Here is a 121,910-nt window from a genome sequence, read left to right as displayed (position 1 = left end):
TTATGACAGTGCTCCTTTATGAACCTCCAGCTTTAGAACCTTTTAAATCACAACAGTTTTCAGGGCTGCCTTGCTTGTGGTTTATTACAGTAATTTACTGCCTGCTCCTAGATTGTCTTTTAAAAAAAAACAAAACAAGTTTCTCAAGTGTAACCTTTCCTGTCCTGCTTTTGATGACAGCAATGATTCAGAGTAATGGAAAGACAATGGTCTGGAACACTCAATCTTTTCAAGCAGTTGTGCTATTGCCATGGTATGGATTCCTCCAGCTGAGCCTGATGTGATTCCTGTTCATCTCAGGAGGTTGTCTCTTGCTCACATTTTACATAAAATATGCAGCATCTTCTGATTTGTAACACTGCTCTTTGTGATTTCCAGATCCACACTGACACAGCTCTGAGGTTCATGCTGGAGAGGTTTCTGCAGCTAATTACATTTTCACCCTCACAGGTATGTGAAATTTTATGGAATACTTCCTTGTCCACTGGAAAAGGAACTGGAGTTTGCTTTTTCTCGATTTTCAGGGGTTAATTACACAAGGTTCCAGATCAAATACTCAAAACTGATCATCTGAAACTGAGCACCCAAAACTGGGGCAGATTGGTCACTTCTTAAACGACCTTCTGCTCTTTGGGGGGCTGAAACCAGAAACTTCAGGACAGAGAAACTTTAGACCAGAAACTGCAGCAGAACCAAGACAGGACAGCATCTCTTCCACCAGTTCAGCAGCAGGTTCAGTGTGCAGGGCTTTTCCTTGTGTTTTCAAACACTGTGGGAAGAGCCAGGGATGGGACAGCCGAGGTCAGAAATCTGGCTGTTTTGGGGATACAGTTTGGGAGCATTTTGTACTTCAGCTGCTCTGGATTATGAGTCCTTTGGGCACTGAATCTCTCCTGTCCTTTTTAGGAAGGGATTGGAGGGAATTTAAACACGAGGAGAAAGGTTCAGGTATGGATTTGACAGCTAGAAATGGTTTAGTGCAATGCAACAGTGCAGTGCTTTGTCCCAGGACTGAGCATGGTGTCACACCGAAGCTCAAGGCCAAAACAGTTTGCTGTGTTGGGTATTTAACAATCAGGATACTTCAGGGAGGAGAAAGCCAGGACAGCTTTGTCAGCCCAGCTACAATAGTTGGTCGGAAGAGCAAACATTTCCAAGGTAATGACTCCCGCGGCGCCGGTCCCGGGGCCGCGGGCGGAGCGGGGCGGGCACCGAGCGAGCGGCGCGGGCGGGACGGCGGCGGCTGCCCGGAGCCGGCGGAGGCGCGGCCGCCCCGGAGGGCGGCCGCAGGTAAGGGAAGTTCGCGGGACCCGCTCCGAGACCGCTCGGAGCCGACTGCGGCAACTTGGTGTCCCGGCGGGATGAGCCCCGCCGTGCCCTGCCCCGGCGGCTCCTCCTCTGCCGCCGCCAAGGCCCGGGGCCCCGGCAGCGGGGCCGGAGCCGGCCCGGGCCCGGGGACGGGAGCGCCGCGTGTGCCCGGGGCGGGAGGCAGCGGGGGGGCTGCGCCGCCACATCCCGCCAGCCTCTGTCCCCGCTCCGTATCCCTGTCGCCGTGCCCCGCCACATCCCGCCGGCCTCTGTCCCCGCTCCGTGTCCCTGTCGCCGTGCCCCGCCACATCCCGCCGGCCTCTGTCCCCGCTCCGTGTCCCTGTCGCCGTGCCCCGCCACATCCCGCCGGCCTCTGTCCCCGCTCCGTGTCCCTGTCGCCGTACCCCGCCACATCCCGCCGGCCTCTGTCCCCGCTCCGTGTCCCTGTCGCCGTGCCGTGTCCCAGCCCCCTGCTCCCGCTGCGTGTCCGTGGTCTCCCCTGCATGTCCCTGTCCCCCTGCCGCCTCCCTTTCAGCGCTCCCGACCTTCTGTGCCTTGTTGCTGTGCTGGACCTGACGGAAGTTTTCGGGAAGTTTTGGGGGGAGGTTGGCGTTCTCCGATTTAATCTTTTCGGGCTCTAGTAGGACGCTTCAGGCACTGGCGCTGTGAAAGTGCAGTTATGAGTTTTATCTAGAGCTAACAAATGTGGTTTGATTTAAGGCCTGGGGTTCTTACATCCTGTAATTATTTTTTCGAGGTCTGTTTCTGTTCGAGCCGTGACTTCTCGCAGCTGAAATAGCTGTGCTTGCTCGCACCGTGGCTGCGTGCAGCCGGAGCTGTAAAAAGCTGCTTTACACCTCCGTGCCTGTTGCTGCGAAGGAAGGGAAGCTTTGCTGTTCGACGCTTGGCTGTGCTGTAACACGTGTGTGCTCCCTGGTGTGAGTGAGGAGCGCAGGGAAGAGTTTCAGGCTGGCCTTGGCTGTGCCGAGCCTTCAGGGGCTCTGCGGGTTCTCCTCATTGCGGCCCGGGCACAGCCGCCGCCAGCAGCAGCACCGTGGGTCGGCTCTGTGCGATTGCACCGGCAGCGCGTTGAGCAATACAAGTGTCGCTGCATTCCAAAAAGTAAACAGCAGAAATGGGTCACGGAGTGGGAATATTCTCCGTGCTTCCACTGTGGAGCTTTGGGGAGAAAGATGTCCCAGAGTGTCAGCTCGGCATTTATTGCCTCTGTTAAAGGGAGCAGCTGTATCTTGAGGATTTACATTTGTGAAGGATGTAAGTAGAGGTTTCAGTAGAACTGGTGCTCTCAGTGAGGCAGCACGGCAGGTTGGTTTGGGAGGCGTTCTGGAAAGTTGGAAAGCAGAAATCTGCTTCAACTCTCTGTTTCAAGTGCAGCAAAGATTTTGGCCTCTGAACTTCTTCAGATCACTAAGAAATGAAGAGCCAGAGCATTCCCTACTTTAGCTTAGTACCCATCCCAGTGGAGTTTTGAATTTAGCACAGCTTCTTGAAAAGCAGTATCAGAGATCAGCTGCTGGCAGTGACAGTGACTGCCAGTGGTGTGCTGTGGTGCTCACACATGAGGATTGATGTTCCCGTGCCAGGAGGGTGAAGTTGGTGTTTCTCTCCTCCCTGAAGGCAGCGGGAGCCCCACCTGTTTGCCTGGCTGTGAGGGGGGCCCTGAGGAGCAGGTTCCCTCTTTGGCAGCCCATGTCCTGCCCTGAGCCCTGGAATTTCATCCATTTGCTGCATCTGGGTGTAAGAGTTGTGCTGAGGGATGTTGAAGTTGGTTTGTCCTGTGCACTTGTGTGTGGAGCGAATCCAGGCTCTGCTTGTCCCTGACACTCAGGGTGGAGCGCCTTGAAGCCAGGGCTGTCCCACGGGGCAGGACCCGTGGTGAATTTCATCTTTTTTCCTACTGAGATGTGAGTCCTGTTTCCTTTCTGGGTTGTGTTGCTGGGGCAGTGTGACACAGACTGCAGGAAGGAGAGGGGTGCTGCTGGAAATGTCTGTGCAGGTGCACGGGGAGGCTTTGCCTGTGAGCCGTGACAACAGGAGGGTAATTGTTAACATTCCTGAAGTGACAGCCATTCCCAGGAGCCTGAGGTGCCCAGGTGGTGCTGCCGGCCTGGCTGCTCCCGTTGGTCCCTGGTGATGAGCAGGACAAAGTCTGGTCACTGCTCACTGGCCAGCTCAGGGTGGCCTGAGGACAGGCAGAGCTGTGAGTGAGGAGATGCTCGGTGCAGCGTCCTTTAGGAGGTTTAGTCTCCTTAATCCATCCAAGTGGGGCTTGTCTGATGTTTCTTTCCCCACCTAAAGGAACACTTTCAGTGAAGTGGAAATCCTTCCCCCGAAGAGCTTTGAAACCAGCGAAGGTTTAGTCACTTTCTTACTGCTGCGATTGCATCAAACCGGGTCTTTGGCTTGCTGAGCACAAGGGAGTTGCTGTGAACCCCTTGGAAGAACTGATTGTTTTTCTTTGTTGTGCTTTGTGTGTTTTTCTGGGAAGGTGGAGGGAGCACAGAGAGGGGCTCAGATCCCAAATCTGGGACAGATGTTCCAAAAACACATCCCTGACTCCTGAGGTGGTTGAAAAGGAGTGCAAAACCCCCCAAATGCCTGAGTGGGGAGTCTGCTGTTTTGCAGTAGTTTTCAACAGAGAAAGTAGGAGCCAAACATTAGGCAGGATTTGGGTGGGTGATGAAGTATCCTGTGGTTTTAGGGGTGGTCAGTAAAGCTCCTGTCCCGCTGCTGAATTTGCCCTTCCTCAAGGAGATGCTGGTAGCTTTGGCCTCAGCTGCTAAATGGTGATGTGCAAGTGAGGTTGGTGTATCTGAGACAGCTGCTTCTTGTGCTTACCTTGGTGATTGTCAGGGCTTCAAAGCAAAACTGAAGTTATGTGGCTGCTTTAAAGTGTGCAATTATGATCTGACCCATTTCTGCCTGGCCAAACCACATCTCTAAAGTTACAGAAGCTAGGAACAGGTTTATTGCAAGGTTCAGGCAAGTTTTGTTGTGTTCACTCTTCTTGAGTGGAACGTGTGCATTCAGCTGTGCAATAAGGATACATAAAAACACTTAATATCTTCATAAGTAAAACTACTTAATACCTTCCTGTACTTGTCTCTGTGCATGTACTTCTTCTACGTGTACTCTGTCTGTGCTGACAGAGCTGATACTTCTGGAGAGAGCTCCTCACCAGAGCTGCTGGCAGGGGGAATTGTTTGTGGTAAAGTGAGGATGCTCCTGTTCCCTTCTGTGCCTCTGCCTCATTAAGCAGTGCAAGTTGTGTCAAGGAACAGCATCAGTGGCCACTTCAGCAGCCTCTGGCTTGTGATGTTTGAGAGGAGATAAAAATAACCAACCCAGTGACTTTAAGCAGCCCTTATATTTTGATGGTAATCCCTATTCCGGCAGGCACAGTGTTGTAACTCTTGCATGAATAAAATCCCCTTGCCAAATGGTACCTGTGCACAAAAGGCTCTGAGGTGGGGTGTGCTGATGCTGGAGCCAGCTGCAGCAGCATCTGAACTCCAAAGTGGAGAACTCTGTGCTGCCAGCCAGCTGTCAAATTGTGTCACAGATGGGAAAAATCTGATAACCACTAGTGTGAATCTCACTCTTTTAAATCCCAGTTCTCATGGCTCCAAATGTGATGGATTTGGGAGAAGAACTTTGCTTTCCTGCCTTGTTGCAGACACATCAAAGTAAGAGGAAAGTATAATGGTCTGGTCTTCCCTGCCTCGCCAAAGACTGATCAGTTCTGAAGCAGAAGCATAGGGAAAAACAGGGTGTATTATATATGTCAGTGTAGAATTAACCGCAGATAGTTCATGGGCACTGCAGTGGTTGTGAAGGAGCTGCAACACACACAGTTGATGGTTGGTAACAGAAAAATAACTGTAAAAATAACTGTAAAATAACTGTAAAAGTATACAAACTGCCAAACAACCAATCCCCCAACCTCCTCGTTCTTAAATCTTTCCCTTGTTGTGCTCTGTTATGGAGGACAGAAACAAGAACACACATGCATGTACCCAATCAGCACCAGGATCTGTTTTGGGGATGAGGGAGTGCTGTTCCTTTCCTTGGTCCTTTGGGAGGCAGAGGATGGGGGAACGGGAGTTTTGCCACCTGCCTTGGGGGACTCTCTGAAGTCCCAAAGCCCCACAGAACAAACATTTGTGGTTTAATATCCCAAGGATGTTAAAAGGAGATGCCAAGCCAGGAATGGGAATGGACCACGGAGCAGGGTTGGGATGCTGCCCAGCAGAGGGGCGACCATCCAGAGGGTCCCACCAGTCTGTCCCTGCTGCCCAGGTTTGGGATGAGCAGGCTGGTGACTGTCCCCTGTGTTTGCTCCACAGGATGAGGAAGCCAACCCTCCTGAGGAGGAAGATGAAGAGATGTGGAAGGATGGAGACAGTGGCCACCAAAGGCTGGGGAAGGCACAGAGCCAGGTAAAAGATGGTGCCTTCCTACGAGGGGGACTTGTCTGTCCCATTGGAATTCAGGGCATGAGGTTAATGGAACAAAGGGATTGAGTTCATTTTCTTACTCAGGTTCTCATGTGCCTTAAAGACATTTGTGAAAAGGTCATTATCCCTAATGGAATCTCTGAAGAACAGGGGTTGAAGCTTTCTGAAGTGGCCCAAACCTGCCTGGATGTATCCAAATGCAGCCCCTATTTTTGCGTACAGCTGGGATGAGAGCTCAGCTGCTGTTACTTACCAGCTCCCAAGTGTAGCTCAGAGGCTGCAGCCCTGAAGAGGCAGGCTGTGGTTAAACAGCCTGAGGTACCAGAGAGCCGGAGTAATTCCCTAGCAGGTAACCCGGAAGCTGCATTCCAAACTTTTGTCCACATTTATCTCCCACATGGAGTTGCCCAAAGAAGCAGAGGTGGGGTGTTCCTAACAAAGGGACATGCAAATTCATCCATGGTAGAGGGCTTAAAATTCAAGTGTGTGTGTAAGTTCCTTTAGGACAGTTCCTCTTCCGTAGCATGAGTGGAATTTAAATGAAGTATCCAAATCCTGACAAGCTTGTATGACGTATGAACTCCCAAGCCTCTGCAACTGTTTTACAGCCAGGAAGGGAGACAGGAGTTTGGAGTCTCTCCCTTAAAACTGGCTGCTGGTTTGTTTGACCAGGCATAGGAAGAATTGTGTATTCCCTGGGGCTGTTCTTATGGAGAAAGGTTTATTTATGTGCCCTGGGTTTATTCAGTGTATCTCCAAAATGATGGAAACTGATTTCATTGAAATGCCAGGGCTGCCAAATCCTTTCCCCAGCCAGAGCTCAGAGCCAGCCTTGTGGGAAGGGGTTTAATCCCCATTTTCCCAATCCCTTGAGGCAGCAGCACTGGAGCACTTGCACCCAAACATGTCCAAGGTGCTGAGTGCTGGCAGAAGGCAAATCCAAGGATTGGACAGTAGGAGTTTGCACTGCTCCTGTGATCCCAGACCTGGAGTTGTGCTTTAGAACTCCCAGGAGATGCTGCCTCACTCAAACCCCATTTAAAGTTCAGCGTCCCTCCTGGGTGGCTCAGGTGCTTGGAACAGGGTGCTGACAAGGCCAAGATTCTGAATTCAATCCCCACATGGATCAGTCACTCATCACTGTTTGACTTGATGATCCTCGTGGCTGTTTCAAACCCAGAAATAAAGAGTAAACAGTTTTCATGGCTTTTTAAACCCACGGTTTTTTCCATCGGGGAGTGCGAGCCACAGAGAAAGTGGGGGAGAGGACGGAGAGCATCAAGTCTCACCGGGCAGGTGTCGGATGAGCGGCTGGAGCAGGACCGAGCCCAGGCGGGGCCCCGGTCCCTCACCGAGCGCAGTCCGGACTCAGCCCCAGCGCCCGGCCCGGAGCGGCTCCTCCCGCCCGCGGGACCCGATCCAGCGCCGCTCGTTCCGCGGGGCCGCGGCGGGCGGGAGCCCCCGGGGTTCGGGCACGGGGGAGGGGGCGGAGGGTGCTGCTCTGCTCGGGGGTTGCGGTGCTCTCGGAGCTCCGGGCCGGGGGCGGCTCCGCATCCCCGGGGCGCCGCGGGGCCGCACCCGCACCGGAGCGCGCTGCTGCCGCTCCGCGCCCGCCAGGCGGCGCCCCACGGGCCAGGGCCGCGCTGAGGGGGCGGCGGCGGCGGCGGGAGGGCCCCGGGGTGGCACGGGCGGTGTCCGCGCCCCGCCCTCTTCCAGCCGCGATCCAGCGCCCGCTCCCGGGAACCGCCGCCCTCCTCCTGGGATCGGCACCGGCGCGGCCCCGGCTCCCCGCGGCCGCACCGGGACCCCAGCTCCGCGCCGGCCAAAGAAGCAGGAGCATTCGTTCGTTTGTCTGGGGATTTTTTTTATGTGTGCTCACGCTGCAGAATGTCGCGACCCCCTCTGCTTTCCCCTACCCCACCCGTCCCACTTCCTCCCTCTCTCTCCCCGGGCCCCCGTCCGGAGGAGAAAGGAGGAGGGGGAAAGGCCGGGAGGGAAAGACGCCGCCCCCTCTGCACCGGCCCATCCCCCGGACTCCCCCTCTGCCCCAGGACCCCCTCCTGAGGAGGCCCCCTCCCGCCCCATGCCCCCCTCCTCTCTTCCCGCCCCCACCCCTAACCTGCCCACACCCCTCCCGCCAGGAGCCCCCCTCACACCCCCGCAGTTGCTGTGTGGAAGCCGGAGTGCCGGCGCTGTGTGTGAACAGCACTGCGGACCCGCCGAACGGGTCCGGCCCTGTGTGGGGACTCCAGCGAGGGCGGGGGACGCCGGGCTCCGGCCCTCTGGGCTTTATTCTCCGGCACCCCGAGCCCCGCGGCTGCCGGAAAGAGGGAGAGGGAAAGACGGGGAGAGGAGCGCAGCACGCACAAAACTCCCGCCCGCCCCGTGATCTGGGTGAGCCAATGGCGGCCGAGGCGATTTCCGCCTGGGGACCCGCGCACCTGAGCAGGGCCCGGCCCCGCCCCTGAAGCCGCGGCCCCGCCCCGGTCCCGCCTCACGGAGCCCCGGCCCCGCCCTGGCCCCGCCTCACGGAGCCCCGGTCCCGCCCCGGCCCCGCCTCACGGAGCCCCGGTCCCGCCCCGGCCCCGCCCCAGCCCCGCCTCACGGAGCCCCGGCCCCGCCCCGGCCCCGCCTCACGGAGCCCCGGTCCCGCCTCACGGAGCCCCGCCGTGCCCAGGATGGGGCTGGTCCCATCGCTCGCGGCCGCGCCTCTCACACCCGGGACGAGCCGGGGCTGGGACCGGCTCTGGGACCGGGGTTTCGGGTCCGGGTCCTGCCCGTGTCCGCTGGGGGTCCCGGGACCAGAGGACCGGGGCGGGATTGGCGCTGGGATGGGCACCGGGCTCGCCGCGGGCGGGAGGAGCCGCTCCGGGACGGACACCGGGGCCAAGCCTGGCGCTGCCGCTTCTGCCTCGGCTGCGGCCCCGCCGGAGCTCCGGGACGCCCCAGACCCCGCCGGGCCCCGCCGGGGCGGGGGAATTTGTTTTGAACTTTTTATCCAGCCTAGGCAGATAACTCTCATGGAGAAACCCCAAAAATAAGAGATATTTGGGGACGGGGGGTCGGGGCACGGGCATGAAAAAATTAAAAGCCCATTGGGAAAAATAAATCTGTGGAACAGCTCATTTCCAATCCTGGACCAACTTCTGTGTGATCGGCTGGGATTGATTCCAGCTGCTCCTATGGGATTTTTGGCCCGCGGGACTCTTATGAAGTGCCAGGTACGGAGCATGACAGGAGATAATGGGAAAACTCTCTGGATCAGGCAGTGTCCCAAAGAGCTGGCAGTGTCCAGCATTCCTGGCTGGAATTTGGGGATCTCAGCACAGCCCTTCCATGGTGTCCCTGTGGACCTGGCAGTGCCCAGCATTCCTGGCTGGATTTGGAGGTGACAGCCCCCCTTCCGCAGTGTTCCTGTGTCTCTGCTCACCATCCCTGCCCAGGGTTTGGGGGTTCCAGCACAGCCCCCCCAGCACATCCCGCTGCTTCCTCAAGTTCCCTTTACCCAGGATTATTTTTGGGGTGGGGGCACCCAAACCCAGCAGAATTGGCTTTAACCAGTTTTGGGGGCTCTCCCCTCTCCCCTCCTCACTGAATTCCTGCTGCCAGATCCCAGCCTGAGGCTCAGCTCCCCATCCCCTCAATCCCTCCGAGGAACCGGAGTTGGATTTCCCAATCCAGCAGGGCAGCAGTGCTGTTCCTCCTCACTGCGTGTCTTGATTGTAGTAACTGCTTAAGAAATAATTCAAAGAAATTTGGAGAATGAAGAGACAATAAGAGCTGCCAGCTCCAACCAAGGGCTGCTCAAACCCCTTCTCATTATTTGCTTTAATTAACCAATGCAAATGAACCAGTCCAAACCACATAAATATGGTTTTACTCTTTTTAATTGAGTTCTAGAGAAATATTGAAAAATACAAAAAACCCCCATTTTTAACCCCAAAACTTTTCTAGGAGATACACAGGGCAGGACTGCACTGCACTCCCAAATTGGGAGAACTGGGAGAAAGGAAAATCCAGAGTGAGATTCCTGGGAGATTGGTGCAGCTTCTGCAGCCAGAACAATCCTTGGTCTGAGCTCACACCTGTGGGATGTCCTCAATATCCTCCCGGGCCTTTTCATTAAAAGCAGATTTCCACAGAGAATTAATGAAATACAGAAAATTAAATGGGAAGGGAAAGGAGCAGCTCCCTCAAGACAGCAGGCTGCAGCATCCAAAAGAAAATGAACACAAAGATTATGGATTGGGACCATCCCAAATTCCCCATGTGGAATACCGCTCCGCTTTGCTCTATAAATCACCACTTCTCTTGGTGGACAAACCCTTCAGCTTTTTTTCCAATTCATGGAGTTCCCAACTGTGGCCGCCGAGATTCTCTGCACCGTGTCCAGAGCAGGATCCAGGGAGACACGCAGGGAATTCCCATGGGAACTGCCCAGGAAGCTCCTGGGGCTGTCCTGTGCCTGCAGCCCAGAGGGAGATCCCTTCCCACAGCTCCTGCTGCACTGACAGCCACAGCTCCCCCCGCCCCTGCCCCGGCAGTGTCCCTGCGGTGCCAGCGGGAAAGGAGCCTCTCAAGGACACGGTCTGGGCATTCAGGGGAGAAAAGGAGTTCTCAGTCCCCAGCCTGATCCAGCAGCTGCGCCTGGCCGTTGCTGGTAAAGCCCCGGCACAGGCCACCTTGTCCAGGGAGGCCATTCCTGCAAAATCAGGGGAAAAAAGGGATGAACCCTGAGCTCCTGCAGTTAGCCAGGAGCTTTGCCAAAAGACTGGAATAAAAACTCACATCCCCGGCAGAGATAAAAACAGAGGGAAAAAATGCAACCTGATGAAAAGAGAAGGGAATGATTTGAACTATTTGAAATGGATAAGAGGAAATGGCCTGACGTGATCCCAGAGGAGGTTTAGGCTGGATATTGGGAAGTCTCACAGTGGAAAGGCTGTCCAGCCCTGGCACTGCTGCTCAGGGCAGTGGTGGAGACCCCATCCCTGGAGGGATTTAAAGCCATGTGGATGTTGCACTTGGGGACATGGGACAGTGGTGGCCTCAGCAGCACCGGGGAACGGTTGGACATCGTGGTCTCAGAGGGCTCCTTCAGCCTGAAGGATTCCACGATTCCAAGGACACCTTGGACATGGCCAGCACAGACACACCTGTGCCTGCTGCAAGCATCATTTCCCCTCCTCTCCTTCGCTCAGCTGCCAAACATTCCCTGGTGACAGGGAACACAGGAGCAGTCCTTGCTGTGGGAGAAGCCAGCAGGATTAGATCTAATTCCCTTCAGAAGGAGTTGACAGGATCCAGCCAGTCCTGTCCCCAGCTGCTTGGGAAACTCCCAGTCCTTTCCAGCATCAAGAGAGGGAAATCACCTTGTGCCGAGGGACAATGACATGAGAGCTGTGGGGAGAGAGCGGCAGAGATGGGAGAGGAACAACACCAGAGCTTTGCAAAGGGAACACCTGCCGGATCAATCCCCAGGACCTGTGGAAAACATTTTCCAGCTGACCTGTGAGTCCATCTACTCCTGTCTTCCACTCACTGGCCTTTCAGCCACGGCCAGGAGCTGCTCTGGATGGAAGGTCCCCTCTGTGTCCATGGATGTGGCTTTTCCCTCACTGCCCCCATGGTCTATGGGAACTAAAGGAGAAGGAAAGGATTGAACAGGGAATAAAACATCCATAAATACAGCAGATATGGCCTTATGCCCTCTCATTGAGGTCATAAAACAAATAATATCCCAAGCTATTGTGATTAAATTCACATTTAGCTGGGAAAAGCTAGAGGAAACATTCCTGATCCCCATCTCTGACACCTTCCCTTTGCAGTACCTGTCACCCTGGAGTGCCAGGACAGTGGGGAATGGCTTCCCACTGACACAGGGCAGGGACAGAGGGCATCTTGGGAATAAATTCTTCCCTGTGAGGATGCTGAGGTCCTGGCACAGGGTGCCCAGAGAAGCTGTGGCTGCCCCTGGATCCCTGGCAGTGTCAAAGCTCAGGGTGGATAGGGCTTGGAGCAAGCTGGGATAGTGGAAGGTGTCCCTGCCTGTGGCAGGGGGTGGAGCAGGATGAGCTTTTAAGGTCCCTTCCACCCCAAACCATTCTGGCATCCCATGGCTCCAGCTCTGGCATGGCCCTGCCGGAGCCAGCAGCACATCCTGGTCCTCCCACCCGAGGGCTGGAGTTCCGTGTGTTCCCTGCCTGGGGACCCCTCCTGGTGCCCAATTCCAGCCCTTTGTTCCGTGCACCTCATGGCCCCGGACTTGTCACGGTCCTTCGCCAAAGCTGCTTCCCCAGCTCTCCCCCATGGCAGATCCCTGGGGCCCCTGCCCTGGGCTGACACCCCGTTGTTTTGCACCAGGGGCCACCCCAGCGATTGCTCCCGCTGGAATTTCCCCCCCACGCTGGGTGTGTGGCTGCTGGAAGCCAGGAGGTGCCCCTGAGTTGGGTTTTTGGAAGGATGATTGGGGATTTAGCACCTACTGAAAGCGCTTGATGGACTGCACATGTTGGTACAAAAATGCTGATTTGTGCCCAGGGCTGCCTAAACACCCATCTTCTTCCTTGTTTCTCCACTACCAATTGGTTAAACTGGAACCTCTGGGAGATGGAAGGCTCCCACAGAGAGCTGGAGGTTTGCAGGGAGAGCAGAGTTCATCTAATTCCACTTGACTTCTTGTTCTTCAGCTCCTCCACATAGATCCATCAAAGGGCCAGGAGCTGGGGACCGGGAGCAGCGGGAGCCAGGGCTGGCAGGACTGCTGGCTGCTCCCTCTGGGTGGTTCAGCCCTGTCTGCAGCTGAGAGCAGGCAGGGGATGGACACAGGGCTGGCAGGTGGGTGCTGTGCCCCCACAGGATTTAATCAGCAACTCCAGTCACCTTCTGCTCCTTGGGGTGTCCGGAGGTGCCCTCACAACCCAGAACAGACATGTGGGCTGGGAGCTACCCTCCCATGGATCCTTGCCTTTGGGGGAGCCCATTTCCCACCCCTGAGAGCAAATGTATTTTTCTGTCCCTCGTTTGCAGACCCTGAGGCTCTGGCTCTGGCGAGCACGAGGAGTCTGGAGCCACGTTAGCACAGGAGATGGCAAAGGAAACGGTGGGAATGAGGACACTGCACAGTCCACAGGCAGGAGCAGAGGGAGAAGAGAGGCAGGGAGCAAGGGGCTCCTCCCTGAGCAGGCCTTTAATGCATCCTCTGGTCATTTTTCCAAGTGATACCCACTGTGTGAGAGATAAAGTGGCCAAATCTCCATTACTGGGTCAGTGCCAATGTCCTCTGACGTGAGGCAGCTCTGACGATTCCAGCTCTGCTCCTGCGCATCCCACCTGGGTTATTTCCAGCCATCCGTGAGCTGGGGTCACCTGTGCCCTTGGTAAGAACAGCCCACAGCCAGGCCCAGCAGCTCTGTGCTTGCAGAGGGATGCATTCAGCTCTGTTTCATGCCTGGATTGCCCACTCCTGTGCATCCTTCTGGGAAATGCAGCAGGCCCTGGGATTTGGGCTCCTAGCCATGCGCAGCCTGGGGTCGCTTTCACCTTGGTCCCTTGGGTGTCTGTCCTCAGCAAATCCTGGGCTGCACCCCAGATGACATCACAGTGCTCCTCACCCGGCTCCAGAAGGTGGCAGAGGCATTCCCACAGCACGGCCAAAGGAGGAAAGGAAGGCAGAGCCAGAAGAAAGGGCCAGCAGGGGCAGTGCAGCAGCCAGAACAAACAGTGAGCATAGGGGGGCACCAATGAAAGCGGGGTGGACACCTCAGCTCGCAGTCCAGCAGGGCCGGATTGATGCCGTGGCACAGCCACAGATCCAGGCCCAGCAGCTCGGGAGGTGCCGCTACTCCAGGGGCACCTCTGGCAGAGCACGGAGCCTCCGGCACACAGAGGGAGTTTGCCTTTCCCTGAGCCCCTCATTTTCAGTAGTTCTGGTCTCAACACCCATTTCTGCTGTGCCTTCTGCACAGCAGGGAGGTGCAACCTTCCCAAAGGGATGCTCTCACCAAGGTGTCCTTCTCTGCCCCTTCTCCTGGCAGAGGGAACGCTGACCCTCTGAGCAAGACCCTGAGCGAGGCCGACTTCGTTGACTGCTTCCAGAAAACCAAACAGGCTTTGAACTTCTTGGTGAGACATGGAGGAGTTTCCATCCCATGCAGGGACAGGGCTTTTCCCTGTATATCCCAGCAGCGAGTGTTCAGAGGGAAATTAGAACAGAAAACACTGCCAAGGGACAAAGGTGTGAATTCCAGGTTCTTCAGAACCCAGGACAAGCACTGTGTCCTGTTACTACACAAACTGCCTGGGATTTCAGGGGCTGGGGGCTGCACCTTACCTGGTCCATCAGCATGTGCAGTGACAGAAGCCTGGGGATGGCTCTGAGTCACCTGAGCTGAGGCTCCAGCTCGGCTGAGTGGATGAACATCGTCAAGGTTACATGGTTAAACACTTTTCACTGTTAGCCGGAATCCAGAGCCTTGGCCAATTCCCACCATGGCTGAGGGCCCAGGGGCCTGAGCTAAAGCCTACAGGGGAAAGGGCCAGAGTGTGGTGCAGCCTGGGCAACATAACCCAGCTCCCAAAATAACATACCAAGCCTATGTGACATCTCTGGGGTACCAGAGCCCTTTGAGGGACACAAATCAAATCAACAACTGCCCCGGTGTGTAACTCTCAGAGTTCAAACTCTATACAAGTCAAGACATTTTGATTTTCCCCTTCCCTTTCTATTATTGAGAAAGTGTGCAAAGGAAAAAAAGCCCAGTTTTCAAGTGAGCCAGCTTTTCCAAAGAGCTGGATAGGTGAAGTCACACTAGTTATAATATACCAACTTAATGCAAAATTAAAGCTTTCTGCAGGTCTTTTATAAACCAGTATCAATCCTGCCGCAGTGTTGATTCTTCTGTTAGTTTTAACAGGCAAAAAACCCCTATCCCCCACAGCTATGCAGATTCTCTATGCAACACACCAGAACTGTCTCCCCTGTCCCACCAAAGCCAGCCACACACACAGAATACAGTGACAGCAGCTCTTTAAAATCAATTCTATCTCAATGAACTGTTTCAGGACTGAAAGGTCACCCTCCTCCAAACCCAGCTACGTTTGTGACTCAGCAAAAATGTTAAAGTTCTCTGTGTTTGTTTTTATTTCAGTTCCTCTTTCAGACTCCCTGCCTCTGCCATGGAATGCTTCAAACACTCATGGCACTGATGCCTCAGCCTCTTTGGGCTCTTTTTAAATGGCTCTTTAAGTAACAGCCTCTGATTGTCAGCTCTCACAGCTTCTCCCATTTTACAACTTGAATAGTAAATCGTGAAAGATTAATGTATTTTCAATATTATTTTTATTCTGTTAAATGACTGAATTTATATGAAAATTAGAGGCAGATGAATTTTGAACTGACAAGACTATTCAGACAGCTATAACCAAACTGAGTTTACCAGTTTAAATATGGATCAGGTCATCCTTCACTGGTTAAAGCAAGTAATTATAACTGTATAACCCAAAAGCCTGACTTAGTCCAGTAAAAGCTGAGCGGAGTAGAATAAATCAAGCCCATAAATACCATCAGCTGCTAAGCTACTGAAAAAAAATTCCAAGTGACATAATCTTGTCTCCTCCAGATTTGCTCTCCGCTGTGAATGGTCAGGGGCTGCCTCTGTTGCTATGAAAAGGTCCCACCTACATCAGGCCTGTTTTTTGTTGCCATTGCTCAATTTTTCCCAAGTGTTATTGAACACCTGCCCCTAGTTTTTGCCACTCCTTGCCCTGACACAGCCACTCAGGGAGAAAAGCTTTGAAGTTGGCTCCAGCCCTGCCTTTTGTTCACAGCTCCAAGGCCCTGTGGAGCCTGGCACCAATGAGGGAGCAGATAATTAGTAAGTGTCTCTCGGACCCCATTTCTGGCACTGGGAATGGATTTTCCTCTTAACTGAAACCAGCTCACTCCTTCAAATCAGTCATTTTAAGTCCTGGTATTGTTCTTCACACTCATTGCAACTCTTCTGACCAGCACCAGCACATTTCCATTATTACAGACTCACCCTCCTAGGACAGGAAAAAATCTGCCACACTGCAAACAAAGGCTCTGAGTCAAATCCACCAGGACCTCCCCAGAGCTCTGGCTGATAAAGCTCTCAGCAGCTCCAGCCAAGACTTAATGTCTGGCGAACAAAATGTTCTGGAAAAACGTCGTGCCTTCTATAAACACTTTTTTCTGGCAGATCCATTCTGTTGTTTTAAAATCTGGAGAGGCTGACTCAGCCTGGTTTCTGCAGGAGCTAAGGGAACACACTGGGTCCAGGGGAAGGTGGAGGGAATGGAGCGTGGGGAGGAGAGAGAGGGGCAGAGCTGAGCCGTGCGCAGCCCCTGGTGCTGCACGGAGCCCAGCTGCTCACACAAAGTTTATGTACACATTGCCCACATCCTTCGGCCTGCTTTTGGTGCCCAGGCAATTTTCCAGCATGTCTTTTGGGGGCAGGGAGCTGTCAGTGCTGGTGACAAATTGCCGCAGCGCATTCCTGCCCGACAGGCGGCATTTTTGCTCCTCCTTGGCAACGCTGTCCAGCAGGACTCCTCGGATGTCCTTGGGCTTCCCTGGCACGCCGAACATGACAAACAAGCCCAGGCAGTCCTGTCCCACCAGGCGGCAGAACTCGGCCAGCTTCTCAAACCTGCTCATGTTCTGGAAGCACTCGTCGGCCAGCGCGGCCTCCCGGCAGCAATCCTCGGCAGGGCCCTCGCCGCGGAAGAGCTCGGCCGGCTGCAAAGCCTGCACGGCGATCTGCAGCTTGATCTGCTTGTCAGAGCCACACAGAGTCCAGAGCCAGTCCACTCCGAACAGGGAGGACTGCTGCTTGGTCATTTTGCTGGTCATGATCCGCTCCTCCATGCCCTTTCCCACGCAGAAACCGATGAAGTTGACCAGGAAGATCTCGCTCAGCGTGTTTGTGGCTGGCTGGAATTTGCTTTGAGGATCCACAAAACCCAGATAGTCCTTCAGCCTTTGAGATGCATGGAACACACCCTGGCTGAAGACTTCACAGATGACGAGCATTTCAGCCTTGTTCTCCTGGTTGTCCTCCTGGGAGACCTTCTGGCCCATTTTCTCTGCTGGAGGTCGTTTCCACATGCACACTGCCTCAGGGACAAACCTTTATTTTCTAGCAAAGGCTGTGCAGGTGCTGGGCTCAGCCAGACCTATTCAGCTGCACACGGACACCTGCAGCCTTCCCAGCAAAGGTGATGGCAGAACTGAGCTCTGTGTGCCCACAGGGCAGCTGGGCTTTCTCCTGGGTGTGTTTCTCCACAGCTGACTGAGCAGGGACCAGCCCAACAGGCCCCGTAGCTTTCACACTTACTGAATCATCTGTGCTTGTCTTCCTTATTGTTAATTCCGGCACCATTTCTTTGGCTGATGTTATCGCATTCCAGCCTGATCTTATCTCCTTGGATCTCCTTTCTAGGACTATTGCACAGAAACCAATTTTTTTGGCACAGAGTGTTGCCTGGAGATGAAACCACCTTTTTCCTTTAATCTCCCAGAGAAGGGAGATTAACACCTGGGACTAGAGAGAGTCTCACAGCAAGAAGGGACAGAGGACCCTGGGAGGGCTCCCTCTGGAGAGCACACACTGAGCAATGATCATGTCACTTCTCACCACACCAAAGAACCCATGATGGTTCAAATCTGGATCCCAGAAATAACTAAAAGGTCTTGATATAGTTGATTTCTTAGCTGTTAGTCGAGCCCTGCTGCAAGCACTACTGACAAACTAATGAGTCAACAAAAAAAGTGTGATTTGGCCCCTTTTCCCGAGTTTGTTTTTTGAATAGAACAGAACAAGCTTCCATGGAAAATTAAAAGGAAAAAAAAAAGAGGATGTGAAAAAGGGAGCCGGCTTCCAGAAACACTTGGCATTTTCCACAGACTTTATTGGATTTCACATGGCAATACACAGCAGTTACGTTGCCCTCTCCAAAGAGGCACCAATTAAACACCCCACAGTAAGGACAGTGTGCACACACGCACCTAAAACCTCCTGACTTCATCACCTCTCTCGTGTCCCCACCCTGTAAGAGAAGCAGGGCTCAGATGGCAGCTCGAGGGGATGACCTGGCTGCCAGGAAAGGGTTGTTTGGAGCAGAATGCTGCTTACACTGCACTTCAATAAACAATCACTGCCCTCACTGATAACACTCCAGAGAAACTGGAGAGTGTTTGTGGCGATATCAGCACACAGTTTTGTGTCACTAGCTCCCTTTGCCTCCGGTGAATACCCAATCCTGTCCAGTAGCCAGTGACCAGTGAGAGCCATCCAGAGGAACATTTTTCTTTGGAAGCCTGCACCACATTTCCCAATGCTTCCACAGGGTTTTTTGTTCATCTTCCATGTAAATAACAACAATATTGCAGAGTATTCACAGAAGGGGAGCCTGAATCCACATCCCAAGCATCTGCACCCTAAACCTGCCCAGATTAAATTTTGCATCTTGGTACATCAATAATCACCTACACTGCACATCCTTCAAAGGTCCAGGTTATCAGCTTACATCATTCTAATGCTGGAATATGCCTCTGATCTGAGGGGAGCTCCCTGAAAATCCTGGGAAGAACCTTTCTTCCTTTCCTAGCTTTTTAAACAGTGTTTCAGAAACACCCCCAAAGTCAGCACAAACTCCAAATCCCCTGCACGACACCAGGAATGATCTCACTTCCAGCAAGGAGAGCGACAAATGAGTGACAAACACTTGGCAAAGCAACACCGCCGCAAGGAACAATTCCAGCCGGACTATTGTTTGCCTTTTACAGAGCAAAGCAGCTTCATGCCATTGTGCTAAAATACATGCAACGTTCAACACCATACAAACAACCACTGGAATAAAAAGTTACTTTTCTTTGTTTGTTTGCTTGCTTTTGGCTAGGACACCTCGCAATACTGGAAGTCTGACACAAGATTCCCACTGGCTAGTTAGGAATTTTAAAACCTGATGATCCTCAAGAGCAGAGGAGCTGTGCTTTAAGAAGGTAAAATGATGAGCAACACATTTGATATCTGAATTTTGGAGGAAAAGTCCCACCTTAGGCTTAATAATATGAAATAATATATTTCCTATACATTTCTCTATATAACTTTATTTTTTTTGCAACTACACCATCTTCACGTTAGTCACAGCACAGAAATATCCCTTCCATATGCAGGGAGTAATCTCAACTTTAAGGAAATTTTTTAAGTCATGGAAGTGTTAATAACCTCGTTGAATGCACTATCTACTGCTGCTGGGGACAATCAAGAAGACATTTTAAAATGTGCAGTTTCTGGATGAGTCACTGCTAGAAGAAACATGCTTTAGAATAGTTTCATCTCAAATGGAAGATCATTAAACTGTGCACTCAGTAAAAAGCAATGAAAGCAAACAGTTCCAAAGGTCAGCCTGCCTTTCCCAGTAACCAGCTGGTCTGCAAACTGGCAAAACTTTTTTACAACCTTCTCCCCTTCCCTCGCACACCTTCAACTTTCCATCACTCTATCTCACAAAATTTAAATTTTTGCTTTTATATGTACTTCATATACTCATTTTTTCTTTTTTTTTTCTTTTTTTTTTTATTTTATAAAACAGTATAAAAATAGGAGCAACAGTCAAGAGCTACCGGGGAGCTTACACAGGGCACGGATGACTAAAATCCTACACTGGATAGGGTGAACTGCTGTTTGTACCAAAGAAAAGCACTTAGAGAAGAGCAGTAACTTCTGGTTTTCAGCTGGGAGCTCAGAGAGAGCTGATGCACGCTATCTACAGACGCAGCACTTTCACCTAACACCTTGTGCTCTTTTCAAACAGTAGAAAGGATTATCTGAGGCCAGGAATAAGCAAAAGGAGCACTAGCATACCACATCAATTTCAACACAACACTCTGAAACATATCACCAGTTTGTACATTAAATAGAGTTAAAATGATTTCCATTCACCAGTGTCTGGGTGGTTTTTATGGCAACTTAAGTAGGCACCTTGTTTTTTCTCCTTTTCTCTTTAAAATTCTCCACCCCTTAGTGTTACTTCTAACAAACAGAAGCAAGAGCAATGCAAAGTATGTGATCTGTCACATGGAACAGGGATGTCCTTGCACGCAGGAGAACGAGCCTTTGTCAGTGCCTGGTGGTGACTGTCACACATTGGAGTCCTCATCTGTTATACTGGTGCTAGGAGAGCGAGTGGCAAAGTCTTTGAACATTTCATCTTCCTTCAGCATGTGCTGGAAAGGAAAGGAGGGAAGAGTCAAGGTTTCTCACAACTGGAGTCAGTCACCTGTCCTGTGCTGGGCAGCAAACACTGCCTACCAGCCACTGCTTTGTTCTGCTGAGGGAGGTTTTCGCCCACCCTGCTGCCAAACCAGCTCACTGCTGCCTGCTGGCCCCAGTGGCTCGGGGCTTCCACCCAGAAAATGCAGCCTGACTCCCAGCTGGAAACCCACCGACCATGGGCAATGGGGGCTGCGTCCTCTGCCCTCCCCGGTGTGTGGGGAGCCAGCACAGGCCACCAAACCTCCCCACCAGGATGGGCAGGTACCTTCCTGAACCACTTGGGTTTTTTGGGCCCTCCGTCCCTGCAGGAGACCCAAAGGACCCCACTGACACTGTTTTACATGAGTGACTGCCAAGGGGCTCACACCCATCCCACAGAAACAGAGACCTTACTGCACAGACCCCATTCACAGACTCACTGTCAGGTTGTTGATGCCTTCAGAAAATGCTCCTATTTGTCTCACTGTCCCTTCTGAATCTTCCATCTACAAAAACCAGAATGAATCATGAATTAATAACAACTTATTTGTATCATAGAGTGGAATCATTGAATGCATTGGGTTGGAAGAGACCTTAAAATCATCTCAGTCCAATCCCCTGCCAAGGGCAGGGACACCTTCCACTATCCCAGGTTGCTCCAAGCTCTGTCCAGCTTGGCCTTGGACACTGCCAGGGCTGGGGCAGCCACAGCTTCTCTGGGCACCCTGTGCCAGGGCCTCACCACCCACACAGGGAAGAACATTTTTCTAATATCCTAAACCTCCAAAGATCTAAACCCACTCTCTGTCAGTGTGAAGCCATTGCCCCTTGTGCTGCTAGGACAGAGGGACAATTAAGTGCAGCACACAATTTACTGACTACAGCTGAACTGTTCAGACCAAGGGAGAAGCATGGCTTGCCAGGAGAGGAGAGTTACTCCCGAGCAGGCCCTAAAGGTGCTGCGTTCACAGCTTCAACCTCCTTGCGAGGAGAGCCTTTTGTCACTAATGCTGTGTGACAGCAACAAGTCAGGGCCTTCATGGGCCAAAGCAAAAGGAAGACTTCCCTGGGAAAAGGAAGGTTTTCCCACCAAACCTGACAGCTCAAAGACTCAGAACTGTTAGAAACTGGCTTACCTGCTCCAGCCTGTCCAAATCATCATCATCATACACTCGCATATCCAGGCCAGGTTTAAAGCCCTTCTTTGATGTGCTCCCAGATGCCCGCCCCAGCTCCATAGGACACACATACTCCTCCACATCATCCTGCTTCTTCTTCCTCAGGCTCCCAAAATTGCTGAAGGTAAGTTTCTTTGGCTTAAAAGTGAAGAGAATTTGCCGAGGAGTTAGAGAATCAGCAAAGAACAGGCCTACTCGTGCCCTCTTGTGTTTCCATGACAAAGGGTCAAAACCCCAGTGCTGCTCTCCTACACAGATCTTCTGAGTTTCATGACAGTGGCATCTGAAAGGACAATGTGTCCTCACATTCTACCACTGTTAAGACACCACCATTTAATAGATCCCAAATGAGGTGAAAATTCTACATTAAACCATGAGTCTGTAAACAGTAAGGGACAGTCCCCCCTCCCAAACATCGCTCAGTACAGACAGAAGGACAACACAAGTGCTACCTCTTGTCTCTGCATGTCAGAGAGGCTGAGAAGTGGCCTGTTCATGGTAGACACAAGCCCCAGATATGCCAGGTCCTGCTCTCACGCTTCTTTCCTTAGGAACCAACCCCTTTTCTCAGACCTTACTGATGCTGCACCTTCCCAGCATGGATAAAACCAGGGATCCAAATGCTGACCTGGAGCTTCCCACCCCTCCCAGAACAAGTGGCCTACCTTGACTTTGGCAGTTGCTGTCAGGAGGACGTAGTCTGGGGACTCCATGGCTTCACGCTTCTGCTGCTGCGCCTCCTGCCCCACCAGGAGGTTGAAATGAGTGGCCAAGTGGCGCCTCAGCAGCGTCTTGTTGGGGGGGATGTTCAGCAGCTGGGCCATGGTTTCTACATTGAAACGGGGCTCCAAAACCTGGGAATCCAATCACAGAGAATCCAGCTGAAGCCAGTATTGTCTGATGAAATCTCAAGGACATCCAGGCCTATCTTGGTCACTCCCTAAGGCTGCTTTGGGATATTTGTTTGTATTTTAGAGAAAATACACAACAAAGAAGGAGGAAAGAGAGTTAGCTAATTAAAGGATTCCTAAAATACTAACTCCAGGCATTCCTTCTGGAGTTATAAATAGGAACAAATTGGCAGGTAAGAAGAGATGAACAGATAAATCCACCCTTAACTGAAGTACTGTGTGAAGCTGCCACAAAATGTTTACCCAGTATCATCTTCCAATTCTGGAAAAGGTAGCCAGAGGAATCATGGAAAATAGACACAAAACATCTAGAGCAGGGGTATAACTCCTAATCACCACAACAAACCTCTGCAGATATAAGTCTCTTGTCTGGAGTATGTGATGCTAGAGCAATTAAAAACAATCCGGGTTTGACAGTGTAATCCCAAATTTTATAAAGGTAACAAGTTTCCCCCACAAAAGAAAACCATATCCAGGTTAGGAAGGCAGAAAGTGGCTGTTCAACAGCATGGCAGCACCGTAGGACAGGAGGTGGAGAATGCCATACCAAAATAGAATTTTGAGGGGAATACAGAGTATTAAACCACACTATTTCCCCTCGAGACATTCATATCCTTTAAACCATAAGGTAAGAAACTTCCTATCAAGCAGAATAAGCAGAAAAGGCGTGTGCAGCAAAGAAAATGTCAGAACATGGACCTAGTGGTTGGCAGACATATTTTTTTTCCTAAAATGGAAGAAGCCACCCCAAAAGCTCACCATCAGCCCCCCGTGCACTCCGCTGCCCCGCAGGTTGGGCGCGTACTCTGCCAGATCCACGGAGCGCAGCCACTCCATCACGCGGTGGTTGGTCCACTGGGTGACCTCAGAAGGTGTCACATTGTTCTGCCAACAGGAGGGACAGGCAGGTAAGGAGACATCCCAAATCAGCTGAACCCCAGCCCCAATCTTTACTGAAACATACTTCTCCTGCCCGTAAGGAATACAATTCCACTTTGCACTTGAGAAAATAATCTCTTTCTGGATTGCTACCTTGCAGCAAGAGCAGCGTGGGGATGGGTCTGGGCAGGAGGCAGGGCTGTGTCAGGTCATTTGATTATTGTGCTGTGCACTAGGGCCATTTGCCATTTCTATCAGTAGAGCTGAAAATTCAGCTGGTTCCATCAGCTGCTGTGCTGTTCTTACAGATACACATCGTGGATCTAAATCCAAGAGTCTGGGTTGCTTTGTCATCCATTGCCCTATCCAGCATTTACTGCTTCCAAAACACAATGATGGCAGTCTCCTGCCTGGTAATGGGGCCAAGCTCCTTCTACACAGAAAATTTTGACAGAGCCATCAGTTTTCCAGAGAGTTGCACAAGACTTGTGGCAACAGCGCACTGAATTCAAGATGATTTGTTTTCCAGACAGCACATCAGAGACTGGGCCGAAACAGCCAGCTGTTGGCTTGGAGGAGAAGCAGGAGACTTGGAAAGGGGGACGTGAGTTTGGGGTCATGGCAGTAGAGGAAAGTAAGTGTTGTCAGAGCTTGAGGTTAAAAGAACAACATGAGAAACAGGAAACTAAAAATGAAGGAGAATGAGGAGACAGGAGGAGAGAGCAGAGCAGGAATAATCAAACACCAGGGATAAAGCCCTAGAGGATTCCTCTTCACAGCTTCCTCGTAAGCAGTACCTCATCAGATGGCCTCCTGCGCAGGCAGTTGGGCTCAAAGTTGTTTATTCTCAAAACCTGAATGGCTCTTTTGATGCTGAGGTGGTGAAGGACACTGATGACCTTCAAGGAGAGCAGATCATCCTGTCAAAGAGCAAGAGGGAGTTAATAAACACAGACATGCTTATTCATGGGAGAAGCATCCTCCTGGAGGGGACTGCTTTAGCCCCCGGCTTAAAATGGCACATCTGACACACCTGGGGGAAGATTTTAATGTCAGACAGGTGGTTCATAACAAACCATTGTCCCAAAATAAAAACTTCCTGTGTTGCACTGTACTAGCTCTTGGGGGATGGTTTTCACACAGAGCTAAGTACAAGAAAAACATGGCATAACAAGGAGGGGAAAAGGGTGAGATGACACATCCTCAGTGACAGGCTAAGAGCCAGAACAGCACCAACACACTACACTAGACTCACCTGGCATTTAATCCTGCCATAAGTTACCTCAAGTGTCCAGCTAGAAATTTAACTGAAAAAATAAATTACCCTGAAAATTGGGACATTGTCTATGGTTAGAATAAAAAAGAGGGAAGAAGAAAGTGCTTCGAAGTCCAAGTGCAATTCAGCTAACTTAAATAAATTTATGCACCCTTGTTCCAGGGTTAGCCTGGCTTAATCTTTCAGTTTTACTTCTATGTTATGAGCACTGGAATCTATTTTGTCAGATACATAAGACAAGATTCTTTGCTTATCCAAACATCCCACTGCATTCAGGTAACTTTGTAATGATGAATCTGACAGTAGGTTACTATGTCATGGTTTATTTCATTTATTATAAAATAATAAATGTTCCTTATTAATTATTTTGAGTCGGAGTAACTTCAAAAGATCATAACAAGTATTAGTTTAATGCTTTGCATATTTTGTTGGTTATTTACGGCGAATCTGTTGTCATAATTTGATTGTTAAACTTGCTCTAAAAATATCCCCAGTGATTTACAGTTAAAGGGCAGTGACAATGGTAGTAAAGTCTCCCAGCACAACATCAAACTTCATGGAGGCTGCTGGCATCACACTTCCCAGGGTTAAGAAGGAGCAGAAACAATGTTATAATAAATAAAATTGCAAACCATGACATAAAACCTATGCAAAACACATGCCAGTGTGGCATGAAAGGGTAACTCATGGTTCATGAGAGAGCAGGGCTGTGATTGATTTCTTTGTTGTGCAGAAAGAATTAATATTAGCGATGTTCAATTTGCATTTGTGTCCCCAGAGAAGGAAGGTCTTATCTCATCTTACCTGAGCCCTTACACAAAGGAAACCTGACTGGCAGCAAAGTGGGGAGTGGGGAGGTGATGTCTGTGCTAAGCACTTTGAAATGCAAAAGCTGTTAAGTGTAGCCTGCCTTCAAACAAGCTCGCTCTCAGAACTTCAATTTCCTTCAAAGGAAATCGCTTGGGTTTTCTTCACGTAAGTAAGCAAGCTGATAGAATGCTTGCTCACTGAAGAAAAAGATTCCACCTGCTTCTATTAATTAATAACGATATGAACAGCAAAAGCATGAATGGCAACCACAGCATTTGCACACCTTTGTGTACAAAAGCCCTGCCTCAGCACACAGGTGTCACACAGAGCTGTTAAACTCAGGATTGCCCATTTCTCACGCACGAGTCTAAATTCTTGCTTACTGTGTTTGCTCTTCCACCTGAATCTAGTAGCTCTACAGACAGAAAGAACTTAGGAAATGCTTGCAGGTGAGCAGTAGTATCTGATTTCTATAGGCTACAGCTACTGGCATGAACACAGGACACTCACTAGAGTTTAAAGGGGTCCTTTGAACACTGAGGAGCCAAGAACATGGAAAGGATGTCAGGAAAGGAAGAAACCATTTACTCACCACAGTCATGTAATGGAGCATGCGGCCATCCACCTTCCCCTCATCAAACTGGGTCTTATACTGGGGCAGGCCAATGTCATCCAGCCACCCTAGGGCAGGACAGACACTCTGTCAGAGTGGCAGCCACGCTACCCAGCGGCACTCGCTGTTCCCGTCCCCAGTGCCCCAGAGCAGCCTCGGTTAAGGACCCCTGTCCAAAGGCACTGCTTCAGCATGCAGTAAAATCTTACTGGTAACCCAGTGGTAATCCAGTTTTCCATGGTTGTTCTCCTCCTCAGATCCCAGTGCCTGCAGAGCAAGCTGGAGCTTCTTCCTATGCAAAGGGTGCTTTATCCCAAGCTCCTGTGAAAGGAAGAAAAGCAGTAAATCTAGAGACAATGAAGTTTTATTCCTCTCTCTGCTGAGTGACAAAGGGTTTCTGAGAGTCACACTTTCACAGCATTGCTGGTGACCTGGCAGGTGCTTTTTCTGCTTGCTGAATTTCAGTGTTGTTTTAGCAGACAATCACCACTAGGGAAAGGCCCACTTACTGGGGGGGGGGTTGGTTTCACAATGTGGCAGATTAAATTCAAGGAGTGGTGCATTAAAATGTTGGCCACCATATTTTCATACCAGGTTAAAAAATAATCCCACAATATAATAAAAATGTTAGCATTCTAAAAGATTCTTGCTGGGATTAATCCTCTCCCACTTAGGCAGGTAAAGTCAAAATAATTATTTATTTAAGAGCATAGGAATGTCCCAGGAATTACTGAAATTCATTAATGCTTCCAAATGCGTAACACTATTCCCCAGTTTAGTTGCAAGTGCAGCCATTCCAGGATCTCTTTAATCTCATTTCCCTTTCAGGAGTGCCTGCTGGTTAATGTTACCTCTGACAACACTATTACAAGCCATTATGTTCATAATACACTTCTCTTATTCCAGTTGTAGTGTAACTACCCAGTTGAGAAAACAGGCTTACTATCTGGTGAAGAGAGTGATTTTTTAAAAGTTGAAAATTCAAACTGTATCAAATACTATGGATTAAAAGTGTAAATTCAATCAATTTCTTCTGTGTTTCTCATTTTTAAAAAGAGACAAGCAATTCTGCAACAATTAAAGAGACTGATCAACCTGTGTGTAAGAAATCCTCATTCCTCTTTGTATAAAATGGACAGAAAACACAATCAGAACAAAGCAGCACCTTTTTATACCCTTCTCACATAGGCATAACTGTAGCACATATGGGTGCTAATGAAGCAGGGTTACAAACCCATATGATAATGAGGCAGTCTCACATGCATATTTTTAGAGGGTGCTACAGTCAATTGATGTGTCCATGCTTAATGAAGTTAAATCATGTATTTCTAATTATTAGCTTCATTACAGAGCATTAAATTTCTACAAAGCTTCAGCTAAAAAGAAATGGATTTGGCATCACTGCAGGTGACAATATTTTGAAAACTCATCTAGTTTACATTTTTTTACCAGGTGCACTTTACAGACCTGATTTACATGCACAGAAATGGTGGGGTTTTTTTTTTTTTGTACCTTTATTTGAAAGGAGTGTTTCTGGTATTCCTCACCTTTTCCAGATCCTGCTGAGAAGCCTGCAGAAGTGTTTGCCCAGACAGTATCCAGTGCCTGCCATTATTGATGTAGGAGCCAAGCCCTTGGTCCTGGAGCCAGTTGCAAACCTGCTCCTTGGTCCACTTTGCAAATGGCATGTCCAGCTCACTGTGGAGATGTTACCCAAAAAAGACTGATAAATCCTGTGCTTCCAACATCCTGTTCTCATAAATAATGAGAAAGCCAAAAGCTAAGCCTAATTCACATCTTGTGGGAGCTGGGACAACCTCTGAGGGGGAACCATCAGCACGATGAAGTGCTGGGTGCTGCGGATCTGTTGCCACTGTCACAATAAACACAGCCTCCTATAATGCTACTGAAAAGAGCCACCTCTGCTGCCTAGCATGGCTACAGCTCTGGAGTGAGGCAGGAATGTTTCACTTTCTCCTTTAATCCCTGCAAGTGCAGCAGGAAAGGCACAGAAGGAGTTTCTGTCACTGCCACGTGAGGGCTCACACACTGCCTCACAGCCCCATCCTGCGAAGGCGAGAGCTCAGCAGCAGGACCCTCCACCCAGCCCACCTCAGCCCTGCAGGGACCCTCTCCAGAGGAGGAGGCAGCCTGGATCTGCCTGGTTTTGCTCAGTCAGGGGAGAGGATGTTTCCTTTTGGCACTGCCCTGCTGCTCTGGGTGCCGTGCTGGCCGGGATCCCGGCACTGGCCGCACTGGTGTCACCTGTGGGACTGGCCCAGGTCCCGAGACCAGCCCAGCCGGGGCCCTGCGGTTGCTCTCGTCCCTCCTCTTTTGAACTCTGTCTCGGACATGTCCTCTGGGTTGAAGGTGGTGGACTGACTCCTTTTAAGCCTAAAGAAAGTGAGAAAGCACATTCACATTAGGCTCAGGAAAAGGCACGCCGCTGCTTCCACTGCAACCAACACAGGCAAGATCTCCCCAGGGCTTGCAGCCCCTCTTCTACCTGTCCCAGCCCACTGTTATCTCTGCAGATACCACACGGGCTCCTGCTCTTGGGATTTAAACCATGGAGCCACATGCTGCCAGTGGAGAAAGAAGGGGGTGTCCTCAGCAAACCCCTGCCCAAGCCCCAACTCTGGAAAATGGTCATCTCTCATCTTTTACTTACCTTCCAAACAACTTCTTGATTCCCCTGGCTTTTTTCCTGGAATCTGGAGAAGGTGGTGTCATCTGCAAACTATCTGCTTCTTTGGGGCGAGGGGGCAAGCCAGCCAGATCCAAGTGGTCTGCAGAGCCCTTCTCCGTTTCAGCTGTTAGAAAACAAAAGTTTTGTCAAGACCCTCTTGTGTAGGACTGTACAGATGTGCTCCTGACCTTGGGAATGACTCCTGCTAAATTACTGACAGCCACTATGTCAAGAAAATGGGGCAAACAGGGATGGGAAAATCCATGAGAAACGTCACATGTTCCTCCAAGGCAATGCTCTGCTTCAGTGAAGTGCCTTGCACCCAAGGTGGGAAAATCCACCTTGTGAATCAAGCAGTGAATTAAATCCCAAATTTACTCTTCCTCAGGGAATGCTCCTACAGTGCTTTCACAGACAGAGCCAAGGCATGTGGGTGCCCAGAAACAATTCAGTGCAGTGGCAGGGAACTAAACCAGGAGTTCCCAAAGCACAGAAAGCCAGGTAACTTCCCTGCAGATATCCTTTCCAATAACCTGTAGTATTTCATTCCCTGGCCAGGAAATTCCAACAACAAAACTCCTGCCCCAGAAGGAGGGCCCTCTTCCCCTCATTTCTTCAAACTGTGGAATATTTTGTTCTTCCTCAGAGGAACACCATGGAGTTTAGGCTCTGTCTGAACTGTATCTTCTTGGTGAACAAAACACCTCTGATCAGAGACTCTCAACATTACCACCCACCCTAAAAGCATTAAATCCTTGACCTGTAACTGTTTTCCATGACGCCAAACCTGAATGCTCTTGTCCCCAAAAGGGAAGTTGCCACAAAAGCTAAACTATTAAAGGAAAAGACAATTTAAACATAATTTAAAAAGAAAACTAATAGCATTGCAGTATCTACTAGACTACATAAGCAGAGATGTGCTAGCAAGTGCCAGGTAGCTGGATAAAACTACCACGTGGAGTTTATGCCAGTTGCTTGCTGGGGAAGAGTGAGAGCATGAGCTTGTTCAGCTGAAGCAGCTGTGGCAAGGCAGTCAGGCCTGGAATGACTTGCAGCATCTTTTAATACAGCCCTGTAATTAAATGACCATCACTTGTGTTTGAAATGGACTTCCAGACTTCCAGGAGAAAAGTAAACGATGCATCAAGGCAGAGCTTACATTGCTGGGACATGTGGTCTCAAGCCACAGAGTTAATGCTGAGATGGCCACAAAAGGGCCATGACCAGCAACAAACTGCAGGCTTTGCCAGTGTATCCTTCTGCTGGGCAAACTTTAGATGGTTCAGCCAGAGCACCTATGAACATGTCCCATTTTCCACCTTGTCAAAGCTTGCAGTGAAACAACAAGGTCACACAAAAGATCATTTCCAGGCACTTTGGTTTGGCCACTATCCCACACAGGGATCCTGCCACTGACAGAGACAGCACTAACATCGAACCAGCTGTGGCATTTGTGGGTTTTGCTTTACTTGTAGAAGGTAAAGTGAAAAAATCCAAAACCATGGAAATGGCATTCTAGAGACAGAACACCAGGACAAGGTGGGGTGCATCAGTAGCAGAGATTTGCGGGAATTGCGCTGTTTGCTCCTCACACCTGGCTCCTTTTCATGCACTAACACAACCCTGTAGAACAGGTAACATTTAGGGGGCCACGTGAGAAAAAGAGAAGGTCCAGAGCACTTGGTCTCTTTGCCAGCCCATGTGGCTGTACCACCACCCCTCTGACACAGCTCTGCTTCCTAAGGCAGGTCTCACCTGTCCTTGCCAGAACCACCCTGGGAATGCTCACATTACGAAAATGGTTCTTATTTACTGTGTGAATGGCTCCTTCCCCATCTACCCCAATTATTTCTCATTTGTTTTACTGTACCATAAACACAACTACATCGAGAAGACGAATTACACATGCTTTCCCTCAGAACTCCCTTAAACGAATGCCTGGGAAATACAGCTCATTCCCTACGTCACCACCCTTTAAACTCTTCCAGTGGATCCAGGACAGGTGGCAGCACAAAGGTAACTACTAAACATCACCAGTTCTCACCTGGTACCTCATTCTGTGTAACTTTGTGCTCAAAGTTACAGCAAAAGTCTCTGCAAATTGACCCGCAATCTCTCATTAGTAGCAGCTACTCAGAAACAGCACAGCTGACTTTTAGCAGAGGGCAGATGTTACGTGAAAACTCCTTTCAGTGATGGGCAGAAGCTCCGATGCAGAGCTCTGGTGCCTGGTTTGGGAAGTGTGTGGCCACAGGCAGCTGTTAGCAGCAGTCAGGGCACAGGGCTGGCACGGGCAGACATGCAGGATTACTGTACCTAAAGTAGGTGCACTGGCACTTCGACTGCGATCTTCAGATATCCACACAAGGCACAAACCCACACGCAGCACAACGGGAGAGAACACGCAGAGGCACAAGGTCAAACACAATTCAAAACTCACAGAGACACAGTGGGGACAAAAGGAGGGAGGGACGGGAGACACAAGCGCCACACAAATGCAGAATTCACATGGGATTAGGAGCACCAAGTCACTTGGAAACTCCCTTTCCCAACAAAGGAGTGGAGTAGAGCTCTGTGGTGGGAGGGAAAAACGGCACTGCAGTCACTTTGGTGCAAGGAGGTCATCTGCTCCAGGACCCACTGCTCCTGTGAAATGGCAAATTCCTGGACAGCAGCTTTACAGATGGGGACACTGAAATCTGGATAACATAAGTAACTTACTCAAAGTCACAGCACCCTGATTTACATGGCCCATCTTCCACTCCTCTAGGACAGCCACAAGTACTGCGCTTTGTTAACAAATCAAATTCAGGACAACACAGGGGATTACACAAAAGCAAAGATGAAATAAACCAAAGCAAAGAGTCTAACCCTCAGAACAGACTGTACATCTATTCCAAGTAAGCTAGCAACTTCCCAGGCTGTATGTCACAGGCAAATATGGGTAGCATATGTGTAGGTATGTTACTTGTTTTGAACAAAAATCTAAAATTCTTTTGGAGTAAGTAACAAAGCAGAAGCTATCCCCCTTCAAGCTTCTGAAATAGAGAGCTAAATTCCTGAATCTCGTGCAAGGGAAAAACAAAAACCTCAGATCTGTCTGGCAGTAGATCTGATGCAGGGATTCACTGGATGCTTGAACTGGATCAGTGGAAAGACTGCTAGAGCAGAGCAATAAATGTAAGCAGAATTCCAATTAGTGGCAACAGTGACTTCTGCATTAAGCAGAACATTTTGTTTATTTCTTTGTCATATGCAAATGTCACCAAATGACAATACCAAAATAACACCAACACTACAGGTAAAAAATCAACATGAGCTTGAATGACTTGCTAATCCTGTTCCTGTTGTCACCACCTCTTCTGCAAGGCTGCTTAAGTACAAAAAAACAAAAAAGAGAAAGACTGAGTCCTGCTGTCCTATTTCTGTATATCTAAAAATCTTGTGAAAGATAAACCAAGGATGGACCCAAGGGAAAAAAAGCCCACAAATCCCATGTGTGAACTACTGCCAGACAGCATTTCATACAGCAGCAAGCCCCTACAAGGTCATAGGGGAGATACCACAGCAGAGTCTGAACCACATCAAATATTTCCTTACATCGGTGATTGTCTTTTCTTGCTATTTGATATTTTCCAAACATTCCACTATCAGAAGTGCCACCAAGTCACAGTGAGACTAAGGCTGGCTTTCCTGCTTCTTAAGGCAGTTACAGCTGTTGTTAAGATGCTTCAAAATGCACAGAATCTGAAAACAGAGGCAGGGTACCTACCCAGATTGGGGGCGCTTGCAGTCCTCTTGTTATTCTTTATCTTGAAAAAGCCTCGGCCAAAGGAAGATCTGGCTTTGCGGGTGCCAAAACTGTCCTCGTCACCTGTGCCACCGTGAGAAGGAGACTTGGGAGGGAGGGTTGCAAAATTATTGCCTTCCACAGGAGGTTTAACCTGCTTGAATTAGGGAAATAAAGAGTCAATGTAAGGGAATTGCAGAAGGCCTTTTGAGAGCCTGCAAAGTGACTGCTGGCAGGTAATCTGGGAGGTCCTCCTCATCTGCCACTACAAGAATACAGAATGTAAAAACCATAATGAGAAACACAAACAAGATCTTCCTTTGAATATGTTGTCCTGGTTTGGGCTGGATGGAGTTAACTTTTTCTTAGGTCAACACTGTGTATGGGTTCAGTGCTGTGTTTTGGATTTAGCAGGGAATAATGTGAATAACACTGGGGTGTTTGGGTTGTTGCTGAGCCCTGAGTCAAGCACTTTCCATTTTCCCATGCTCTGTTGGCAAGGAAGTGCACAAGAAGCTGAACTACTAAAGGAATATTCCACACCACAGGATTCCATGGCCAGTATATAAACTGGGGGGGCTACTGGGAAGGGGAGCCAATCGTATTTTGGAGATGGGCTGGATATTGGTCAGTGGGGGATGAGCAATAGTATTGTGGTGCATCACTTGTCTTTTTTGGGTTTTCCCTCTCTTCCTCTCCCTTTTCTTATTAGTTTTATATTATTACTATTATTACTGTTATTACTATTATTACTATTATTATTGTTGTTGTTATTTTACTTTGTTTCAATTATTAAACTGTTCATATCTCAACCCCTAAGTTCTATCTTTTTTTTTTTGATTCTCCTCCCCATCCCACTGGGTCAGGGAGGGGGACCAGCTGTGAGGTCCTTTGCTGTCAGCTGGGATTAAACCCTGACATATGTTCAGGATTACTATCACTACCTGCTAAGAGTAAATTGTGTTCTTTAAGATGTTCATTAATTTCTGTAAGGCTGACTTAAAAGTATGGAAAAGATAAAAATAGAGTCCTGCAAGGCCCTGAACTTCTCCAGCTTTCCAGGGTCTCTGTCTCCCCCACTGGCAGCTGCAGGGGCAGTAAGTGGGAAGCAGAGACAACACCCCACAGTACTTTGGTTTTCTGCCAAGTGTCAGAGAGCTCTCTCTGTCACTGCTCTGCAATTTCTTAATTAATGGATTAACTGACTGTGTCCACTGCCAAAGCAAAGAGGAAATTTCAGATCAAGCAAGGAATATAAATGCCAGGAGAGATATCAGACACTCCAGTTAGCCAACTTAAAGCAGTATTTTAACCTTGCCAGCTGTTTCACTGTCTCTTTGAAAGGAGGAAGCAAAACCATTCACAGCCCAAATACAATCCTTAGGCTTTTGCTGAATCAATACAGAATTCATCCTATGAGTGGTGTCTGAAGTCTGTCACCTCTGCTCAGGAGTGCCTAGAGGTAAGAACTGCAAGATGTAGCCTTAAGGTACCACAGGGTGACTGACTGTTCTGCAATGACAGGCTTTTCAGAAACACACTTGCTGCTCACAGAAAACAACTGAGAAACCCAAAGGTTTTTAAAGGTACACTAATCAAAGATAATTACAGAGTCAGTAAAATGCTTAATGGTTAGCTTTGCTAATTATCTAGTGGGGGAAAAACATTAGCTTAGCTGGTAACCTCGTGCTCAATCAGACTGGAAGGCAATCTGTATGTGAGGAGGCAAGGAGGTGCTGAGCACTGAGCACTGATGGTGACAGCCACCAGAGACTCCTCCCTGTCCTGTCTGCAGGACTTCCATTCCCCCTCTGGAACCGCATGTGGCAATTCCACACCTCCCAGCTTGCCAGCACCTCCTCCCTGCCCGTGTTTCTCCAAAGACACACATCACTACACACACACACATTACCTCTGCTGGCCTCTGTGCACAGTCTCTGTCCTGTTTGGGAAAGATTAAGGCATTTTAAAAGTCATGGTTTATAGCCAGTATTCAATTCATTATGATTACCCCCAGTTAAGTTCTGACAGAAATACCCTTCCCTGACTGTTCCTTTTCCCCAAAATAAATCTCTTCAGAGCTGTATTTCACACAGATTAAGCCTTGCTTGCTTTGAGGTCAGTGAGCTGACATGGAAATAGAGTTGCTTTGGTTCACTTTGTGAAGGATTAGCTGTGCACATGATTAGTGACACACAGAATATTAAGGCACTCACGGGCAGAGCTGCCTGGGGGGACCCAGAGCAGGAACCAGACAGGGTAGAAGCCAAGTAGATAAAACAGCCACAGCCTCTACTCCTGTCCATCCTAACAAACAAAAAACCAAAGACCCCCAACCCATGAACTCCAGCTCTTACCAGATTGTGGTGACATTTTCAGTCCTGTCAGCCTCCCCCCAACACTGCAAGGCACAGGTATCAGGGAATTCAGGAACTTCCTGGAGTTCAGGCTGTCACTAAAGAATACCTGAATTGCACTGATTTGATGGCATTGCTAGAGATTAGCTGCTTTTGGTCACTTCCACAGAAATCTAAACTGAAGCTATCCCCAGACATCCAACAGCTCAGTATTTTGTTTCTGACTACCTAAAACATACAGTCAATCCAGACTGTGTTTTACAGTGCATTAATTACATGGCCTGCCAAAATTATTCACCTTAAACACAGGTAGGAAGGGGTGCAGGGAGTTATTTTTTTCTTGTCTTAAATCAGAAAGGCATATCCAGTAAAAAAATCCCACCTCATTCTCTGGGCAAAAACACAGCAGGAGAGCCTCAGGTAAAAGAGGGAAAAAAAAGAACCTGTGTTTTCAAGAACACCTCTTCTTCTTTAATAGAATATGGAAGATGTCACATGTGTGTGACCTCTGCCAACACATGCCACAAGGAGCCCTGTTCTGACTCAAAATTTCTCAGAAGGCAACACAACAGCCACAGGGTCACAACAGAGATGTCACACCTATGTGCAAGGAGATGGGAGGAAGTAAGAGACCAAACCTACCACTTCAGATGCCTCTTTCCTCAAACTGCTCAGACTGCTGGACTTCTGCAGTGTGGAAATTCTGAAACAATAACATAAAAACCAAGCTCAGTTATTAGAATTAAACTTGCTAAGATAAAGACACTCAAAGGAATCAGCTGTAAAGACAGCATTATAATACATGATGAGATATACTAAACCAAATGATATTTTGAATGAAGATGCAGTAATCAGTGCAGTAAATTCAGTAATCAGAGCCCATGCAATTTAATGAGATACAGTAAGAACTTCCACGCTGGAATAACTGCTGCTTTAGGGAATATGGATATGTGGCAGAAATGAAAATTATTTTCTCATTGTAGTCAGCTGATCCCCTTCCCCCCACTACCAAAAGAAAAAAGCAAACCACATGTGCATGCATTGTGGAAAACTATAAATTTCAAAGTATATTGACAGTCTACCACCAAATTAGAGATGCTTCACAGTGTAACAGGAAGTACCATGTGCCCAGATAAAACAGTGGAAAATAATGATCATGAAAGCATGGGACATAAGCAGAAATCTACCATTACCAAGTGTCATCTTGGCTAAAATTAACTGACCTATTTACATATGTATGTAAAATAAAGGGGATGCTTTGGGGGGGGTTCAAGTTGACCATCACATTTAAATATGTCCCCTGGACAGATTTGAGTATTGCACTTACACTGGACTATCACACAGATGAGTCTCAGGGGAGGACCCTGTTGATCTTCCTTCACTGTAAAGCAAAAAAGATATAAAAAAGACTGAGACAGAAATCCTATGATCTCAGCCTGCTTTAATTCCGTTTTCACTTCAGCTCCCATGGTACTAACACACGGCAAATTTTCCCTGCTATAGTCGCAAGTCTTGTAGAAGATAAAGGACAAAGGTGAGATCAAGAGCCTCAGGAAAGAAAACTCCCACTGTAAGATGGTGACAATACTGAACTATTCAGCTTCAATAATGCAGAGGTTCCAGCAGGGTCTGCAGCAGCACAAGGAGTGGAGGTCACCATCTCCTGGCCACCACCCACAGCAGGGGGCACTTTGCTGCAGTTTAGTCCTTGCTTTGGATTTTGCCAAGAGGAGACACAGGTGAAATCCCTGCTGGTGATGGCTCGAGCTGCATGAGGAACATGCACAGCACAAACTGAGCAAAGCTGGGCTTCTGGATAGGATCCTTTCCTCAACTGGAACTGGAAAAATCACACATCAAATTGAGCTTGCACTGATGCTTCACATGGAGGTTGATGATTGTTTCAAGTCAACAACATCTCCTTGCCTCTGGATTCTTAGTGTTTGATACTTCTTAAGATAAAGCCAGGGATTTGGACCCAGAAGAAAAAAACCCAAGCACAGTCATTGTTGAGCTGTGAGTGCTTTTCTGTACTCCCTGCAGTGCCAGTGCAGGTCTGCAGGGATTGTGTTTCCTCCCAGGACAAGCAGGGTGCAGGATTAGAAATGCTGATGAAAGGTGACAGCCACTCCTCACCCAGCAGCTGCCACTGGTTCCAAGCATGGGGATCCCTGGGTGCCACAGCCCCAGGCTGTAGCCACACATCCCTTGGGTTTCCTCCCCTCCTCAGGTTAGAGCTGGAAGCCCTTTTGTTCTGGCAGTGCCTTACAACCCTGTTTGGCAGCTGTGGAAAATGTCTGAGCACAAATCACCAGGGTTGGCAGAGCCAGCCAGACTTCCACGATGCAAACATTGACAAAAATAATGATTCTGTGGCCTTCATACATGAGATCAGCTTCCCTCTCCTTCTGTTCATTCCTGGTAAAGCAGCTGGTACAAACCATGAGTGCTGCTACAAAAGCAACTAAAGCAGCCCTTGCTTACTCAGGATTTGTTCAATGCACTTCAGGAACATTAGCCTGGTTTGCTGCAGCTAGCCAGGGACTCCTAGCCTTGTTTACCTGGCTAATTCAGTGACTGACAGATTATTGCTCTCCTTAAATGTCATAGAATATTGGATTTACAATTGAAAAATACATGGAACCCATAATACCTCATTTCACTTGCAGGATCTGGCCTAGGGTGTGTTTTCAGTCGCTCTGCAACAGCTTCTGAGCTCTTGGATGCTGACGAAAAGGAAGGGATTGCAATCTGTAAAATGCTTGTGTGGATCTGTAAGGAATTCTGAAAAGAAGGAAGAATATGTGTTACAATCTTCTGAGCTGAAATTAAGCGATCATAAATGAAAAAAGAGTAACAGATATACCATGAAGAAAAGGATCTGAAATAAGGTTTCAAAAGTGATTTTTTTCTTATTCTAATAGAATGATTTACTCCTTGAAAGATGGCACTGCAGATAAAATATGAATCATTGCACAGCTAAGCTACAGCACAGACAAAAATCCCACAAGTCTCCCAAGGCTGCCTGCTAAATCTGTCTCTGCCACAGACACCATGAAGGGTAGTCCACTTTTCAGGTTTAATCCTGTCCTCAGACACTCACAGAATACAAAAAAGCTGCTAAACATTTAATTTAATTTCATTTTATTCATAGTGTGCTCTTGCTGTTTAAGTAAGTCAAGACCCTTCTCTGACTCAGAGTTCGGAGAAGAGATCTATAGTTTTTGTACTGGAAAATCTGATTGTAAAAATCAGAGATTGAACTACAACCTATGTATCATTTAACTTGAGTGGATGCAATTATGATTTCATCCTCTTAAATATGACAAGATATATTTAGTACGTCCCAACATATTTACTTCAGGTTTGTGCCAAAGTAAATGTAGCTCCTAAAACAGGTACATTTGATAAGAAAAATAATTTGTATGACTAATAGAAAAAGTAATTTAGATCTGTTTTCATGATAAATACAGCTATTTCTGCCTTCTGATCCCATTTGAGGATTAAGAAAAATAAGTTTAATTGAAATTCCTCAGGAGCTTTCACAAGAAAACTACTTTCCCCAAAAGGATATGAGACATTACAAAAAACTGTGGAACCCAGAAAAAAATCTTTTCAGAAATTTGAGTTTTGTCATCTGCAATATGAATACAGCACAAGCAGTGTTTTCAAGGAATGAGGGTATAAAATTAAGCAAAAAACCCCAAAACCAACCTACCTCTTCATGAATGTTCACGTTGAACTCATCATGGATTGGAGATACTGTTACTGGGGTTGGGGATGGGCTTTTCTCTGGGTCAGTCAGACTTGGTGTGTCCAATAAACCCACGGATACAGACCCTGAAGTCAAGTCTTCACTTTCAGTTTCCTTGCCTGAAGGGAGAGAACACGGAAACTTGTCGGTTTTACAACCCTTGCTCCCACACAAGCTGCAGCCAGCATGCTCAGTTATGGGCCAAAACTGGAAGGATTTGTTTGCTGAGGCTTTTAGGTTTTAGAAAGGGAGCCACAGCCAAGTGTCACTTCCCAATTCAACCATCACAACACAGCAGGGCTGGAACAGAGGGAGGTCAAAAAGCCCAGCAAACACCCTCAGGGCATTTAGTGCCATCAGTTTCAACAAGCTGAATAAACTGGAGTACTTAATTCCTGTCTGCTCTGGAATTTTGTTCTAAATACTTTGTTTCCCTTATTTACTAAGGAAAAGTAAGAAGGTCCGGCCTCCCTGAAACTTAGGATGTCTCTGTGGTATCTTCAAGGTACCCTGAGGAAAAATGCAGCCCACTGCTCAGAGTCCATCACCAGCCTGGAAGTGACCACATCAGGTCTGCAGCCTGCCACAAACAGAGTATGTCTCATTTAGGTAGTGCTGAAGTCCGCATCAGTGTTGGCATCCTCTGCTCCTTCCACCCTGGATGCTCCTGAACTGCCTCAGTGCTACCAAAAGACAGCCAATACTTTCTAAAACGTGAGCAGAAATCCAGTGTTTGTTGCCAAAGACCTGAGGCAAGCACAAACCAAAGGCTGTTGACAGCAAAAACCTCTCTTGCCCATTTGTCACTGCCTGAAATCTCTGGCCATGCTCCATGAAGTGACCATGGAGCAGAGTTCCCAGAGAATCAAGGTCTGTTCTAACACCCTCCTGTGCCTGAAGGCACAGCACTGCAAGAAAGGGCAATACTTATTTAAAAGTTGCTCCCCCTCCAACACTCAGCATGGTGTGAACCCAACACAACAACAACCACATATTTTGCTTCCTCACTCTTGTTGGGCTGTTGACAATCTTAACCCTCTAAAGGGGTCTGGAAACCCCTACCAGACTTAGAATATATGGAATGGGCCATTCCATGGTGTGATACAGATATAGCTTCTGCTTCAGTCACACGGTCAAGCTCACCACCACAACACACCTGGAGTTTAAATGACAGTAGAGTTGCTTTTTTTGTTTGTTTGCTTTTTGGTTGTACAATACCTTTTTTACCTTGAGCCAGTATCACCATGTCTTGGACTTTCTTGTACCTATTCAGAGATTGCCGAAGCTCTTCTATCTTCCGATCCTAAAATAAAACGAAGTTGTGACTCCCCCAGAAACAAGAAGTACAAATACTAGATCCTTTAGTTTAACTGGCTGTGAGACTAAAAGAAATGGGAAGTGTGGATGGGGAAGGACTCAGAATGCTGAGAGGCTTTGAAATATCAGAAGTTGTATTTAGCAAAAACTACCATCTGGTTAATTACCAGAACTGTCCCAGCCTTGAAAGTGAATTTCAGCTCCCTTATTAAGTCAAAGGTAGAGCATAATAAATTTGTCATGTACAAAGGATTTAGAGCTTTGGTGATCAAAAGAAAACATCCTACAAAATGCACATGCATATGAAAGCATAAAAACCATGTATGAAAATAATTCATACTTCACAGAAAAGCCCTTTTGGAAATGCAGCCTGTGATCTGGCACTTGCATGGAGATCTTTACATTTGCAGAACACAGTGCAAATTAACCACAATGAACTCAACAGTGTAAGGGCCCTGAACAGATCTTGTGCACATGCACAGAGCTCATAAATGCTCATAGCCCCTGAAAGGCACTGCAGTGCTTCTGATTGTAGAAAATCATTGACTGGTACAAATGTGATCTTTATGACTGCAGAAATTCATTGATTCTTACAAATCTGGTTTTTAGCTGAATTGTGAAAAGCTCACACATGAAGGTTTTCTTAAGAGATTTAAATCAACCTGATGAATGATTACTGAAAAAATAATGACTTTGCTACCTTCTCTTCATTTGCTGCCATTAGAGATTCTACCGCCTTCTTCATTTTCTGTACCTCTATATCTAAAAACACAATACAGTTCTTCAAGTCAATTTAAATAAGACAGTGTAAGGATGAAAGAAAAACAAAAAATCTAGAAGCAACTCAGTAACATCTGAAAGTAGACTGACATAGTTATAGACAAAACATAAGGCACTTAAATTCTTTTTTACATGCAAACACAAAGAAGGAAGGTATTTTTCTTCAAAACCTCTGCTTTGACATTTTTAGCAAGGAAATTATGAAATCCAGGAAATTTCCTTCCTGCCCCCACCCCTCTCCAAGCCTTACAAGAATGGAAAACTCAAGAGTAAAACTACTGCTTGACTTTCACTATCTCCATCTTTAAAATAACCAAATACCTGCAAAACAAAAAGTTCAAAATAAACAATAACCTACATTTGGGATGCAATAAAACACACCCTCAGTACAACAGTCAATGACCACCCCAAACAGCATCTCTTCAATCCACTCAACAAAGGCAGGGGATGAATGGATGTGATGAAGGAAGCATCGTGCAGTGGTGCTCAGCCCTAATCCAGCATGGATGGAGCAATGAGGAAGGCACAGTGGAATGACACAAGTGTTTGTGATGAGCAGTCATGCTGGAATATTACATGGCAGTTCAGGCCTGGGAAAGGTTCCTAACACAGACAACACTGCTTCATCTATAATCCTTATTTACCAAGAAGTACAAATACATGGGAACATGTATGTTCTGGAGGTGTTCTGGGCTAGGAATTCAAAAAGAATGGAAATAATCTCCATTTTTTCCTGAAGATCTACCTTGCATGAATGAGATAAAAAATTTCACTACAAATGTAGGCAGGTAGCCAAACTCACGGGCAAAAAAGCCCTGTTTCAACTTCCTAAAAATTCATGGAAAGCAAACAGGGCAGGAAAAACATTCTCCTCCTTAATGAAATACAAGAAGAAAAGAGGCAGCCTGGCTGGCTTTCTAGATGAAAGACATTAGACGCATCGGGCTAAACCAGCACCTGATCCAGTTCCAGTGATTTTCCTTCAGCTATGCTGGGTGAAAATCTGGTCTGCTGGATTGCAACTGCATTTCACTGAGAGGCAATTGCTTTGTGAGCCTTCCTGAGACCCAATCTTCCTTTATCTGTAAGATTTTCTTCAGAAAACTCTGTGTTTCAAGTGTGATGCACTCACCCTTGCTCTCCAGTTTTACTGTAAGTGTAACTAAGGGTTATAGATGATGCAACCTAACAATGTTTGTTAAAGCAGTTTTGCAAACACATGCAGAGAGCTATTCTGGAAAGCACTTCTGGAATGCAAATGCTCATGGAAAGACACCAGGAACCTTACTTTTATCTTTGAGCTTCTTTTTACAATTTTCATCTGTGCGGGGAAAACCCATTGGATTGGAAATTAGCATGAAGGTTATGACATGAAATAACTTTTAAGACATTATTGATACTTTATGAGTCAACTCTTCCTCACTTCATTCAGCTAATGAGGCAGATAATTTGTTATCTGGAAACAACATTTTTTAATATCAGTCCAAGGCAGATAAAACATGTTTCATCACAGCAAGAGATCTTCTGCTGAGCTACACTGAAAACCATAAAGCAGAGGACCAGAGGGTAATGAGAGTTCAAGTAGTTCCTCAGGGGAAAAAAGCCCTATATAAGTAGTCATGAATGCAATGAAGTCAGACCCTGCTCACATTTAAATGTTCTTTTAAAAAAATGGAATCACAGCTCATTGTGATCACTTTTAGTGATCTTAGGCAGTGGTTTTGAAAACACCATTTCATGAAATAAAATGTGACAATCTACACATAGTATATTCCTCCTCAGGTCAGGGGAGGAGACTAATCTCTTGTGCATTTCTTTTTCCAAAAAACATACTTTAAAAGCACAATTTTAGAGTCCGCAACAACTTTCGCTAAGATATATTTAGAATTGAAATTGCATCAGGTCTAAAAAGTCTGTGGAAAATTTCTGTGATGCTTTAATTAAAATTTTCTGGTTTTAAATAAGATAAGTCCTCAATCTAAGATTCCCATAAATAAATACTAATAGCTTCTTCTTTACAAGCCAATAAAAAAATTACCCAGCATGTAAAATTTCTGTGCTTACTCAAGCCTAATTAGGTTTGGACTTAATGAGCACACAAATCCAGAATCAATCCTTGATTTCACCTACTTACAGCTAGGTCCACATCATACTTTGGTCTGCAGTATGGCTTTTCCCCTTCCTTACCAGGAAGTTTCCTTTTCAACACAATGTTTTTGGAGCATTTGTAGAAATTAGCTTCAAAATTTCTCAGCCAGTATAAATTTTATATTTTGAGGCCCTGTGCGAGCCATGTAAGGAGCTAATTAGGGATTTTTTTGGTCTTGTTTAAATTTGACCAAGACCTTGCTGTGACAGAAAGTTTAGCACTTGCATCATCAACACCCTCTAAATATGTTTTAAGAGGTAAACATCAAGACAAAGTTCAGGAAAATTCAGGCTTTTATCACTTATTTCCTGTAGAAGGAAACATGACCTCAGATGAAGTGACTGAGGAGGACACGGTGACTGAGTCTCCCTTTTTCTTACCTCTGTCCAGTATCTCAATCCCTTCTCCTTTCAGCTTGGAAACCAGTTTTTCGTGCAACCTTTTCACCTCGGCTTCCTTCTGCTCCAGTTTGTCTTTCAGAGCTGACAGCTCATCCTGGAAAGACACAGAGCCACTCAGTGACAGCTTCCACAGGCAGCTGAGCTGTTTCCACAGTCCCCTCCTAGGAAGCACAGTGGACAGGTCCTCAGCTGGTGGAAGTGACTGAGGGCCCTGACATTTAACACTGCCTGAGGGTGCACCAAAGGGACTGAACATCCCAACAGACTTATGAGCCCACAACAGAGCAAAATCAGGGGGTCTGTGGTCTGAAATTGTTGGTCTCGTGTACAATTGGAAAGAAACTTCACATCAAAATTTAAAGACGAAAGAGCAAAAGGGGGAAAACCCAAACAGTTTTCTTTTTTGTTTAACCTTGCAGAGATAGAAAAAAATGCAGGTGAAAAGGCTGAAAGATAACATTTCCATACATTTTTTGGTATTTATAGGGCATGTTGCATGTTCAAAGTGGAACAATTCCAAAACTGTGCTTATACCAGGCTGAGGTATAAGCCTGGTGATTCAGAAATCACCACTGTTTCTATGGAAAAAAAAAATCAATCACAACACCAGCAAGCACATGAACACATACCAGAAAGCAGTTCAGACAAAAAATGGTGGTACCACTGCCACAGTCTGGGTTTGCTGATCAAGCATGAGGAAAGAACGCTTGGAGCTGAGATTCTTGGGAATAAGACAGATGGTGTTTGGGGGAGTTGGGGTGTATTAGAAAAACGCTGTCAAGTTTTAACTTAGATCTAACCATCTGCACTAGCAAGTGACTGGCACAGATCCATGCATTTAACTTTTTAAAATTTGAGTCAAATCCTACCCAGTTTAGTAACATGTTTCTTTGATGTCCGAGGATATCTTGTGCAACAGCATCATCAAGAGAGGACCCTCACTGCAAATGTACCCAACACTGAAAATTTAATTTGTTCAGTTTGTAAACAAAGCAAAGCAAGGCAAGACTCATCATTTTGGCACTTACAGCTTCTAAATGACATTTTGAATCCTTAATGGAATAAACCAAACTAGAATACTGTGGCTTAGGTATTTTCCTAAGCTACCCTGAGATGATCTGTTGCAAATAAATAGGGATGTCTGCAGCCCAAACTATGGCCCAGCTACAGAATTTCCTGAAATTGGTTCCTGTTTGCTCTAAAGCATCATTTAAAAAATAGACCTATCTTAAAATTGTCAAGAAATCAAAGCTTTTTCCACAACAGTGGCTGGGGAATAACTACAATTCTCCAGTGCTCCAAGTTGGCACTGATTATGATGGGATTTCTGCCAGTGTAGGATCCATACTACTCCAAAACAAGATCATTTCTTGGTCACTTGAGAAGCTGCTGTTATATCCACAGGCAACTAGAGCTGCATGTGGTTGTCAATGTGCATTTCTTTTCCTGAATTAGAAGTATGATATGCAAATTTACATGTGGGAGAGGGGACAGTATAAAAGAATCACTATTTCCCAGATAGTTTTCATGAATAGATTTTCTCTAAAAGGGTGATAAAAAGTTCTGTTTGAATAATGGATGTAAGCTACAGACGAGGAAATCATCCCTTGGAAGGGGGAGTGATTTTAACCCAAGTCTAATGCCATCATGTGTAACCTATGCAAGGTCCAGAGCAGGAAAATCCTCTCCTCTGCAATATAAAAGCTGTTTATAAGGAGTACCTACATAAAGAGCTTTCCACATCTAAGGAGGAAGGGCACACTGCATATCAACACACAGCAATTAATGAAGAACAGAGCATGACAGCACAATGCAGGACAGACCAGTAAAGGGTGGAACATGAAGGATTCAAAACAGGCCCAGCATTACCCAGAAACTACCACACCTTTAGCATCTGGCTTTTTTGCTCCATCCGCTGCTTTTCATACTGCATCTGACCCACTTTGATTTTCATGCTAGAAAGTTTGGCCATTAAAGACTGGTAACAGAGACAGAGGAGTGAGAGGAAACTAAAGGTAGAAAAGAGACAAGGCTAAATGGCAAAGAGAAGTTAGACACTTAGAGAAACAGGCTGCTAGAAGTACTTAGGTGAATGCTTTTGCTTCAGAAGTGGTTTGTTTTTAGCACATTTAGGAGAAAATAAATGCTGTTTTTAACCTGTGGCATACACCTTACATACTGCAACTGGTATTTCTTGACACACATGCGAAACAAAGGTCTTGACAGGTAATAAATTTATTGTGAACAGCATGGTATGTTACCCTTCATCAAAAGCAATGCTCAACTGAAAACCACAGCATGGCTATTTAGGAATAGCCACTGCTGCTAAGTGAGAACCATGAAACCCCAGGACCTGAGAGTGCTCAGGATTTTGCAGGGTGCAGGCAAGGATTAGGGAAAAGAGTGAATTCCTGAAGCCTGATTTACACCTATCTCTGCCTCTTCCCCTCAGCCTCACTTACTTTGGTTGTTTTCAGTTTTTTCTCATACTGGAGTCTTTCATTGTCCATTTCTCCCACCCTTAACCGCAATTCGTTTATTTCCTGGATCAAATCCTGAGTGGAGGGAAAAAGACAACGGAAACAACAAAGAACTTCAGTAAACAAAACAGAAGAATAGCTATGACTGTAACAACAAGAAAAGCAGGCATAAAAGGAACTCAGTACACAAAACCACACACCCAAATCCAGCACTAAGTCAAGCAACTCCGAGCTTCCTAAATATCCAGGGACAGAGTTTCTCAGTTTCTGTGTTACTGCACCGAATGTAAGAGGGCAGAGGACAAAGGGAGACATAAATTGAAGTTGTGTTCCCTGTGCTGAGGGCCAGGAAAGGCCTCCTGCTTCTCGTTCAGCTGCCTGGAGCCCAGTACTAAGGCTGGAAAACAGTGGCAGACATCCTTCAACACGCAGCAGCCACCTCCTCCCTTCTGCAGCCCCTCCCGCCCCAGGCTCACCAGCCATCACCTGCTTTTTCAAAATATGAAGTGATTACACTGTAAAAATCTGTGTTTCCACCACTTAAAAAACCCCTCTCACTGAGGGCTGAACAGATGAGCCATCACAGGTTTCTACAAGCAAAGGCACCTGTGTTTAAGCATCAATGGCACCACTACATCTGGGCTTTCCAAACTCAAAACTGGAAGAAACTTGGAGCCATCACAAACTCACATCTGAGCTCTTTAGGAGACCAGCTCGACCTTCTGGCCATCCTGACAGATCCTGCGAGGTTTGGGGGTCAGACCTGAGTGCCCCCAGCCCCCTTGGTCAAACAAACCCTGAGTGTGACTGCTCCACCAAGCCTCCTCATCCTCCAGGTCAGAGAATGGTTTGGGTTGGGAGAGGCCTTAAAGCCCATCCAGTTCCACCCCCTGCCATGGGCAGGGACACCTTCCACTATCCCAGGTGGCTCAGAGCCCTGTCCAACATGGCCTGGGACACTTCCAGGCATGGGGCAGCCCCAGCTTCTCTGGGCAACCTGTGCCAGGACTGCAGTACCCTCAAACAAGGAATTTTCATGGTCCTTATGTTTGCTTTCCTTCCTACATCTGAGGCAAACCCTATCTATGTTTAGCAATGCTGTACAGTGAGCTAACAGCTCTAAGCACAATTTCTCAGAGCTAATACTATAATTAATAGAGACTTATATTTATAAATTAACAAGCCAGCAGCTGACATTTAGAGGGTATTCACGGGTCCCTGATAACACCTGCCTTTCAGTCCCACACCACACTTCCTAAGCCTACAAGCCTCTGGTTATCATTTTGTTTTTAATGAATCTGATGCTAAGAGAGCAACATCTGTATTTCTTCAGAATGATCCAAGTTCAGTTCTCAGAACCAAGAGGAAAGTGAAAATACTGAACATTTTAATGCTTTTAGTATTTAATACTTTTAAACAATGACTTTCTAATTCAGGTACACCTGAAATTCCTCAACAATTGATTTGTTTGGGGCTTTTCTCTCCTGCACCATGATCCAATGCCTAAATATGCTGTGTGGAACTGCTGAGGCTGTTCTCCACATATTTGTCACTTGAACTACATGACTTTTAAAATACTCAGTGTGACACAGAAAACAGAACAATCTTGCAACCAGACTGGAGGTGATGGTGGATAAATCACAAAGAATTCCCTGCGAGTGTGCCAGTTTTAGCCTCTGGCAGCTGCTTCAAAGGCCCAGTCTGGCTATGGACTCCTTCCCAAATAAACTCCCTTGCAGGGTATTTTCTTACATAAACTCAGCCCAACTCAGACCACCCATGCTCCTCAAGGAAAATAATGCTGGTGTCTGCTGAGAAAGTGGAAATACTGGAATAACTCAAAGAACAGAACAATTATGAATCTCTATTAAGTACACAATTAGCTTTGAAAAAGCTGGGTGTTTGTGAACATCTAGACAGCAAATCCTGGAGCACAAAGATCTAGTGAGGCATCTGTTTAGACAAAGAACGAGGAATATGAGTAACCAACCAAGCTGGAATGGGAAGTTGCAATGACAGACATAATTAACAAATGGATAATATGAAGGATTTAATCAGAATGGTAATTTTGTAGGAGACAGTAGCTGCACAAGTTGTCAGACATCAAATTTTTTCTTTTCCCTAAATAAAACCAGAAGCAATATTCACAGTTTTGCTTTCCTAGTCTGAATCTTTTTCCATTTCAATCACTCCACATAAATGCCATAACGTGTTTTAGGGTCAAATATTTTAAATATTCATTTAAACATTCAGCTCTTCTAAAATAATTGATGAACAGCAATATAATTAGATCAACACTGAATAAAATACTGCATACTTCTGAGTAAGTACTGCCTCCAAAATATCTCTTAAGAGATTTTGTAGGGGTTGAGACCCTCCAACTAATTAGACATTCATATTTTCACTGAACCAAGTGAAAACTAAGACATAATATCCCTTCCAGCATTTAAGCCTAAGTGGTTTTACAGGTATAAAGTGTTGAAATCAAGAAGAAACAATATAATTATATATATCACACTAAAGGACATCATTCTGGATTTCAAACAGCGTGAGAAACATTTTAGTAATAGTTCATTAGTTCTGGCATAAATATCCTTGATATAAATCCATATAGTCTCTAATTACAGTAACTATTATTTAAATAAAATTTAGGTTATTTTTATCAAAGGCTTTTAGTGAATTTCAAAGTATTTCAAAGAGGAAGGTCTTCATAGAAGATAAGCCTCTTGCACAGAGATTACAGATTTGCAGTTTGTGGTGTACTCCCCACACTGGAACCATTTTTCTGGGAACCTGTAGCTCCATGTCCACCTTCTTGGTAGGCTGAGCTGTGCTATGAAGTTATGGAGACACTGCAGTTCAGGGGGGGAAACAACAAAAGATGGAGCCCACGAGAACTCTACAATATCCAGTAAAAATAAGGGTAGAAATAGAGGAAGCAAATCACTCAAAGCCCAGTCACATTTGTTAGCAGTTGTGTGGAAAGCAGAAGAAACCACAGGGTGTTTGCAAATGAAGGTACAACAGGTCAGAAAGCACCTGCTCCCTGCGGCCACCTGGACCAAACCTCGCCTCCCCACAGCCATTCACTGCTGGTGCCAGCTCGCTGATCCCTCATTTGGGCTGCCTAGAGTAAGTGTCAGCCCACAGAGAGTTATGTGCTGTGCGCTGTAATTCATGAAAGAGCTGAGCTCTGTGTGGGCACAGTCCCAGGAGAGCTGTGAGAGCAGCCAGCTCTTACACACACCTCCCACGGGTGCAGGAGACCTTCAGTGATTCCCTCCACCCTTCCCCCACCAATTTCTCCATCAATGCCACACACAGAGCTTGTCTGCACTACAAAATCAGCTGCTCTGAAGGCAGTGCTGTGATCCTGGCACATAACACCTGTTACCTACTAGAGGCAAAGGTAACAGGAAGCAACAGGAATCCATCCCAGAGCTTGGCAGCGCCCAAGGAGATGTGCTGCACTGCAGGAATGAACACTGCTGTCACTACCTGAAGAATCACTTCCACGCCTGAAAGTGATACAAGTCATTAGTTTTCCACCTGTAGCTTTCTTTGGGTCTGCACATTACTTCAGAAAGGCACAAAGAGCAATCCAAAAGCAAGACTGACTTTTGTTTTTGTGCTTGCAATACAATGAGGAAAGGTGCTTTACTGGAAACTGAGCAATTGGGAAACCACTGGCAGAAGTGAAAAAGGCAATTTTGTGTCCTGTCATGACAATAGGGCTTCTTTCCTTCTAGAAACAAATGACACCTGGAATCCACAATCATGTGGATTGTGGAATCCACAATCACATGATCCACAATCATGACAAACACCTGACATTTCAGCTCATTTATGAATCCAGAACTGGAAATTTTGTTCTGCTTCATAGGCAGGCTCTGAGATATTTCTGATATGGGCTCTATCATTCTGCCAGGACAGCTTAGCTGATACTCGGAGTTTCCTGGCTTTGCCCACCTGCTTTGAGCCTTTCTAGTTGCAACATGAGCGAGGTTCAGTGACACAGACCTGCAGCACAGAGTGAAATGCCTCAGGAGAGCACTGCCAGGCATGGCACCTGCACCTGGCTCTGTTCCCCCAGCCCCTGGTCCTGGGCTCCCATAAGGCTGGGGTCTGCAGTCAGGCTTCCCAAGAGCCCCACAAGGAGTCAGCTCACTCTCTGTTAGCAATCCCAAAAGTTCTGCTCCTGTGCAGTGTACACATGGGTGCTTTTTGTACTTGCCTCAGACAAGCCTTACTGAGAAGGTGACAGTTTTATGTGGGGTCAGGAGAGTGCAGTATGTCCATTTTATTAAAATCTAACCTAAATCCACCCCTCCTGAGACCTGACAGCCAGAATCAAAAACTGCCTTTGGAAATCTTTCTCTGTAAAACCAGAATTTACAATTTTTACTTTAAAAGAACATGTTCTAACCTTAAAGATGAGTTCCCCTTCTTGCCTGACCAAAAAAAAAAAAAAAAATCCCAGAAAATGTTCAGGTAAGGTGGAGACACAGCTTTCACATTTTATCCTGTCGGGGTTTACTCACCTCTGTGTCTCTGAATCTGTCCTCATAGTCCAATCTATCCTTCTCTACAGATGTAAGCTTTAATTTCAGAGTGGAAATCTCTGCCATAAGATCCAGCTTCTGAGTTTCAAGGGTTGTTCTGCTTAAAAGCTCCTGATTCAAGATAAAGAGGAAGAGAACAGAATTATTTACCCAAGGGGAAGAAATCAGTAATTAATTTTGACAGCTAAAGGTCTCCTTCATGGGGAATAGCATTACCCTCATCCTTGCACTATGTGAAGCCCTGAGACATAGCTATTATCCATCTGACAGATTCCAGGCACCTGGGATGCATCTGGGATCACAGGGGCACTATCATGAGCTGGCTGCCAGGATAACAAAAAAACCTGTCTGTCATCACAGTCGCTCTGGGCAGCAAGGAGCTGTGAGGGGAATCCACCCACCCTGCCAGAGGCTTTAATCTAAGGCTCTTGGAAGTTCAGTGGGGATGGACTCAAAGGAGGGCAGAACTGGATTCCTGCAGCATAAAGCAGCACTGACATTACTAAGTGCAAAGACTTTAGAGCCATTATGGTAGAAAATGATCCCTTAGTTATGAGACATCAAGGGCTGCAACACCTTGAAGGGCACTGCTCTCACCAAAGTTTGTTAAGACAGAAGGAAGACAAGACAGCAAGACAGACATGGAGCTGTGAAATACCTGCTGCAGCATCTCCTCTGTGGCATTCAGCTTCTCCCTGTGCTCCTCCAGGCAGAACTCCAGATCCCGGATCTTCTCTCCTTGGGCCTCCACCTGGTCTGTAAGCACACTTACCTGGAGAGCAGGAAAAAAGGGATGCATGCTTAACACCTTGCACCTGTGCCATATGTGTCAGCTGAAGAACTGCAGGTGAGCAACACTGTTGGTTGAGCCAAAGATTAACTGGGACCATGCAGGGAGGAAGAGGAGGAGGAGCAGAGCTCTGCAGGGTACACGCCACTTGGCAAAGAAAACAGGAGAGGAGGCAAGGCTCTCCCCTTACACTTACTAGGATTTCAGCTGAAGTTCTGGCAGACACATTGCAATTCTGCAACTCCCCTCCTCACTGGAGGTTTTCACTAGGGGTGGCTGCTGCATTTTACTGCCAATAATTATGCCTTTGCTGTGACAATACATTAACTCAACCCATTAGCTCCTACCTTAACCACCACATAAACCTCGCTGCTTATAATTTATTCTCCTTCCCAAGCAATTGCACACAGTGTACCAGAACAAGCACTTTCCCCTTTTCAGAACAATAAAAGCAAAGGAGGTTAAAACACACAGCCAGAGGCTGGATAAGACCAAGACAACATTTTTAAGACAGCAGACAGATTCTCATTTTGCCTTTTCTGAATGATTTTTTTCATTTTCAACAGGCACTTCCTGCAGTACTGCTGGGAAGGAGGGTGAGCTCAGTGCTGTCACAGCCCCTAGGCTGGGTCCACATCAGGGGATGCCACCTGTGCAGTCCAAGGGGTGCCAGGTACTCCTGGCTCCAACACCAAGAGGAAACCAGCAGTCAGAGCAGCCAGGGCTGAGCCCGTCCAGCCCAGCTGCAGGTGAGCAGGAGCACCAAGGAGCTGCTTGTCTCCTTCAGCTGGCTAGCCAGTCCTGCAGCTTTTGTTACCTTTCCTAAGGACAGGACAATGTCTCCTGATGCAGACACCATGTGAATGGCCCTGGGAAATGGTGATCTTAAGGATGCACATGGATGTAAGTAGGTGGCTGCCCTGCAGACCTGCTCCGCTAGCCAAATTCAAAGAGAACAGATACACAGACAGAAAGACCTTTAGATTTTTCCTGCAATCTGAATTCACACCTTTCTCTAATCTGGGTTAATTCTCACATCCTAGCAAGTCTTCTGAACACTGTCTAAGACATCACTCCTCCAAATAAATTCTCAGAGGTTTTATCACATACTTTTAGACAGTCTAGTGAATGCAAAAGCAGAAAAATATGATTTGGGTGACAACTCACTTGCAGAACAAGAGATTCCTTATCATTTTCCAGACGAGCCAGCCTTTCTTGATAAACATCTCCATTCCCAGATATGTGTCCATTAGTCTGGAAAAGACAACAAATACTGTATACTCAGCCATTGTTCCACAGCATCAGCCAACATTATCGAAACACTTAATGAGAGCGTTTTTAGTCTGCACGGTTTAAGAACATGTTTGAAATATTCTCCAGCCCCCTAAGAGTTACAAATCAAATAAACTGTCAACAAAGGACACATGACCACCATTCAGGAGAGAATTCTTCAGGGGCTTAAAGATGAGAAAGGAAGAACCTTCTGGTGACCCAGTTCTGCAAAATTCACTTACTGTACATTCAGCATTTTGCTAACAAAATTTGGACTCATTGCTACACAATGCTAAGCCATACTTGCAAAGAGACAAATACCCTGAGACATTCAGCAAGTGAAAAAAGCCAAACACACAATCTACAAAATGTGTATTATGCTTCTTGCAAGTCATACACGCAGTCAGAGACATCCTTTTACATCAGGCACATTCTACTGGGTATGGGTGAACGTCTGCACTCTAAACACATCTCTGTAAAGCTGCCTGAGGCTAGAGGGAAACAAGAATACATGTTAATGCTATCAGAGAGTTCAGAGGAATCAGCAACTTTCTTCATAATAACTTCAATGCTCTTGAGCAGCGGGAAGGATTTTGTTCTATCCATATTCAAAGCTGTCTCAAACCACTTCATGATCCAGGTCACAATCAGATCTTGGCTCAGAAAAGGAAGCCTTGTTCCCATCATGGCATAAATTGCTCAGAGGAGTCTCAGAAGCTGCTCTGAAATCCAGGGCGCTCAGCAGAGACACCCAACAATGTTGAGGGGCCCTGATTTCCTCCTGAACGTGCGATGAAAAGAAATTGTGTGACTGATCCTTGTGCTCCCGTGAGCCTGCAGCACAACTCTGCCTTGAGAGGCCACCAGCACTCAGGAGCTCCAAGCCTCCAGCTCCTGCTTTGAATCTCCCCAGATTACAGAAGATACCTCAGGAAATCTCCTGGCTAAACTCCTTTTCTAAATTACATGTCTGGCCTTGGGTGCTGGTAGAAACTGCCTTGTTTGAGTCTGAAACAATAGCACTCCCTCCAGCATCACTTAAAGAGCTGACACAAACAAACAGGAGAAGGTAGAGGTGTCAGACCTCACCTCAGTGCTCTCAAGAAATCAGGCTGCGTCCTGGCACATCTTAAATGGCTGAGCAGTACCAAAAGTGTCTCACAAGCATGAAATTTCACTTGGTGACCATAATATCTCACCTGAAATTCACTCCAGCAGACTAAGAAAGGATGCTCTCTAGTAATTTGTACCAGGACCTCATCACAATGATCTAACTTATGACCCTGTATCTGTATTATTTAGCAGCACCATACTAAGCCACCTGACCACACAGACACTAAACCCCAGGGCAAAATTCCTCTAAACTTCTGAGTTTGCCACATCTTCCTCCTGACCTCTACCAGAATTTAGCTCATGCCATTCAAGATCCATGAGATCTTCCATTTTGTAACACTTCAATTCAGGTGAAAGAATTCAAAATGAAATAAACCTTTTAGCTGCTCAACCAGGAGATTATGCTTCGGATTTTGTGACCTGAGTTGTTTGTGGAAACAGAACTGAGGGTTTTGTCTACTTTTGCTGCTCTGCAGCTCCCTTGTCCTTTAAGAGCTCCAGTACATCTCAAGCACTTGCTCAGCCTGTATAAGAACAGCATCTGTATTTTGTAATACACAACACATTTATCAGTCCAGTGCATGTGTCTGATGTGGGAAAGTGGTATCCATCCCTCACTACAGGCAGCAGAGCTGCAAAGACACTTTTCCATGCTGCTGGGGCTAACATGGAATTCCTTGCCAAAGCACAGACTTGACTCCCTGCCTCCCAACCACCACATCAACACCTGAACCACTGACCCTCCTGATAGCTCCAGTCAGCATAACCAGACACAAATGAACCAAAACCAAAGACTGCAGGAAGAAAATGTGGGGAGGGAAGTCTTGCTTTCACAGCACGATTAAAATGTCTGTGAAAACCAACGAGGTGTGAAAGCAGAACTTAGTCATTGTGCACAGCATCTTGCCAAGACACCTTTGTTGTTAAACTCTGCTCACATTTCTCAGGAAAAATCCACTTGGCTCAGCACATCAGCTTTGGCTTTAAAGTAGGAGTGTTGGGATAGGGGGAGTTCAGGCTGCAGCTGCACCCTGCCATCAGAGAGAGGTGATGGGAACCCCAAACAGGACAAGTGAAAAGGCTGTTCTCCCGCAAAACAAAAAATAGTGCTAACAGAATCACAGACTCCTTAAGGCTGGAAAATACCTCTGAAATCATCAAGCCCAACCATCAACCCAGCACCACCACCATGTTCACAACTAAACCAAGTCCACAAATGCCATATCCACACAGTTTTTAAATCCTCCAGGGAGGGTGACTCCACCACGTCCCCAGACAGCCTGTTCCAATTTTTAATAACTCCTTCAGGAAAGAAACTTTTCATAATATCTGACCTAATCCCACCCTGGCACAATTTGAGGCCAATTCCTCTCATCCTGTCAAACACTTAGGGCAGCTCATCTATTCTTTGGGAGAAACCTTGCAGAGACGTCTTGGTTTTGCAAGCTGTGTGTACTGGGTGCAAAGATCTCTTTTCTGGGTATTGCCAGTAATATTTTCTAAAATCTGCATAAAACCAGACCTCCTGTAGCACACCAAACCCAAAAAATTCTGTGTACAACACAAGAATTGTTTGCTCTTTGCCTGAAGTGTTGTAACTTCTGTATAATACCTATATAATACCTGTGACTGACTTAATTTGAGGTATGAAAAGGCAAGAAAGCCCCTGACTTTGGTTTCAGTGGAGAAAATGATGATAGCTGGAGAATGGATGATAGAAAAAGACCATGGCAGCTATTTCCAAGAGCAGCAGCCTGAGCACTGCTTACAGTGGTGCAGAGACCCAGGACCTGCACACACTGGACACACAACACCTTCCCACATCTTTGGTCTGGACTGTCTTCAAAGGTAAAAAGTAGATTCCTGGCATGATATTCTTCCCAGAGAGATGAGGAAGCAAGATGAAACATGAGAAGAAGAGAGCAATAATGGAAGTGAGCAGGACTGAAGAGAAATGGAGCAGGAATATGCTCAAACACTGGATTTGGGAAAGTAGTGCATCAGGAGATGGGGTGGAGGGAGTCCCATTGGGAAGGAATGGGCTGCAGGGAGGTCTGAAAAATGCCAGGAGACCTGGTGCGTGCAAAACCTGGGCGAGCAACGCTCAGTGTGTCCCTCAGGAGCATTTCTCCACCAGGGAATCTGCATCCTCCCCTGCGACTGGGCCAGCACTCACCCTGCAGAGCAACAGCTCCTCTTTAGCGGGGGGGAAAGAAAAGAAATAAAACAGTAAGAGAAGCAAAAAAGAAAAGCAAATATTTGATTGAATAGCAACTGCGAGCATATTTAGGGCACTTGGTAGTTAGTTCTGGATCAAATTGGTATCATTTAAGTCTATAAAGGATTAACATAATTTACTAGCTGTGTAAGAAAGGCTTTCCATTTCCTGAAGAAGGCTCTTTTCATCAGTAACTTAAAATCTATATTCAGTTAAGCAGCTAGATTTTGCTTGTGTTTTCAATGTTAATGATTAATTGCAAAACACTATATGGGAAGAGAATGCAGATTTACCAATACTGATTTTAATCCTAAAAACAAAAGAACAGTTGTCACAATGCCACTGAGGCTTCACAGAAGTTTGAGGTCAAGCATTTACTTAAAATGCCATGTAAGATCAGACCCAGTGCACTTATAAACTCTGCAAGATCAATCCACAGCTAATCTGTTAAACACGTGTGTAAAGCTTTGTCTGTAATCATCTAAGTGTAAAAAATCCACACTGCTCTGGAGGGAATTATTCCTGTAGCAAGTAGAAGCATCACCAAACTTCCACAGCTTGCCTGCCTTCAGTCTTTAATCCCTTTTCCCTGGAAGCGAGTTAGAATTCCAAACCACAGGAATGTTTCTAGTGGCTGCTGGTTTAAACCTAATAATAAGAAAAAAAAAAAAATTAAAAATCCGTTTGCTCTCAGTTGCTGAATTCTCCTCTCAAAAATAAGCCTCATTTTTAGCTTACCACAGCTGACACCCTCATTTTCCTTCATTTTCTCTTCTGCTTTGGAGATGAAATAAGCAGCACAAATCACACTGCTCTTGCTGTATGTGCAGTTTGGTTTGTATAGAAGGAGCTGCAACTCCACAGCATCATTTCCCTGTACAGCAGATTGCACTGTTTTGACCACCACAGTCAAGTCAACAGTTGGGCAAGTGAGCCTTTCCCAACACCTCTTTCCTGACCATCTGGAGTTAAATTAGAGCTCATCAACATGCTTACGTGCTTCAGATCATTACAATACACATTACCTATGCTCAGTTAAACAAAGCTGCTGCTGTTCTGCTTGTTCCCTCAGCTTTAGAGCCCCTTGCAAGAGGGCTCCTCCAGCCTCAGCTACCTCAGCATCAATTTGTGTGCCTTGGGCAGAGCCTCTGGGTTTCCCAAGCCAAGTACCCACTACCTGTGATACAGATCCATGACAGCTTTACTCTCTGTCAGCATCAATCCCATCCCAAATTCATACCGGTCATACTGTCTGAGCTGGTGTGTAACCAGTTTATGTGGGAGCCCACCTCTGCCCTCCCAAACCAGCCTCTCCTGCATTTCCCACTTCCCTACAGCCTTTTCCACATACTCCAGCAGAAGACCTACTGCAAAGCTTTTCCTGAAGTTTGCAGGTTACTTCCTCCCCAGAGAATAAGAAGGGGAAAAATAAAAACAACCACACACCCACTCAAAGTCTCCCACATGATATTTTAAAAAATAAAAGTGAATTCTGAAAGAAAAGCAGCTGAACACAGCCCTTCACACTGAGGCATTTACCTGAAACATTTTGTAAGCATAAATAGCACGCTGCTGAGCAGGGGAGATGCAACCTTCCCACAATATTCTGTCTCCTCAGCAGCAGCCCGGCTGGTGCCTGGTGCAGGAGAAGGATGAGAGGCTCACTCCCAGCGCTGCCCAGCTATGGCTTGCCACTGGGAGAAATGCAGGAGCCAGCACAGGCAGAGATCTCCTTACCTTATTTAGCCAGACGCAGTGCCCGTGAATGTCCCAGCTATACTCCATGCTGGTCATGACTGTTTTCATGCACTCACGGACGCCAGAAGCCGAGGCTGAGGGCTCCGGGCTCCTCCGAGCCGAGGTTAAGTGACAGCAGGTCCCCCTGCCCAGCCGAGGATGGAGGCGAGCGGAGTGGGAGACGTGGGAAGCAGCAGCGCTCCTCAGGCGGAGCAAGCAGCTCTGGGGAATTAACACATCAAAGCCCGGCACGAAACTCCTCCAACCCGGCACACACAGCAGGGGGATGCAGGCAGGGAGGTGCAGAGCAGCACAAACCTGACCGGGAGCAAGGACAGCCGCACGCAGGGGGCACCCGGCCACCTCCACCCTGGCTCTGGTCACCAGCGCAGCTCCCTCCTCCGGACCCTCCCGGAAAGCATCCGACCCAGCAGCACAGGAGAACAGAGCAATTCCCACCCCTTCACCTGAGCACAAAGTAAACAGGAGGGGCTTTCCCTCTCTAATTGTAAAAGCTGCAGGAACACATGCAATTAATTCAGGCGCCAAGAAAAATGGAAGAACTTGACTCAGCTGTCCCAGGTCTCCAAGTGGCTTGTCCCAAGTTTATGTCATACTTCAGAGTGATGTAAGAAGTGACAATAACAACCAACCTCTGTCCTGGGGTTCAGGTTTCAATTGACTCACTACCAGCAGCAGCATGACAAATTCTCAGTATTTTTGACCACAGAGACCAGCTCTGAGAATCCTGTGATTATCTGAAAAACCAGTTTTATTATTATAATGAAATGTCTACAACTACCATTGATAGAGAAAAATCTCAAACCAGGAATGCTGAATAACTCAGGAGATATCAGGAGACTAAAGGACAAGCAGAAGCTGTGCTTTTTAAGCCAAACTGATTCATTTTGGATGGGGAAAGGTAATTTTTGATGGGATGTTCTAACCACCAAAGAGCTCATCCCCGATGCATGAAGATGCATCAGAAAGGCATACCATAAATGAGCCCATATCATCTTCCAGTGTTAAAAAAACACCAGTCTGGGTGATCACCTTTAGCAAGAAGCAGGGTCCTGTGTTTCCAGAACCTTGGGAGGTGCATCTCACAGGGACAAAATGCCAGCAGGGAGTGGATGATAGGCTGACACGGTATCACAAGACTCCTTTCATACCGAGGAGAGATCTCAAACTGTTTGGTGGTAACACCCTGGTGCCACACATTAGCATAGGACCTTTTGATACACAAACTCAACATAAGCAGAAGCTGAATCAAATGACTGCACTGCACACCCACACCAGGATAATCAAACAACAAACTTGGTTTTGAAGACAAGATTTATTTTTTTTCTCCATGAATAAGAGATGACTTCTGGCTAGCCAAACCACTTCTTCCACTTGGGAATAACTCTCTTGTCCAAATAGGTCAGCATATCTCTGTAAGATTACAAAGCTATGTCTATCCAGCAAGGAAAATTCTCTCTGAAAGCTAATATCCTCTCATATTAACTCTCATTACTCCCAGCTGCTCTCTGGAAGAACCAACTTAAAGGAAAAATGGCAAAATCTGAAGCTGGTCTGTGAGGCAGCAGCAACACATTGGATTGCATGAGCCACCACGATGGATACCTCAGCTCAACCACCATCTTGAGATGAGCTGAAAATGGTCTGTGGCTGAACTTGATGATGATCTTAAAGGTCTTTTCCAACCTTAATGATTCTATATGATTCAAGAAACCTTTGGAGGCCATAAAGTTTTGCTTGACCTTAAAGTCAATTTCAGAAATTCACTTATGGAGTGAAAATAATTATTAAAATATGCCGTATAATATATATATTTAAATTCACAAAGTCACTTCCAAAGCTGCACTTGCTGTGGGTTTTAAAGAAAAAATATTATGTTATCCTGGCTCTTTCACTTCAGGGGCACATCCTTTAAAGAGGAGAAGGCAGACACCAGGACCCACATACACAAGTTCAGACCAGAAGCATAAGGAAAATGGCTCTGAGGTGTGGGAAGGCACTGTCCACCCACTCCTACCCTTCACTCTTCTTTTTAAAAAGACACAGTTGGTTTCTTCTTTCTGGGAAAGTAGTTGCATAAGATGTATTTTTTTAAAAATGTAAAAAATCCCCCAACCACTTTCCAGAAAAGTAATAACCAGAAGGAAAACTGTCTCTTGTTTGTTTCAACTGAAGGAAAACTGGAGCAATGCTCACGGCTGGGAGCAAGGTTTGCGAGAATTACTCTTCAAGAGACGGATCTATCAGCTTCCAGCTGGACACAACAAGGCTGCCTTGGTCTTGCAAAATGTGGAGTTTTGTTTAAAATGGTTTTGCTACTGGTGCTGATGTTAGAGATTACTCACACACTGCCTGTACTGAAGCTAGAAGCTCCATTTTCACAGAGTACAGCACACGCCTTATTAAGGCGCACATTGAAATACACCAAATATTTCTGCTGACCAAGAGTATTCTGAGAAAACCCCCAGAACTTTGGAATGGTTATGATCTGCCCATGGATTTCAGGCTGGTTTCAGTGAAAGCATGGAGTTCAAACATGTTTGAGCTCAGAAAGGTCTCAGTCCCTTTCCAGACTTGGAACAAATGGCCTCGTTTGTACTTTCACCCATGACATTCACCATTTGCACATGGAGACGTGAGCAGGGTTTCAGCAGCAGAGATCAGTTTGAGCTGCAATGACATGTTAGTGTGTTACAGTGAAACTGACTTCTTTGTGCAGCAGAGAGCTGCATGTACAACTTTTCCCAGCTCCCCTTGGGGACCACATGATGGATTCTGTTGGAAGAGCTGTGCCAGATGTTCGGGCACTGTACGTGTGCTCTGGTGTCACGTGGCCATCTGGCACCCACCCATTAAAAAACAAAAAGCAGCACGAGATGTTTTAACCCACTGGCCCTTTTTTGAGTCTTTGCACACACACACACTGAGAGGAACAGAAAGGAAGAGGATCAAGGACACATGGCAGCCCATTCTGGCATGGCAGGACTGAATGCTCTGCCCTATTTTACAGAAACTTTGGGTGACTGCTGTCATCCCCTTTTGCCAATGTGGGCACCAGTGGTTTGGCTGCAGGAGCCAGGGGAGGATTTTTCTCCTGTGACACACTGTGTGGCAGCAGCAAACACTATTTTTGTTTTCCTCTGAGACACAAGAGGCTTGCTTACAGTCCCACATGGGATGTCACACACCAGTCCCAGCATCCCAGGGGATGCAACTTCATCCATGGAGGATTAAACTAGTTTCAAACAAAGAAGGCGTCTGCCCTTCCTCTCTAAGGAGGGGCATAGCTGCAAAAAACCTTCCTGCAAATCATCCAGGCACTTCATGTGACACCTCCCTGCTCACAGAGGGACTGGTGACACCGGTGACACGTGCAAATCCTGTGGCTGAAGCACACTAAGTGCAATGTCAAGTTTATCCTACAAGGGGCTTTAAGGATGACAGAGAATACAGGGTACTAATTTGAGGCAGAATAAGGAGTAATTGAGGCATAGATGGAATAGCAATTTTCTGCAGTTTTTGGTACTCACAACCCCTGCACATCGTTTCCAGTGGTTGGGAGGCACTAAACTGAAAGGTACAACAGAGCCCTTCCTCTCCCACTGAGCCCATGGGTGCAATAAAAACCCACTGCTGTCTCACTGCCTTTAGGTGGTCCCCATCATGCAGGTCTGAAACGCCCCATTCCAGACCCCTCCAGCCAGGCACCCCCAAAATCACACATCTGCCATCACAAGGGGCAATGACTGGTCTCCACCTCATTAATCTCAGCAGGCACTGCAGCCTCAGCCATGCTGCTGGGCCACTTTGCTCCAAAATAACCTGCAGGGGATCAGCACCACAAAACATGGCCTACAGATGACTGTGAACACCATGGGAGAGTGCAGTTTCCAAGAATGTTTGTTTGGCATATTTTTTGTTTGTCAAGGCCATAGTTGCATGAAACTGTTATGCCCACTGAGAGCAGCGAGCAGTTACAGCGATGTTCACGGCTGTACGTTACACAGGCAGGGAATGCTGATGTTAGCAGGAACTCTGCCTGTTTTAAAGATCTGACTTCAATGTCACTCCTGTCTCCTCCTCCTGATCTCACCATTGCCTGCCACGCTTTGACAGCGGGGGTGAGATCCAAATCCCACTGGAGGCAGTGGGAGAGCTCCCACGTGCTTCATTAAGTTTCAAGCATTTCCAAATGAGTAGTTCAAAGAAAGATTTTTAAAAAAGAAAAAGAAGATTCCTTCAGATCTTTCTGCAGGGGCTACAGAAGCAAGTCCAAGGTGCCCATCTGTCCCTGCATTGCTGTGCTCAGCCCCCATGACAGCAGATGGCACAAAGGGTTGCCCAGTGCCAGCCACAGCAAACACAGCCCTGCACCCAGCAGTCCTCTGGGCTGTGACTGAGTGCTGAGATCAATCCATTTGTTGAGGTAAAAATGCTTTCTGCAAGATCAGCCATGACTCCAAGGAGACTGAGTCCTTCCCAGGGCGTGCAGTGCCCATCCTGGCAAGGGAGCAGGCGATGGTGGCCGTCTGTGCCCACAGCAGTGGCACATGGAACACAGAGCCACCACAGTCCTGCAGCAGCCCCAGCCTTCACCAGGGCTGGCACCCCAATTTCAGCAGCACGGTGTCACCTTGGCCAACACCCAGCGTGTGACACAGCAGGACCTGGCCACAGCTGCAGGAAGGATTTGACAGAATATGCAGCAGTGTCCACCCACTGCTGTCACTGTGACTGCTGTGGTGAGGCTGGCTGAAAAGCCTAAGTGTGGCCTCTGGGAGCAACTCCTGACTTCCACTGCTGGAGCTTCCCCAAAACCTGCACACACCTGGACCTCCACAACACAAACCCTGCCACACAGCACGAGCACAAGGACTTTTCCTTGGCCCTACTTGGAAGTCACCAATCACAGGGCATCTGGAGGCAAACCCAGCAGCTTCTTCAAAAATGATGCTGTTTCAACTCACCTTTTGCTAAGTACAAAATTTTATTTCCCAGGGCATTCTTTGGGTAACCTACAATAGGATAATTGTTGATTTTTTTTGGAAAACCAAGTCTTGGGGAAAGAACTGCCTTCTCAGTTATATTTCTGTGTATTTTTAAAGTAAGGTGATAAAAACTGGCTGATTCACAAACACAGAAAATAGAAGTTTGGTTTGGTTTCCAGATTGAAGGAATGCAGAGCTTACACTTTTCCCTTATGTTATAAATCAGGTGAGGAAGCTCAGTAATAACACTGATCCCCAAGGAAAAAAAAAAACACTGCCAAAAATGCTTTTTACTGAAAAGTATTCAAAACATCTTCTTTTCCCCCACCTAACATCTGATTCTTAAAACAAAGTCTTTCCCCAGCCCTCTGAGATGAAACTGCAGTTACCAAGTATTGTTTTCTCCCTAGACTGAGGCACAGTGGTACATCAAAGACAGCAAAGGCCAGCCCACTGCACGAAGCATTTGAGCAACAGCTTTTCCAAGACTCCACAGGAGTATCTCCAAAACAAAATCTCTTCCCTGATACCCACTCTAAGCTTTATAGCGGTGTGAAACAGAGCCAGTCTACCCAACACCCACAATGAGCCTGGCAGATGTAAAACAAGGTGGGACTGTACCATTTGACTTTGGAGCCATTCGATGAGAGCCTCAGCCGTGGAGTCTGGGACCTGGCAGCGCAGCCCCTCCCTCTCGTCCGCTTCCATCATCTCCAGCAAGCCCCGCAAGTCCTCCACGAGGTGCAGAGCCCGCAGGCCCCCCATGAATGGGGAGGTGGGGGACTGGCAGTCAAAGATGCCATTGGAGTATTCCAGAGCCTTGGAACCTGCAGGGAGCAAAATCACAGGGGTCAGGCACGGGATGAGGGCTGGGCGCAGCCCGAGGCTGGGAAAGGCCGGGGGTTGTTCCTGGCAGGGTTTATCCCAACCAAACTCAGCACTGGTGCTTGGGGAGGGAAGCTCCAGGAGGAACAAGGTGGGCTGGTCCTCAGGGAATGGGAATGCCACAACCTGCCCGTGGGGTTGAGGCATGGGCTGGGCTCCTGATCCCCAGGATGAATTCCCAAGGCAGAAGGTGTTGCCAGGGATGGAACATCCTCTGCAATGCCCTGAGTCACCCTGCAGCACTGAATGATCCAAGTCACCATCCAGGGATGGTGTCCAGAGGAAACCATGCCCTGCATTTTCCATGCAGGAACATGTTATGCTGCTCCAAGGCACTGGAAATTTTTTAAAATAATAAAAGAGATGAAGATAAATTAAAAGACCAAATCACTTCGGCATGGGAATAAATTTTAAAACCAGCAATTTGACACAGTAGCACTGACATTTGCATGTTAATAAAGAGAAAAATCTCTCATTTGCATAAACTCACAGGATGCATATTTGACCTACATTAGAAGTTGCTATATATTAAGCTAGAAAGGAAACTATGAATTTAGGATTAAGGCTGATGTAAGTCAACCTAGCTAATTCCAACTGTAATTCCAGTACACTGATTTGTGACCTTAATTCTATAATACCTCGGCACAATGAGACGTGTTCATCACAGACCTTAATTTGTGCTGTCAACTTTTAGAAACTACAAGGATATGCCATATATACACTTCCATGAACTTTCATTCACCCCAATTGGCAAGCCACAAAAATCCAAGTATTCTGCTAAATTCCCACTGAAAACAATAAAGAGAAAAATAACCTCAACAGCACATGAGGTGATATCCCTTTGTTATAATATTCCTTTATAGATCTATTCACAGACATGGGTAAATGAAGTCTGTGGTGACTTAAATCTTCCAACATCACATTTTGTTTTTATATTAAACCTCATCCTGCCATAACCAACTTGGGCTCTTGGAAACACAAATACATGATCGGATCCAAATACCAGTGTCTACTTATGGAAATTACTGAAGTCACAGCTTACATGTATTTTTAGAGATCATCATGATCAAACTGAATCCCTTCTGCATTTGTTCCCGCTATGTGTCCTTAATATCTTTAGGCAGAGAAGAGTCATTGTTCAAAGCACACCCTGTATGATTATTTTTTTCCCTAAGGAAAATTGCTTAAGTGGAACTACTAAAAATTTTATAACTGTGTTGCTACACTTGCAAGGGCATTTTTGACTGTTGACTTCTTGATTTTTCCCTCCTATATGTTGGGTACTTATTTTCTAACTCACTAGATTCAGCTTAAGAGCAGACTTTGTAGTCTTTGTAGTGCCTCTCCCTGGGCAACTTACAATTTACAGGTACTCATAAAAAATTCTAATGTTCAAGGCAGTTCCAAAGTTTGGACCCAAAACATTCCAATTTTGAAAGGAAAAAAAAAAAAAAAAAGAAAATTCAATTAATGTTTTAACTCTTCTGAGTTGATTGAAGTTCAGATTAGCCACTATTGACCTTGACTCTCCTGGTGCTCCATGAAGGAGCTGAGCTGCATCACTCAGCCATTTCCAGCAGCCCTTTGAGAGAGGGTAGGAGAAAACCCAATCCATGGAGCCTGTGAGAGTCTGTGCAATCCCTCCACTCCGGTTATTTGTTAACTCTAAGCTAGAATGGAAGGCACCAAAAGCAATTCCCAGCATATTCCCTTCTCTGTCTGGAACTCTGTCCTTCAGGGGGAGAAAGGAGTACACAAAAAAGCAAAATAAACACCTGCCCCAGGTGTTTACCTGCTATAATGCCATCCATCTGCTCCAGGGCTGCAGCGAGCATGTCACTTGCATCACTCATCATCTTCTCTCTTCTCAGGAACAATCACCAGCTACACCATAAGGAGCAGTAAAACGTTGATGGTGTGAGCTGGTCCAGAGCCTCAAGTCTGCAATTTAATCTGCAAAAGAGAATTTCATTTCATTGTGTGTTCTCTGAATTCAGGCATCACTGTTGTCAGATCAGAAAGAAGACTGGGATCATTTGCTGGCCACAATAAAACCCAGAGGTATTCACCACAAGGCATGGACTGAGATCGAGGGATCAAAGCACCAACCTGATGACCCTGTTTCCAGTGGCCCATGGCCTGCTCTGCCCACAGGTCTATGCCACTGACAGGGCATCCCACAGAACACCTCAGAAATCCCACATGGCACTTCCAGGAAGCTCACAGAGAAGACACAAGCTTCCTATCACTAAAAGGGAGCTGCAATTCAGCAACAAACCATATGTGTCTGCTGTAATTTTCCCCCCAAGAAATAGAAAAAGAGAAGTCTGAGCACTTGTCTGAGATTTCTGGATGTCTGACAATCCAAAGTTTCTGGCATGGAACTGTGTGCCTACAGGCAGGATCTCTCAGGTGCCCACAGCTCACTGGAGGTAGCGTGTGTGCATGGACTATCCCTGCTCTGAGTTTAGCAGATTCACATCGTAACAATGCAATCTGATTTCACTCTCAAACTTCTACAAGCCAGAAGTAGTCCCCAAAGGAGTATTTCCAGCAGGCTGGAAAAGCAAGCCTGCCCAACATGCCTGTAGGTGAGCTAGTAAACCAGAAATCCTGATGGGCTACAAGTTAATTCAAGCAGGTGCTCAGGAACTTGGCTGAAGTGGAGCTGCAGGGGTCAGAGGCATTCCCAATCCCCCCAGCCCACCTCAAGAGACAAACAAACCACCAACACGGCCCAGACTGCCTTAGCTTTAATCTGATACACGAGACTGCTTCTGCTATAAATACAGCTAGGGAACAAAGCTAAACAAACAGCAGGAAGGAAAACTCGCTTTAACCTTCACATGCCCTGCCATTTGCTTTTTGTATTAGGACACACCACTGCTGACATTTGCCCCAACATGAGCAATTAAGAAAGTCGTTCATAGAATCTTTGGCATAAATTCTGGAAAACGGTCTACTAAAAAACAAAGCTAAACAAAAATCCTTGTCATAAACTGATTTTCCCCTCCTACGAGTCACCTTATTGGTCTGACCCAGCTGGGAGGTGGCTCTTATTGGAGGCTGCCAGCCGGCTTTGCTGAAACGTTATCCTTAAAATGCCAACAAACATTTCATCTTCCACAACAACATTTTTATTACAGGAAGTAGGTCCAAACCCTAAGGTAACCTTTGAACAACAGCACAAAGACTGCTACGCTTTTGGCAAATGCCTGGTTTTATTATGAGGTTGTCAGAGTCAGAAAAACCAAGAGAACTTTAAACAGTCAAAATACCTGTAAATGAGGATGTTGCAAATCTTAAAAACTGCAGTAGCATTGTAATTGAAGATGTTCAGCCTTTGAGAAGGAAGCCCCCAGTTTTAAACATAATGTAAACATTCAGCTTCAATCAGTATAAGACCTGCCAGAACATGCAGATCCTACAAGACAACTGGTTCGGTGCCTCCACATCTGATAAAAATGAGTAGAAAATGCAGCTTTTGCACACACATTCACTTGGACAACACTGAAGACAGTCTCTTTTTTTATCTGCTTAAGATTTCCTGGCTCTGATACCAGGTCCTGCTCAAATATGGGAGTCTGTGAAGGCAGTGTGTGAACAATCTGCTGTGGATTTCCCTCCAAGGGCAAAGAACTCAGAGAAAGCCCGGGGCTCCTACAGCCCCAGGCAAAACGCTGATTCCTCACAGCTCTAAGTGGGAAAAGACCAACAGCACAAAGCAACCACAAACCCACAGAAGCCAATCAATGTTTGGCAATCAGAAGTGCACATGGGCTTTTCAAAGTGCATAAACACCTCGTGGGGCGCGTGAAGAATACAGAGCTAGGCTCTTCTTAGAGGTGCCCAGCGACGTGGCAAGAGGCAACGGGCACATGCAAAAACACAGGGAAGTTCACCTTAGAATTAAAAAGGGGAGAGGAAAAAAAAAAGCCTAAATAAAAAGAAACCATTTTAAAAAGCTTTTTTACTATGAGGATAGCAAGTAATAGAAAGGGTTGCCCTTTTGGGGTCTCCAACCTTGGAGCTACTCACAGCCCAACTGGACCCTACATAGCCTGTCCTGGAGATCTCCAGTGGTGCTTTCCCACCACGGAGCATCAGTGAGCTCAGTGCAGCTCATGATCAAGAATTAAACACAGCCTTGGAGGCTGGTAGGAAAAGCCTATGTAGGCTAAAACCCCACAAAGGAACAGAGTGCTCCCTAACCACATTTGTTCACAGCACACCCCTTGATTCTCACCTTCTGGCTAGGAAATGCATGAACTGGGGACAAGTTCTGCGAATTTGTACAACTACAACTGCTAATTTGTACTTGCACAATATAGCCACGGCTTGTAGGCACAGAAAAATCACTAACCTTGCTCTTCATCCAGGTACAACCACCTCTGACGTTTGCCAAAAGCACTCCTTGCTTTCCTAAACAAGGGGTTTGTCCATGGTTGTCAGAAATCCCTAAGGCAGCCCTACTAGTGGGAGCAGACAGTGGTACCAACAGCATCCAAGAGACTCTCACGTTACCTGCTTCTGCCTCCAAGGAAAGATACATCGGTTTGCACTCCTGAAGGAGCTGCACTGCTGAGAGCAGTAGGGAGAAATTTTAAGATAAAACTTACTGAAGCAAGATCCTGCAAACACACAGACCTCCAAAAACTCTTCCACCACTCACAGAGCATCTGTTAGCAGCCTGACCAAGCCCACAGCTGAGAAATTTGGAGAGATGAAATCAAAAAGAACAAAAAGCCCCCAAGCCGAACAGCTGGGGATGATGCAACAAAATTCCATTTCCCTGGTTATTTGGTCCTAAAAGTGGCCATTGAAAACTAGCCTGGAACAGCACATCCTGCTCTGGCCATCTTCCCAGCACAGTGCAGCACATCCAGCAGTCAGGAAGTAAAATTACTGTGATAGAAAAATAATATTGGAAGTATCCTTCCCTAGCAAAGGCATAGAATTATTTTTGGTCTTTGCACAACTATCACCAGCATGCAGGGAGGGGGTGGGCAGAGGGCAAAGAGGACCTCATACACCAGGGGAGCAAAGGACCAAACTGCATGGAACCAGAAAAGACAACAAACCCCAGGAGGAAGGGGTGGAAAGGGGAGATGCAGAGGGAGCCAAAGATACACAAATCAGCAATCAACAGCCCTCTGTGGGCTACAGGAAAGGGTACAACAATAAAACACCAGCAGATTAATCCCTATGCCTCCTGAAGGGCACCCTCTGACTTCACAAACTTTGAGAAAAGCCTCAACTGGCCACTGAGGCAGCAAAGCTTTTCCAATATATTTGTTACACTCTTGCCTCTTTATGGCTTTGGTCTAATACAAACTAACAGAAACCTCAAGGCTTTGGGTTTTTTTCTTGGCAGGGATTAAGGGAAACTACATCGGTAACATGAACAAAAATCCATCCTGGAGGAGTGGTCCTTGGAAAATAATGCATAGCTAATGACAACAAGCAGTTTAACTTCCCTTCATCCACAAACACAGGAAGGGGAAAAGGCATCATTTTAACACAGATTGATCTATGGCATGGCAGATAAATGAGATATCAAGGTGCACACAGGAGACAGAGAGGCAGATGCATGAAATCCACCCCTGGTACAATGTCACTGACAACACACCTGAGAGGAAAGTACTGACAGCGCCCTGCCTGACAGACAATTTAAAGTAAGTTTTCTCTTGCTTTCCAAGAAAACGACAACACTTACCTTCCTGTGTGCACAACCAGTGCCAGGTGGGGTGTGGGGGGATCTTTGTACAGAGGCAGATCCCCCTTTTAGAGCTCCCAGCTGAATACCCTGCTCACGCCGACATGAACAAGCATTGCTTTGTCAAGCCTGTGTTTACAAGCCACCGTTAAAAAAACCAAAAATAAAATACAAATGCAGCTCTCTCCACTATCACTTATGATTAATCTTATAACTAGCTGGCATTTCTACCCCATCCCTGGCTGTAACAGAGAAGACATAATGTGGTCTTACTTGTTTCATGTCCCTTCCTCTGGTTCAAACGCACCAGCCGGTTGCTAGGGCTGTGCTGTTCACTTTTCAGTAGGTGGAGATTTTTTTATTTTTATTTTTGAATGACATACAAACCCTCTGGCTACAGCGCTGGTGAAGACGTATTCCAAACAGCTTACAGAGAAAACAAAACGCTGCCCTGCAAATAAACACAAGGAAAGCTGGAAAAAAAAACCAACAAGAGGCTCTGTGAATGGAACTGCAGTCTGCTGGATGCAAACTGGAAAGCTGCCTGGATATGGATTTCAAAATCTGATAGTTAATTAAGATGGCAGACTTCAAAAAGAAGGAAAAAAAAAGTGCTTAAGCATTTTACATATGTAGGAAATGGTAGTCTTCCCACCCAGAGGCTGCCTCTTTCCTAGATCAAACAGCACACATAGAGGCACTGAGGACCAACATCTTCGAGCCCATTTTTTTGTTATTTTGGGGGTGGTCTCATTCCGGATCTCCACCTGTAAAACACACCACACTTTCAAGCACAGAGGTTCGCAGAGTTAAAGGGAATCAGCTGCCTGCTGGCAGGTCAGAAGGCCCAGAGGACACACCGTGCCCCGGGTGTCACCACTCTGAGGAAGGGAGGGCTGGCCTTTTGTCCCACTCACCTTCCTCTTTGTGCACATGGGCTGCAAATGCTCAGTGTTGGGAAATAAAGCATCAGCTACAGATTATTTTTATGGCATGATGCAGTAAGATGGAAGACTTAAGTTTCCCAGCTCTCCCATTCACACAAAACACTCTTAAGCCAGGAAATTTTGATACATAGAAATTAAAAACCTCGATTAGGGCTTGTTTCTGAGGGCTGTTGAGAGTAAAAGAGGACCCCCAAGAGCTGGTTGTCACCCCACAGCAGCCTACCAAGAAAGTAAAATAAAAAAGCTAAGAAGCTGCAGTCATCTTTTCTGGAGAGAGTGGAGGGAAAGAACCTGTTCCACAGCAAAAGTAAGACCCTAAATGTTGTCACAATCCATGTCCTGCCTTCTCAGTGCTACATGGACCAGATGACTGCATGAGAGGTCTAAAGCAACTTCTGAATTCATCTCTCTTGCCTCACTACACTAAAATAACACATCCTTAGCAATTAACTTTTACAAAATAAAGCTCTATTTCATGAAGACAAATGCCGTTTTGACACATCTATTTCTGCTTTTTCTGGCAGGCCAGAAGAGAAACACAAACACATGGAGACTTATTTACAAATACATTTCAATCACAATTGCAAACAGTTTCAAATTAATTCAATCCAAATCCCTGGCACAGTTTCTCATGGGATGTTTTGAAGATGCTCAACTACAGTGCCACCAGTCAGTAGCAGTTTACTAATGAATATATTTGGGTAATTTACACTACAAGTCATTAACATTTCTTCTAATGTAAATGACGACTCCATTTCATTCCTTCCAGGCCTGGAAGAAGAAACTAAAAAAGAAAATGGATGCTAGCTGAATACATTGCTCTGGTGTTTTGAAAGAAAAGAACAAATTAAATTTTAAAAGTCAAGTTAGGAAATGCTGGAAATACCTCAGTGGAATAATAGAGAGAAATATCTTTATTTGAGGCAGGGATGGGAATCTAGTAAGGTCCCAGTTAGGCTTTTAGCCAAGTAATTCAGACATTGCCCCCCTTACCCAAGGTCATCATGTGGAGCCAGGTGTATCCATAACATTATTATGGATAAAAACAACGCAAATGCTGGCAAAGGCTTACTTTAAACTGATTATGTCTATTTATTTTTACAACCAAAATTATTTTTGAATTTGCTGAGCTGTAGTCAATGACATCAAAGCAATACTGCTCTCCTATTACGCAGGACTACAAACAAAGCAACAAATGTTCCTTTGTTCCCTAGGTCTAGATCCTTTCTTTGTTCCCTGAATTTCATTATATCTTTATTATACAACAAAGGCTATTTATTTCCTTTAACTGATAAAAATGAATGGAAGCACACTGAGGATAAAAGCCCATCCCATAAGTACGAAAGAAACGTGTCGAGATAAGAGGTCTCCAGCTGTAGAAATTTAAAGTAGTTTAAGAGCACAAAACACAGAAGTCCTTCCAAAATATAAATGTTTATACCTGGGGAAAATGTACCTCAAATGTACCTCATTGTACCTCAAATGTACCTCACACAACTTTTACTACAAACCAGCTGAGTCGCATTCTGCACTTTGCCTTAACATTTGTTAAACACTCTGGTCGTAAATCAAAAGCTCAGCATCGACATGATAAGCATCCTTGAGATCCTTTGACAGAGATGCATACACAGCAAACAGCTTATGTAAACACCCAAAGTCTCTGAGTCAAGGTTTATGGCTTAGATTCATATCCACTTACAAAACAAACCCTTTATTTGGGTCTCCAGCACTGAAATCACTCCGGTTGCTTATCTCTGCTACCCTACTGCAGCAGCTCTTTTGTTGTTGCTGCAATTGAAAGGAAATTTAGAAACCCGGGTTTTACAGTGGCAGGTGATGTTTTGTGGGCTCTGAGTGCTGTGTGACAGGGAGGCAGCTCCTTACCTGCACAGCAGCTGTATGATGCTAATACCTGTCTGCACACCCCCTTCAGACTCACTTTCACTCTTTTCACACAAGCAATCCAAGGTCAAATGAAGCCTTGTTAAAAAACAAAACAAAACCCACCCCCCACAGACTACTTCAAGCTGTTCCTGTTTTACTGGTTAACTGTTTAGTAGTCTTCAACTTCTCACCTCAGAAAGCTTGAGAACCAGTACATTATTTTCTCACTTGTTTTGCTTGGGTCCGCTGATTAGAAAAACAAATGAGATTTTCATCCCTGACTCCAAGACTGCTAATTCAAGCAAGGAAATGCCTCACATTCCCCAGCAACATGTTACTGACACATTGTGGCCACACAGGCTACTAAACAAATGGGGCACTGTTGGGTGACAGGCCAAAAGGTAGTTCTCAAAAATACCTTAAAACCCACCTAGTCCTGAGCACTGACCCACATTTAGATCCCATTTCACTGCTTGTGCCACTTTCTTTCAATGAGCTGCATCCAAAGGTCAAATTCACAAGCCTCCAGATTTGAAAGGATTCTGCTGTAGATTTTGGACCTTCATGTCTAAGAGTTTCCAGATGCACACTTTCAGAGCTGACATCCCACAAAGCAGAGGTAGAGGGCACCACTGATAAAAAGTCCATAAATAAATAAAATACATTTAGCCTGAAGAGTGTTTTAATAAGTGTCTGCAGAAAACAACAAAAAATCCAATGCCTTGTAATTTTGCAGCATCAACTGTTACAAATGGAAAATCTGTGTATGTATTGCATCTTTCCCCTTCTATCTGCTTCTGCTTTTGCTGTGTTAAGATTTACCTTTCAGGAGTGATATGCAAAACAAGAGTGTGATATCTGAAGCACATGTTTGTGTATGAGGATACTTTTCTTTTTCAGAGACTCATGTCCTCTGATAACTTGAGGCTGCCAGTCCCACCACCGCACCACTGCCACAACATGATTTACCATCTCAACTCTCCTGGCATTTGAAGAATGATGCAGGGTAAAATTCAACTTGGTTAAGGAATCTTTTTTTGGCCATGTAATAGAATGGGACTGAATTTCAATGAGTAAAAAATAGGGGGAAAGTGAAAACAATAAATTGTAGGCTAACTTTCCCTCTGATTTTCTCTTTTTCTCTTCAAAAACTTGTGGACCTCTTCATCTTCTCCTAAACTGAAGCCCTTTGCCAATAACTCACACTGGAGCTTTGCCAACAGACTTTGTTTAGGTAGCACAATTGGGAGTCTGAGAGAGTCCACATCAAGACAAGCTGCTTTAGGCAGCACACAGACTTTAATCACTATTAAAAATGGATATTCTACCTTTGACATTCCTGAAACACTCAAAGTGGGTTCAAAACACAGACTTCAAATTTTGCATTAGTTCTCAGCTTCGAAAAGGGACAAGTGGTTCACGGGCAAAACACTTAGGAAAGTGTGTTTGTTCTCCCCAAACAGTGACCTCTGACGTTTGATAACTGCAGAGCGTGCTACCCCACTGCCAGCCAGAGCTGCCACCCACCCTGCAGAGCAAGGCACTGCCTGGCTGCACAACAGTAGGATACCTCTTGCCCAGGCAGTGTATGGATCTGTGGGGATGCACTCCCTCATCCCCTCAGGACCATCCTCTCCTTGCTCTGGGACACAGCCTGTGCTGACTGCCCAGCTCCAGAGTCACTTGATGTTAGGGTGAAGGAGAGGCACACACAGACAGGGCATTTTCCCAGCACTGCCCTTCCCACACTTTCTCTCAACTACTTCTCTTCCCCACATCCCTTCTCCAATCCCTAGGGAAAGCACAGCTCCAGGGATTTCAGTAACGCTGGAGTAAGCAAAGTTTTTTATTCTTTTTTTTTTTTCAGGCAGGGAGCAGAGTGCTGTTGATTTTGTCTTGCTTTTTCTACACCAAAGTCCCAGTGCCAAGAGATGAAGGACAAAAGCTGTGCGCTCTCAGCTCCAAGAGAGAGACTTTCTCTTCTGAATGCTGCACTGGTGAGTAGCAAGTAAGCAAATCCCAAAACCCCCACTAGCACTACATTGCAACTTTAGGGTACCATATGCTGCCCACACCATTGCTTGGCTGGGGAGCTGTGTGTCCTGCCTACCCTTGTGCCAGCTTTGCTCCTCAGCACAGATGCAATTTAGCAGCCAGGACACAGCAGACAGCTCTTCAGCTGCTCATTCCTTTCTGCTGAAAGCCTACAGATGGCTCTTGGGGTAGAGATGTTGTCCTCTCCATCCTCCTCTTGCACAACTGATGCCTCTTCACCATCGCTTGCAGAAAGATCATTTCTGTCTTGCAGCTTCCAGCATCACCCAAGGCAAAAAATCTCAGTGAAGCAGGGGCTGAGCTGTGCTTGGGGCTCAGAGTTCACAAAACAAAGACATCAGCGCTAGGGGAATGGAAACAATGCTGGGGTGGGCTGGAGGGCTACATGGGTAAGGATAATACACTCATGGTTGTACTGAAGGGTAGGAGGGCTTCACCAGCAAGGCAGAGGGAAGCAGCAGATCAGCAGCAAGCCAGAGCTGTGGCCTCTGCAGGAACAGAGCTTTAAACACTACTGGGCCCAGCCCTACACTCTCCTCTTTCTCCTGCAGCAGGAAGAGCAGAGAAACTGGGGGGGGGAAAGGCCAGAAAAGAAGAAAGTGTCTTCTTTCTGCTGCTTCCCCTGTAAGAGAGAACGGTCTAGGGATGGAAGGGAGCAGCCACTCTCCATCCCATGGTCAGGCCTCTGGGCATATGTAGGAGGGGGGAATATCCTACCCCTCACCCCATCAGCAAGATGAGCAGAAAGTGCTGGCTTTGCAACTGAGGAAGATGCAGTCCATGGGATGAAGACAAATCTTAGCACTCAGAAAATTAAGACATGCTTGCATCAAGAGATGTCTGATACCCAGCTGGAGCAGAACTGCAGCTGCTACAAACCTACATGGACTTCTCTGGGATAACAAGGTACTGAGACTGGAGTTATTTACTACAGGCATTCGAAGCGTGAAACAATTTTTTTTATTATATAGAACAATGAAAAATGCCTGTTTCTTTAGATACAGCAATAAACTGGTTTATTACTGACCTTACCAATAGTGGGCTGCCTTTAGCAGACAGGGCTGTAACAAATTAAAATGGAGAAGAAGATAACTTGTAAGAGCAGTTTACAGGAAAATTTACAGCCCAATTGCAGCAGTTCAGTGTGAATACACCTATAAATCACCTGGTTTGGGTATCCAGAGCAGCCTAACTGAAGCAAGGGGCTACAAAACTTTCTTTGTAGGCACAGGACCAGCAGTGGATGGGTTAGCAGGCAGCACAAGTGGGGCCATGATCCAAGTCAACAAGTCTGAAGCAAACTTAGGTGTGGCTAAATCCCACGACAACAACAATGTAGAAATACCATCACATGCAAGAGCTGAACTGCCCCTCTCCATTATTAAATATCTGCCACATGTTTAAGCCAGTCAGGTTTACAGACTCTTCTGGAGAGCCAGTTCTACCCCTCAACTCTCTCAAAACTCGAGGTCTTCCAGAGGAGTCAGTCCAGCAGGATATTAGTTTTCATGAAGAAAGAACAGCATTATTGAGGCACATGGTTGCTGAAGGAAGTTTTGTGATCTGTGAATATCCTGAAAGTTTGAACACAGAAAGCCCTTATTTGACATGAAATATAGTAAGGCATAGAAGGGAAGGAAGGCATGGGGAAGCAAGATCACATGACTTTTTAAAAGTCTGCAATAGAGAAAAAAAATTCTGACTGTTAACTGTTTCCATTCCCTTGGATCTAATTAAAATAAACCTTCAAAAACAATTAAAAAAATTAATAATATTTTAAGATGTTTTTATTAAAACACTGAATAAATTCAAAGATGTTTTTATGACATAGAAAGACCAAAAGCAACCTCACTGTTGTTTCAAAGTTGTATTGTGACAAAGTGGCTCTTGTGTAACTTCATATTCTTCTAACTTCCAACAGTTTCACTGTAAGAAATGATAGCAAGGATGGAACAATACATCTAGGATTAAAAGCCCCCAAGAACATTATTTATACACATCTAATTAGCTCCTCCTGCACACATACACAGACATCCCCCCTTGAGCACTGGGAACTACTAATATAATTCCTGCAATTAAAAACTTCAATGCCAAAATCCTTGTCTGCCAAAAGGAAAAACAACAGCCACTCTCCTCCAGCACAGCTGGGCATGTTTGTACAGGAGTGGATGCCCAACCCTAAAACAAAGCTCAGCTCCAAGATCTGAACTCTCCCAAAGTTCAAGGTATTTATTAGAAACCTGTAATCCAGCATAACAGACCACCTTGGACTCCAGCAGAGCAACCAATGCAAATCAGAAGTTTGGGGAGTTTACACACTGTGGTTTTGTTCAGCCATACCAGAGACCTCTGCTGATCATGGGATAACAGTGCTGAACAAGTCTCACTCAATAACAATTTTGCTTTGGTTTCCCCCTCAGAGACCATGTTAACTTTTGTTGTGTCAGGGACAATGGCAGTGCAGACAGACAGGGAAGGAGAACTCGCCTGCCACCATGAGAAAGCAAAACTAGCACAGAATAGTTCAAGGCCAACATTCATAAAGGATTGCATGCATTAATGACCCTCAGTATTTCCATACAAATCTTCCTCTGAATACATAATCTCAAGATAAAGCTTCAAAAACCTTGAGGGATCAGATACACATATAATGTTACATTTCTTTGAAGTACTTTCCCCTTTGTATTTTGACCACACTTCAAAGTTTTCCTACTTACATCCAAATTAAATTAGACATCTGATGCTAAAAGAAGTAGACACTGAAAGTGTTTCACACTTTCCCAACCTTTGGGGGTGGTGGGGCAAGACTCAGTCTCATAGAAAGAAAGGTATATATTAACCATAGGCTGATTCTCACTATACCAGCTGGCCAAGGAGGAGTTCTTCAGGTATCAAAGGTCTAACAGAACCAGGGTACACCTCCAGCTCCCACCTGTGGCTGAAGAGCCTGGTCCTAAAGAACAACACAAGTTTAACCTGTAGGACTCAAACTGACTTGCTGCCATCAAGTGGGAATTTGTGATTAACAGAAGTGCCCAGTGCATGAAGGCAACAGGAAGGAGGAGGCTGGGAAAAAACCAAGGTACAACAGCAAAGCCCTTATATGGTTTAATTGGAGTGAGCTGATCATCTTCAATGGTTTTCTTAAGAGGCAAAGGGAAAAACTCAAGCCAACTCCCAAACACTGAGAAAGTTGCCACAGAAACTGATAGGGGGTGGCTGGCAAGATGCACCAGGTTTTGTGCTTCCATCGAAGGCCTTTTTGGAAGCATTGAAATAAAAGAATGATCCTAGAACTGTCCTCTACTACCATGCCAAAAAACTCCACAGGAAACAAACCGATCAGAAGAATGCAAAGCCCTACCCCAAAGAACAGGAGTACACAAATCATTGCATTTTCTCATCATGAACTAGCAGCTTCCTCAGCAACCACATGAACATCTGGGGCCAAATCCTTTGCGGTATATGAGGAGACACTGGAATTACCTGGAGATAATCTTGCACGTTCTCAAGCACTAAATGAGTTTTAAAATGTTGGTTCTTGCTTCATATATAACAGATCTATACAAATAACTATTTAAAACTATTGCCTCCTGAGCTTCCCGTTTTGGGGCTGAGTATTTTTCCATGTGTTTACTGAGCCATCACTGGTTTCAGGGAGGTTATATTTAGCTCTGAAGGACTAAAGACATTTTTTCCCTGGCTAAAGTTAGGAAGGGATCCTCCCTTAGAGGAGGATCTTACACTAACTCTGCTGAACATAAAAAAGCACTGAGGCAAGTCTAGTTTGGGCTTGCAGAAGATACTGGTGAGGCCAAGGCCTCAGCCATGATTATCCTGCTGCTTGAAATGGGAAAAGTAAATCCAAAACCAGCATAAATGTTTGCTTTACATATACAACAGAACTAGTTTAATCCCTGTTTAGGAAAAGAAACATCACTTACTTCAGGGTGGAATTGTCATACATCTTCACACAGGGCTTGTGTCAGTACAGCTGCTCTCAGGGACAGCTCAACGTTTATTTGCCACTCCATGGAAACAGGCTGCAGCAGGGGCATTTTGGCAGCTCTGCATGGCTGCCACTTCAGTCACTGGACAGAGATGGGGACAGCTCTACATCACAAGCACAATGAAGTGCTCACAGAAAAATCCATTGCTGCACCCACCCCTCCAGCAGTGCTACAAAACCCCTTCAGTTACCACCCTCCTTACAGTACAAAACTGCCACTTACCTACATGCATTCATCCAATTCAAGATTTTGCTGGTAAGACACAGCAAAACCACAGACCATGGTGGTTTACCTCAGAGAGGTTTGGGTGTTGTTGATAAACTCTGTTATTTTTGCAAATTAATTTCTATCACAGAGTCAGAGAATGGTTTGGGTTGGAAGGGATGTCAAAGATCATCTTGTTCCACCCCCCTGCCATGGGAAGGGACATCTTCCACTATCCCAGGTTGCTCAGAGCCCCATCCAACTTGGCCTTGGACACTGCCAGGGATGGGACAGCCACAGCTGCTCTGGACACCCTGTGCCGGGGCTTCCCCCACCCTCACAGGAAGAATTTTTTTGCAATATCCCATCTAAACCTCCTATCTATCATCTATCATTGTGAAGCCATTCCCCCCTGTCCTGTCACTCCAGGCCCTTGTCAAGAGTCTCTCTCCATCTTTCCTGTGGGCTCCCTTCAGGCACTGCAAGGGCACAATGAGGTCACCCCAAAGCCTTCTCCTCTCCAGGCTGAACAATCCCAATTCCCTCAGCCTTTCCTCCCAGCAGAGCTGCTCCATCCCCCTGATCCCCTTGGTGTCCCTGCTCTGGCCTGGCTCCAGCAGCTCCCTGTCCTTCCTGTGCTGGGCCCAGGGCTGGATGCAGCCCTGCAGGGGGGCTCAGCAGGGTGGGGCAGAGGGGCAGAATCCCCCTGCCCTGCTGCCCTGGGTGCAGCCCTGGATGCATCCCTTAACACCACTGTGTTCCCTCCTGATGCACTACAGCTTTGGAAGTACTGAAATACCTTGGAAACCCTGCTTTACTGAAATGTTATTTAGTAATGCATGATCTTTAATGATCTCTTCTCCCTGGTGACCAGGGAGGGGACCTGAGGGAGCAGCACAGACCTGTGTCAGAAGTTTAGACTGGAGCTTTTACAAGCACACACAGAAAAAGAAGGGAAAAAAATGTCAGAACAGGTATCTCTGCATGGTAACAAGCAGAGATCTCTGGCAGAGGAAGTATCTAAGTCATGCTGTTGGATTTTGGGAGTTCTAAGTTTCTGTTCCCTGCAAAAGTCTCAATGATCATAAATGCATTTAGGCCTCTCCTAGTATTTTAATGAAATATCAGCTCCTGCTCCTCTACTTGACTTGCAGGCGAAATCTCCCATTTTAAGGAGATAATCATAAGCAGCTTTCTGAGAAATGTCAAGAATTCTAAATTGCCATTTCTGTGCTCTGGTTTGGAGTGGATTTTTTTTTTCCTCTTCCCTAATATTCTATTTAAATTGTCCTTAAAAAGAAAATGGAGTGCTGCCCAAGATGTAGCAGTGTGACGTGCAGTATTTTACAGATAGCAAGAGCTTAATCCATATTTTCATCTAATTAAAAACCTTCCAAAAAGTAGGAGTTTAATTCCCTGTTGCATTATTTGATCTAAAAAATCAAGACTTAGGAAAGCAACATGAACAAGACAATTACTTCCATGGCATCCTGTTTTTCTAAACTAAGTCTCAGTATCGATGAAACAAGAGCTGATGTCCAGTCACACTCGTAACCATCGATGAGGAGTGGAAGGAAGAGATTTAGCACAAGTGTGCACTTGGCAGGGAAGAAAGAGGTGTGAGTAAGGTACCTGGGATGTCTCCAAAGGCAGCCTGCTTGAGCACACAGGTAATGAAGCCAACCTGATCTGCTCACGCACTTGAGGAGGAGACATTTAGCACTGGCCTCACAGTGAGTGACCAGCGACTTGTGACCAGAGGGCAGCGCTCCGGCTTCCTGGGCTGCCCAGGGAGCTCGCAGGGGGAAGGAGGAAAACCAACAGATCATGGGGCAGAGGACTTCTTCAGGCCTGAAACCAATATTGAGAAGCCAGACCATGGCCAGACAGCTACAATCCTCCTTCCTGCCAGAGGCAACAATTCCAAATGGTTGTTGGCGAGTTCCCATGCCACAGGCACTCCTCAGGCTGTACTCAGCAGTGGTTCCGGCAGCTGAGACCACCTGCTCTGGACTCACACAGAACCTCAACCCTGCCCAAGAGGCTCTCCTGGTACTGCAGTACTGTGGGCCAAGGCAGGAAACTTCCATCTTAGTCAACAATTTTTAACTTGTACACAGCAGTGTGCCAATAATATGCTGTAAAACAGCCATTATTTTTCCAATTCCAGCTGCCAAACTCAAGAGAGTTAACCTGACTGAAGACAGACATGAAGATGAAGTAAACTGGGCATTACATCAAAAGAAACACCTTAGCTAAACCAGTCACCCTGAAGGCCTTAGGTTAAAAGTTGCTCACCTGAGCTGGGACTCCTGTTACTTTGGTCTTCATGGCTATTTTAAGGAGTGAGCCTAGCCAGGTAGAGCACACATTCAACTTAGGGTGAAATTCCTATCAGTGGGAACTTCTCACTTGTGGGAACTTTGCACCAGTGAGGAAAAAAGACAGCACTCCATGTAGCAACAGCATCCAGGAATCTGAAGCATGGCTCCAGACTGCTGCTAAAGCCAAGCTCAGTTCAAGTGGATATTCAACTTGTGCCTGAGCAATTTTTATCTCATAAACGACCAATGCAATACCCCTCTGCAGATTTCAAAACACTCATTTCAAATCCTTTACAACTGGCCACGGTACGGGGCAGAGAAGAGTCAACTGATTTCTTTCTGACGCTAGAATTGTAGTAGTACTCTTCTGAAGTCAGAAAATACCAAGTAACAACAGAAAAAGAGGAACACACCCAGCATGCATGTCAGAACGCACAGGGCACCACAAGGACGTCAGTGGTATCTCTGCATCAGCAGCTTGTTCCCTGGAAACTTCTTGTCCAAGAACTGTGACCCAGCCTGGTGCTCCTTTGCTTGCAAGATCTGACAAGATCCCAAGATGCCGGCGTGGCTGCAGGCCAACAAACTGGTGCTCCAAAGAGCAACATGCAAAGTCTACTGACGGTAACATGACCACACACGTTCCCTCTCCCTCTCCTGCTGTAATGCCAGCAAGGCTCCAAACTCCTCCTGGATAACCCAGGAGATAACACAGCCATATCCCAGTGCATCCTGGTGCGGATCACGGCATTCACTAGGGCTGTCACAACACTCTGTGAATTATACACAACACACACCCTTAACAGCACAAACCTCAGGGCTGTCTCCATGCTCTGTGGCAGCAGAGATTAACGCATGTTGACAACTGATCAGATAGGGGAAGCCTTAGAGGAGACAGACACAGCCCATTACTGCTGTTTGTTGTGTACCTACACGGTTTCTCGCTGTCAGAACTGTCTGCACTCTTGGTTTCTCCTGATGTAGCAATGTTGTTGGGCTTCCCTTTCCCATCCTCTCAACAGGCAGCTATTTCAGTTGCTCAAAGCAGCGCTGCCCCTACCTTTAGCAACAGGGGGATAAGCACTGGCTGACAGTGTCCTGCTAACAGGAAAATACACCTTAACATTGCACCCAGGCACCAGGAACCACTTGGCATCAGGCATCTGATCCAGCTGAGTGCTTGCAGAAACTATCTGGAGGACACAATACCACGTTCGTGCTGGACTGTCCACATCACTCCTCCCAATTCCCTGCCCAGAGCACTGCAACACAGCTGGCAGAGATTCTGTGAATGGCAGCACAGCTGCAAAGAAGGTCTCTAAGGGAAATTATAAGATAGGCTACAGAGGAGTGGGAACATTCAAGTGTAGCTACTCTAGATACTCACAGGATGCAAAGGTGTTAAGTTTATACATGACACACTCCTTGATCAAAAAAACATAAGAGAAAGTTTCATACAGATCTCATAGCAGCCTTCCAGTATCTGATGGGGGCCTACAAGGAAGCTGGAGAGGGAGTCTTCATTAGGAACTGGAGTGACAGGTAAGGGGGTATGGCTTCACACTGAGAGAGGAGGTTTAGATTAGATATTAATAAAAAAAATTCTTCCCTGTGAGGGTGCTGAGGCCCTGGCACAGGTTGCCCAGAGAAGCTGTGACTGCCCCATGATCCCTGGAAGTACCCACAACCAGGTTGGACAGGGCTCTGAGCAACCTGGCATAGCAGAAGATGTCCCTGCCCATGGCAGGGGGCTGGAACTGGATGAGCTTTGATGCCCTTTCAAACCCAAACCATTCTATGATTCTATAAATTCCCTTAGTGCCCAAAATCTTAAAGGGAAGCAATAAAACACTATCACAATTTGCTGCACTGTGAAGGACAGGGTGGGAAAGGGCAACAGCCAGGACAAGGGCAAGGGAGGAACCGTGGAAATCTCTGCTGAGGTCTTGGAGCAAAATGCAACCAAATCCACAAAGAGGCTCCTGCAAGCACTTGCAAGCTGCCAATTTGCTCTGTTGCCAGACTATTTGGAGGCTGAAACACTGACAGTCAACAAAGCTCTTCCTCAGACAGTGATGCAGCATTCCCACCTATCAGAGCTTCATCTGCTGTTGGGAGCCGGGAACAGATACAAGGACACCGAGCTGCCGTAAGCTCAGTTTTGGTACTCCTGGCAACGTTGCAGCACCCGATGGGATGCACCACACTATTTTCTGTCCTCACAGGAACAGACAGCTGTTCACTGCCCAGATGGCAGAACCAGGATGACTGCTTTACTACTGCCATCCCCCAGTGTCCCTCAGGCACAGTGACACGAGGGCACGTCAAGCCTCGGCCACTCGGCATCCAGCCAAGCAGGCAAACCAGCCAAAACACCCCTGGCACTGAGCCCTGGGAGTGGAGCCAGGAATGGTTGCCCAGTCCCGCAGCAGAGTTGAACTTTCCAAATATTTTGAACAGCTCCTTATCAGCAAAGCAGCTTTGCACCAGCTCAGCATTTCACAGTGTTTATAATCTGGTCCCCTTAAATTGGATTGACAGCCGAGCAGAACCACAGCCTGAAATAGCGACAGTCTCTCTGTCGGCACAGGAGCTTTTCAGCAAGACCCACCCAGCCTGAGATCAGCAACTTGCACATGCCCACATTTGATGTCAAACATGCTTCCAATGCCACTGAAGTCAATGCTGCTGAGAACATGCTTAACACTGGATTCCTGTTTGACGAAGCGACCAAAAGAGGACCTCAAAATACAGATCCTGACAGCTTTGTGCAATCTGTGGGTGCTATCAGTAATAAATAGCAGCCCTCTCCTCACCGCAACGGACTTCAGACCATCTGCCAGACATGGCCTCTGCCACAAACACAACATGAGCAAATCTTCACGAAGATCTCAGTCACCGTTGTGACAATCTGCCTTCCTTCTCCACTTAGAGGCACCACCAGAGCACAGTTCTGTGTGTGTGTGTGTGTGTGTGTGTGTGTGTGTGTGTTTTGGACCATAGGAAACACTGAAGTTCCAAAACTCACACGAAGTCTGTAACAAGGACATGTTCACTTCCAATATGGATCTTGCTCCACATCACTCTGGTTCACTGTGACACCACCATCACAAAGAAAGGTAACTTCTTTACCAAGATATTTCAAGGCAAAATTTACTTAGAGTTACACAGAGCCACTGTTACTGCATACAGAACACAAACCAAAAACCACTCAGTGAATCAGGGCAAACAAGTGCTGCTCTGTTGCACTGAGGGAGTTCACAGGGTGGGAGAGAGGCTGTGTCTGGGAAAGGCAATGAGTCACAGAAAGCCTCCACTGAACTGAGTTCACCCATCTGCCCTGCACTCAGACAGCAACTGAGCTAAAAGTTAACAGCCTATGCCCCTCATGGTGTAGAGAAAACAAGCACTGGCCACTGAGTCATCACCCCACGGGGACATCCAGCAGTTTTACCATTCTTAGTGTATCAGCGACTGACTTTATTAGCCACTGATGCTTATATGACTATTGGTTCCCTGGCTGTTACTTAAGAACAGTTGCTAAGGACACGAGGAAAAGCACCTCCTTCAGGTGTAGGACTGTTTGGACTGGTTTGGAAGGTGTTCCAGACATTAGAGATCTTGTATGATGCCCACCTGCCACAGCAAGGATGATTCCACTCCCAAATTCTCATCTTGTCCCAGCCAGTGCTGCCACTGTAGGTCAGAGAGGAACGACTTCATTTCCCTCAAACAGGGTGTTCCCTACTGCTTAATGTACCTCCAGTTGGTTGGCACTGACCTGCTTGGGGTGTGGAAAGAAGGGTGTTTCCCAACAATTACACACCTCAGAAGTGTACCACAGGAGGATCAGGCCTTTGGAATATGGCACTTGTTGTGCCCTCCTAGGGAAACAGACAGAATTCTCTGGCCTTACCATTACACTAAACGCTGGATGATTCAACTGCATTTCCTCTCCCCTCATGAGGTAAGGCTATTTCCTACTTTCTTCCAGTAACTCAGATTTGTCTATGTCCTATTTTTGGTTTCTAAATTAAGAATATTGCTCATTACCAGATTATATGGCATTTATTCTGAGGAGCAAGAGATACTGATGCAGCTAAAAATTCAATATAAACACCCTGTGGATGTAAGCCATGACATTTATATACCGGATTAATAAGCACTAAGAGGAATTTCTGATGTAGGGCACATGACCCTCCCTTCATTTCAAAAGCAATTATTTTAATACCATGATTTCAAAGTGTGATGTGTCCTTGGAAACACTGGCAGACAGACAGCTTTAACAAAAAAGCTTCCAAATCCTGGAAGGACAATTTCAGGTGCATCTCCAGTTTTCAGATCAGAACATCTGGAACAAGGGTGTGGGCTGGCCAGCAGATAAGCAGGCTGAGACAAACAACAATTTAATGCAGAGTGGGTCTGAGCCTCTCTTAGAAAGAGGGAAAAGACTGGGCACAGAGTTCGTGCTCCCGCTCATCTCCAGCTGCATCCTGTACCTCTCCCACTGTTGTCACTGCCAGGTTTCTGGAGAGCTCTCACTGCTGGGAGTGACCCTTGCCTTTCACACCTTGTCACCTACCCCTTGATATTTTCCAGATACCTCAGCCTGGAAGCCACTTCCTTGCTCATTTCAGAGGGCCAGCTTACAGCTGGAATCCCCCCAGAGAACACAGCCAGGCTCCCTAGTTATCAGTTGTCAGACTTGGGCCGCACCACCTCAGCCTTTCAAACACAGGAGAAATGGGGAGCTCGCCAATTTGCAGTGAGGAGAGCTGAAAAAATGACAACAGCTGGTTTTCCACTGAAGACCTTGGTGCTTTCTGACAGTGGTTTGATGGCCCAGGGGAGGAGAAAAAAAAGGCAGCCCCATCCAACCCTCCCTGGGCAATCACCTTCCAGCCAGTTGGTCCCTTCCTCTTAATTTCAAATACCTAAGGAACACCCAGAGATCCTAAAAGATCTCAACAAAATTCCTTGGGTATCAGCATGATTCGGGCAATTTGCCCTGGGCACACTCTTGGAGGCACTCACCACTTTTGGATGCAATACCTCAAAAAAGTTACAGAACACAAAATTAAAACAAACACAACAGAAAAACCCCAGATGCACATGCAGCTCCCCACATGCTGAGCTGCTGACATTTTTCCTAAGCAGCTGAAATCAAAATCTAGTGAGAGAAGCTACCAGATGACAAAGGAGAGACACCAAGACCCCACCACAAGTACTCACATCCTGCAAGCAAGGCATGAAAGCTTTCATCAGTTGCTCTGCACTCACTGCTGCAAAATCCAGGTCTCAACTCAGCCCTGAGGGCTTCCCAAGCCCAATGAAAGAAAAACATCCAGATTCATGAAAAGCCACATTCAGATCCTTAAAAAGTCAGCAGATAAGGAATCAGCAATTTGGGTGTCATGAGAAGCAGAGGATGAAACCAGAGCCCTGGGAGCACAGAGTGGTTCAGGACAGCTCTGCCCAGCACTGGGAAGGAGCATGCACAAATGAGGTATCAGCTATTTAACAAAGTCAAAGAAAAATAAAAAAGAAAATAAAAATACTGGCTGTGATACCTTGGTGCTGCTGTCCACCACTGAAGGTCTCATCTAAAGCATCAGGATATCTGTCCCACCCATTAGAAACAGAAAACTAAATATAATCTTGGAACTAAATCTTGAGCCCCTAAAAAAGTCTCTGCAAAGTTTTGCATCCTCAAAAACAGCACATGGCTGGAGACAGCTGCTTTCTCCACCACCTTCACTAGCATGGCATGCCAGAATAAAGCTGTGTTAAGCCAAGCAAGGCTTTTTGCCTGAAAGTTTATCAAGCAAGCCCTCTGAAGCCAGTCAGAAGGTAGCCAGGGAACCTCTGAGAGCCTGCAGAGAAGCAGCCACAAGATTTTCCTAAGAAGATGAAGGAATTCTCCTTGTGATTTCCGTGCTCCTCTGCACCTAGCAGATTATCCATTCTCCCCAAGAGGACTAAACTGCCCTAACACTCTCCAGTGCTCCAAAGCAACTTTGTAAAAAGCCAGAATTCCTGAAAAAAAAGAAGTTTTAACTAACTTCTACCAAGTAGGCAACAAAATTGTTGCCACGACTTCCTCTGTAACAGAGGGCCTAATTCCAGAGTTTACTGCCAACAGCACTCACCTTTTCTACATGCCATGGAATGCATTTGGGAATTAAGCAGCTGTAAATCAAGGCCTATAGCCTAGTGCAGTTGTATGAAATTATTTCTGCAAATGACATAATTCCAGACATCACTCTGAGCCAACAACTTCCACTACAGTCCCTGGGAGGGAAAAAAATATCTTAGCATGGCATGTGGTAGATGAAACAAGAAAGATCAGCTTCTATGTATTGACACAGTTCCCATTTTGAAGCTCACTTTTCCCATCTTAGTCTCAGATGGAAAACAAGATGGGGAAAAAATATTCCCTAATAATACAGAAAAAGTCTCCCCTACCTCTGGTTTGAGAGGAAAGAGGAGGGAAGGAGCAGAGAGATCGTCCAGACAGCAGTGAGTGACACCCCACAAACCTAATCCCATTAACATGCTGCTTCACCTTTATAAAACTTCAGACAATTCCTCACACACCTCCAACCAATCACTGAGAAGGGACAACCACATCAGTCAGTGAGAAAACTTATTGAGGGACACAAAACAAATCATCAAAAAACACCACCAGAAAATGCACTTAAGCAAGTAGTGAAGAAGGCTAGGAAAGATCATTACATTTTCCCTTTGTGTCAATCTGAATTAAACTTTGTTTTGCTCTAGTTGAAATCAGCAAGGTGGGAACTCAAATTGACCTTGTTTCTCTTTCCATGGCCTAAACTCACTTGACTTCTTGTTCACTTTGCCCATCGGTAGAACACAGGAAATGATAATGAGAAGCTACTTCACAATGTTATAGGAATTATTCAATCCGTAGCCACAGAGTTCTTTGAAGATGCAAAGTGCCAAGCATTATTACTAGATGAAGAAATGATGTATTTTCTCCCCCAAGCTATACAGAGGAAGAAAAAAGCCATGCAAACAGGCAACTGTATTCCTAATGAGATGCAATACTCAAAAAGTGGGGCATCTTAAAACAGATTGGACAATCTTTTTCCAGCTCACAAAGATTATTCCCAATACATAAACCTCAGAGGATTATAAATGCAAGCAAAGAAACTTAGCTTTTGACAAGATTTCTGCAGAACAAAATAAGCTTGTCTAAATAAACAGGGAAAATGTACATTTTCGGTCTTAAAGAGAGCAAAAAGAGTTTTTCAAAGAATAAGGGAAGAACTGAAATCAGGCTTGCAAGCTTTGTGAGGGATGAATTGATGTTTGCTGAATATAAAGCAATTTCCAGGACTGGGAAAGTCAATAAAATAAGAAGAACCGGATGGGAGGGAGGCAGGAAAACGCTGTGTGCAGCAGAGGGGTCACATGCTGGACAAACAGGGCAGGCTGCTCAGTGTTTACAGATACATACATCCCCTCTCTCTGCAGAGATTCATGTGTATTACAGAGCCAGCAACAGAACTGTGGGGGAGCAAAACTTTACCTTACATTAAGGCTACTCAAACCACATCACAAAGTGTGAGGAGCAAAAGCACAATAAAACACTTCTTTTCTGCAAGCAGCAGTATTTCCTCTCAGAAGAAGGGGAGGAAAAAGGCACCAGAAAAATCCCATCACAGCCTGCCTGGGGACCCTCCCCTGCCCCAAGCATGAGCAGTGCTGCCCCTCCCATAAACATGCAGAGCAGCCACAGGCTCTGGGGAAATGCTTGAAATTATTACTATTTTGAGTGCAATTTAGTTTAGCACAACTATTAAAAGCCCAAGAAAAGCTGTGTGTGGGCTGGGCCCTGCAGGACAAGCCATCAAGTGCCAATAAATGGAATACATAGAAGTAGCCTTGTGCTTCTCTCCCTCCTGTATTCAATGTGACATTGAGGGCAGAAAACCCAACAAATTTTTGCCTCTTGCACACAGGCACTGTAAGAGAGTGGACTGGATATCATTTCAGTGCTGCATGTGGTGCTCTGTCTCAGCTTTAGACACCAAAAATCTGCTGCCACTGAGCACAGACCTAACTCAGAGCTGGTGGAGGAGGGTGAAGACACACCTGCAAACCTGCAGGGTTTTGCTAAGAAAGAGCAGGAGCGGCAGGGAGTATGGCTGACTCTGGCTACATGGACTTAGCCAGGTTTCTGTGTCTTCATGGCACCACACTGAAGCAGCTGTTTCTGCTAAGGCTTATTTTAAAAGCCTTATTTAGCTTTTCTGGATTAATTATACATGGCCTTACTGCGGGGCAAGGCTGAACTGGCAGCAGTATGTTTAACATGCAGCTAGCCAAGGAGGGAAGATGGAAATCCATGCTTTTATGGATAAACAGAGGCTGTGGGCAGAGGCACTGAAACTCCACTCTGAACACTTTGTTGGTATATTCTGTGTGGTGACAGGGGAGGTCAGACATCTGTGCTGAACTTGTGGTAACCCAGCAAAGGAGCCCATGCTCCTCTCCATCTGCGAGAAACAGCCAGCAGCCCCAAACACAGACCCCTGCCTCTGTCAGCGCTGAGTCAGGCATGGGAATTTCCTGCCACCTCATTAGGAGAGGCTCTTATTTATCTGTTTCATGGGGAAAGCAAGCAGCAGCTGGAGAAATCAGGCTTTTCAGACTGATTGCTGAGGGCAACAGGTCTGACTCCTCCAAATGCCAGAAACTGCCAGTCCTGGAGCCACAGGAACGGAGAAGGGAGGACTGAGCACCTGCTATTACAGTCTTGGATGGACACGGACACACACACTCCCTCCCAGGGAGCAGCAGCACCAGAGACAGGGAAAACCAGGCAGATTTATGTCTCAGGCCTTCTGCTGCTCCTGGGCATGGGGAATCAGCACAGCATCCGGTGAGCAAGGAGGGAAAGATTTCCAGCAAAGGCAAGACATTTGCACGGTGATGGCAGCAGATTGAAAGTCTCCAAACACACATCCAGCAGAACGTGGCTGCTAGCCAGCATCAGACTTTTAACCATGTTTTTACAGCCATGATGGATGCAAATCCAGCTGGAGTGCAATCCCACCAAACCTGTAAGTGGTGATAAAACTGAACAAATGTGACCAGGATGGGGGACAATAGGTGACAACCACTTCCAGCACCAGCAGACCTCTGATTAAAAACCCAGGGAATAAAAGCTTTTGGCAGTGGAGTTTAGGACTCCTGACAAACAAGGAGCAACAACATCCACTTCTTTCCAAGTCTGGTGCAAGACCTTGGGCAGCTGTGAATCCCAGAGAGAGCTCATGCACAGTGATTTAGTGTGGGAAGGGTTGGAGAGCCACGAAGAAGCACTCCAAGGGCTATGGAGAGGGTAAGGGAGTAAAATAAGGGAAATGGTATTTTAAATGAGACACCAGTCCTCACATCCTGTAGGACTGGGAGCCCAGCTGTGGAGTTATGGGATGAGCACATCCCAGCCGAGGGGTGCATGGATCAAGTGCTCGCTCAGCAATCTGACCCAGCTCTCCAGCTGGAATTTAAGAAGCTAAATCATACCATAATATCCAAAACAAAGTAGATGAGGGAAAACCATTCCCAAAACAAGATTGCCAGCTCTGACATGCACTAGGATACTTGGATCAAATCAGTCTAGACCGAATGCAAAATGCTGCTCCTTGAAGCCAACAGAACTGGGACATTTCCAAAGGATCTCACAACACATACTCTGTTTTGCTGAATGCATTTTCTCATAAACTTGCCCCAGTAATCTGAAAGCCCTTGGCAGTTTCTCTGCACATTGCCATAGACCTGCTGAGTCAGACTCACTGCACATGCACAGCTGCATCACTCAGTCACAGCATGTCCAGGGGGATCTTGTGCTGGAGCTGAACCTCCAAACTGGGGTGCACTGGCACTGCTTGAATCTTTCACATGCCACAGAATAGCTCATTTCAGTTTTGCTTCTTGGATAATCCAAATATACTTCATTACTCTGCCACAGTCCACATGATAACCCTAAATCTACTGTCATTAAACAGTTTCCACATTTCTCTGACACTAAACAACAGCTTAGACTGTGTTAAGTAAGACCATCCTTTAAAAGATGCAAAACCAATGGATATCTGCAGAAGTAGACTGACATTCTTCTACAACTCTTACTGGAAATCCTATACAACATCATTTTAATGATATTTGAAATGAAAGCCCAAAGGAGCTCTTGTGTAAGATATCAAAAAGAAAAAAAAAGCAGCAGATAGTAGATAATAGACATCAGCAATGCAGTGGGTTTAGATTACTCACTCAGAGGAACAGACTTAGTGTTGATCTCCACTGTCACTCTTGAGCAAGTACTACTGATCCATATAAACATCCAAGCCTGAGAAAAAGAGAAATAGAGATTTTGATTAATCACTCAAAGCCTGAGAGGACTTAACAGTGATATCTTGTAAAATTTTATTAGCAAGTGACACAGGATACAGGAAGCACTATGGATGATGTACATAACAGCATTTAAAAAAAGCTAATACCAAGCGATTAAAGGATGACAACTGATGCACAAAAAGGAAATGAGCTTGTTAATTCCAAATAATTCCCAGCAACATTATTTCTCAGTATCTCTACATTGCACAGTTGGCCTGTGCCTGCCCTTGACCTCCCCAGCTGATCATACACATATAGCGCAAAACAAATGTGAATAATACCTGGCAAGGCTTCCTTCTCACTACTGTGGCTGACACAAACCCCAAACAAGCACCCAGTGTTGCTGAACAGTTGAAATTGAGGGTGTGAAGTAAAGCCAGTGGAAGTCAGAGCAGCCCATAGCACTGAACCAAACCCACAACTCCCAACAACTATTCCTGAGTCTCTTTACTGTGACTATTTTGGTAAATCAAAGATGTTCTCTGTTCCTGTGGTTTGACAGGAAGTTTTAGTCTTGGCTACTCCCATCTACAGACCATGCACAGGAGTTATTTTGTATGGGACAGGAGACTGACAGGAGAATCTGTTACAGGAGAACGTTCTGGGTAGGCTTTGAATCTGAAATGCAAAAGGGAAGTTTGGGGAATAAAACTTCAGGCTAATAACTAAAAACTTCCAAACCTATGCAGTTACATGAGCTCCCATTAGAAGAGGCTTAGGAAAAGTGACTCCAATACAAATGCTCAGTGAAATATGGTTGGTAGAAGGATGAAGGATGGAAACAACCAGGAACACCCCAGTGTACCCCCAGCTGAAACACTTCACTGGCACACTCTGACACTGCTCTCCAAACAAAAATTATGACAAGAGCAAGAGCAGGAGTTTAAGACAAGCAAGTAACATGATCAGAAAACAAAGAATCAGCTCAAAAATGTAGGAATAAAGAAAAGGCACACTGACTAACTAGTTGTTGACTTGTGGCAACAAACTGCAAACATCCAGAGGTTATAAACTGGAAGAGAGAGAATTCAGCACTTGTATGACTGGGAGGAAAAAATCCCCAAACATTTTCATGGCTGAACAGTAAAAAGCTATAATAGATGATCTCAAGGCACACAAATGATTGGGTGCTCGTTACTTCTCGGAACAGTTTTTTAGAGTAGATTGAACAAAACCACCAGGGGAAAAAAAATATGACAAAGAACTGAGCAGGACATAGGAGCCTGTGCAAGCAGACTCCGTCACAGGACTGGGGCTCCAGGCTATTGCAACAGACTAATTATGTACTGAGCCCTGTGCAACACAGGCAAAAAACATCTGCCAGATGGAAAAAGACACAAAATGTGGTAGGCGGGGCAAAAAAAAATATTTGAGGTTTCTATAAAGGGCACTGCAGAATGTCATGTATGAAACTGCAAAGCCAGGGGAAAGAAGTTAGTTAACGGTGTTATTTTAAGCCTGCCTAAAGTAATATGAAGGGCCGAAATGGAAAACCTATAATTAGATGGAGCTTCTCCCCTTCATTACAAATATCTGACTGGAGCTGAGGCTCCCAGATTGACGGGACCTTTGGGATTGCTGTTGCCTGGGCTGCCAGGACACGCAGGCAGCAGTTGGGGAGGGGGAAGGAGATGTGGAGCACAGCGGCCGTGGAATTCTCAGCTGCACCTTTGCTGCGTGGGACTGGCCCCCTCTGCCCATCACAGCTGGCCTGGCCCTCCTGCTGCAGTCACCAGGGCTGCCCCAACTCCCTCAGTGTTCTCTGCAGCACAGGGAAGCCGCAGCAGCTGTTCAGAACCAAGCTTCCTGCCAGGTCCATCTCCCACCACCACTGCAGGAGACGCACACTCCCCACGAGGGCTATTCAGCAGACTGACTTGCTACTCCCAGCACGGGTGGCAGCACCACAGCTATTCCCAAGCCTCTCCACCACCACTATTTTGGTAAATGAAAGATGTTCTTTGTTACCATGGTTTGACAGCAAGTTTAGTCATTTCCTTCTCAACACAGTCAGAGCTACACACTCAGCCCACACCTCGGGCAAGCTGTCCGGCCACTGGCTGGCTGATGAGGAAGGGAACTGTCCCTGCATTCCTCAAAAGGGAACAAAGTGCCTCAGACCCTGGCAACACAAGGATTGAGGTTGTTCCCAGGGCTGCTAGGGAAGTGGGCTTCATTTCCTATTCCCCCGTGTCCTTCCTTCCTCAAACTCAATTTAATTTTGACTAATGAACTTCCCATGCTGGTTTTGGCTGGGATAGAGTTAATTTTCTTCACGGCGGGTAGCATGGGCTAAATTTTGGATTTGTGCTGGAAACAGCGGGGATAACACAGAGATGGCTTAGCTCTTGCTGAGCAGGGCTTGAACAGAGCCAAGGCCTTTTCTGCCTCTCACCCCATCCCAGTGAGGGGCTGGGGGTGCAGCTGGGACTGCTGACCCCAACTGACCAAAGGGACACTCCAGACCTTATGGCATCATGCTCAGTATGTAAAGCTCGGGGAGGATGTTTGGAGTGCTGGCATTTGCCTTTTCAAGTCACTGCTACCTGTTGTAGAAGGCACAGGGCCCCATGGAAGGAAGAGGCTTAAAATGCCAAGTCATAGTGAAATAGCAAAAGAAGCCGAAGCCCCTCTCTTCCTCCTTTCGGACCCCAGCTTATCTCTCTGTAACCCCACAGGTGACTTCTCCTTAACCCCTGCTACTGGACAATTTCTGATCCCCTCTTGCCCTATATAATGGGCTGTTTTAGCCCATCCTAGTTAGAAGAGCCATCACTGGAACCCTTCACAGACCCAAATAAACCATTGCTGTGGAATGCCAGGATGAGTCTTCTCCTCTCTCACGTCTGCCTACCGGCCAGCCTGGGCACCTTAGCAAGCAAAGAGCTGGAAATCATAAAAAGCTGATAAATCACTAAAGAGCTGATATCCCTTAAGCTTGCTAAGGTTGCCTGCGGCTAAGAGCGGCTTGGGTACTCGGACAGTCTGTCCTCAAAGGACTGAGCTATCCATGCTGCCTGCGCTGGGGCAAACCTGCCCAGCAGGAAGCCAGAATAACCTGTGATGGGGACCTGCTCTTCTGGGAATGGCTGAACTCCTGCCTGCCCATGGAAAGTGGACAATGAATTCCTTGTTCCTTGCTTTGCTTGTGTGCACAGCTTTTGCTCTCTTTATCCCAACCCATAAGCTTTGTCACTTCTACCCTTCCAGTTCTCCCCCTGATCTCACCAGGAAAGGAGTGAGTAAGTGACTTTTTGGGGTTTAGTTGCTGGTTGGGGTTAAACCGCAACACCACCCTACAGACACCCTCTAACCCTAAGCTAAAGAAATCCCTCTTGCACACCCTCACCTCTGATGACCACTTACAGAAGTATTTCCTATAGGACTGGCTGTGATGTTCATCTCAGCATTTCTCCAGCCTCAACAGGGCATAGGACACGGAGATCCAGGGGGCTTCATCCCATGGCCTGCACTGGGATGCCAGGAAGGCTGACAGCCCCCATGGAAAGTCTGAAGCTCAGGACAATGAGTGAAACCTGGGACTTGTTGGGACTTCTGGGAAAGGGTGGGGCTTTTCTGGTTTAACTGGAAGGGTCAATTATCATCCAAGAACAGGAGCAGAAGGAATAGCTGCTCCCATGTCACACACAGCCTGACCTGAGGGCACACTGGTGGCCGGGGGCTCTCCAGCCTTGACAGCAAGAGCAAAGCCCTCCACCGAGTTTAATCCAAGTTCACTTCCAGTATGAAGAAAACAACCTCCCAGAAAACCACACTCATAACCAAGAGCCAGTTGTTAGGAATGATCATTTAACAAGAACAGGACTAGGAAAATCAGGTGAGAGTTAATTGGATTTTTGCTTTCATAGAGAGAACATCACCAAGTATAAACACCCTGGGGGAACCTCACCAGTATCCCCAGGAAAGAAAGGTGCATGATATGGTTTTCTTTTTCTTTTCCAGACTAATTTCTTAACCAGGAAGAAAATGCAAATCCTAATCCCACAATCTTACATGTTCAGCAGTAATATTTTGCCTTGCCAATCAAATGTTTTCTGCAATAGCCACCCATTTCTTTTTCGAATCCAAGATGCAGAACTGCGTGCAATTAATTACACACTGTGTGAATTTAAACGGAACACAGCGCTGTGCTCAAAGACCTGAAAAAAATCACATGTTGCACTGTGTTTAGGGGCACAGCTTAACAAGAAAGGTGCAGCACTATTTCTTTGCTTTGTGACTCCTAGGAGCTTTGTTTCAGGAATATTTCCAGAAGAATGCAAGAGCACTGCAAGCAAATAGTCTGATTCATGTCTGTTCTTTACAAGATAAAAATAAAGATCTGTTTTGCCTAATCATTTCTGATCAAGAAAAGCAGGGCTTTGAGATACAAGATCTGAAAGAGCCCCACCTCTCTACAAAAAGCTAAAAAATTACTCTAACATGGGACCCGGGTAGTCACAGCACAATTCAAATTACTGCTCCTTCCCACACACTTGCCTCATGTCTGTCTGTTTGTGTTTCAATTAAAAAGCTACTATGACATTCTTCCTACGTTTTAAAAAGAAATTTCCACGGGCAACAGGATTCCAAATTACTAAGAGAAATTATTAACATACACAATTCGAAGGAAGTCAGTGATGCAAGCTGATTTGTGTCCAGCTATCTTGCCTTGGAAAGGTGGGAGGAGGATTTAAAGCTAAAGAAGCAAAGCAAGCAAGAAACACTAGCAGTTTGAATGATCTGGAGAGCTAATGGTTTTCCATGGAAAAAGCCATTGATGCGTGTCTTACACTAATGGCATGATTTTTTGTAAAAGGCCTTTGGGCAAAGGCTGGTTTGAATCTGAATGGAAGCAATCAAGACTGCAGCCTGAATGATTTCCTCACATCTGTATACACCATCCGTCCATGTGAAGTATCACCCAGCAACACGGTCTACTTCTCCTTTAAGTAATTTTTCAGTCCCTGCAGACTATGTAGCAGGTACCTTATTTATGCTGGGACACACTAGCTGCACTCAGAGAAATTAGACAAGAACAGAAAACACAGATGTTTGAGCCCTTATCTTTATTTTTGGTTTCTGGAAGGCCACAGACATTTCGACACAGACAAAAATGACACAGCATGCACGGTAACAAGGCAGTCTGCTTTTGGGTCTTACTGCACCCACAGCTGAAACCCAAACTTGTGCCTTTACAAGTGCCAGCCTTGAGCTTAAAAAACAAGTTTTGATCCAAACCCAGGGGGTCTGGCACAACTGAACAAAACTAACCACATCATTAACTCCAGTGACCCAACCAGCTGATAGCTCACACAACATTTCCTACCACAAAACAGCACGTTTGAACAATGTACATGCACAGAAGTCACTGAATCCACACAGCAGCACTGGAGGACACAGACAACACAGCCAACCACCACAGCAAAGTAACACTTTCTGGAAGCATAATAAAATAGTCTGAATAATTTCATGAGTCAGAGATGAGTAACACAAGATAGACCATTCAATGAAGTACTTGTAAGACCAACAGCAAGAACAAACTGCAGAAGGTTTAAATAAAAGCTTTCAAATCATTGACTTATCAGATATTAACTGAAACTAGACATGATTTACACAAAGAAAAAATATGACTAATCTATGACTAATTTTATATTAATCATTGTGTCCATCTCTGAACTGGAGTGCCACTGCATGCAGTTTCTGTCAGCTAGAGCTTTGTTTTAATTCTACAAGCCAAAGCCAAAGCAACAGATTATGCAGTTCATCATCTGTGAAAATGCAGATGTTAGTTGCTGGAAGATGCAGAACTGTCTGAAAAACATGGAAGACTACTTCATTCATTTAACTGAAGATCTCATGCCTGAAAACCCATGTTATTGAAGCAGGGTGATGCTAAGTCTGTGGAATCAGATATGAGAGAATGACAGATCTGAGAGCACCAAGTGCTGGTGCTGTCAGTGTTCTCCCCTCAGTGTTGCATCACGTTTGCTGACACTGAGGTGACTAAAGCCGTGGATCCTGTTAATCAGACAGCAGCCCAAAGCAGCAGAGGCTGCAAGAGCTCTGTTAGAGGAGACTGCTTTTTTCTTTAGGGCAAGATACCACAGTGAAGCACAGCTATCACTAAATGAACACAGAAAGACTATGAAAGTGTTTTCTCTCTTAGGCACCAATTTGGTTTTATTCTACTACATACGCAAAAGAGCCAGGAAAAGTCTCCATGCCCCTGACCCCTTCAACCCTGCACACTCCATCAAATGCAAAAGGCACTGCTCTATCAGTGGTGTTCATCTCCCAAACCTCACTGGTGTTGCCACACTCTGCTTTCTGTCTTCCTTCCCAACTCTGCTCAAAATAAGCACAAAATATTCCTTGACAAAAAGGCATCAGGCCCTCACATATGGTTCCCCATAACACTTACCAGGAACATGCCTGCCCTTCAAATACCCTTAATTGTTCTGGGCATCCTTCATATTCACAGCAAAATACTTTGACATTTCTCAAAGGAACTTAAAACACCACAAGCTTACAGAACCTTGTTATTGAAGCACACACAGCCCAACTCTGTTTCCAGAGCTGGGAAGTGAGGAGGAAGCGTTGCAAGAAGCAAAACCCAAAAGCACTTCCCAAGAAAAAGAACAAAATTACATCCTTTTGCTTCTGTCAAGAGGAGGCAGCCAAAGGATTAGAGTTTAAAACCCTAGAAAAGATCAACTTAACTAGATATTTTGCCAACTTCACAAATAAGTTTTATACCTGTATTTTGCTTTCTTTCAATGCAGACACTTGGGTTCTTTCAGCTCTTTTAAGTTGGTTACATGCTTATACACACGCACACAACAGGATTCAGCTGTTGTGCCTTCCTATGCACTGCAAATGATCCTGAAAATACCATTTCTACTAATCACTTGTTCCACACAGTTTTAAAGCACATGATTACAAAATAAAACCCTCAGCACATATTTCTGGCCTGGATTCTTAAGGAAATTAAGCTTATATGGTAGTGTTGTTTGTCAGTCCTCACCCTATTAAATTTTCAACTTGCTTGTCAGTTTTGACCACATCTGGCAAAAGGAAAAGAGATCCAAACAGGTGTCACATTCCTACACCTTTGGGGGAAATTATTGTGCAGGTAGAGAAGACACATCCAAATCAGCCTCTCACAGGCTCAGATTCTGCTGCAGGAACTCAGCAATTCCCTCCTCTGGCTGGCCCAGCAGCTGCTCCATCAGCAACCTCAGGGCAAGTCCCACAGCCACCAGTGGCACATATAGTTAGTCCAACTCACTAATTTTATTCAGGAATCTGCTTTATAACTAACCTATTACAGCACTTTAGTTAAGGAACAAACAAGGATATTGCCACCAATGTTAAAAACCATTTCACTAACAATTAGAGAGCATTATTCTCAGAGGAAAAACTTCACTAGCTTTCAGTCTGCCCTTTTTTAAAGAGGTCAGTGTCTTGCAAGAACAGAAAAAGCAGCTTTTCACTCAGAGAAAATAGCAAGGAGGCAGTTTATGAGACAGAAAAGATGCAGGCAGAGTACAAGACTCAGGGGCTAAACAAGATGCAAAATAATTTTCCACTTCTAGACAACCACTCCAAGTGCATATCAATTACACAGCAAATTAAAAAGTCACAGTAGCAGCTTCCCCCCAAGCTTTCCAGGGTCATAATATGCAAAACCACATCCACCATTTGTCAGAGGGCACTTCAACCAGCCTCCAGATAGGAAGACAGCCACAACAGTTCCACTGCTCCTGCAAACACCCCAGGTCAAGAGCAACACAAGTCCTGACGGCAGCATGGAGAAAATGCTGGTCCTGCTAGAAGCACAGATGTGTCCTGTGATGAGAGGATCTCTCTCCAGTTGGGATAGTCTGCCTCCACTTATTAATAGCAGGCGCTGGCATCCACAGCCTAGGGCTCTGAGCCAAGCACTGCAGTGTGTCAGGAGCAAGGTGGTGAGGTTTATGGAAAAGAGCTTCCAAACACTGGGCCTGGGAACAAGGCAGAGCCTGGGCACAAAACTAAAGTTACCCCACAAAAACAATAAGCCTTAAATCACAATGAATTTCAACCAATGAAACTGGTTGATCTTTGAGGCCTCTTCAAACCCAAACAAGTCTATGACTGTATATCTGACCCCAGAAAACAGCACCTTCACCTATGAACTTTCCACTCAGCTTAGTCCAATAAACTCTCCTACTTCATCCACTCAGTTTTCACTCTCGTGGAAGAACAAGCCTCAGCCACCATAGCAGCCAAGCAGAAACCAGCTCAGTGAGAGCCACTTTCATATTTCACATGAAATGTGGATAAATAAGTATTTCGTACTTAACTGGTTGGTTTGTTTTGTGGAACAGCAGTTGTTTGTTTCTTTAAGGAAAGAGGTGAACTTTGCTTAGACTCCAAAATGAAAGGTCAGATGTGAAAGAACTACCTAGAAGATGCTGAGGGTAAACAAGCGCACCATTAAGTATTTGTTGTGTTAGATCTTCATTTAGAAATCACCTAATAACTATCTTGCCCACAGGGAAGAGCTAATATTAGAAGCAGGATACATCCCACACAAGGATGCTTCTATTAAACATCTTACAAACAGATGTTCCTAGAATCCAACAATTCAGCCAAACAGATTTTTAACTGCTGTGTAAAATTTGGGAGACAGCAAAAAGGCTTCAGTATCACTTAAACTGATTATTTTCCAAGAGGGAAACTGGGGCAGGGACCATCATCAGGAGAGGTAGTGGAGCCCAGGAGATCCATACCCAGGAGCACATACTGCTGTCCCGTGGAAGGGATGGTGGAAGCAATGGAGACAGGAGAAGGTCTTTCCAAGAGGTCTTTTCAGGGCAAGTCACCACCATATCTCTCACCTCCTGCAATCCAAACCCGCCCTCATTACTGTCCACAGTCATTTAGTCTCATTTAGAGACCCCTCCACACACAACTGAGAGACTGACTCAACGACTGGACTTCTGTCTCAGTTCCTTTTATCCTTAAATTTCCTCTAAGAATCCTATCAACTTATGAGGGGAGAAAACAGCCTTCCATATCTGACTAAGTAGTAAAGCACAGCTCCTGCTTTACCTACAGGGCAAGTCATTACTCGCAAAAACACTGCAACAACTTTGATTTCTATGAAACCCCTTAGCTGCTGAGCTGCAACACAACCTTCACTCTCCACACATTCCTTGTTTACCATCCTTAGGCACCTAGCATCTCTCTAACCCAGCAAAGACAAGGTCTAGGAGACATTGAACTGGCACCGTCTTCTACATGTGGGGCTCTGCAGGTCAAGACGAGCGTTAAGAGAGGACTACATCAACGCAGTGCTCTACAGATGAACCAGGTCTAGATGAACCAGGAGAACACAAGAAATGAAGTGCAGAGAAGAGAAGGACAAATTGGGAAGATCTTTTTTGAGCTGTGTGTCCAGCACTGCACAACTTGCCACATGGAGATGCCTGCTACCTCTCTTCTGCAGAGACAGCATCTCAAGCACAGGGCTCCCAGCATGCAACACCATATTGCTTTTTAATTCAGGAATTTCCCCCCTGCTCTTCATGCAAGCCGGGGACCTGCAGGCTGAGATCACCTCCTGCAAGATGGAATTATGGAAAGAGCTTCCCACAGGTCCTCATTAAACCCCAGTAATCCTCAGAGACATGGCAGCAATGCAGCTGGTGATAATGCATTTCCCCTTTCTGCTTTCATCACTGATTATTACTCATTAGGGCACTTATAATCTTTATATAGAGTCCTTTTGTATAGCCTAATTTGCTAAGAAGTAATCACTCTCCTCCTCCTCTGGTAATACAAAAGAGGGCTGTCAAGTGATTTCATTTGCTGTTTATTCCATGGCTCTCCTTCCCAGAAGTTTCTTTCAGATGTTCAGTCTGAAGCCAGATACATTTGATCATTAGAAAATGTCTGAGACAAGCCTTATGTTTTACCCAGTTTTGTGCGGAAAAGATGAGTAATTTAGGAAGCTTTACATCTCTGAGTTTACTTCGAGTTGCTTGCCAAAAGAAATCCATTAACTTCCTTCTTAAAAAAAAAACCAAAACATCACTGCAGCACTGAAGAATTCAACTCTCCAGGCAGAGCAGGGTAAATAGAGTTTACCTGATGCTCAGAATGAGCACAGCACAGGACAGCAGGACAGACACCAGCACTACATGCCACAGGAGAGCAATGCACTTGTGTGTCTGCCCAGAGCTGCGGCTCCAGAATTACTGCCTGGTGATCATACTACAGCATGCTCTGGCTTCTGGCTTCATGTTCAGGGCACTGCTGCCAACCCATTCGAGGGCTCCAGCACATCTCTTCACCTCACTGTTCCAGGCTTCCCTCAGGGAAAGCAACAAAAGACATCCTAAACCCAGAGCTGCTATTCTGTGTCAGACTCCAGTCCTGTGCGTGCAATCCAGACTTTAAAGACCCATCTCACTACAGCTTTTCCAACAGCTCTTGGACAATAAATATGCTGGATGCTGAAAAGGTCACTGCTGAAATAGTTCTGAAATAGTGCACTGTCTTGCGCTACTACTCCCTACAAGTTAGCTGAAAACAAGGAATACCGATTTGTATCCAGCCTTCCCTGTAATCCAAGAGTGTTCACGACAGATTATTTTGCTTCTGGATGAGTCCAAGTCCTCACCGAGCCCTCAACATTTCCGTAAACGCTCACCACGGAAGAGAAAATGAATGACTGGATTGCAGCACCTCATGACACACAAACCTCAAAGCTTTTGCTGTTTAAAACCACCCACGCCAAGTAAAGGAATAGGCTCTAGTTACAAACTCCAAACAGCAAACATAGTATTACTTAAGAGAAAATGGAGAATTTTTTTTTTTTAAGAGTAGAACAATTCAGGCAGTTGGTATTTGCAAAAGCCTCCTTATACACACCTCTATGTTTCTGTTTCCAAACACTACAATGAATTTTGTGTAATTACTAGCTAGGTACTGAGAAACTTAATTGTACTGTATTAATAATAGAGATTTTGACTTCCTATCCAAAGGCTCTACTACTTTTAATAAACTTGTACATTGTAACCTTGTTAAGCTTATGCAAATTCAACACTGTGAAGTTTGCTGTAATAAATCCAGAGGTAATACTGGAGCCTCCATACAATGGATGCTGGTACAGAATTCAAAATGAGCTTTGTTAGTACAGACAAAAGCAAACAAACACACCAGAGCATGGGATATGGTTTTGAAGACTGAAGTTTGCCCAATCCATCTTCAGTGTGTTTTCAAAGGATCAATGAGCCACTACAAGTCTCCTCAACTCCTTGTTCAAGCTGAACAACAAAGTTTTCTATCAGATTTGCAGCAGATTGAGGATTGCAGCTGATTTCCCAAATGGCAGCCAGGCAAACCACAGGAGCCAAGTGAGGTATGACTCAACAGCACTGTAAAGTCAAGGAGGGAAGAGAGCACTGAACACAGATAAGCAGGGGAGTCTGCTAACCCAGGCCACTCTCTATCTGAGCATAAAGGAACCAGGTTTGATTCGAAGGGCACTTTTTACAAAGTCATAGCACTGACTTAATGGAGCACCACCTAAATATCCATTTTCTCAAGCCAAGGCTGGATTAGAAAGTTCTGACGTTTACACTTGCATGTCATGAAAGCAGAGACAGAAGATGCCAGGGCAGGGCTAAAACAATTTTTAATGCTTTCCAAGACCCTTCATGTCAGTCACAGATCCTTTATAGTCAGTGTTGTGGAGATGCAGTCTAGTCCCAAACCCCGAGGGAGAATGATCCAGACGTGCATGCGCCCACTGATTCAGCAGCTGGAGCTCTCTGCTCCCCTGAACAGCTGCAATTATCCCCAAGATGATGTCAAGGGGCAGGGTGGGGTGGGAAAAGGAAGGAAGGAAGGTGGCTGTATGGCCACCTGAGAGCCCTCCCCGAGGATGCTACCCTTAACCTGGGCTGCAAGGAGAGGTTTCCCCATGGCCCACTGCCCTCCTGCTCCAGACTGCCTGGCCAGGGGGGAAGAAGGGCTGTGCTGCAGGCAAGCACACCTGGCAGGCAGCTCCACTGGGGTGAGATTGCTCTGGGACAGATGGGACAGCAGGGAGCTCTGCTGCAACCCCTTACCAGTCATCCCCTCTGCCTTTGCTCAATCTTAATTTGATGGAACTGATCATTTGGGTGAGGGCAGATATCAAAGAAAACTTAAAGCCTCACGTGGTACTATAGTTGCACTGGCTAAGAACCAATTTTGGCAAAGCACGGGGCTTTCTGGAAAGCAGAGCCAGGAAATCAACAAGTAAAGGGCCATGTGATTGCTGCCATTGATCCTTCTCAGGAGCCATTTCATTACATCACTATTTTCCTAACTAATAAAGGCCAAACTGTATGTTTTGTTATTTTAGATCTATAGTTTCTCTTAAATTAAAGGTATTCTTAAGCCAAGAAGCAGCAAAAAGGAGATTTATTTGTCTTACAGATATCACAGCAAACTTAGTTCAGAATTCAAAAAACAAAGAAATCATTATTTCCCCAGCCTCCTTAAAAAGGGAGAGAACAGTGAACAAGAAGCAAAGATTATTAGCAGGCAGAAGAAGAAAAAAAAAACCAGCAAACCAAATTGAAGAACAAGAGCAATAAGAGCCTTTGTTCCCAGGAAATCCTTTTAAAGAATTGAGGAGACTCCAAGCGATGCAGCTGTACTTCCTGTGACCTGCAGCGCTCAGTTTGGGAACACTGGGAGGGTCACAGCCTGGGGACAGCTCGGTACGGCCATGCTGCACACACAGAGAGCTCAGCACAGGAACCCCTCACACCAACTGGGACATGCAGGGGCAGGGAACCATGCAGCTTCACAGCTGTCCTGCAAAGGGGACCTGCTCAAGTCACACGTGGTAGCAGGATTCTCTCAGGACTCAGAGCTGGGGCTGCTCAGCCCTTAGAAAAGGCAGCTCCAGGGAGACCTTAAAGCACCTTCTGGGGCTACAAGAGAGCGACTTTTGACAAGGACATGTACGGACAGGGCAAGGGGAATGGCTTTAAACTGAAAGAATATAGGGTTACATTAGAAATTAGGAGGAAATTCTTCCCTGTGAGGGTGCACAGGTTGCCCAGAGAAGCTGTGGCTGCCCCATCCCTGGAAGTGTCCAAGGCCAACCTGGACAGGGCAACCTGGAATAGTGGAAGGTGTCCACTTGGCAGGAGGGTTGGAACTGGGTGTTGGTTAAGATCCCTTCTAAACTAGGCCATTCTATGACTCTTCTAGAGCAGAATAGGCAGCAGCAGGAGACGGCAAAGCTCTTTAACAACACCCAGTAAATAAACCACCAGCTGGATACACACACACCAACCTCGCTCCCCAGGTCAGGTATTTGTAAGAGAAATACCGCCACATGATAAATTCAGTTCATGATGAACCACGCTGCATTATCAGGCTTCTTGCAAGGAAAAAACATTTGGAAATGATACAAGCAGCTCCCCACACAATCACACGATACACTTTATAAAGCACACACAGCCCCAGGAACACCACTTGATGTTTTATGGACAGGCAGAGCCACTTCTGAGGCAAGATGGACTTTGAACAGCCGTGCAGCAGGAGAGGAGAGTACAGGCAAAGGGAGCAGGAATGCTAAACTGCTGCAGGACTTAGATACACAGACTGATTACTAGGGAGTTTTTCTACATTGAAGAACTAACTCCAGCACTGTCCCCGACTTGCCCTCCCATCTCTGTCTTGAATTTGAGTACAATGCTTAACTTCAGTTGGCAGGAGACATAGGCAGATGTTTGATTAAGCACATTTAAGCAGTGCCTAAGCACCACTGCAAGCAACCAATGCTCAGGGACCCCAAAACTCTCCAAGTATTCCCCCAATATTTTCAACACAATTCCATCATACCCTGTGGACAAACTCAGAAAGCAACACAACATTCATATATATATTTTTATATGTTTGTTTTAAAAGTTTAGTGCTGTATATAATTACAACAGAGCTTTCAGACCCCTTGGCATCCTTACAGGCATACCTACTGCTATCCAGAGCAGCATTCTTCCTTCTAAGGATGCCCAAGATCATTCATGTTTGACTCATTTGAGAGGTACCAGCTTCACTGGAACACACAGCTGGGAACACCTTTCCTCAGCCGCTCACCACAGGAAGAGTGACCAGACAATCATTCAGTACTTTGGGCACAAAAGCCCTTCACTGCCAGCAGGAGTCAAGTTCAATATACATGGGTGAGATCACTAGAGCTTAACTCAGTTCTGAAGGACATCAGCATGGAAAAAATGGGAGGAGAGGCTGCTGGTCCCTGAGGAACAGGAGGGGGAGGCAACAGTTATGCTTGCCTATAGCAAGGAGGCATTTCACCCCAACTGACACCCCTTGAGCAAGAACCCAGCCAGAAAGCCCAAATAATAGCCCTGCTGCTCACAAAACCACCCCTGAATTTTGATTGTTCACAAGCTGTCTGGAACACAGTTTTAAACTCATTTAAAATACAATGAGGGGGAAAATTCCTGCTTCTCATCACTCAGAGAAGACATTAAAGCAATGTTTTCTTCATTCCCACTTTGCCGGGGTTTCATTACTCATTTTCCAGCTTTCTACAAAACTGACAAATTTTAAAGTACAGGGGTTTGATGTGTAATTTTTTACTTTGTCCCTGCACAGGACGTCATTAGAAGTATGCAATATTTAAGCACTGCATATGCACATGCATGAAGATTTTGCTTTTACCTTGATTAAGTATTTGCTTTGTTTCTTTAAATCACGCAGCTTGTGTCTTTTACAGGAAATTAAATTAACACAAAGTATCTTTTAATAATGCTAAGAGCTTTCCAGCAATTCAATTTGCAAAATGACAGACCAGCATTCTGCATCACAGTAAGCAGTTTATCAAGCTGTTTTGACAGCAGATCTTGTTCAAAGCCTTGTCCAGAAATGTAACACTACCTCCTACTATTCCCGGCGTGCAGTGACAGAAAACAGTTATGAAGACGCAGCCAAGCACAGGCTCTTTCTTCACAACATTAAAATCTGGAAGTCTCTCTCCCTACCAGCTATGACCCAGCTAAGCTGCAGCCAGGATCAGCCCTGTGAAGACAAGTTAATACCGACCTGCTTTATTCTGTTTTCCTGAAAACAAAGCCAGCTCTGCACTGCCGGAGGCCCCAGCCTTGCGTAGGAGGGAGCCTGGCGGTTCCACTCCCAAAACCTGCACGAGGTCTTGGCAGGGACTCCTCAGCACAGGTCAGCTCACAGGATGCACACACCAGAGGAAGAGATGCGGGGAAAGACAGTATCAAGGTACAGAAAAGCCACAAAGTAGCTGAGAGGGAAAGGCTGCTACTGTGTGTGAGGAAATGCCCCTACCAACCCATAAAACAAGGCCAGAGCCAGCAGCCCAAACCACAGGAAAGGTCTTGCTGTGACACAATGATCTCTTCAAATGCCACTTGACTGGCAGTGCCTGCCCAAAAAGTGTTGCTTCTGCTCAGACATGACTTCTGTCTGTCCTCATACAGCACAAAGGCTTCAAGAAGCCAGACAAAAGCCCCGATAGCTGGAAAGCACTGAAAATAAGGAAGGCAACTTACCCCAGCCTCAAAAGTAATGAGTGGTGGAGTTAAGAGCTCAGTCTGGCCCCATCCACACAGCAGCAGCTCCAGCATGAGCACAACTGGCTTTTCAGCAAACGCTGAAACATACTCCAAACAAATATTCCTCAGGGCAGAAGAAAAACAAAGATGCATCAAGTGAGACTTATGGGACAACTACTTTCACTCCCGGGTTCATGGGCTTTAGCCTATTTTTAGTAAGCTGTCTTTGCAGATGCCAAAATAACATCTCTCCTCCTCTGTATATACACAGCTGGACATGAATCCCCACAGCCTGGCCAGCAGCATCTGCATTCAGCTTCACAGATGTGAATTGCAAGAGGAAGTCTAGAGGGAAGCCTCTTCTTTGGAATTCCAAACACAAGTAGTTAATATGGTCCAAGTGCCCAAGCAGGTGCCAAGTGCCAGGTGGCACTGCAAACCCTCCAGAGAAGCACGGTTCAAGGCCAGAACAAACTCATCTGCAAAATTACACTGGTCCATCTCTTGCCTCCACTGCTCCCAGCACACCTTCCTGAGCAGGCACATCTTTGTACACTTTTTCTTCTTTGAGAGGCCTAAAATCCTCATTGGGAGAAATCTGTCCAAAGACACAACTCCAAAGACACAAACCAGCAAAGCCCCATGACTCTGGGGGCTGTCCCTGGCTCCATCCAGGGAAAATCATTCCAGCCTATGATAGCTCCTTAATGCCACTACTGCTGGGATGCCCAAAACACCCTCACCCCAGTGCTTGGGAAAGGGGGCCAGGGCCAGAGACAATCCCAGCAACACATTTTCACACTGTCCTGAGGAATGCCAAGCTTCCCATTGAGAGTCTGGCCATCAATCAACCTCCAGCATTTTGTGAGCCCCACCAGAGGCTCTGCAGCAAGAACAGGGCCGTCACCAACCCACTGGACAGCTGCCCTGACCAGACTGCTGTCCCCTGCCTTCCACATCCCTGCCACATGCTCCATGGCTGTGGAGCACCAGGAGGAAGCTAGCATACAGACTGGCATACAAAATCCCACCATGCAGGCAAAGCAGCTCCAGTTTGGCCCACACTAGCAGGACACACAGCCTGACTTCTCCCTTCTCCACAGAGAGGAGTTTGCTGGTCCACAGATTCACCTTGAGCAGCCCCACAGATTTTTAGTTACTTTAGTTCATCTCCAGCACTCCTCTGCCTCCCTGTACCATAGTCCCCTCCCAAAAATCTGCCTCATTTCCCACAAACGCCTACACAGCGAGCCTGGCGTACTGGCTTGTCTCAAAATCTCATCAGGCCTCAAACAGGGACAGCCAACTTTCAGAGGAGGATTCATGCTTCATTTTTCATAGTCTCAAAGGTCTGCCACATGTTGAGTCTGTGCTGTAACCTCCTGTTTATCAGGGAACAACTAACAGTTTCATTTGGATTAATTTCATGTATGGCTTCTATCAGACCCAGCAGAACCTCTGGCTGCCCTCACGCTTCTGTATAAACACCCACAAAATCCAGGCATGAGGGCCTGATACCAGAGGAAAACATCTGCCCCAAAACTCTGCAGCACAGGCAAGACAGGAAGGACTGAAGGAAGGACACCACAAATGACAGCACTCTGAATTTCCCTGTGTGCCTGTGGGAGGGCAGGGACATGCACTGAGAAGATGGACCCTATGGCAGGTGGCAGTGCCAGCTGCAAAAGCCAGCAGGGTGCCCTGCTCTGCAGCAGCTCAGGTGGGGCTCTCACCACCCAACAAGCCCAGTCCAGTGCCCCTACATCCCCTGGGGGCCCTGTTTCCTTGCCCCTCACTTCCATGCCCAAGGACTTCAGCAGCAGAAACCCACCGTCCCTTCAGTATCAGGGTGTCCTCCTCCCTCCCCCAGCCATACCTCTAACAGCCTGCCCAGACAAAAGGGACAACAGGACAGGCATCTCTAGACCATCACTGGGTCTCCATCCCCACCACCGCTCTCTTCCAAAAACATGTGGCTGACTAGAAGCAGAAATGGTACTTTCATTGGCTCTGGGAGATTTTTAATGGAAAGCACTCCTATTTCTCACTCTGCTTCCAGCGAGTAACACCTCACCCACAAATGGCTCCACATCCTGGGGCAAAGAGACCACAAAGTAAGGCTCAGAGGGAAGGTGGTAGGACCCCATTCCTTACTTTTAACACAGACAAACAGAGACAGACCCCTTGTTTTACTCCTAAATGCAAAACTCTGCAGGAGCTGAGTGAACACAGCTGGATCTGAGGAACGGAAAAGTTGTTCCTCACCATGTGCAACAGCAAAGCCAGGCCTCATTACCACAGCCATAGGAAAATTATATAGAACATTTTTAGTAAGAAGAGAAATTAAGTGCAATATCACAGCCAAATTTCCAATTTAGCATCAGCAGTCCAGCTGGATACACTGTCCTAAACAACTGGGTGGCTGATCCCAGACTACCACATGTGCTGCAGCTTCCCTACCCTTTTTAGTCATAGGATGAGCTGAGTAGGGAGGGACTCACAAGGATCATCGAAGTCCAATTTCTGGCCTGCACAGGACAGTCCCAAGAATGTCCCCCTGCACCTGAGGTTGTTGTACAAACACTCCTGGAGCTCTGGCAGCCTTGGGGCTGTGACCATTCCCTGGGGAGCCTGTTCAGTGCCCCAGCACCCTCTGGGGGAAGAACCTTTCCCTGATATCCACCCTGACCCTCCCCTGACACAGCTCCAGCTGTGCCCTCAGGTCCTGTCCCTGTCACGCAGAGCAGAGATCAGGGCCTGCCCCTCCTGATCCCCTTGTGAGGAAGCTGCAGAAGTGCTGTGAGCTCTGACCTCGGTCTGCTCTTCTCCAGCTGAACAGACCAAGTGCCCTCAGCTGCTTCTCATGGGGCTTCTCCTTCAGGGCCTTCACCATCTCCAAAACTCTCCTTAGGACATTGTCTGAGAGTTTCAATCCTTCTTATATTGTGGCTCTCAAAACTGCAGAGTCCTTCCCCTCCAAAAGAGGCACAGATATACACCATATACACCAGCTTATCAAGGCAAGCCCCTACAGAAACATCCCCTTGTTCCAACTCCTTCTGCATGTCCAGGTGCTCCACAGTCAGCTCAGCCCTGCCTAAACAGGGCAGGCCCAACTCTGCCACCTGTTTTTCTGCTGCCATGGCCCAGAGTGAGGCACGCACACATTGCAAGCAAACACCTCTGTTCTGACAACTCTATTTCCACACCTGCACCAGGTCCCACCAGGAGCAAAATTACTACGTAGGACAGCACAGGAAGGAGTGTCAAACAGCTCCTCTGCACAGAAACACAACAGGGAGAGACATCTGTTGCAAGAAAGCCAAACACACAGCAATTGCAGTTTTTGTTCATGATATCTCTGTGGTATTTTCACTGGTGAATGAATAAATCATCAGCAAAAGCAAGATTTCCAGGTGGAGGTTATTTACTTTCACCTCCATCACAGCAGCCCTGGTAAGCCAGATGATGTGCAAGCCAAGCAGCAAGTGCTCGCATGCTGGGAACTGTTCAAACAGGAATAATTCAATCTTTTTGTAGTCTCACCCTGGCTAATTTGCCACAAGCTGTCTCTTTTCAGATGCTACATGAAACGCGAGGAAAAAAACAAGCTGGATTAAGCCGGTCCATTTACAATCAGTTCATCTACAGAGAGTTCAGGTCAGTTCATTTTCTATGTAAAACAAATTCATTTTTTCAGCTTCATAGGGTTTAAGGAACAAAAATTTATTGCAGTAACCAAACATTGCTCACCGGACAAGCTTGCAGCGATTACTTAACTAATGCAAACGATTTTCAGTCTGCGTGCAAGGAATGCATGGGATAATTCCAGGGCACTCTCTTCCACCAGCATTCTACAAGTACTTTTTAGGTAGCTATGGAGACGCTACAGCCTTTTTCATTTTGCTGTCATAACTAGACAGCTATTGATTTCTTTGCAAAATTCCTTGGAAGAGTGGGGAGGAGTTTCAAGCACCGTGAGGTCTGAGAGCAACAAGCTGAAGAAAATTTCAGAACAGATTTCAGATGGAGACATCAGCCCAGAAGCTCCTTGCAAAAGATAGCCTTGACCCTGGTCCTGCTTTGGTACTTCTGCAAAAAGGGAGGTAAACATACACACATGTCACAGCGATTGTCTTCCAACAAGCTCCAAAAGGAAAAACATTTCCGGCTACCACTGCCATCACCCTGCAGAAAAGGAGGCCTTCCCAAGGCCAGGCTGTGGTTTTGCTCCAACACAAATCTCTCTGGAGGCACGGAGGGCCTCCATCCTCATAGTCATGCCCAACAAGATGTTTCCCTCTCCCTCTGAGCAGGTTACATGGAAGTCTCATCCCTGACATGCCTTGCAGGTAATCAGTGCCTCCTCTCCCCCCCCAGCAGACATTACAGCTTTGTGATGGATAGGATGGACAGCTCTGCATTTTAGTCTCCTTCCAACAACAGCCCAAGAGCTTGCTGTGAGCTCAGCAGCTGATTCTGCCCAAAATGATGCTGAGAGAAATGCCTTTCTCCTTATTGACCCTTTAAGAGAAATCATTCCTGCATATGCAGATTTAAGACTGCACACCCTGACAAGAGGAGACATAGAGAAGTCTGAAACATGAGATACCGACCTGGAAAACCCTGTGTCACACAGAGAAGGACATGTAAATAATCATGGATTTAGGTCTCGCTCAGAAACTCCCTCAGTAATGAGAACAACAGATCAGGCTCTGAACAGATACTTCCCTTTGGATAAAACAGAAAGGAAAGGCTGTTCAACCAAAACATTTTTCTTAAATTCACCTTAGACCCAGCCACAACAATGGAGCCAGAAGCTGTAGAATTATCTCTACAAGCTTCAGGAAGTTTACCAGCACCACCCTGAAAATAAATCTCAATCTTCTCATCTCCACACTGTGTTTACAGCCTCCTGACTGCTCACCAAAAGGACACTCAAGCTCTACTGCAAATGGAAAGAGACCAAGATGATACTGCTGCTGCAGAAGAAGCCTATGACTGCTCTGTCCACTTAATGGCCATCCTGAAATGCAGACACATCTTCAATGCTGCTTTTTTAACTCTTGTGAAGGCCTGAAAGGAGGGAAGAATTAATCATCCTCTAAGCTCCCCAAGAAGCTGGCTGAGGACAGGCAATGCCATGGGGAAGCCCCAGGACTCACCCCATCTCACAGCCAGCTGCTTCCAGATGTTTCCACCACCCCAACACTGCCAGCAGCATCCCAGCATTAGAGCAGTACCACAAATCTGGTCACACCAGCCACCAGCTGCCAGCAGCAAGCCATGAGACTGCAGTGTCCCCATGCCAGGGGGCACAGTCCCAGCCTCAGCCACTGCTACTGGATGGCTGCATGCCCCCAGCAGGGCACTGGGGAGGGAGGGGGACACATCTGCACCCCAAACCCAGCCACAGTCCTCCCACTCACCCACAGCAGGGCACACACCTCCCTAGGATCCTTCACCAACACAGGCTCTGGTCCTCCCAAGGAGGGGGACAGGGAGTGGTGCAACTCCCCCACAGCATCCAAATTCCTGCTGCACATCCTAAAGATAGTCCAGAAAATACAGTTCTGTCCAGCACCATGAGAGACTGCAGTGGCCCAGCACAAGAGGTCCAACACCAGCTCCACCACGAGTGGGGAAACCTCTGAGAAGATGCTTTTGGCTATGACCTGTTAGTTACATGTTTCACATCCCAGAGAAGATGGACACCAAGGTAAGCCACTATATGCTCCTTCTAGAGAAAAAAACAAACAATAAACCAAACAAAAATTGTGTGATATAGAAAAAAAATTTCCAGCCTTTCTTTATAAAAATACAAAAACCAAATTTTTAGAACCAATCTAAGCTCAGGCAAGAAATATCTATATATATTTCTGAACTTTCCCCTGTGATGTTTCCTTTACAAACATTACAAATTAAAAGTGCTGTCACAAATTAAACCAGCTTTGGTTAAATGGAGGGGAAAAAAATGCTGATGGCTCTAAGATCCAACTGACAAGCCTTTTCAAGTCTGCTCTGATGCAAAACCAACTCCCCAGGGATTTAAATTAAGAGTAAAGAAATATTTTCCTTGGCTTAATCCTGGTTTGGAAGCATGACAGAGGATACTACAACAAAGCCAGCACCTGAATCCACCAGGAGCCACCCAGCTGCCACAAGCCTTTCCTCAACACACTCCCTTCTTGTTCAGCAAGACCCTTGCTCCACTGTACCAACAGCTGCGGGCAGCAATGGGGAACACTCAGTGTGCCCTGGCTGCCCCAACACCTCCTCCCTTCCCTCTCTGTAGGCCACTAATGCCATGGCACTGCCTATGATGCACATCCAGGTCCAGGAGAACAGACATTTGAACTTGGATCTTGAGGGAAGTCACTAAGGATGGCTACTTCAGCCTCCAGCTGCAATGTGGAGGTTCCCCCTCGCAGCACAGAGGTCCTTAGGGTGTAGATCACACAACGGATTTGTCAGCTGTGGGATGGAGCACCTTGCTTTTCCTGGGGAGGATAAAATTTCTGTCTGGTTCTTCCAAAGGAAGCTCTGTGTACCATCCCTCCCCCACCCCTGAACAAAAGTCTACCAGAGATGCTTCCAGTGCACGAGAGCAAAAAGGCTGAGCATCAAGGCCATCAAACCACCACCTCCCACATGTTTTCCAGCCTGGAATGCAGGTTCCAGCACCAGGGATGTTTCTTGTTCCACAGAGCCACAGCCTCACCCACACCCCAGCCCTTGCCTGCCCCATCATCCTGCACACAGCAGCTCTCAGAGACAGCACACTCCCCCTGAGGCTGGGGATGGACAAAGATGAATCCATCCCACTTTTAGCACCGGTCTAAAACATAAACCAGGAGAACAGACGAGATGGATGCTTCGAAGACACAAGAAAATGTTCCAAAATCATGCAAAATACAGCCACACAGCTGACATCTTGAGTGCCTGCTCACCCTCACACTGAGATCCCAAGGCATTTGCCCCCTTTCCCTGTCTCCACAGCACTTCTTCCATAGGAGCAGCCCACCTGAACCAAGCCTACAAACAGACTCTGACAGTCTCCATATGGCCAGAGGGATTTTTACCAACCCATGGCAGCTGTGTAAGGACATGGCAGACCTGCACAGCACCCAAGATCCCAAGGGCTACAACCACGTGAGATCATAACTATTTTCGGAAACACACCCACAGCTCAGGGTGCTTTAACAAAAAAAGTACTCTTCTCACCTGCTCTTCAAGACAGACATTAACTAGCAGCACTACACTCTGCAGAACCTTAATTTGATCCTACAGATATCTTCACATGCCAACCTAACGACACCCAAACCCACGGAGACCAGGCTCCAAACAGGATGCAGGTCCTTCTCCCCATCCTTATACTCTGCATGACTGGGGCTAGTCCAACTAGCTAATTTCCTTCAACAGTGCTCACACCTTTCCCATGTTTCAGAAAGGCTGCATTTCTGTCAAAACTTCTTACCTGGCTAGCGAGTACACACACTCTAGAGAGAAAATGTGAAGTCAAAATTCAGCAAAACAGCCTTCTGGATTATTCTTAACTCTCTGGACAAACTCAGCCTATGAAACACAAAGCTGGGAGAGAACCAGACCCCCATGGCCACGCCTGCTGACAGAGCAGATGGACAGCTGTGTGCACAGCTGCCACAGCACCAAGGAAAGGAACAGCCCTCCCTCGTCCCCAAAACAGATCCTGGTGCTGATTGGGTACATGCATGTGTGCTCTTGTTTCTGTCCTCCATAACAGAGCACAACAAGGGAAAGATTTGAGAATGAGGAGGTTGGGGGATTGGTTTTTTGGCAGTTTGTATACTTTTACAGTTATTTTACAGTTATTTTTACAGTTATTTTTCTGTTACCAACCATCAGCTGTGTGTGTTGTATCTCCTTCACAACCACTGCAGTGCCCATGAACTATCTGGGGTTAATTCTACACTGACATATATAATACACCCTGTTTTTCCCTATGCTTCTGCTTCAGAACTGATCAGTCTTTGGCGAGGCAGGGAAGACCAGACCATTATACTTTCCTCTTACTTTGATGTGTCTGCAACAAGGCAGGAAAGCAAAGTTCTTCTCCCAAATCCATCACATTTGGAGCCATGAGAACTGGGATTTAAAAGAGGCTGATTCACACTAGTGGTTATCAGATTTTTCCCATCTGTGACACAATTTGACAGCTGGCTGGCAGCACAGAGTTCTCCACTTTGGAGTTCAGAGGCTGCAGCTGGCTCCAGTCTCAGCCTTCAGTTCTCCACTAATATTTAGGGGAAAAGCCCATAAGGAGAGATGCAATTGCAAACTTTTGCATCAGCACACCCCACCTCAGAGCCTTTTGTGCACAGGTACCATTTGGCAAGGGGATTTTATTCATGCAAGAGTTACAACACTGTGCCTGCCGGAACAGGGATTACCATCAAAATGTAAGGGCTGCTTAAAGTCACTGGGTTGGTTATTTTTATCTCCTCTCAAACATCACAAGCCAGAGGCTGCTGAAGTGGCCTCTGGTGCTGTTCCTTGACACAACCTGCACTGCTTAATGAGGCAGAGGCACAGAAGGGAACAGGAGCATCCTCACTTTACCACAAACAATTCCCCCTGCCAGCAGCTCCGGTGAGGAGCTCTCTCCAAAGTATCAGCTCTGTCAGCACAAAGAGACCAAGCACTCCACAGCAGGAGCTCACAGGACTCACAGCTAGCAGATACATAGATACATTGGTTTGGTAAGGCTGGATTACACAGCCCAACATTTCCCAACTTCTCCACCTACTTCCCTCATTGCATCGCTCCAGGCTGGGGCAGTGTGGCTGCAAGTGCCCAGGAGAAAAGGGTCTGGAGGTGCTGGTCAACAGCAGCAGAACATAATCCAACACCTACTCAGGTGGGCAAAAAGGCCAGTGGCTGCCGGGCTGGGTCAGCAATGGTGTGGCCAGCAGGACCAGGGCAGTGCCTGTCCCCCTGCTGTGGGCACTGGGGAGGCCTCAGCCCAAGGGCTGTGTCCAGTTGGGGGCCTGGCACTGCAGGGTGGACACTGAGGGGCTGGAGCGTGTCCAGAGGGGGAACGGAGCTGGGCAAGGGGCTGGAGCACAAGCCTGATGGGGAGCGACTGAGGGAGCTGGGAAAGGGGCTCAGCCTGGAGAAAAGGAAGCTTGGGGGGATCTTCTGGCTCTGCACAACTCCCTGACAGGAGGGGACAGACAGGGGAAGTTGGGCTCTGCTCCCAGGGAACAAGGGACAGGACAAGAGGAACAGCCTCAAGCTGCACCAGGAAGGGTCAAGTTGGACATCAGCTGGAATTTCTTCATAGAAAGGTTGGTGAGGCATGAAAGGGGCTGCCCAAGAAGGTTTGGAGTCCCCATCCATGGAGGTGTCCAAGCAAGGACTGGATGTGGCACTCAGTACTCTGGGCTGGGTGACAAGGTGGGGATTGGTCAAAGGTTGGGTTCATTGACCTTGGAGGTCTTTTCCAACCTAACAAATGCTGTGATTCTATGATTAATGATAAAGATGACCCAGGCAGGGGCAGCAAACTGAAAGGTTTTGCCTACAATGGGCTGCAAAACTTGTATCTAAATATAGTTCCACTGAGGAAAGAAATCAGCTTTTTACACAATTGGTTTATCTTAGCCTTTTAACAGAAACAGAAGGCCAGCCAATGGAAAAATGAGAAAACTTTAACTCAGCACACCTTCCTCGTGTACAGCAGGGGTCACAGAGGAACAAAGTGCTCTGGAAGCTAAAGAACACCGGGAAATTGTATGTGCCCATAGCAAGAGCAATACACAGCCTGAACAAGCAGCTGTGAATCCACTGTGATGACTGAATTATTAATTGAAAATTCCATCCTTTAAGCACAAATAAAGTACTATTTTGGCAGCAAGCACTACTAGAAAAGTAACAAATAGCCACTGTCTTCAGTATGAGCTGAGTCAATACACAGGTCAATTTGTGAGAGAGAGGAAGAGGAATAAAAAGGAGAGAATATAAAAATGCATCATTCTGTACATCTCAAGGTATGTTCCCAGCTAAGCACCCTCCCTGGGAGAGAGAGAGAGTCAAAGAAAAGATCCCACCAGAGACTCACTGAGAGATGTCAGGATTTATCGTGATCTCTGCTGAAGTCACTTCAAAATGGAAACACACAACAAGCGCAGGAAACAAACACATGGCAAGAAAAACACTGACTTCTAAGAGGACCAAGTTTTCATTCTGGATTAGATGCTGACTTTTCCAAACACAGAGAAAGAGATGTAATCTCTGGGGAATAGCACAGAGCCTTTTCCGTGTGATGCAAAGGTTAATGCTTGCAAGCCAGACATCTCCAAAGGGCTACCTGTGATTTGTGAAATTGTCTGAAACACCAATAATCACCCTGTCTTCACTCAGCCAGGGTGCGAGTTTATAGTAAATGTTAAATAAACATGTGGGCATAAACACTAGCAGTAAGCATGAGGCAAGGAAACAGTAGTTCACCTCTCCTGGGCTGGATTCAAAAGCAAAGTCACTAATGGGATGACTAATAGGATCTCACAATTACTAATGGGGGAAGGGGTTCACTATTCAGCCTAAGTACAGGAAGGTATTAAGTAGTTTTACTTATGAAGATATTAAGTGTTTTTACATATCCTTATTGCACAGCTGAATGCACACGTTCCACTCAAGAAGAGTGAACACAACAAAACTTGCCTGAACCTTGCAATAAACCTGTTCCTTGCTTCTGTAACTTTAGAGATGTGGTTCGGCCAGGCAGAAATGGGTCAGATCATAATTGCACACTTTAAAGCAGCCACATAACTTCAGTTTTGCTTTGAAGCCCTGACAATCACCAAGGTAAGCACAAGAAGCAGCTGTCTCAGATACACCAACCTCACTTGCACATCACCATTTAGCAGCTGAGGCCAAAGCTACCAGCATCTCCTTGAGGAAGGGCAAATTCAGCAGCGGGACAGGAGCTTTACTGACCACCCCTAAAACCACAGGATACTTCATCACCCACCCAAATCCTGCCTAATGTTTGGCTCCTACTTTCTCTGTTGAAAACTACTGCAAAACAGCAGACTCCCCACTCAGAGGCATTTGGGGGATTTTGCACTCCTTTTCAACCACCTCAGGAGTCAGGGATGTGTTTTTGGAACATCCGTCCCAGATCTGGGATCTGAGCCCCTCTCTGTGCTCCCTCCACCTCCCCAGAAAAACACACAAAGCACAACAAAGAAAATCAGTCCCTTCTTCCAAGGGGTTCACAGCAACTCCCTTGTGCTCAGCAAGCCAAAGGCCCGGTTTGATGCAATCGCAGCAATAAGAAAGTGACTAAACCTTCGCTGGTTTCAAAGCTCTTCAGGGGAAGGATTTCCACTTCACTGAAAGTGTTCCTTTAGGTGGGGAAAGAAACATCAGACAAGCCCCACTTGGATGGATTAAGGGGACTAAACCTCCTAAAGGACACTGCACCGAGCATCTCCTCACTCACAGCTCTGCCTGTCCTCAGGCCACCCTGAGCTGGCCAGTGAGCAGTGACCAGACTTTGTCCTGCTCATCACCAGGGACCAAGGGGACCAGCCAGGCCGGCAGCACCACCTGGGCACCTTAGGCTCCTGGGAATGGCTGTCATTTCAGGAATGTTAACAATTACCCTCCTGTTGCCACAGCTCACAGGCAAAGCCTCCCCGAGCACCTGCACAGACATTTCCAGCAGCACCCCTCTCCTTCCTGCAGTCTGTGTCACACTGCCCTGGCAGCACAACCCAGAAAGGAAACTCAGTAGGAAAAAGATGAAATTCACCACGGGTCCTGCCCCGTGGGACAGCCCTGGCTTCAAGGCGCTCCACCCTGCGTGTCAGGGACAAGCAGAGCCTGGATTTGCTCCGCACACAAGTGCACAGGACAAACCAACTTCAACATCCCTCAGCACAACTCTTACACCCAGATGCAGCAAATGGATGAAATCCCAGGGCTCAGGGCAGGACATGGGCTGCCAAAGAGGGAACCTGCTCCACAGAGCCCCCCTCACAGCCGGGCAAACAGGTGGGGCTCCCGCTGCCTTCAGGGAGGAGAGAAACACCAACTTCACCCTCCTGGCACGGGAACATCAATCCTCATGTGTGAGCACCACAGCACACCACTGGCAGTCACTGTCACTGCCAGCAGCTGATCTCTGATACCGCTTTTCAAGGAGCTGTGCTAAATTCAAAACTCCACTGGGATGGGTACTAAGCTAAAGTAGGGAATGCTCTGGCTCTTCATTTCCTAGTGATCTGAAGAAGTTCAGAGGCCAAAATCTTTGCTGCACTTGAAACAGAGAGCTGAAGCAGATTTCTGCTTTCCTACTTTCCAGAACGCCTCCCAAACCAACCTGCCATGCTGCCTCACTGATGTCTGGGACATCTTCCTCCCCAAAGCTCCACGGTGGAAGTGTGGAGAATATTCCCACTCTGTGACCCATTTCTGCTGTTTACTTTTTGGAATGCAGCGACACTTGTATTGCTCAACGCGCTGCCGGTGCAATCGCACAGAGCCGACCCACGGTGCTGCTGCTGGCGGCGGCTGTGCCCGGACCCCAATGAGGAGAGCCCGCAGAGCCCCTGAAGGCTCGGCACAGCCAAGGCCAGCCTGAAACTCTTCCCTGCGCTCCTCACTCACACCAGGGAGCACACACGTGTTACAGCACAGCCAAGCGTCGAACAGCAAAGCTTCCCTTCCCTCGCAGCAACAGGCACGGAGGTGTAAAGCAGCTTTTTACAGCTCCGGCTGCACCCAGCCACGGTGCGAGCAAGCACAGCTATTTCAGCTGCGAGAAGTCACGGCTCGAACAGAAACAGACCTCGAAAAAATAATTACAGGATGTAAGAACCCCAGGCCTTAAATCAAACCACATTTGTTAGCTCTAGATAAAACTCATAACTGCACTTTCACAGCGCCAGTGCCTGAAGCGTCCTACTAGAGCCCGAAAAGATTAAACCGGAGAACGCCAACCTCCCCCCAAAACTTCCCGAAAACTTCCCTCAGGTCCAGCACAGCAACAAGGCACAGAAGGTCGGGAGCGCTGAAAGGGAGGCGGCAGGGGGACAGGGACATGCAGGGGGGACCACGGACACGCAGCGGGAGCAGGGGGCTGGGACACGGCACGGCGACAGGGACACGGAGCGGGGACAGAGGCCGGCGGGATGTGGCGGGGTACGGCGACAGGGACACGGAGCGGGGACAGAGGCTGGCGGGATGTGGCGGCGCAGCCCCCCCGCTGCCTCCCGCCCCGGGCACACGCGGCGCTCCCGTCCCCGGGCCGGCTCCGGCCCCGCTGCCGGGGCCCCGGGCCTTGGCGGTGGCAGAGGAGAAGCCGCGGGGCAGGGCACGCGGGGCTCATCCCGCCGGGACACCAAGTTGCCGCAGTCGGCTCCGAGCGGTCTCGGAGCGGGTCCCGCGAACTTCCCTTACCTGCGGCCGAACCGCGCAGAGCCCTCCGGGGCGGCCGCGCCTCCGCCGGCTCCGGGCAGCCGCCGCCGTCCCGCCCGCGCCGCTCGCTCGGTGCCCGCCCCGCTCCGCCCCGCTCCGCCCGCGGCCCCGGGACCGGCCCCGAGCCGCCGCTCTGCCCCGCCCGGCCGAGGCACCGCCCGCCGCCGCTCCCGGGGCCGGCCATGAGGGAGCCGGCGTGGGGTGGTGCGAGCGGCCGAGTTTCCAGCCCCCCTCACGGGCAATCCCAGCATAGCTGAGGCTGGAAGAGAGCCCAGAGTGAACGGCACGGCGCGAACCTCACCCTGGTACCGAGCGACACGTCCAGGCTTAGAACGCCCCCGGAACCGTGACTCCGCCACCTCCCTGGGAGCAGCCCAGCGTGCTCTACCCGGGACCCGGCCTTCCCTGCGCACTTCGGGATCCCGACCAATGTCCCCGAATGCCTGCTGTGCTGAAGCGGCCCGAGATCCCCCGAATCGCTCCTCCGCAAGGGAAGGGCTCCAGCCGCGGCCCCCGAGCAGCGAGCCCGGTGCTGCAGCTGGCAGGAGGCAGCACCGCCGCACCGAGTGTCACCCTGGTTAAATCTGCAGTGCACCCATGCCAGCGCTCTGCCTCTGTGCTGAGGATAAACATGGTGCAGGTTTTAATGCAGTCATCCTTGCTACGCTCCTTTGAACGAGCGTTACTCTCTCATTTTATACAGTGTACTCAGTGCACTCCATCAACAGCCTCGCAGCCATGCAAAAGCCAGCCTTGGCTTTACCAGCTCCATGGCAGAAAGGCCTGAGATGCTGCTCTTTCAGGAGTGGAGTCATACAAGTAACAGACCAAGGGGTTCAGCCAGCTAATTCTCAGTTTGGAGTTGATCAAAGCTCTTCCTCCCATCCCTTCTCCAAGAGCTGGGTTAGAGAAAACTTTTCATGTTTTGTTCATGGAAAAGACAATTTGCTCTGTTTCTGACCACAACATGCAAAGAAGGGGAAGTTTACATTCAAAATGGGAAAAGTATTGGTGAACTGTTGAAAGCAAACATTTTGAATTCCTAGCAAAAGTGGGAAGGTATAATTTGCTTTTTAAGCACAGTTTGCAAAGAGGACAAGTCAATCCAAACCACTTTTTTTTTCTGGCAAGTTACCAGCCTGTCACGTTTTCCACACAGCTGCAGTGTGTTTCAGGTTAAAGAGCAGGACTAGGTTTCAGACTTTGAGAAAAGAAAGGCAATTTTAAAATACCTGGGTTTCTTTGGTATTTTCTATTTCTAGTACCTCTGTTTCAAAACTTTGGTGCCTACCTATGGTTTTGATGCTCTGCAGTTGGTGTTTTTGCCCATTTTCCCCAAATTTTCATCAATTCTCTAGCAAATGTTAGCAGTTTGCTGTCAGCTGATGGGTGAGTGCTGATCACACTCCAGGTCACACCAGGCTGAATCACAGGGATCCCACTCCAGCACTCCATCCTTCCTGAAATGGCTGGGCTTGGACTTGCCCAACAACAACTTGCACTCAGAACAAATATGGATCCACTATTCTTCAGCCTTTGTTTCTGGAACTGAATTTTCTGTTGATTGTGGTTTTTGCACTTTGAATTTTTAATTCAGAAAGTGAAGATCTTTATTAAAAAACCTAATGCAGAAGGGCTTCATTTGTCAGGATGGCATGAGAGAGATCTCCCTGAAAACAAATCTTAGCAGACAGAACATTTCAAACAACTGTTTGGATTCTTTCATCAAAGAAAATACCTTTGCAAGTTAAGACAAATCTCTGATAAGGCTTTCTGGTGTACTGATTGCTCATCTCCCAGATAGTGTAGCCCTTTTTGCTCCAGGCTGGTTTGCAAGGAATGGTTGATTTTCTCCACCTTTGTGAAAATGCAGCAACCTCTGAGAAGGCAAACAACTTGCTGGTCCCTCCTGTGAAGGCTTGGGGAGGTTACAAGGAGTAAGAGCATTTTCCAGCATTGTTCATTCCATGAGGAGGCAAAGGAAAAGAGCTTTTCCCTCACTCTGTACTGGGAACACGCACCGTCTCCGTGGTTACAAATCAATAAATGGCATTAAGCCCAGTATTTCAAGAGCTGTCAGAGGCATTTTGAAGGAGCAGTGTGCACTTTCTAACAGAATTTTCTTTGGGCAGTACATCCCATCTCCCACACACTCACGGCATGGTACAGCCAGGAGCAGTGTCCTAGTGCAGTTAATTTTCAGGATCAGTGGGGTGAGCAGATGAGCTCCAAAATCCCTATCACAAA

The 121,910-nt window shown here is 46.7% G+C and overlaps 2 protein-coding genes across 11 annotated transcripts; both read right to left on the bottom strand.

Moving 5' to 3' along the window:
- Positions 1 to 16,176: 16,176 nt before the first annotated feature.
- REP15 (RAB15 effector protein) lies at positions 16,177 to 16,914 on the bottom strand (the record flags this gene model as incomplete). The annotated part of the gene is made up of 1 exon (XM_084206338.1): positions 16,177 to 16,914. One exon carries the CDS (start codon positions 16,912 to 16,914, stop codon positions 16,177 to 16,179), a length of 738 nt encoding a protein of 245 aa, XP_084062464.1.
- A 788-nt stretch (positions 16,915 to 17,702) lies between these two features.
- On the bottom strand, positions 17,703 to 119,747 carry PPFIBP1 (PPFIA binding protein 1). 10 transcript variants are annotated; one of them, XM_084205979.1, is made up of 31 exons: positions 119,646 to 119,747; positions 90,478 to 90,553; positions 64,828 to 64,988; positions 62,772 to 62,977; positions 51,969 to 52,055; positions 50,670 to 50,783; positions 49,991 to 50,122; positions 45,432 to 45,524; positions 44,855 to 44,947; positions 42,949 to 43,063; positions 41,708 to 41,740; positions 40,340 to 40,401; positions 39,541 to 39,625; positions 38,287 to 38,441; positions 37,222 to 37,352; positions 35,896 to 35,949; positions 35,211 to 35,271; positions 34,124 to 34,153; positions 32,194 to 32,368; positions 30,738 to 30,770; positions 28,404 to 28,545; positions 27,998 to 28,126; positions 27,280 to 27,430; positions 25,942 to 26,053; positions 25,712 to 25,800; positions 23,831 to 23,953; positions 22,914 to 23,039; positions 21,909 to 22,097; positions 21,202 to 21,381; positions 20,506 to 20,571; positions 17,703 to 20,037 (listed from the first exon to the last, which is right to left on the bottom strand). In XM_084205979.1, exons 3-31 carry the CDS (start codon positions 64,889 to 64,891, stop codon positions 19,951 to 19,953), a joined length of 3,117 nt encoding a protein of 1,038 aa, XP_084062105.1. In that variant the 5' UTR covers positions 64,892 to 64,988; positions 90,478 to 90,553; positions 119,646 to 119,747; the 3' UTR covers positions 17,703 to 19,950. The 10 variants fall into 10 exon arrangements, with proteins under 10 accessions (XP_084062105.1, XP_084062108.1, XP_084062109.1 ...); XM_084205982.1 differs by having other exon boundaries at positions 32,194 to 32,365; XM_084205983.1 differs by having other exon boundaries at positions 39,550 to 39,625.
- Positions 119,748 to 121,910: the final 2,163 nt, after the last annotated feature.

Source organism: Fringilla coelebs (genome assembly GCF_963513975.1).
Source record: "Fringilla coelebs genome assembly, chromosome: 5".
Lineage (NCBI taxonomy): Eukaryota > Metazoa > Chordata > Aves > Passeriformes > Fringillidae > Fringilla > Fringilla coelebs.
Note: the sequence above shows the minus strand (reverse complement) of the source record. Positions and strands in the feature narration are given on the sequence as shown.

What these genes read in the sequence shown, in the direction of transcription:
- PPFIBP1 (XM_084205979.1), bottom strand. Translation starts at nt 64,891, where the DNA reads ATGATGAGTGATGCAAGTGACATGCTCGCTGCAGCCCTGGAGCAGATG. An exon ending in ACAGATTCAGAGACACAGAG is followed by an intron (nt 45,525 to 49,990) that starts GTGAGTAAACCC and finishes CCCTCCACTCAG; the next exon opens with GATTTGATCCAGGAAATAAA. An exon ending in TGCAAGCGCCCCCAATCTGG is followed by an intron (nt 30,771 to 32,193) that starts GTAGGTACCCTG and finishes GGATATCTGAAG; the next exon opens with ATCGCAGTCGAAGTGCCAGT.